The 121,896-nt window shown below is 55.2% G+C and overlaps 8 protein-coding genes across 10 annotated transcripts; 1 reads left to right on the forward strand and 7 right to left on the reverse strand.

The window, feature by feature from the left end:
• The first annotated feature begins 39,566 nt into the window (after positions 1-39,566).
• LOC132085522 (uncharacterized) lies at positions 39,567-46,359 on the forward strand. The gene is made up of 5 exons (XM_059490997.1): positions 39,567-39,581; positions 39,913-40,878; positions 41,192-42,217; positions 42,648-43,403; positions 46,121-46,359. The coding sequence occupies exons 1-5, from the start codon at positions 39,567-39,569 to the stop codon at positions 46,325-46,327; spliced, it is 2,970 nt and encodes a 989-aa protein (XP_059346980.1). The 3' UTR covers positions 46,328-46,359.
• An 8,626-nt stretch (positions 46,360-54,985) lies between these two features.
• On the reverse strand, positions 54,986-58,767 carry LOC132085629 (uncharacterized). The gene is made up of 3 exons (XM_059491078.1): positions 58,449-58,767; positions 56,497-57,495; positions 54,986-56,320 (listed from the first exon to the last, which is right to left on the reverse strand). Exons 1-3 carry the CDS (start codon positions 58,461-58,463, stop codon positions 55,469-55,471), a joined length of 1,866 nt encoding a protein of 621 aa, XP_059347061.1. The 5' UTR covers positions 58,464-58,767; the 3' UTR covers positions 54,986-55,468.
• Positions 58,768-64,188: 5,421 nt separating this feature from the next.
• Positions 64,189-67,468, reverse strand: LOC132085667 (uncharacterized). Its single transcript, XM_059491123.1, has 3 exons — positions 67,385-67,468; positions 65,947-66,943; positions 64,189-65,597 (listed from the first exon to the last, which is right to left on the reverse strand). The coding sequence occupies exons 1-3, from the start codon at positions 67,397-67,399 to the stop codon at positions 64,627-64,629; spliced, it is 1,983 nt and encodes a 660-aa protein (XP_059347106.1). The 5' UTR covers positions 67,400-67,468; the 3' UTR covers positions 64,189-64,626.
• Positions 67,469-67,999: 531 nt separating this feature from the next.
• On the reverse strand, positions 68,000-69,537 carry LOC132085669 (uncharacterized). The gene is made up of 2 exons (XM_059491127.1): positions 68,878-69,537; positions 68,000-68,273 (listed from the first exon to the last, which is right to left on the reverse strand). Exons 1-2 carry the CDS (start codon positions 69,535-69,537, stop codon positions 68,223-68,225), a joined length of 711 nt encoding a protein of 236 aa, XP_059347110.1. The 3' UTR covers positions 68,000-68,222.
• Positions 69,538-69,543: 6 nt separating this feature from the next.
• On the reverse strand, positions 69,544-73,456 carry LOC132085666 (uncharacterized). The gene is made up of 4 exons (XM_059491122.1): positions 72,699-73,456; positions 71,629-72,297; positions 70,309-71,313; positions 69,544-69,885 (listed from the first exon to the last, which is right to left on the reverse strand). The coding sequence occupies exons 1-4, from the start codon at positions 73,386-73,388 to the stop codon at positions 69,544-69,546; spliced, it is 2,706 nt and encodes a 901-aa protein (XP_059347105.1). The 5' UTR covers positions 73,389-73,456.
• Positions 73,456-76,955, reverse strand: LOC132085668 (uncharacterized). Of its 3 annotated transcripts, XM_059491124.1 has the most exons (4): positions 76,370-76,457; positions 75,657-75,783; positions 74,160-75,149; positions 73,456-73,709 (listed from the first exon to the last, which is right to left on the reverse strand). In XM_059491124.1, the coding sequence occupies exons 3-4, from the start codon at positions 74,862-74,864 to the stop codon at positions 73,458-73,460; spliced, it is 957 nt and encodes a 318-aa protein (XP_059347107.1). In that variant the 5' UTR covers positions 74,865-75,149; positions 75,657-75,783; positions 76,370-76,457; the 3' UTR covers positions 73,456-73,457. The 3 variants fall into 3 exon arrangements, with proteins under 3 accessions (XP_059347107.1, XP_059347109.1, XP_059347108.1); XM_059491126.1 differs by lacking the exons at positions 75,657-75,783; positions 76,370-76,457 and adding an exon at positions 76,855-76,955; XM_059491125.1 differs by lacking the exon at positions 76,370-76,457 and having other exon boundaries at positions 75,657-75,861.
• A 2,776-nt stretch (positions 76,956-79,731) lies between these two features.
• LOC132085523 (class II histocompatibility antigen, B-L beta chain-like) lies at positions 79,732-82,849 on the reverse strand. The gene is given in 6 exon segments (XM_059490998.1): positions 79,732-79,808; positions 81,129-81,415; positions 82,028-82,175; positions 82,178-82,214; positions 82,216-82,286; positions 82,765-82,849. Coding segments are annotated over 6 exon segments (705 nt in total).
• An 8,355-nt stretch (positions 82,850-91,204) lies between these two features.
• On the reverse strand, positions 91,205-120,421 carry LOC132085569 (zinc finger protein 345-like). The gene is given in 5 exon segments (XM_059491026.1): positions 91,205-92,480; positions 101,391-101,398; positions 118,394-119,271; positions 119,424-119,614; positions 120,360-120,421. Coding segments are annotated over 5 exon segments (1,848 nt in total). The 3' UTR covers positions 91,205-91,771.
• Between the last annotated feature and the right edge of the window lie 1,475 nt (positions 120,422-121,896).

Consider the following 121,896-nt stretch of genomic DNA (forward strand, 5'->3'; position numbering starts at 1 on the left):
TGAGTGGAAGCGAGATAGGGCAGGGAGAAAGAGGTAATGAAAACTGACCAGAGCAAAGAGGCTCCTAAATTAGCCCCTTTTGGGAGGGGCTCACTGGGAGAAGGCTGCCAGTAGGAGCAGCTCAGAAAATAAAAAGGTTTATAATACTTCATTGCTGTTAGTACTGTTTTAAAATAGGAAGATAAATGGGATGGGATTTTTGTATGCTGAAATGTCTTTTTGTTTTAAGAAATCACCCAGAATGGCAAAGAGACTGTGAGATCAGACCACCCTCTGGCCTTGGCCCTTGAAAAGGAGAACAAGGCAAAGAGAAAGTAAATCAAATCTTTTGTTCAGCATACAGCATAAGATAGCAATGTATGAAGTCAAACAAAGATTATCATGCTGAAATGCAAAGCAATCACAGTTCGCAAAATGAATACATATGATTTGTTAAGGTCTCAAGGTAAGGGAGGGAGGATAAAGATGACCTCCCCAAAAGGGAAGAATTTTAGTTGATACAAGGGCCATATATTCAGTTTTAAATAAAGCTTTAGTACCTGTGGAGAATGTTTATGTTGTAGTGTGGGGAACAACTGGCCAGTCTGAGAAGGCATATTTTTGTAAACCTTTAAAGTAACAAGTGTACTATGTGTACCTAAAAGCTTTTGTACAATTCGCTCAATTTGCTAAACATTCTCAAATGAGAAAGGTTACTCTAGAGGCAAATGATATAAAGAGGTTAGACTTAACATTAACAGACACTGAAATTAAAGACATTAGGAAGGAGATATTAGAATAAGTAAATAAGTGTTTTCAAGGGTATGGGCCTCTGCTGTACCAGGGAGAATGAAAGATGCCCCCCATGGTAATCAAGCTTAAGGAAAGAACACAACTAGTGAGAACTGAGTAGTACCCTCAAAAGGAAGATAAGGAAGGAATCAGCCCAATAACTGATAGTACTGGATTAAGGGCTGTCAATAAGATGACACAGAATTTATACCCTGTGGTAGAAAATCCATATACTTTACTAACTTGTTTCACACCTGAGCTAACCTGGTTCACTGCTCTATGCCTAAGAGATGCCTTCTTTTGCCTCCCTATCCACGAAGCCAGCCAGAAAATTTTTGCATTCAAACTCAAGCTCACATAGTCCATGTGCCTGAAGGCTTCAAAATTCCCCACTTCGACTGGAGAACAGCTTGCAAAGACCCAGAGTCCCGGGAAGCTCCACAAGAGGAAAGGAGGCTGTTGCAGTACGTGGATGATCTTCTGGTAGCCACTTGGACAAGGGAAGCAAGAGAAGCCTGGACAGTAAGCCTTTTGAATTTCCTAGGACTCCAAGGACGCAGAGTCTCAAAGAAAAAGGCACAGGTAGTGAAACAGAAAGTAATCTACCTGGGGTAAGAAGTGAGTGCTGAGCAGCAGGCTTTAAGGCAGGGAAGCCGTATGCCAAACCCTGAAATCCCAGACAACGAAAGAACTCCGAACCTTCTTAGGCATGGCAGGGTAGTGCCAGCTGTGGGTTTATAATTATGGACTGTTCGCCAGACCCCTCTAAGCTCTTATTGCCGATGGAAATAGAGATCTCCAGTGGACAAAAGGAGCCACACGGGCCTTTCTCCAGCTAGAGAGTGCCCTCATGTCGGCTCCAGCTTTGAAGCTTCCAGATGTAAGTAAACCATTCTTTCTATTTTTCCACGCAAGGAATTGCCCTGGGAATATTGGCTCAAGACTCGGGTCCGTACCAGAGGGTTGTTGGTTACTTCTCCAAGCAACTAGATGCAACAGCCAAAGAATGGCCAGGCTGCCTCAGAGCTGTAGCAGCAGTCGTGCTGAATATTCAAGAGGCATGCAAGTTTACCCTGGGACAAAAATGACTGTGTTAGTGTCCCACACAGCGTCCGCAGTACTGGAAGTAAAGGGTGGCCACTGGCTTTCACCACAGAGGTTTCTGAAATACCAGGCCATCATGGTAGAGCAAGATGATGTAGAGATAGTGGTGACTAATATTGTCAACCCAGCTTCCTTTCTCAGCGGAAATCAAGGAGAAGCAGTACACCATGACTGCCTAGAGACCATTGAAGCTACCTACTCCAGCCGCCCAGACCTAAAGGACACACCTTTGGATGATGCGGAGACTTGGTTCACTGATGGGGGCAACTACGTTGCCAATGGGAAGCGACATGCTGGGTATGCAGTGACCACCTATAGAGAGGTAATCGAGTCTGGACCCTTACCAAAAGGTACCTCTGCACAGAAGGCTGAGATAATTGCCCTGACCCGTGCCCTGGAAAGGGCAAAAGGGAGGAGAATAACCATCTACACAGACTCGAGGTATGCATTTGGAGTCATACATGCACATGGAGCCATCTGGAAGGAGAGGGGACTGCTGACCTCACAGGGAAAGAAGAGACAATCCAGCTGTTGGAAGCAGTTCAGCTACCTGAAAAAGCATATTAAGGCACACCAGAGAGTGAGCTTAAAATTGGAGGAAAGAAATGAGCTGGCGGATGGAGAGGCAAAGAAAGCAGCAAAGGGTGAGGTACAGATTTTCCTCGAAGGTAAGCCATAATACAATAGTACTAATCAAAAGAGATGTACAACTGCAAAGGGTGGGCTGCCATTGAAAGAGAGCTAGTAATCCCTTCCCATTTTCGTGGTTACTAGTGAAGGAGGGGCACCAGAAAACACACTAGGGCCTAACTACTTAAAGCCTTTTATAGAGTGTGGCTCCTCTCTCAAAATGACCAAGGCTGCCAGTGATACAGAGTGCATTGAAATGAAGTGTTGACTTTGAAGCAGTAATTTCCACAGGCTTTCTAGAACACACATCTGATTGAAACAATCATTGTATTGTTGTCAGGAATTTATATGCCACTATCACTCAGGTAAGCCGACAATGTGATCCTTGCCTCCAGACTAACCCCAAAATACCCCCCGGCCAAAACTCGGTCAGACTGAGAGAGGCCATGGGCCTGTACAGTAGTGGCAAATTAACTTTTCAGAACTCCCAAGGAAAGGGGGGTATCATGGTATTAATAGATACATTTTCAGGGTGGCCAGAAACATTCCCCACCAGAACTGTCAAAGCTCAGGAGGTGACCAGATTATTTTTACAAGAAATAATACCACGCTTCAGAGTTCCAGCCATTATATCCTCAGATAAAGAATCACATTTCATTTCCAAAATAGTGCAACAGATTAGTAGCCATCTGGGCATAGATTAGGAACTTCACACCCCATACCGCCCCCAATCAAGCGGCCAGGTGGAGAGAATGAATCATTTGATTAAGCAGCAAATCATAAGACTGGGGCAAGAAGTTAATCTACCCTAGCCCAAGCTCTTCCACTAGCACTATTGCAAATTCAAACTAAACCTTGAGCTAAAAGAATGCTGAATCCTTTTGGAATGCCTTATAGAAGACCATACAGAATACAAAGGGAATGTCCAGAATGTCCACCTACATGTTGGCATTAAGCAAACAGCTCAGAGTAATTGAGAAACATGTGGCTGGAACTCGGAGCAGGGAGTTAGATAGCCAGTTAGATAGCCTGGGGATGACGTATATGTTAAGTCTCTTACAGAGAAGACTTCAGAACCACAGTGGGAGAGACCACTGCAAGTACTTCTCACCACCTTCACTGCAATCAAAATCAAGGAGCAGAATGCCTGGATCCATCACTCTCGGGTGAAGAAGGCCCAGAAGCCCCTTCAGGAGTGACACCAGGAGACAATGAACTGAGACTAAAACTTACTCGGGCAAAATGAGTATATTGCAGTCGGGAGTAGCTCATACTTTAGTGTACAAATTGTTTTGTATGTAATTATAACTGAAGTTTTAGAACTAGAGAGTACCTCTATCCAAAGCAATGCTGAATGGCCTTGGTCCCTGGCATTTAATCAGTATACTGGATCCATGGGAAAACCTTCTGAGATAAAAGATCTAAACATATCTACTGTAGTAATCCATGAGAATCAGGTATGTGAGGAGCAAGAATAGCAGGAACAGGAACTGTGAACACTTCAAGGAATCAGAGGAGAAGAAATCAAAGTAAAGTGCTGGGTCATCAATAGGATGGCTTATGAGAGACCAGATGTAATTAGTGTCTGAACCTCCCCTGGTGTATATGAACACCAGGAAGTCTGTGATAGCCTAAGTGAATCAGACTGTTGGTGTAATTTCACCTTGATACAGCTTGTAGAAGTGACCAGCCTTTGAGCTTGAGTTGCTATCAGATTAACATCTCAAAAATCCAACCAGCCTGCCCATCCTTCCTAAAAACTTCCTTTGAGGGCTGGACAACATGGTTACAAAAACAGGCATATCTCAGGAGCAGAACAAGAAAGGAAGGAGCCAGCTCTCCTGGTGCCTAAAACCAGGAACACCAAGAAATCAGTTTCCTTAAGTCATTTTCTAAGCTGGTTGGCAGAACACCCAGGCAATGGCTGGTAAAGGGTGCTGAACTGCAGGTGGTGAATTAACCCAAGCAAGGAGGGTGATTGTCTTTATTTATAGCTATCCCTTTTCCTACTGAGATTTGGATCAGTGATTGTCCCTGTCTGAGGCAGTTGGATTCTGCTTAAAAGAGGTAGAGAGAGACTCCCCCCTCAGAGCTCAGCAGCAGGCTGTAGGATTTTGAGCATCACTTTTGTGCTGAGTGTTTCAAGTAGCAGAAATCTGATCCCAGTTTCTTCTGAGGCACTGCAATGAATTTAGGCTCTTCTCTCAGATTTCCCCTTCATTATTTACTTGAGGCTTGGACCTGCCCTGAACACAGTCCACAGCTTGATCTTAGCTAGGGGCAAGGTGGGTGAAGTTTTGTAGACCAGGAGAGACATTCCTGCTTGCCACACATCTGGGAAATCAGGTGCTTTGGAGGGGGAAGGAGAGGTTAGATTCCCTGAGGTCTCTACATTTCAGAACAAATATCTGCTTCAAGTATGACCTAAACCTCTGTCAGATACACTTGTGAAGTGTGTCTGAATTTGCAGTTGTGAGCCCAGCACATCCCTCTGGCAGGGATGGTCATGGACAGAAAGCAGTTCCTCTTCCCCATAACAAACATCTAACTGGCATATTAGGGACAGGATTAGGAGTTTTAAATGGAATTGATTTAGAAATACTGATGAATAGACTGGCCACTGCAGCAGGTAGCCTAACAAAATTGAAGCAGCCTTTATAGTAATCTCTATTGGCATTAGGAACTAGCCAGTGGCAGATTTCAAAGTACTGCCAAAGTAAGGAAGTATGAAAAGGCCGGGGACCAAGACCACAAGTTAATAGTAGAAGCACTTAGTACAGTTCAAGATAATGTGTCTTTAGCTTTCAGTTGTATACAAGCACAGTTACAGATGCAAGCAACAGCAGCTCTGATCATACGGGAAGGGGGTGAAGGTAATTTTCCAGCTGAAATTCAGAAAATTGTGTGGGATAATGCAATTGATTTTGAAAGGAAGTTTCAATCCTGGTGGACTATGGTGAATTTCACCTATGATCCTGTTTCTAATGTGGCCACTGCCTTTGTGCTTACCATATATAATGCCACTGTTTATGTTATCCATCCCATCATTGCCCTAAGATTAAACCATGAAAAAACAATACTCTATCCTTCAGAACATAGAGTGTGGGCACGAAAAATGAATGAAAAGTGGCAGACAGTAAACTTAGAATCCTGCATTACTAGATAACAGATGGGATTCATTTGTGAAAGCAATACTATTAGTGCTCAGGATGTGTGTTTGGACACTGAACAGAGTATTTGTCACTTTGAAATTCATCCAGTCACTGACCAGAAAACTGTGCTCGTATATACTGGAAAAGGGTGTATATGTCTGAGAGCTGCCTGTGCTCCTGTGCTGCTGTAAAAATTGATAGCAATGGTTTTATTCTGTCTAGTAGAAATCATTTTAATTTCTGTATTTGTAATTTTGTTAAGATTATCAGGTGTGATTTTTCGTACTTGGCCCCAGTGACATCCCACCAGCTGATTAAAGCTAACTACACGATGTATCACAGACTATCACCTACTCCTATTGGGATGAACCCTACATTAGTAAAACAATTAATTAAGCACCAAGGCCTATAGGAGATCTTAAAGGAAATCCAAGAAAGTGGAAAGAAAACCTTAATTACTGTCCAACATGATACAAAGGAGATAACCAGAGTTCTACAAAGAATAAAACAAAATATGGATCATCACTGGTGGGATGTGATCTTTGGGTGGTCACCAACTGTAAATGGAATCTTTAATAAGTTGTGCCACCCCATTGTAGTTTTACTAATATTAGTTGGGATAAGCTTAGGGTTATCTACTATTTTGTTAATTTGGGACTGGAGAATACTACAACGAATAGCTGTATTAACCTCTTTATCAAACGTACATGGTGGAGCATAAAAAGACACTTATTGTCCTGAGGGTTTTCATTAAGTAAAAGAATTTACTTTTTCCTAGGAAAGGGGGGAATGAGACAGAGTAGAGATCCATTCTGAATTAGGTGAAGTGTCTAGGAGAGGTGAAAAGTCTGTGAGGCCAAAGCTGAAGGAAAAACTCGCATGCCGAGACAGCAAGGAGACAGAGAAAGAAAAACAGAAAAGACCAGGAGGTCAACTTGCCCCTGACCTAGGAATTCCTTTGATAAAGAAGATCTGGCGATAAATGTCAAGCAGAATGAATATGTATGAACCTATTGTGAAATTGTATGCATATGCATTTGGAAGGGGGATAAAAGAAGCCCTGAGATCTTCAGGGGCATGCATGCCTTTTGAGGAGAATTTTCTCCGCATGCGTCCGGCTCCGTAAATAAACGTACCAAGCTTTACAACTTTTATAAAGTTGTGAGGTTTCTTCTTTTCTCCGCAAAACAGACTCCATGGCTGAACTGAGAAATCGGCTAAACCTAAGAAAAGTGGATAGAGAAGCTCAACAGGGCCGGTTCGAGTCGTGGTTCAACCGGTCCCCATGGCTCACCACCCTGATTTCTACCCTAATAGGCCCAGTCACTATAATCTTACTCACCCTAATCTTCGGGCCTTGCATATTAAACAAACTGGTGCTGTTCGTTAAAAGACGTTTAGAAACGGCTAACATTTTGTTTCTCGAGCGCCAACAATTACTTTAAGGTGTGCCAGGTACTAACACACTTGCAATTTTATACTAATTCTACTAACCCATGAAATTTTGTAACCTCTACATTTTATAGCTTTGTAAGATTTTTACTAATCGTGAGGGGGGGGAAATGTGGAGAGTCAGGGACAAGCGTGCGGAAGAATTTGGGCTGTGTGGTTAGATAGGACACCCCCCACCCTGCCATCAGACCCTTGCTCCGTGCCCGGCCGCACCCAGCCGGATGTGAGCAGAAGGAAATGACGCTGACTGCCCAAGCCATTATAAACCCCTGAGACCCCCTAATAAATGCCATTTGCTGTCCACCACGTTGGTGGCAGGAGCATGTGGACCCAGTGACCCTGGGCTTTGGGTCACCGTGCCGGACTGCAAACCAGGTCGCCACGCCGTAACGGCGACACTATGCCCTCCTGTCCCCTTTGCGACCACCTGTCCCTCCCGCCACCCCTGTGTCCCCTCTGTCCCCCACTGCCACCTTTCAGCCCCTCCCCCCGTGTGCCCTCTCTCACCCTCGTGTCCCCTCTGCCCCCCCCCATCCACCACTCCGGGATTGTCGCACCTTGAGGGGCTCCATGGCAGCTGGGGACACTCCAGGGACACTCTGGGGATGCCTTGGGGACATTCCTGGGACACTTCGGGTGACAAACAAGCCCAGGTAAAGGTTGGGGATACGCAGGAACGGGATGCAGCCAGATGGAGGAAACAGGAAGAGGTCATCGCCCTCCCACCCCCCACTCTGGAACCAGGCCAGGGCCCCAGTGTTCCCCCCCACTTGTCCCCAACAGGACCCCAATGTCCCCTCAGGGTCCCCAACAAGGCTCAAGTGTCCCCCAATGTCCTGTTGGGGACAGAGGTGACACACCAGGGTCCTCTTGGGGACACTGTGTGGACATCGGGGACATCGTGGTGACCCAAAACAGGACAGGGATGTCAGGGTGGCTCCGGTGTCCCCAAGGGAAGGACACGGAGGTGTCCCCAAGGGAAGGACATGGGGGTCCTGGGGGTGTCCCCAGGGTCCCCAACAGGACTCCGGTGAGTCCCTGGTGTCCCCAGCTGGACATCAGGGGGACACTTGAGCCTTGTGGGGGACATTGGGGCAACACCAGGGCCATGTGGGGACACTCAGGGGACATCGGGGTCCCATTGGGGACATTGGGGGAACCCTGCCCAGGCCCCACAGGTGGGGGGGGAGGGGGGGGGGGTAGAGGGGACAGTGACGTCACCTCTTCCTGCTTCCTCCATCCGGCCGTGCCACATTCCTGTGGGTCCCCAACTGTCACCTGGGTGTCTTTGTCACCCGGAGTACCCCAGAGTGTCCCCGGAATGTCCCCAGTGGCCATGGAGCCCCTCAGGGTGTGACAATCCTGGCGTGGGGGAACATGGGGGTGACAGAGGGGACAAGAGGGTGTGGCAGGAAGGGTGACAGAGGGGTGGAGGGGACTGAGAGTGGCAGAGAGAGGGGACAGTGGGAGGGTGGCAGGGGGTGGCAGAGGGGATGAGGGGCTGGAAAAGGGACAACCGGGAGAGCACAGCCCTCCAGGGAGGGGACACAGGCACCACTGCAGGAGGCCACAAGTGCTACGAGGTCCCTGACGCCTCCCCTGTCCCCTCCTCAGCTGCTGGAGGCTCTGGTAGCTGTGGTGGCTACCCTGGGCGAGCTGGTGGCACCGTGACCAAACAGACAGGGGCAGGCAGCTGCTGACTGTGTCCCCAAGGTCATTCCTGCGCATGTCCCTGAGGACCTTCATCAATCACCTCCAGGACACTCTGGGCCAGAGTTTCATCTTTATGGCCCATAGTGGTGTCACCTCCCCAGACCCCTACACGTTCTCCCTAGACGACTTTGATGTCCTCACCCTGAGGCACTGCCGTGTCCCCTCCCTGGGCCAGGCCTTGGCCAGCCTTGAGGCCACCGCTCGGACCACCTGGATCGATGTGAGAGCTGCAGCCAAAGCCTGGCAGGAGCCAGTGGACTGGAGTGCTGGTCCCAGCTGGCTGAGGAGGCCACCAGGCTGCGCAATGCCTGTGCAGAGGAGGCCACCATGAGGGGACAGCAGGCAGAGGCGTCCCTGGGGCTGCTGGAGCACTTGGTGGCCGCATGTGACAGAGCCATGGAGTACCCTCCGGAGCTGCACTGCCGATTCGGGGACATCAAGTTAGCCCTGGAGGGGACAGAGGAGCCATCCCCCGATATTCCCAGGGCCTTGGCGCCCACATTTGAAGAAGCCACTGCATTCCTCCAGGAGTTGCAGCAGCAGGCTGGGGACATCAAAGCCACCATGAAGGGGACAGAGGAGCCATCCCCTGATTTCTGTGCAGCCTTGGAGGCCATGGTAGCCGAGACCGAGCAGCTGTGGGATGCCAGCGGCCACCTGGCCATGCATCACCTGCTGGAGACACTTGAGGACATGCACCCCTTCTCCTTGTGTCCCTGTCCTGGCCACGGTGGCCCTGGCTGCACGGTGGGTGAGCGGTGCCAAAGCGCCGTGGAGGAAATCCCGAGGCTGCTGCAAGAATGCTCCTGTCACCGTGAAGGCGTCATGGTGCCACCACTTCAGAGACTTGGGGACATTCTGAGGGCATTCTTGACAAGCTTGGGGCAGAGGCCTCAATGAATGAGCCCCCCTCAGTGCCTTGCAGCAGACTCGGCTGGGATTTGGGGGTCTGGGTGCGTCCCTGGGCAGCTTCTGCTGCTGAGCACTGATCCCACCCTGGGGGGGCACTGGGATCCCCCAAAAATCGCACCTGCACCCCCTGCAGTGCTCCTGACACCCCCTCGAGCACCTGCACCCTCCCCTCATAGTGCACTGGGACACCCCCAAAAACCGCATCCCTCTTCCCACCCGCCCTTGAGCATTGATCCCCCTTGAGCACCAGGACCACCGGAGACCCCCCCAAATCACCGAGCAACGGGACCCCCCCTGCATGCACTGGGACAACCGGAGACCCCCACCCGAATCACCGAGACCAGCAGACCCCCCCTCAAACCTCGCCACACTCGGGCACCAGACCATCCGAGACCCTCCCGAATCACAGAGCACCGGGACCCCCCCTCGTGCACGAGCACCGGGACACCCCCCGTACATTGACCCCCCCCTCACCGAGCACCGGGACTGGGACTGGACCCCCCCTCAAACCCCGGGACCCGCCCGGGCACCAGGACACCCCCGGGCACCAGCACCCCCGTGCACCGGGACTGGGACCGGACCCCCCCTCGTTTACCGACCCCTCCCCGAGCACCGGGCCCGGATGCCCCATTTGTGCCCACCCACCCATCACGGGGGCTCCGCCCCCTCCTCTTTGACCCCCCGGGAACAGCACCGGGACTGGGGGGGTCCCAGGAGCGGGACCGGGGGGGCTCCGAGCGTTGGGATGGGCACAGGGGTGTCCCCAGCACCGGGGGGGTCCCTTGGGGCTCAATCCTGTGACCACCCCCGTTATCACCAGGGACCCCTACCCAATTTACCGGGACCCTCCCAGTCACTGCCTCCCCCCCTTCACCGACATCCCCAAAGCGCTGGGACGTCCCCAGTCCATGAGAGCCCCCAGTGCGCCAGAACCCCCCACTCACCGCCCCTGCCCCATCCATGGGACCCCCGCCTCACCGCCCCCCACTCACCAGGACCCCCCAATCCATGAGACACCCCCCCCCCCACACTCACCAGGAACCCCCAATCCATGGGACCCCCCCCCACACTCACCACACCCCGACCCCTAACGCGGCATCTCCGGCCCCCCCCCCATTGATTCAACTCCCCCGAAACGCCCCCAGCCCCTCCTCCCTCGGCCCCTCCGAGCCCCCAGCCGGCGTTGGGCCCCGCCGGGGCCGGGCTGGCTCCACCCCCCGGGCCGCCGCTGAGCAGATCCTTTCAATAAACGCCGATCCGTCCTGTAGCCACGCCCATAGCGGGGCGGGGCCGCGCGGGGCGGCGAATGGGGTGAGGAACGGCGGAGCCGGGAGGGCGTTAGAGAGGACGATGAATGAGAAAAGTGGGAAAATGGGGCGGGGCCGCGGGAGCCCCACCAATGGACAGCTGAGGAGGCGTGGCCTGAGATTGGCGGGAAGGGTTGGCCAAGGAATGGGGGCGTGGAAAGGAAGGGGAGCTCCGGGAGCGGCGGCCAATGGAGAGTGGAGGGGGCGTGGCCTGAGATTGGGCGGGAAGGGCCGGCAAGAAATGAGATCGGGCCCCCTAAAATTATCCCAAAAACCCCCAAATAACCCCAAACTCCGGTCACGGACCACGATTACTCCAAAAATACCCTAAAACTACCACAAAAAAAAAAGTCGAAACTCCAATCAGGGACTATAAAATGACCCAAAATCCCCCCCAAACGTCCCCGAATCCAGTCAGGGAGCCCCCAAATCCCTGTAGGATCCCCCAGATTCCCTCGGGATGCCCAAAACCCCGTCGGGACCACCCAGAATCTCCTCAGGACCCTTTAAAATTCTCTCTCAGATTCCTGCAGGACCTCCCAGATCCCCTCAGGACCCCCTAAAATCCCCCTCAAATACTCTCACAACTCCAATTCTCCCTCAGATCCCCACTGAAATTTCCTCATATCGCCTCAGCACCCCCAAAGGCCATCACAACCCCCCCAAACTCTCTCAGGACCCCGAATTCTTCCCGCAGGATCCCCCGAAAACCCCTCAGGATCCCCCATATCCCCTCACGACTCCTCACACCCACTCAGGACCCCCCATTTCCCCTCAGAACTCTCCAAAACCCCCCAAATCCCCTCAGGATTCCCCAAATCCCCTCATGACCCCTCACATCCCCTCAGGACCCTCAGTTCTCCCTCAGGACCCCCCAAAACCCCTCAGGACCCTCAGTTCTCCCTCAGGACCCCCCAAAACCCCTCACGACCCCCGCCAAACCCCCTCAGAACCCTCCACATCCCCTCAGCAATTCCCAACTCCCCTAATGAGCCCCCACAACCCTCCCCCCCGATCATCTCAGGATTCCCAAACACCTCAGCTCCCCCCCAATCCCCCACGATCCCCAGCACCTCCTCAGGATCCCTAAACCTCCTCACAACCCCCCAAATCCCCTCAGGACCTCCAAAACCCCCTCAGGACCCCCCAGATCCCCTCAGGACCCCCAATTTCTCCTCAGGAGTCCAAATTCGACCTCATGACACATCAGTCCCTCTCAGATCCACCCAAATCCCCTCAGGACCCCCGGCTCTCCCTCAGGACCCCACAAACCCACTCAAGATCCCCCAAATCCCCTCAGAACCCCTCACAGCCCCTCAGGACCCCCCCAGTCCCTCTCAGAATCCCCCAAATCACCTCACTACCCCCGGTTCTCCCTCAAGATCACCCAAATCCCCTCAGATTCCCTCACATCCCCTCAGGACCGCCCAGTCCCCCTCAGAATCCCCCCAAATCCCCTCAGAACACCTCACATCACTTCAGGACGCCTCAGTCCCACTCAGATCCACCCAAATCCCCTCAGGACCCCCGGCTCTCCCTCAGGACCCCACAAACCCACTCAAGATCCCTCAAATCTCCTAAGAACGCCTCACATCCCCTCAGGACCCCCCCAGTCCCTCTCAGAATCCCCCAAATCCCCTCACGCCCTCGGTTTCACCCTTCGGACCCTCCAAACTCCCTCAGGACCCCCCAAATCCCCTCACATCTCCTCAGCCCACCCCAATCCCCTCTAATCCCCCCACCACCTCCTCACCGTCCCCCCCCCCCGCTCCCGGTGCTGACCGCGGTCGCTGTCGCCCATCCCGCGCTGCCAGGGGCGGCCCGGGGCTCCCTCGGCGCCCACAAATTCCCGTACCGCCCCCTCCCCCCGAGCCTCGGCCCCGCCCCGCCGCCGCTGGGCCCTACCGGGACCACAATGCCCACAATGCATCGCAGCCCTGCCGGAAGCGGCCGCCCGAAGCCGCCGCGGGGGGGACTTCTGCCAGTACTTCTGCCAGGCGCGGCTTCTGATTGGTCCGCGCGGCTTTTGGCGCTTCTCTCCAGAGGTCTGGCGAGAGAAGCAGCGCGGCAATCTTGGTTGAGGGCAATTCTGTGGGCTCGTCCGAGCGCTCCGCGTTCCCTTCTAAATCCGGCCGGGAACGGCGGAATTAATCCGCCTGGAAATGGCGGGACGGTGCCCAAATCCACTGGGGATGGAGCCAAAGCGCCCAAATCCTGGAGCTTGCATGGAACGAGGCGGTATTGGAAAGGGTGGGCGGTGACGTCATCTCGCCTGGCCCCGCCCCGCCGCTTTAGGCGCGCCTCGTGAGGCGGCTCCGCCATTTCCTCTCGCGTCGGCAGCGGGGTCAGTTCTGTGCCTGCACCGGTGCCTGTCCCGGGACTCGTTCGCCACCCGAGCGTCCCCGAGGTGTCCCGGCCGGGTCCCCAGGGACGATGGAGCTCCAAGAGGTGCGACAGGAAAGGGGAGGGGACACGGGGGGGCACAGCAGGGACGGGATGGGGAGGGGACCCGGCCGGTAGTGCGGACAATGGGGGAGAAGGAACAGGGGGGGATGGGGGGGACACGGGATGTGGCGGGAGGAGACAGGGGGGAGCAAAGGGGACAGGCGAGAGTGGCAGGAAGGGGGGAGGTGACAGAGGGGTGGAAGGGGGGTACAACAGGGGGTGGTGAAAGGCGGCAGTGGGAGATGGAGGGGGGAAACAGGGGGAATGGTGGGGTTGGCAGAGGGGACGGGGGCGTGACAAAGGGACAGAGGGGACAGCAGAGCCCTCCAGGGAGGAGCAAAGGGGACCCCGGGAGGCCACAGGGGCCACCGGAGGAAGCCATAAATGCCACCAGGTCCCTGATACCTCCCCTGTCCCCTACCCAGGTGCCCCCTCTCCAGCTGCTGCGTCGGCCGGTCACCGTGGTGGCCACCCTGGGCACGGTGGTGGCTGCTGTGACCGGGTCACACAGGGACGTGCGGCAGCGCGTGTCCCCAAAGTTCCTGCATGCCGCCCTGAGGAGATTCACCCAGAGCCTCCGTGAGACCCTGGACCACGGGGATGTCACCTCCCTGGGCCACCGTGGTGTCCCGTCCCTGGGCCGGGCCCTGGCCGCCCTCGTGGCCACCCCTGGTACCTCCTGGGCTGATGTGAGCACCGCGGCCAAGGCCTGGCAGGAGGTGTTGGCCGTGCTGGAGGAGAGATGGGACTGGCTGCAGGAGGAGGCCCATGAGCTGTGCAACATCTGCTGGGATGCAAACCCCTCCTGGGCCAAGGACCTGTGGTTAAAGACCTTCAGGGAGAGACCTGGGGACAACCTGGTGGCCACACCCTGGTGGCTGCCGGTAACCCTGGACAGGGTCGAGGGGGCCTCGGCAGGGGCCATGCACGATGCTCAGGTGGCAGCAGCGATCACTGAGGAGGAGGAAGCTACCAGCGAGGCCATGGATGAGGCCGTGGTGGCCACCAGCCGGGCGAGGGCGGCCACCTGGAGGGGACATTGGGCAGTGGTGGCTGTGGGGCCGCTGAAGCGTTTGGTGGAGGCGTGTGACAAAGCTGTCGAGTTCATCTGGGACATGCAATGCCAGTTCAAGGAGATTGAGGACACCCTGAAGACAGAGCACATGTCCCCCAATATCCTTGAGTCCTTGGTGGCTGACGTGGCTGAGTATGAGCGGCTGTGGGATGCCAGCGCTCGCCTGGCCTCGCATCACCTGCTGCCGACGCTGTGGGATATCGACAACCTCCTCTTGAGTCCCTATGCTGGCCCCGGTGGCCCCGGTGGCCCGGGTGGCCCCGGCAGCCGTGCAGTGGCCAAGCGGTGCCGAAAAGCCGTCAAGGACATCCCGAGGCTGCTGCGGGGACAGTGATGTCACCACTGTCATGTGTCATGGGGTATCACTGGGGACACTTGTGGGTACTCAGTTGCCACCAGATCCTTGTGTCACCAAGAGCCCCTCTGTTGTATTGCGCTAGATAGTTATTTAGTTGGTTGCACTGGGTGTTGGAGAAAAATGGTTTTGGGTCATGTGGATGGTATATTCCCCATCACAGGATTCCTCCCTCACCCCCCTGGTCTCTGTATCCCTGGTGGTGTGCCCCACGGGTGGTCCCTCCCCTCGCCCCTCCCCAGTGTTATCCCATTGGCCGCGGTCCCCTTTCTCTGCCCCCATCACCTGGGGCATAAAACCCTACCACAGGTGAGGCTCGGCCTCTTTCCTGCCTGGGCGGTCTCCAACTCCAGGTGTATCCTGACACGAGCCAACAAACAGGATACTTGCTCCCACATGGGGAAGAGCGCTCCTCGTCTTTTGTCTGGTTCATGCCATTCCATGTGGACTTTAGTATTGAGCGAGCCGGCTCTGGATTATATTAAGCCTAGAGAGCCATGGAATATCGCAGGTGGTGCCCAACGTGTAATCTCCCACAATGGCCATGAAGTAGCTGGTATTTCCATGTGTGGATTACATTCGCTTCAGGGCTTCCACCTTCCTCTGACTTATTTGTCGCGTTTTAGTCAGCAAGAAACCCTGTATTTTGAATAAGATTGTGTTGTTTTCTTTTTTAGAAAACCAGTTAGAGATAGTTAGCTTTTCGTTTGCGATTCGTTGTTTAACTTTTCATTTGTTAAATGTCTACAGTCATTAGTTTGTTACACGTTTGCTACAGTTGTTTGTTTTGTTACAGTTACAAGTTTCTACTGTCTGACTAGGCAGGTTTAACCTTACCATTTTCTATGTTTTTAACAGGTCATGAAAGGGGGGGCAAATTTGGCGTTAAGATATCATGTTATCTTGGGCATCTTGCGATATTACGCCCAACCCCTCTCCCTTCACCGTTGTCCTGCTGTTACCCCCTGTTATAAATTACCCTGCTCAATTGTTAATAAAGGCCATTTCACCGCCCAGCACATCCGTGTCAGCGTGTGCTTTGGTCCTGTGGCAGGGTGCTGCCACAGTGTCGCCCTCAACCCGGGACACCATGCCCCGAGCGGCAGCAACATAATTGTTAACTCTGCCTCTGCCTGGGACCAAATTGGAGCCTTGTTAACAGCAAAGGCTGAACAGGGAGATGGGACAGTGTCCCCATTTTTCCCTGTGTTCCTGATAATTCGGGAAGAATTCCTCAAGAGGGATTTGAAAGGGCAGCCAGAGCAAATCACCCCTCCTGCGGTTTCCGATACTCCTCGCCAAGAACCCTCTGCCCCTGAACTGAGCGAGGCTTCCCGGCAATTCCAGGGTACAGGGCACTGCCATTGCTATCCTGGCCTTCCGCCTCTCTCCCTGTACCCCGGCCCTGGCAGTTGTGATACTGCTGACCGCATGGCCGGAGCCCAAAATGGCGGCAGCCACGTGTTTCAGCCCCCCACCCGCCCTTCTTCTCCTCACAACCACTTTCACCCACCTGTCCCCTCCTCCAACCCCTTCTGGTCTCACAACCCCTTCCTTCCCTTGGATGCTCCTCCCCCTCCCTTTGAGTCCCCACCCCCCATTACATCATCCTGTAACCCCACCCCTGGTTCCCACAGTTGCCCCGCCCCCTTGCCTGTATCCCACGTCCCCTTTCCTGGGTCCCAAGAGAGTGGGGCCGGGGGCTTGGGGGCTGGGGCTGAGGGCTGGGGAGTGGGGCCCTGCCTGGTTCCCACAGGCGTGGGGCAGGGGACAGGGATGTCCCTCCTCCCACTTACCAAACCACCAGGGTGGGAGGGGTAGAGGCAAGGGGTGTATCCCCTCCCACTCTCCATGGGGGTGGGGTGATGGCTCTTTCCCCCCCTGCTTCCCGAGGCACTGGAGCTGGGGCAGGGGGTGGTCCCTCTGCCAGGTCCCACGGGGGTGGGGCTGAAGGGATAAAACAGGGAGGAATCTGTCATCCACTTGGTAGCCCCTGCTCAGTACAGGGGTGGTAGTGCTGGGCCTAGTACTTACCAGCCCTTCTCATATCACTCAAAGCGGGAGTTATCTAAAAGTCAATTGGAATTTGGGAGAAATAGTGAAAATTTTTGAAGTATGATGAAGGCTATGTTAACATCCCTTGAATTTGTTCCTGCTGACATTGTAGATCTTCTCCGGTGCCTGCTTACCCAGGTGGAGTTCGATCTCTGGGAAAGCTCCTGGAAGAGATCTCTCAGAGATCTTGTAGAAGAATTTAAACAATCTCCTCAAGGTTCCAAAGATTTAGAAAATAATACCATTACTTATGAACGTTTTTGTTGCAAGGGGCAGTGTGCTAAGCCTGAGGACCAAGCTCGGATGTTGTCAAAATTCATTCTAGATAAGATTTCAAATGCTGCAGATAAGACTTTTCACCAGCTACCCACTGCTGAAGCTAGTGGTAGTTTCCTCGACATTAAACAGTCTCCTTCAGAAAGTTTCTTGCAGTTTGTCACCTGGCTCTGTGCACAGGTTGAGAGACAAGTACGGGACCCCAGGACACAGATGGAGATAGTGAAAGAGAGGGCACAGAGGAATGCCAATGAAGTGTGCAGCAGGGTGCCCCTGGGACTGCCTCTCAAGCCCACACCTACACTGGCAGAGATGATGGAAGCCTGTGCTAGGAAGGCTGCACGAGAGGGTGTGGTCAAGGCCGACAGACCCAGAGACGGTGGCAGGTGTGCCACCATCTCCAGGAGTGAGGAGGCAACAGATGTCACCAGAACAACTCCAACATGTCATTTGCTTCATATGCAAAAAGCCAGGAGACTTTGCCCAGGACTGCCCCCAAAGCCAGCAACTAAAGACACCCTTCACACCAAAAACCCTGCTGCCAGCGCCCACCCGCCCGGCGCCACGACATAAATGCAGCGGGCTTCCCTGAAGGCGGAAACCTCCCTCAAACGAGAAAATGGGAAGCAAGGGAAGCAGGGTGCGGGAACACAAAATAACCATTTACAGGATAAAATCTGGTGGTCTAATGTGGGCTCAAGATATCGTGTTATCTAGGACATCTTGCGATATTACGCCTTACCCCTCTCCCTTTGCCGTTACCCCCCTGTTATAAATTCCCCCTGTTGGCAGTTAATAAAGGCCATTTCACCATCCCCCACACTGGGGTCAGCGTGTGTCTTGGTCTGTGTGCCAGGGGTGCTGCCACCGAGCCGTGCTTGACCTGGGACACCACACCCCTAGCACCGGTAGCAGCGGCAACAAGCGGTGCCGACCACCCGGGATCGGATCCAGAAGTGGGAATCTCCTGGGCGAGGGAACAGCAACCAGGGCAGCAGGACTGTCTCCGACAGGGAGGATGCTCCTGGAGGACGAACGAAAGGGGGAAAATCTCCCGTTGGAAGATCGGTGAAAGAGGAAGTCTCGCACTAGGAGCTGGCGGAGGATGAAGTCTCGCCCCAAAGGACCGACGAAGGAGGAAGGCTCACGCCGGGGCGGTGGAGGAGGAAGTCTCGTGCTGGAGAATCAGCGAAGGACAAGGACTCACACCGCAGCCAACAGAAGAGGAAGGCTCGCATCAGGATTGGCGCAGGAGAAGGGCTCGCGCCAGGCTAGCGAAAGAGGAGGGGTCGTGCCGAGGGACCAGTGAGGGAGAGAATGGAGTCCCTTTTCAAGGTCATTTTTGAACTATGGGGCAGGGTTTTGTGGGCTCCTTGGCAGGAGAAGAGGGAGTGGGGGGCCGCTGTTGCCTTCAAGGTGTGGCGACCTGGTTCTTAGTCCGGCACGGTGGCCCAAAGCCCAGGGTCACTCGGTCCATATGCTCCAGACACCAACGTTGTGGACAGAAAATGGCGTTTATTGAGAGGTCACAAGGGTTTTTTATAGCTTGGGCAGTCAGTGTCATTTCCTTCTGCTCACGTCTGGCTGGGTGCGGCCAGGTACGGAGCAAAGGTCTGACTGCAGGGAGGGGATGTCCTGACTGACCATACAGCCCGATTTCTTCTGCACACAGATCCCTGACTCTCCGCATTTTCCCCCCTCCCTCATGATTAGTAAAAATCGTATAAAATTATAAAATGTAGAGGTTACAAAATTTCATGGGTTAGTAAAATTAGTATAAAATTTTAAGTGTGTTAGTAACTGGCACGCCCTAAAGTAATTGTCGGTGCTCGAGAAACATAATGTTAACCGTTTCTAAACGCTTTTTAACAAATAGCACCAGTTTGTTTAATATGCAAGGCCCGAAGATTAGGGTTAGTAAGATTATAGTGACTGGGCTTATTAGGGTAGAAATCAGGGTGGTGAGCCATGGGGGCCGGTTGAACCACGACTCATACCAGCCCTGTTGAGTTGAGCTTTCTCTGTCCATTTTTCTTAGGTTTAGTCAGTTTCGCAGTTCGGCCATGGAGTCTCTGACGACTCCGGTGTGGTCCGCATAAAAGCAGTATTCCTCTTTCAAGGCGGCACACAGGCCTTCTTGCTGCATGAACAAAAGATCCAGTCCTCGCCTGTTTTGGAGGACAACCTCTGAGAGCGAGGAAAGGGATTTTTCTAGGGAAGAAATGGATTTCTCAATCCTCTGCAAGTCCTCGTCGACAGTCATCTGCAGTTGTGCCAGTCCTTGATGTTGTGTTGCAAGGGCTGAGATGCCTGTGGTAGTGGCGGTAGCTCCTAAACTGAGGAGCCTTGCAATGGTGATGCCTGTTATCACTTCTCGTTTGTGGAGCCGGTCGGGTTCCTCGAACAAGCGGTACACCTCTTCTTCCTGGCGATACAGGACTCTGGGGACAATTAAAACTTGGACACAAAAGTCAGTAAAATGATCAAATTTGTCAAGGAGTACACATGGGCTTACTCCGGATCGTTGACAGACCCACATTTCCAATGCAGCTGGGATCACCCACTGGAACTTCCCTCCTTTAAGTATGACGAATTCCCAGCAGACTTTGCCCATCTGCTTTGCCAAGGTTGCATTGCCAAAGCATTTGCCCTGGCCCGTAACCTGACTTAGGGTAATGCCTCTCCAGGGGGTGTCCCATCTGCATTGGCGTGGATTGTCTGACTTTGAGAAGATGAATGGGAGATCGAGGGCAACACCTTCGTAAAAAGGGGGCTGTGCATCATAGCATAACCAGCATGACTCTGTGAGGTTCGGGTTGAATTGGTTTAACGATAAGAAGGTAGCATTTAACATGCTTAAGAATGGATTAGAGAGGGTTGGTTTGGCTAAGAGATCGGATGGAGAGGTAAGTTTTAGCATCTGTGTTTTGTGGCTAGAACTACCATTAGCTGGGATCCCCTTCTGGTGGGCGTCCTGACTGGGGGCAGTTTACTGCCACGTGGCCTGCCTGGCCACACTTAAAGCATGCCATCACATTGGTTATTGCAGTGTGAACTGCTGCTTGGATGGGAGCTAGGTGTCCTTCCTTTGCAACATGTCTGATCATGGCAGCAACATTGGACCCAGGGGGCAGTGATCTCAAAATGTCCTTGGTGGCTGAGTTGCATTGCTGGCGTAGGCACTCTGCTAGCACAGGACCCTTCGCCTCTGAGGGTAATGCAGAGGAATCTAATGCTGCCTGAAGGCGGTCCACAAACTGAGTGAAGCTCTCACTCTCATTCTGCTTTATAGTGGACCATGGCGATGGTCTGGCTATTACTTTGGAAGCAATACAGATGGCTTCTCGGGCAGCACGGGTTGTTGTCATAACCTCATGGGCCCGAAAGCCCTCAGCCTGTGCCTGAGGGGTGATCATAATGGGGTCTGTGCCCATTAGCCTCTGTATGCTGGAGCCGTGCAGGGAAAGGTCTGCCCCGTTACTAAGGCTAGGTGCTTTACACAATTGTCCTCCCATTCCTGTTTAAAAACGATCATCCCCACCCCATCGAAAATCAGCCTGCAAGTCTGTTTGATATCAAAGGAAAGCATATCATCGCCTCCAAAATGTTGTCAATGAGTGTGGAAACCATAGCAGAATTAATTGCCCTGTCTGCAATTGCTTTAATAATTGCTTGTACGTCTTTCGGGTTTACCGGGGAGTAGGTTCTTTGATTTCCGCCTGCCCCCCCTCCAACACGGACCGGGAAAACCAGTGTGCCAGATGGAGCCCACTCCACGCAAGCCATTTTTATTTTCCACCAGTCTGTAAGTGGGGTTTGATCTTTCTCTGATATCCCCTTAACCCACACAGGAGCGCTGCATATAGTGACCTTGTATGCCGCTGCTCCCTTTTTGTTAAAGTCCTAGTCAGTGTCGGAATCCTCCAAGCACCTTTCGAGCCCGTCCCAGCTCGAGTCAGAGTCCGAGCCGGAAGTCGATTGGCCGGATGTTTCTGGGCTGCTCTGCCATTTTTTCAGGCTCCGACCCCGCCCCTTCTTGCGGGGTCAGGCCGTTCCCTCGTCCTGGGGTCCCCCCGCCTTCTGCTGGGGGAGGTCCTTGCCCTATAAGGACCTAATGTGAATTGAGCGCTCTGATTGGTCTTCTCGGGAGCCGCCCCTCCTCCCCGCTCGCCCACGCTTGCGCAGTTCAGCGAGCCTTCTGCATTTCCACCCCCCATGTCATCCTTCCAGCCCTGGTCACCCGCTCCGGTGCCATTTTCAAACGCACATGGCAGGGTGCCTTTTTATCAACCTCTTCGGGGTCCAAAATTATGGCAGCTTCCCGCACCTCCTCGGCTAGCCCCTGCCAAAACGTCCACGTGCGCTCCCCACCCTCCGATGGTGAGTCTGGTTGCTGAGGGGTTCCGATGTTCGCGCCTCCGGGCGCCTGACTGGGTCAAAATCCTCCACGGTTTACATCGCTGCCCCTATCCTCAGCTGCGGTGTGGCTAATAAACAAGTTCACGTGGCTTTCCAGGTTTCTTGCTCTTGCTGAGCTTTTTGCAGAGCCTGCAAACTCTGCCCCACGATTGGAGGGCTTTCCCTGCGCCTGAGGACATGGTGTCCTTGGCCAGAGCCTTAGTGTAATTATCCCATATCTCAGGATGGAGAATTTCTACCAGGCTTTCTAAAGCCCCAAGCTTAATCAGTCTTGGTATTGCAAGACGTAAATCTTTAAGCTTACACTTGATACCCCACTGCACGTGAATCTGACTTACGACCTTCGTGATAGCGTCCATGCTCCTCGCTGGTCCGGGGGTGTTCCCCCGCTAAACTAGGCCAGCTGTGCAGCCGCCGGTTCCTCGTCCAGGCAATCCCCAAACCCCGGGCGGTGATCTTGTCCCGGGTTTTTGGCACCAGATATTGCATTCAAAGCGTGGCGACCTGGTTCTTAGTCCAGCACGGTGGCCCTAACCCCAGGGTCACTCGGTCCATATGCTCCAGACAGCAACGTGGTGGACAGCATATGGCGTTTGTTGAGAGGTCACAAGGGTTTTTATAGCTTGGGCAGTCAGTGTCATTTCCTTCTGCTCACATCTGACTGGGTGGGGGGGGGGATGTCCTGACTGACCATACAGCCCAATTACTTCTGTACGCAGATCCCTGACTCTCCACAGGCTGCCCAAGAGTGGTTGCAGGAGGGGCCCAGGCAGGATATGGGTGATTGTGAGTCCACAGAGGGTGGTGATTTGCAGCTGCAGGAACACCCCCGAGTAGAGAAAAAATGATTATTTTGGGACGGGCTGCTGGAGGAAGCCCGAGCGGCTGCCGTTGATTCAGAACTGCCGTGCGGGGCCGTTAGCCTATGAGCGTGGAGCTTGGCCGTTAAGCTAGGAGTGCGGAGCGGGGCCGTTAACGCAGGACTGTGGAGCGGGGCCGTCATTGATTTGAGATCTGAGGGAGCCTGGGTGGGTCCTCCGCCCTGCGTGCTGCGGAGCAGCGAGCTTCTCAAAGTGGAGAATGCGGCCGCGATTGGCGGAGACAGTGGAGGGCTGCAATTTAACGCAGGCATGCATGGGTATTACAGAGGGAAGGAGCATGGAGGGAAAGCTGACGTTGCTCGGAGTGTGTGTCGGAGATCGCGTTACAGCAGGAGGCAGGGTGAGCTTAGAGGGGGAGAGCGGCCCAGGGCTAAGGCAGAAGGAAGGTCCAGGAACCTGGAAGTCACCAGTCAGTCGAGTTCCAGGACTGACTCGGACTCGGACTGGGATGAGTGGTTTCCTAAGCAGTCCGCTGCTGATCCCAATTCTTATTCTGGTCTTCTGATACAGAGAAAGAGAGAGTGAGGACACATAAGGGTAGCCACCACAGTCCTCCTGTTTGGGTCAAGGAACAAACCCCTCTCACAGAATGGAAGAAAATAAAAAGAGCGTGTGCCTAGTGGGCCCCTCCAGCCAAGCTAGTGTTTCCTGTCCGGGTGGGGGGGCCAGGCGGGAATCAGAGAACTTATACGCCTGTAAACCCCAAGGATGTCCAGGCAATTGAGAAGGCAATTGCCGACAGAGGAATTAATCCGGCGATGGTCTCCGCACTTATAGACAGTGTTTTTGGGTGGACGACATGCTCCCTTTTGACATCAAACAGACGTGCAGGATAATTTTTGATGGCGCAGGAATGATTGTTTTTGAACAAGAGTGGGAGGTGTCATGGTTTGACCCGGAAACAGGATTTCTGGGATGCTGTGGATGGGGCCAATGAGTGCTCAGATTTTAATATTGACATCTGGCCCAACCACTAGGCATTGGATCCACCTCTGAGAACACAGGGTAAAAGCAGGGCTCTCCCCCTGGCAGGCTCTCTTTGGATTTCCGGCGGGAAGGAGTTGGGTCTCTCCCCTGGCCCAGTTGCTGGCTGGGTGGGGAAAAGCCATGCGGCCTGGCCCAGGAGAGGTAGGCCTGGCCCCCCCCTCCACTCCAAGGGTGGAAGGAAGAAGTAAAGAAATGCCGGGAAGCAATGGGCAGCCTGTTCCCCCCCCTCCCCTTGGAGACAGACAGAGAGAGAGAGTGCAGCCTGTGTTTGTGTGCCGTTACCTTGAAATTTAGTCAACATGTGCTGGCAGCAGGCAGCCCGGCTTTGGAGATGGGGGGGTGCAGCCAGGAGTCCAGCCGCTTGAAGGAGTTTTTAACCCTTTTTGGACAATGAAAACCTTACAGAATATTAACCCTTCCTAGACGAGGGATAAGAGTGGAGGAGGACGAAGGAAATGACCGAGTGATGGAAGTCTGGACCAAAGAGAGAGTGAGAGATGTTAGAAGAATGGAGAAGATGGAGTGGCATTTTATGCTGGACTCTTTTGTGTAGCCATGGACAGAGCCATGTTTCCATGAGATACAGAGACTGAGTCCAGGGGGAGAAATGTCCCAGAGCCAAAGAAGATTCAGTGTGGGTACCCCTCGGCCCCAGGGCGTATATAAAATATGGGAGGGACAGATGTCCCAAAGGTGCAAGACTGTGCTTTTCTGGAACTGGACAAAGCATCCTTAAAAAGACAACCCTGGAAGCAGCCCTGGTTCCTGTTCGGTGGTGAGAGCACCGGAACAAGGACAGAAAAGGCCACCACGACACATGGAAGGACTCCCTCTCCTCTTGAGGAACTGAAAGTTGAGCATTCTAAAGGGTGGTGCTGGACCCAGAACTGGTGATTTTGGAAGATGTATTGTATTGGGAATTTAGCGTGGGGGGAGGAGGAGGAGAGTGTTTTTGTGAGGTTTTCATTTTCCTTGTGTTTTCTTTTTTTTTTCTTTTATGTGTAGTTTAGTAATTGTTTGTGTAGTTTAGTTAATAAACTTTTCTTTATGTTTAAGCTGGAGCCTGCTTTGCTTATTCCTGGTCACATCTCACAGCAGACACCAGGGAAAGTGTATTTTCATGGGAGCTCTGGCTTTGCCAGGCCTAAACCATGAAACAGGACAACTGTGAAAGGCAGCTAGCCTTGGTGTCCGGAGCAGACCATCTGCTGCACGGCTCCAGCCTGCAGCATTTAATGGACAGGGACCTGACTATGATCACCCCCAAGCGCAATCAGAGGACCTTCGGGCCCCCGAGGTAGTAGCAACAACCCGAGCTTCCAGAGAGGCTATTCGCTCTGCGTCTGAAGTCATTGTCAGGCCATCGCCATGGTCCACCATGAAACAGAATGAAAGTGAGAGATTTACGCAGTTTGTGGACCACCTGCAGGCAGCAATTGATTCTTCTACTTTGCCGTAGGAAGCAAAAGGCCCTGTGTTGGCGGAGTGCCTGCACCAGCAGAGTAACACCGCCACAAAGGACATCTTGTGGTCGCTGCCACCCAGGGCTACTTCAGCAGATATGATAAGACATGTTGTCAAAGAGGAACACCTAGCCCCGATTCAAGCAGCTGTCCACGTTGCTATAACCAATGTAATGGCTTCTTTTAAGTGTGGCCACGAGGGGCACATTGCAGCAAACAGCCCTCAGTCCGGATACCCACTGACAGCTGTTCCCCCACGCCAGACGGGACCCAGAGGGCCATGCGGGGCATGTGGTAGGAGGGGGCATTTCACTAGGCCGTGCAAAACCAAGAATCAGGGAAACAGGAGGGGGAGGGGCGCCAGGGCCACACACAGCCCCCTCCCACCCGTAACGTGAAGCGGCCTGGTTGTGCCAGCTCTCAATGGGGTTAGGAACTTGCGCACCTGCTGCCCCCTCCCACAGTCAACTTCACAACCCAGCCAATGGCCCAGACAAGCCCATCCACACCCCAGGAATGCCGAGAACGACTCCCTGGGGACAAGGCCCCTGGGTGGCCCTGGCCATGAAGGCGTGGGAGCAAGATCCATGGGTGGCATTCACTGCGAAGGTGGGGAGGCACCGACTGATGGTGTATGCTGGATGCCTTCTCCATAACAACTCTGATGGCTCTGCTATTTATATCCCTTTCTGGGTTGATACAGGGTCAGATGTCACTGTGATCCTTGATATACATTGGCCTACACAGTGGATGTTGGAAGAGGCCCCCATGGTAGACGTAGTTGGAGGACTGTCCCGTGCCCGAAAAAGCACCCAGCTTGTGGCTCTAACACTCTGCACTGAAAGGGGGCCGGGCAGAACCATCACCCTGTCCCCCCTGTATGTGATGTCCGGATGTCCACCTTTGCTAGGAAGGGATACCCTAACCCTGTTAGATGTCCAAATGACAAACTTATTCTGAGGGCCACCTCTACACACCCACAACTGCCCATCAAACTAACATGGAAATCACTAGACCCAGTGTGGGTTGAGCAGTGACCCCTTTTGAAGTCTCGAATGACTGCCCTCCTGGAACTGATTACCCGGGAGCTACAGAAGAACCACATTGAGCCCTCCACAAGCCCGTGGAATACTCCAATTTTTGTCATACCCAAACGATCTGGAGAAGTTTTTCGCCTCCTGCACGACCTGCGAGAGATAAACAAGAAAATCCAGCCGATGGGACCTGTGCAGACGTCACTACCAATGAATTCGTTGGTGCCAAAAGGGCAACACTGCACGGTGCTGGATATTAAGGATTGTTTCTTCTCCATCCCTTTACATGATGAGGACAAAGAGCGGTTCGCGTTCCCGGTTACTTTCCCAAACAGCCAGCGACCAAACTTGCGCTTCCAGTGGTGGGTATTGCCTAAGGGAATGGTCAACTCCCCAGACATTTGCCAGACCACCATGGACTGAGGGCTAGTGCCAGTCCGGCAGAGTGATCCCACCGCAACTATCATTTAATACATGGATGACATCTTGATCACTGCGCCATCAACAAGCTAGGTAGACAGGCTATTATTTGCGGTCTCAGAGGTCCTAAAAGTAAATGGGTTTGAAATCGCCAGTGCAAAGATGAAAAGGGGACCATGCGTGACTTTTTTAGGAGTGGGAATTTCGAACCTCTACGTAGTCCCTCCCCAAATAAAAATTCACCAGACCATCAAAACACTTCACGACATGTAGCAGCTAGTGGGATCATTACAGTGGCTTCACAACATCATTCTGATCCCTCCTGAAATCATGGGTCGCCTAAACAACCTCATAAAAGGGAAGAACCCATGGAAGAGTAAAGTACTGATGCCAGAGGCTATGAGTTCACTTGACTTCATCGAGCACCAGATGTCAGCAACGACACTCACCATGTGGGACTCGAACCTGCCACTTGATCTGTATGTCCATCAAACGAGGAGAGGGGGAGTAGGACAACTAGCCCAGGGACCCCCTGATAAAGCCCAACAAATACAATAGGTGGTGCTGGGAAAACCGTCGCGTGCCTTCTCCCCAGGAGTTGAATGCCTTGGCAACCTCATCATGAAAGGCAGGAAGCTCACTCTGAGACACCTGACTGCTGAAACCACCAGAGTATACCTACCCTTCGGCAAACAGCTTCCTGCACAGTCACCAATGATATCAGAATACCTGGCCATGGCCCTTCCTGGATTTGGGGGAGAGATTCGGTACGCGGCAAACCCCCATGGAAGCAGATGCTGGAGGTCGTTGACATCGACCTACCACCTAAGGTAATCGACCGGCCATGCGAGGGACCCACAGTTTTCACCGACACATCTTCATTACCTTCCACTGCAGCAGTAGTGTGGCAGACAGGAGAGCGGTGGCATTGCGTTAAAACAACAGATCCTGCGCTGTCAGTCCAACAAATCGAGGCAGCCGCCGTGGCACTGGCATGTGGACTGTTCCCGGATGAACACCTCAATATTGTAACAGACTCCATATTCGTGGTCCGACTCTGTCTAACCTTGACCATAGCCGGTGTGGCAGTGTCCACAGTGGCAGCAATGCTGGAAGAAGCACTTTTCTCACAGAAGGGCACCGTATCCATCATTCATGTCAAAAGCCACAGTCCGGTCAAGGGATTCTTTCAAGTTGGTAATGACAAAGCAGACACCACTGTGAGAGGGCTGTGGACCCTGAGAGAAGCCCGCCGGCTGCATGAATCCCTGCATGTTGGAGCCAGAGCACTCGCAAGAAAATGCGGGATCACAGTCACTGATGCGAGGCACGTTGTCGCCTCTTGCCCCTACTGTCAGAGGTCACCATTATGGTCTAGTGGCGTCAATCCTAGTGGCACCAAGGCCGCTGATATATGGCAGACACATTTTACGTTATGCCAGCTGCTGAGACCCCAAGCGTGGTTAGCAGTAGCAGTAGACACTTATAGTGGAATAATCGTGGCCATGCAACACCAAAGAGCAGATTCCAGGGCAACGGTCCATCACTGGTTAACAGCCATGGCATGGCTGGGCATCCTGAGGCAAATTAAAACAGATAATGGTCCGAGCTTCACCTCAAAATCAGTACAAGCATTCGCGTCAAAATGGGATACAATGTTAGTCGACGGTATTCCCTATAACAGCACTGGACAGGCCATAGTCGAACAGGCCATCCAAACCCTAAAAAATAAACTGGAGGTGCTACCAAAGGCAGAAGGTGTCACCAATTCCATCCCACCAAGAGATCAAGCATGTATTCTAGCAACCACCCTACTAGCTTTAACTCAGTTCCCAAGGGGAGACGAAATCAAGTCCTGCCCAGAGGCACTGGGCCATCCGGGTGTTAGAGGAAAGCCTGCAAGTAATAACTAAAAATGACTTAGGAAAGTGGGAAGCGGGTTGGAGGCTGATACTCACGGGGCAAGGGTATGCAGCCATAAAGAAAGATAGTGAAATTCAATGGTGCCCATTCAAATCAATAAAACTAGACCTTCAGGGCAAGAACTGACAAAATCTGAAAAGCTTCTTTTGCAGGACTGGACCCTCAGACACCCCCATGGCCCGCATACCCCACTCCCAGAAGGCAGCCTGATGGCCGACTACATCGGGGTCATGAAAAAACCCAGTGAGAGGCTGGCGCAAAGAAGAACTGGGGGAAAGACAAAAACAGCTCAGCACTTCACCTAAGTGGTATCCGTCAAGTGGAGTTGGAACTCTGGCCAAGTTCTGACTCTACTTGTATGGAATATCAGTCAACCTAGAACTTTTCCTGCGCCAAGGGGTCCAAAGGGTGTTTTGGGAAGAACATGAGTCCAGGCATGGACTCTCCAAAATGCCCTGGTTTTAAAGCCAAACAGATCGCAGATTCTGGGAGGACAATTTGGTGCTGTGATGTCAACAGATAAGCTGAGAAAATCCTGCAAGAATGCCCGAAGTCATGGTACAGTCAGCCCCACGGCTGATCACCCTCTATTTAAAATAAGTTTGTGTTGTTTTTTCTTAGAAAACCAGTTAGAGATAAGTTAGTTTTTCGTGTGTGTTACATTGTTTAACTTTTCATTTGTTAAATATCTACAGCCAAAAATTTGTTACAAGTTTGCTACAGTTGTTTGTTTTGTTACAGTTACAAGTTTGTTACTGTCCCACTAGGCAGTTTTAACCTTTACCGTTTCCTATGTTTTTAATAGGTCGTGAAGATGGGGAGGAAATGTGGGCTCAAGATATCGCGTTATCTAGGACATCTCACGATATTACGCCTAACCCCTCTCCCTTCACAGTTGCCCTGCCGTTACCCCCTGTTATAAATTACCCCTGTTGGCAGTTAATAAACGCCTTTTCACCGTCCACCACATTGGTGTCAGCGTGTGTCTTGGTCCTTGTGGCAGGGGTGCTTCCACAGAGCGGTGCTTGACCCGGGACACCACACCCATAACCCCTGTAGAGGCGGCAGAACTCCTCCTCCATAAAAGAATGCAAAACAATAAGGTATTTACATAAAGTGGGTGAGAAAGTTTGTTACAAGAATGTAAACATCAAAAGACTTAAGAAAACATACAAAACCAGGGCCACAGAGCATTGTTTTTTCCTTATCTCCTCTTAATGGGCCCATCAATGCCTTGCCCCATGACTCAGAGATAACTCCCTCCAGGAGACATTTCTGTTGGATGGGCAATCAAGGACCAATCATGACTCAGAACAATATCAGCCCACTGGGAGATGCTTCACCCAGGGGGGAGGAGCTCAGCATCCCCACCTGGATGTCATCTGGGCTTTAGGACAGAACAGGCAGCCCTTACCCACTGCTTTCCAGAGGACAAGAGGTGCCAGATATTTTCTATGGGATCACCACATCAACAAGACCATTTCATCTGGACTGCTACCACAATGCTAACTAGCAGGGTGTCAGGTTGTATTCTGACTCTGTCAGTGGTTTTATTTTGTACTATTGCATGTCTTTTGTTTTTTTTTTTCCCTTTCCTAATAAATTGCATTTCTGACTCTAAGTCTCCAGTGTTGTTTTCAACCTAGAACATTTTTTTGGCGCCCGATGTGTGGCAACAAGGTTTTTGCTCAAGGACCTGGTTACACTTGGTGCGTAATGCAAAAGGAAGGGGAAACCCCTTGTGCACCACAAGGACACCTAATTTTAAGTGAGATCTGATAGTAAGGTTTCACTCTGTATTATCTATACATCTATATATCTTTTATATATGTTATTATGTACATTATATATTTATGTATCTTTTTCTTCTGTATTTCATATATTTTGAGGTTTTTTCCTTTTCCTAATAAACGGTATTTCTGACTTGGAATCTCTCACTGGTTTTACTTTCAAACCAGAACAACAGGCCACTGGCAATGGTTGCTTGGCTTGATTGGCCAATTGGATCCATGTGTGTGTTGGGACTGTCTGGCAAGGGCCATGGGTTTTTCTTAGTAGTAAAGGATGGTACAACAAAGGGATTGATCAGCCTGCTGCAATCATGGAGTCAATGCTCATTATTCACCGCTGGGGACCGCTGCTACAAGACGGACTGATTATTTTTCCTTCAGCACTGGACAGTCCTTTTTCCAATGCCCCCATTTCTTACAGGATGCACTCTGAGCCTTCTCCGGAGGGGAATCTTTCTTGGGTCACTTTTCCTGAGTTGCCTTCTTGCTAGCTTGGGATTAACTCTTTCAGGTGGGCCCCTGTCTCAAAAAACCTTCCAGGATACCTCCAGCATGTCTTGAACTCCCTTTATCTTTTCTTGTTACATCATTTGAAGCCTGGCCCACACAAAACAAAACCAGATCGGCTTTACCATGAGCTGATTCAGGATCTGGATCTGTATATTTGATGGCAGTTTCTCTTCACCTGTTTAAAAATTCAGAGGGTGATTCATCATCATTTTGCCTCACTTGGTAAAGCTTTGACCAATTTATAGCTTTAGAGACCCCATGTTTTAACCCACATTCCACAAGGCTTTGATATAATTTTAATTTTGCCATCTGCTCGGGTGTATTTGCATCCCACCCAGGGTTTTCAAAGGGAAATATCTCAGTGACAGCGCCCTTAAGCAGCTCCCTGGCTGTGCGCCCGTCAAGGAACCTTGGGATGGATTTATTGAGCACTCATCTCTCAATGGGGTCAGTGATGTGTCTGAGTCAGAGTTTGATCAGCCTAGTCTGATTTATATAGAGGATATTAATTAATTAATTTATGCTGCACACATGAACTGATAGATTATATTGCACCAACCAGCAGCTAAAAGGAATCACCAATAATCAATATCACCATCAAACACCATATCAAATTGCAGGTGATCAATAATATTGTGCAAAAGGCAATTATTAAATTGTCATTTAAGACCTGACTGAGCTGCAGGCACAGTGGAAAGCTGGAAGCTCTTGAGGGGATTCATTCAGCCATGTCCCCTCTCCCTGAGTGTCCCTGAGTGTCCCCAGACTGTCCCAGCGTGCCGCTGAGATCCCCAGTGACATCACCCCAGGAATTCCCATCAGAATTTGGGACAGTATCATTGAAAATTCCCAGAAAATTCCCCAAATCTGTCTCAAATACATAACGGGTAGGGCAGAGGTGACAGCAGCGATGTCCCTGATGAAGTCCCTGCCCCTATGTGAAACTTTCTTGCAGCAGCCTTGGGATGTCCTCGATGGCTTTTTGGCACCACTCAGGCACCGCACAGCTGCCGGTGCTACTGGGGCCACCATGGTCCCCACAGGGACTCAAGAGGATTTTGTCAATGACGTCAAGTGCCTCCAGCAGGTGATCCTTGGCAAGGCGGGTGCTGGCCTCCCACAGCTGCTCAAACTTGGCCACTTTGGCCATCAAGGCCTTAAGGACATCAGGGGACGCCTTGTTTGTCCCCTTCAGGATAGCCTCAATGTCCCTGAGCTTCCACTCCATGTTCCAGTTGAACAAGGTGGCTCTGTGACACATGGCCACCAAGCGCTGCAGCGGCTCCAGGGCCACCAATGCCCAATGTCCCCTCCTGGTGGCCACCACAGCCTCTCCCATGGCCTCAATGGTGGCTGCCACCACCAGGGCACCGTGAGTGGCCACTTCCAAGGTTACCTCCTCCTTGTCCAGGGACACCATCAGCTGCTGGGCTGTGACCCCCATACTCACGGAGCTTGGTGGCCTCCCTGGCCAGCCAGTCCCAGTTGTCCACGAGCTTGGCCACCAACTCCTGCCAGGCACTGGCTACGGCTTTCACATTGGGGGTGGCCCAGAGGGTGGCCAGGGCCTGGACCAGGGAGGGGACACCATGGTGGCCCAGGGAGTTGACATCACCTTTGTTCAGGATCGCACAGAGGCTCTGGGTGAAGTTCATCAGGTCCTCATACAGGGAGTCTGGGATCTTGCCCCAGTGTGGCCCCTTCACGGTAGCCACCACCTCGCCCAGGGTGGTCACCACGGCCACCAACACCTGCAGCTGTGGAGGGGACACCTGAGAAGGGGACAGGGGAGATGTCGGGGACCTTGTGGCACTAGTGGCCTCCTGAGGTGGCCCCTGTCCCCGACGGGTCCCTTTTGCCCCTTTGTCAGCGTCTTGTCCCCGCTGCCACCCCCGCCAGCCCCTGTGTCCTCTCCATCCCCCAATGCCCCCTCCCCACCCCCCTGTCGCACCTTTTGGAGCTCCACGCTCACTGGGGACACCTTGGGGATGCTCTGGCAACGCTCTGGGGGTCGAAGGTGCCTTGGGATGTCCTCGATGGCTCTTTGGCACTGCTCAGCTGCCCCACAGACACTGGGGCTTGTGGGATCACCATTGATATAGAACTTGAAGATGTCATCAAGTGCCCTCAGCAGGTGATCCTTGGCCAGGCAGGCGTTGGCCTCCCAGAGCTATCTGCCATGGCAACCTGGGCCACCAAGGCCTCAGGGACATCAGGGGATGTCTCATTTGTCCCCTCCAGGGAAGCCTCTGTGTCCTTGAGCTGCCACTGAAGCTCCCGGGGGAATGCGGTGTCTTCATCACACGTGGCCACCAAGTGCTCCAGCAGCCCCAGGGATGCCTCCACCCGCTGTCTCACCATGGTGGCCCTTGTTGTCTCGCTGGCAGCCACCATGGCCTCTCTCCTCACCTGGGCTCCATGCCCGGCCACCACCTCGGCCCCCTCCTACCTGCCCCGGGCCTGATCCAGCTCCACCATGTTTTCCTGAGCTGTCCCATAACGGGCAGCCTCGTCCTGCAGCTCCCTGGCCCAGGCGGTGGCCGTGGCCTCCTCAGAGGCTGCCTCAGTGGCCACATCCCTGCAGGTGTTGTGGAGCTTGGTTGCTTTCCTGGCCAGCTTGGCCCACCTGTCCTTAAGCATATCCAGGGGCATGAACCAGCTTATGTACGGCGATATCGCCTCTGGGGGGTCCCTTAGGTGCTCTCATAGGCAGCCAGGTCCTGGCTCAGGGAGGTGAGAGGGTTATTATCATCGTTCGTGGCATTCCAGAGCCGCCAGGTGTCATCAGTGCGGTACAGGGTGGCACGGAGTTCCCTGGTGAATTCCTCCAGGTCCGGGTGCAGCCTCACTGCAGACCCAAGCTGCAGACCCAAGCAGCATCTCGTTCTCTCTGGGCAGGGTGGCCAGCAGCTCACCCAGGATGGCCACAGCGCTGTTCTGTGGCTGCAGCAGGGCCGGGGACAGCTGGGGAGGGGACAGGGGAGGTGTCAGGGACGTGGTGGCACTTACGGCCTCCTAAACTGGCCCATGTGCCCTCCTGGGGTCCCCTTTGTTCACTCCCTGGAGGGCTCTGCTGTCCTCTCTGTCTCTTTTTCACTCCCTCGACCCCTCTGCTCCCCCCTGCCACCTGCTGTTGTCCCCACCCTTCACCTCTGTGTCACCTCCCCCCTTCCTCCTACGCCCTCCTGTCCCCTTTGGGACCCCCTGTCTCTCCTGCCACCCCTGTGTCCCCTCTGTCCCCCACTGCCTCCTTTCACCCCGCCACCCCATGTTCCCTCTGTCACCGGCGTGTCCCCTCTGTCCCCCGCCACCAGCACTCCGGGATTGTCGCACCTCAACGGGCTTCGAGGGGCTCCATGGCAGCTGGGGACACTCCAGGGACTCTCCGGGGATGCCTTGGGGACACACCAGGGACATTCCGGGTGACAAACATGCCCGGGTAAAGGTTGGGGACACGCAGGAACGGAACGCAGCCAGATGGAGGAAACAGGAGGAGGTGACGACACTGCCCTCCCTCCCCCCACTCTGGAATCAGGGCAGGGCCCCAGTGTCCCCCCCCCGATGTCCCCAACAGGACCCCGATGTCCCCTCAGGGTCCCCAACAAAGCTCAAGTGTCCCCGTCTGTCCTGTTGGGGACAGAGGTGACACACCAGGATCCTGTTGGGGACACTGTGTGGACATCGGGGACATCGTGGTGACCCAAAACGGGACAGGGGATGTCAGGGTGGCTCCGGTGTCCCCAAGGGAAGGACATGGGGGTGTCCCCAAGGGAAGGGCATGAGGGTATCCTGAAGGGAAGGACATGGGGGTGTCCCCAGAGTCCCCAACAGGACCCCGGTGAGTCCCTGGTGTCCCCAGCTGGACATCAGGGGGACACTTGAGCCTTGTCGGAGACATTGGGGCAACACCAGGGCCATGTGGGGACACTCAGGGGACATCGGGGTCCCATTGGGGCCCCTGCCCAGGCCCCACAGGTGGGGGGGGGTAAAGGGGACAGTGACGTCACCTCTTCCTGCTTCCTCCATCCGGCCGTGCCACATTCCTGTGGGTCCCCAACTGTCACCTGGGTGTGTTTGTCACCTGGAGTACCTCAGAGTGTCCCCAGAGTGTCCCTGGAATGTCCCCAGTGGCCATGGAGCCCCTCAGGGTGTGACAATCCTGGCGTGGGGGAACATGGGGGTGACAGAGGGGACAAGAGGGTGTGGCAGGAAGTGGTGAGGTGACAGAGGGGTGGAGGGGACTGAGACTGGCATAGAGAGGGGACAGTGGGAGGGTGGCAGGGGGTGGCAGAGGGGATGAGGGGCTGGAAAAGGGACAGAGGGGACAGCACAGCCCTCCAGGGAGGGGACACAGGGGACCCCAGGAGGGCACAGGCACCACTGCAGGAGGCCACAAGTGCTACGAGGTCCCTGACGCCTCCCCTGTCCCCTCCTCAGCTGCTGGAGGCTCTGGTGGCCGTGGTGGCCACCCTGGGCGAGCTGGTGGCACCGTGACTGGGCCAGACAGGGGCAGGCAGCAGCTGACCATGTCCCCAAGGTCCTTCCTGTGCGTGTCCCTGAGGACCTTCATCAATCACCTCCAGGACACTCTGGGCCAGAGTTTCATCTTTCTGGCCCATAGTGATGTCACCCTCTGGTGGCACCGCAGGGTCACCTCCCCGGACCCCTACACGTTCTCCCTGGATGACTTTGATGTCCTCACCCTGAGGCACTGCTGTGTCCCCTCCCTGGGCCAGGCCCTGGCCAGCCTTGAGGCCACCCCGGGACCACCTGGGCCGATGTGAGAGCTGCAGCCAAGGCCTGGCAGGAGCCAGTGGACACCTTCATGGAGAGCTGGTTCTGGCTGGCTGAGGAGGCCAGCAGGCTGTGCAATGCCTGGGCAGAGGAGGCCACCATGAGGGGACAGCAGGCAGAGGTGGCCCTGGGGCTGCTGGAGCACTTGGTGGCCACGTGTGACAGAGTCATGGCGTACCCCCGGGAGCTGCAGCGCTGACTCAGGGACATCGAGTTAGCCCTGGAGGGGACAGAGGAGCCATCTCCCGATATCCCCAGGGCCTTGGCGCCCACATTTGAAGAAGCCACTGCGTTCCTCCAGCAGTTCCGGCAGCAGGCTGAGGACATCAAGGCCACCATGAAGGGGACAGAGGAGCCATCCCCTGATTTCTGTGCACTCTTGCTGGCTGTGGTGGCCAAGGCCAAGTGGCTGTGGGATGCCAGTGGCCACCTGGCCATGCATCACCTGCTGGAGACACTTGGGGACATGCACCCCTTCTCCTTGTGTCCCCTTCCTGGCCACAGTGGCCCTGGCTGCACGGTGGGTGAGCGGTGCCAAAGCGCCGTGGAGGAAATCCCGAGGCTGCTGCAGGAACGCCCCTGTCACCGTGAAGGCATCATTAGGGTGTCACCACTGCAGAGACTTGGGGACATTCTGAGGGCATTCTTGACAAGCTTGGGGCAGAGGTCTCAATGAGTGAGCCCCCTCAGTGCCTTGCAGCAGACTCGGCTGAGACTTGGGAGTCTGGGGGCGTCCCTGGGCAGTCCCCACCGCTGAGCAGTGTTCCCACCCTGGGGGGGAACTGGGACCCCCCAAAAACCACACCTGCACCCCCTTCAGTGCTCCCAAAATCCTCTCGAGCCCCTGGGGGGGCACTGGGATCCCCCAAAAACCGCATCCCCCCTTCCCACCCGCCCTTGAGCATTGATCCCCCTTGAGCACTGGGACCACTGGAGACCCCCCCAAATCACCAAGCAACAGGACCCCCCCCCTCAAGCATTGACCCCCTCATTGTGCACCGGGACCACTGGAGACGCCCTCCCAAATATCACCGAGCACCGGGACCACCCCTGCGTGCACTGGGATAACCGGAGACCCCCCCCCCCCCCGAATCACCGAGACCAGCGGATCCCCCTTAAACGTCGCCACCTCGGGCACCAGACCAGCCGAGACCCCCCCCGAATCACAGAGCACCGGGACCCCCCCTCGTGCACCGTGCCCCCTCGTGCACCAGCACCGGGACTGGACGCTCCTCGAGCACCGAGACCCCCCCCCGTGCATTGACCCCCCCCTCACCGAGCACCGGGACTGGGACCGGACCCACCCTCGTGTACCGACCCCTCCCTGAGCACCGGGCCCGGACCCCCCTTTTGCCCCTCCACCCATCACGGGGGTTCCGCCCCCTCCCCTTTGACCCCCCCGGGAACAGCACCGGGACTGGGGGGGGCCCAGAGCGGGACCGGGGGGTCTCCGAGCGCTGGGGGGGCACAAGGGGTCCCCAGCACCAGGGGGGTCCCTTGGAGCTCAATCCTGTGACCCCTCCCGTTATCACCAGGGACCTCTCCCAGTTTACCGGGACCCCCCCCCATTCACTGCCTCCCCCCCTTCACCGACACCCGCAAAGCGCTGGGAGCCCCCCAGTCCATGAGCCCCCCCCCCCAGTGCGCCAGGACCCCCCACTCACCCCCCCTCCCCCCTCCATCGGACCTCCCCCCTCACCGCCCCCCACTCACCAGGACCCCGCAATCCATGGGACCCCCCCCACACTCACCAGGACTGCCCAATCCATGGGACCCCCTAACACTCACCAGATCCCGCCCCCTACCTCGGCACCCCCTGGGTCCCCCCCCATTGAATGAACCCCCCCGAAAGGCCCCCAGGCCCTCCCCCGTCGGCCCCCTCGAGCCCCCGGCCCGCGTTGGGCCGCGGTGGGGCCGGGCTTGCTCCACTCCCCGGGCCCGCCGCTGAGCGGAGCCTTTCAATAAACGCCGATCAGTCTTGTAGCCACGCCTACAGTGAGGCCGGCCCGCGCGGGGCGGCCAATGGGGAGCGGGAGAGTTAGAAAGGATAATGAATGGGAGCGCGGGAAAAGGGGCGGGGCCGCGGGAGCGGCGGCCAATGGAGAGCGGAGGGGGCGTGGCCTGGGATTGGGCGGAAAGGGGCCGGCAAGGAATGGGGGTGAAATTACCCCGAAATTACCCCAAAAAAACTCAAATCCCCCCGAACTCCGGTCAAGGACCACGAAATACTCCAAAAATACCCCAAAATTGCCACCAAAAAAAAAAAAAATCGAAACTCCAATCAGGGACCATATAATAAACCCAAATCCCCACAAAATTGTAGCAAATCCAGTCAGGGAGGCTCAAATCCCTGTAAGACCTCCCAAATTTACTCGGGGTGCCCAAAACCCAGTCGGGATCACCCAAAATCTCCTCAGGACCCCTTAGAATCCTTCCCAGATTACTGCAGGACCCCCCAGATCCCCTCAGGACCCCCCAAAATCCCTCCTCAAATCTTCTCACAACCACAATTCTCCCTCAGAACACCCTCAAATCCACCCTAAACCCCCTCACAAACCCCCAAACTCCCTCAGGATCCCCCAAAACCCCCTCAGGATCCCCCACATCTCCTCAGCACCCCTCACACCCACTCAGGACCCCCTCAGAACTCTCCAAAACCCCCCAAATCCCCTCAGATCCCCCCCAAATCCCTTCGTGACCCCTCACAACCCCTCAGGACCCCTAAACCTCCTCGCAACCCCCCAAAAATCCCTTAGGACCCACAGTTTCTCCTCAGGACCCCCAATTCTCCCTCAGGACCCCTCACATCCCCTCAGGACCCCCCAGTTCCACTCAGAATCCCCCACATCCCCTCAGGACGCCCAGCTCTCCCTCAGGACCCCACAAACCCCCTCAGAACCCCTCACATCCCCTCAGGACCCGCCCCAGTCCCTCTCAGGATTCTCCAGATCCCCTCACATCCCCTCACAACCCCTCCAAACCCCCTCAGGATCCCCCAAATCCCCTCACATCTCCTCAGCCCTCCCCAATCCCCTCATAATCCTCCCAACCCCCTCCTCACCGCCCCCCCCCCCCGCTCCCGGTGCTGACCGCGGTCACTGTCGCCCATCCCGCGCTGACGGGGGGGGGGGGGGGAAGTCCCGAGGCTCCCTCGGCGACCCCAAATCCCCGCCTCGCACCCCGCCTCCCGCGGCCTCGACCCCGCTCCGCCGCTGCTGGGCACCACCGGGACCACAATGCCCACAATGCACAGCGGTTCTGCCGGAAGCGGCAGCCCGATGCCGCCGCGGGGGCGACTTCTGCCAGTACTTCTGCCAGGCACAGCTTCTGATTAATCCCCGCTGCACGACTGGGCTACTGTGCCGCCATCTTTGTTGAGGGCAATTCTGTGAGCTCCTCAGAGCGCTCCGCGTTTTTTCATAAATCCAGCCGGGAACCGCGGAACCCGCCTGGAAATGGCGGGATGGAGCCTAAATCCCCTGGCATTCAACCAAAGCGCCCACATCCACCCAGAAGAGTCTCCCAGGAGCGCTACCAAGCTCAACTAACCCAAACTGCCCGCCTCTGGCGTGAGGCATCGCCGCCATTTTGGGTGAGGGCAGTTCCGCCCGTTCCTGGATGTGCTCCCACAGGGTGGCAGAGTAACGGGGATTACAAATTCCTCTTAAATCCCCCAAATTCAGCTTAAATCCCCCCAAACTCGTCCTAAAACCCTGCAGGACCCCTGGGGCCTCTAAAGAGAGCCAGGACAGCTCCCGCCCTTTTCCTGCAGCAGCGCCGCCATCTTGTTAAGGGCAGTTCCGCCCGCTCCTCAGAGCGCTCCGCGTTCCCTCATAAATCCCGTCGGGAACGGCGGAATCCGCCTGGAAATGCCTGGACGGAGCCTAAATCCACTGGGGATGGATCCTAAATCCCCTGGGATTGAGCCAAAGCGCGCAAATCCTCGAGCTTCCATGGATAAGGGCGGTACGGGAAAGGGCGGACGCCCGACCCCTTTCCCATCCTTCCTGAGGCGGCTCCGCCTTTACTCGGCGCTGTTCCCGGAACCGGTTCTGGGCCGGGACCGGAGTCCGTCCCGGGGCTCCTTTGCCAGTGAGCATGGGGCCCAAAGAGGTGCGACCGGGGGGGGAGAGGAGGGGAAACGTGGGGTGGTGAAAGGGGGCAGTGAGCGAGGGGAGAGGATACGGGGGCTGGCGGGGGGGGTGGCAGAGGGGACAGCAGAGGGTGGCAGAGGGGACAGCAGTGGGGGCAGGAGGGTGGCAGAGGCTACGAGGGAAGTGGCAGGGGTGGCAGCGGGAACAAGAGAGGGACAGACGGGTAGCAGAGCCATCCAGGGAGGGGCAAAAAGGACCCCTCGGGGCAGGGGGTCACCCCAGGAGGCCGTGTCACCATGTCCCTGACACCTCCCCTGTCCCCTCCCCAGCTGTCCCCGGCCCTGCTGCAGTCACAGGTCACCGTGGTGGCCATCCTGGGTGAGCTGCTGGGCACCCTGCCCTGGGAGAACGACACGCTGCTCGGGTCCGCAGTGAGCTTGTACCGAGACGTGGTGAAATTCACCAGGGAAATCCGGGCCACCCTGTACCGCACTGATGACGCCTGGCGGCGCCACAATGTCACCGTGGATGGTGATGACCCTGTCACCTCCCTGAGCCGGGCCCTGGCCGCCTACAAGAGCACCCCACGGACCACCTGGAAGTGTGTGACATGGGCAGCCCTGAAGTGGCAGTGGGCGGTGGCTGGGCCAGTGGACAGCTGGGCCCAGCTGGCCAGGAAAGCCAGTGAGCTCCGCAACACCTGCAGAGGGGTGGCCAGTGAGGCAGCCGACCTGGCTGCAGCTGCCACTGCCCGGGCCAGGGAGCTGCAGAACGAGGCTGCCCGTTATGGGACAGCTCAGGAAAACATGGAGGAGCTGGGTCAGGCCCTGGGCGGAGAGGAGGGGGCTGAGGTGGTGGCCGGGCATGAAGCCCAGGTGAGGAGAGAGGCTAGGGTGGCTGCCAGCGAGGCAACAAGGGCCACCATGGTGAGACAGCGGGTGGAGGCGGCCCTGGGGCTGCTGGAGCGCTTGGTGGCCGCATGTGTCGAAGCGACCGCGTTCCCCCGGGAGCTGCAGCGCAGGGTTGGGCACATTGAGGCCGCCCTGAAGGGGACAAATGAGGCGTCCCCCAATGTCCCCGAGGACCTGGTGGCCAAGGTGGCCGAGGCCGAGCGGATGTGGGAGGCCAACGCCCGCCTGGCCAAGGATCACCTGCTGGGGACACTTCCAGACATCATCAAGTTCTATTTCACTGGTGGTCCCGCCAACCCCAGTGCTTGTGGGGTGGCTGAGCGGTGCCAAAGAGCCATCGATGACATCCCAAGGCTCCTTCGACCCCTGGAGCATCCCCAGAGCATCCCCAGGGTGTCCCCAGAGGTGTGATGGGGGGAGGGCAGGGGTGGGAAAGGGGGTCGCAAAGGGGACAGGAGAGAGTGGCAGGAAGTGGGGAGGTGACAGAGGGGGGAGGTGGCAATGGGAGATGGGGTGTACACGACAGGGAGGGGACACGGGCTGGCAGGTGTGGCGCGGGGAGCAGGATTGGGAGGGGCTACAAAGGGAGAGGGAGGTGGTGGCAGAGGGAACAAGAGGCTGACAAATGAACAGAGGGGACCTCTCAGGGGCAGCGGGCCACCCCAGGAGGCCCTAAGTGCCACCAGGTCCCTGACACCTCCCCTGTCCCCCCCCGCAGCTGTCCCCGGCCCTGCTGCAGCCACAGGTCACCGTGGTGGCCATCCTGGGTGAGCTGCTGGCCACCCTGCCCAGGCAGGATGAGGAGCTGCTGCTGCTCAAGTCTGCAGTGAGACTGTACCAGGAGCTGGAGGACTTCACCAGGAACCTCTGGGTCACCCTGTACTGCATTGAGGGCACCTGGTGGCGCTGCAATTTCACCTCCGATGATGACCCTCCCACCTCTGATGATGATGACTCTGTCACCTCCCTGAGCCAGGTCCTGGCCACCTACAAGAGCACCCCAGGGACCCACAGGCACCGTGTGACAATGACAGCCAGGAAGTGGCACAGCTCGGCGTATGTGCTCCTGGGTAGGTGGGCCCGGCTGGCCTGGAAGGCCACCCAGCTCCACATCACCTGCTGGGATTTGTCCACCAAGGCGGCCACCAAGGCAGCCACTGCCCAGGCCAGAGAGCTGCACGACGAGGCTCCCTGTGATGGGACAGCTCAGGAGAACATGGTGGAGCTGGGTCAGGCCCTGGGCAGGGAGGACGGGGCCGAGGTGGCGGCCGTGCATGAAGCCCAGGTGAGGAGAGAGGCCAGGGTGGCTGCCAGCGAGGCAACAAGGACCACCATGGTGAGACAGCGGGTGGAGGCGGCCCTGGGGCTGCTGGAGCGCTTGGTGGCCGTGTGTGACGAAGCCACCGCGTTCCCTCGGGAGCTGCAGTGGCGGCTCAGGGACACTGAGATCACCCTGGAGGGCACAAATGAGGCGTCCCCCAATGTCCCCGAGGACTTGGTGGCCAAGGTGGCCGAGGCCGAGCGGATGTGGGAGGCCAACGCCCGCCTGGCCAAGGATCACCTATGGGGGACACTTGATGACATCCTCAACTTCTATTTCACTGGTGGTCCCACAAGCCCCAGTGCCTGTGGGGTGGCCGAGCGGTGCCAAAGAGCCATCGATGACATCCCAAGGCTCCTTCGACCCCCAGAGCGTCCCCAAGGTGTCCTCAAGATGTCCCCAGTGAGCATGGAGCTCCAAGAGGTGCGAGGGTGGAGAGTGGAACAAAGGGGACACTGGGGGGCGAGCGGGCAGTGAGGGATGGAGAGGAAATGGGATGGCAGGAGGGGACAGGAGGCAATGGCAGGAAGGGGGTAGGTGACAGAAAGGTGGAAGAGGGGTGATGGAGGGACTGGGGGATGGAGGGACACGAAGGGGATGGGGCACAGCTGGTGGCAGAAGGGACAGCAGGGGGTGGCAGTGGCTACAAGTGTGGTGGTGGGGGGTGACAGAAAGGACAGCAGGGGGGCAGGGGGCAGGAGGGGCTATGAGGAGAGGGGCAGGGGGTGGCAGTGAGAGGAAATGGCTGACAAAGGGACGGAGAGAGCAAATGGCACCCCTCAGCTGCAGGGGGCCACCCCAGGAGGCTGTAAGTGCCACCAGGTCCCTGACACCTCCCCTGTGCCCTCCCCAGCTGTCCCCAACCCTGCTGCAACCACAGGTCACCGTGGTGGCCATCCTGGGCGAGCTGGTGGCCACCCTGCCCAGGCGGAATAAGATGAAGCTTGTGTCCACAGTGGACCTGTACTGGGAACTGGTGAACTTCACCAAGGACCTCCGGGTCACCCTGTACTGCACTGATGACACCTGGCGGCGCCACAATGTCACCGTGGATGGTGATGACCCTGTCACCTCCCTGAGCCGCGTCCTGGTCACCTACAAGACCACCCGATGGACCCCTCAGAACTGTGTGATAATGGCAGCCATGAAATGGCAGCAATTGGTGGCCGTGCTCGTGAACAGCTGGGCCCGGCTGGCCAGGGCAGCCACCAAGTTCCGCAACACCTGCATAGAGGCGACTGCTGAGGCGGTTGACAGAGTCACCCAGGCCAGAGAACAGCAGCGCATGGCTGCCTATGGTGGGACAGCTCAGGAAAACATGGTGGAGCTCGGTCAGGCCCTGGGCGGGGAGGAGGGGGCCGAGGAGGAGGACCCCTATAAAGCCCAGAAGAGGATAGAGGCCATGGTGGCTGCCAGTGAGGCAACAAGGGCCACCATGGTGAGACAGCGGCTGGAGGCGTCCCTGGGGCTGCTGGAGCGCTTGGTGGCCGCGTGTGACGAAGCCACCGCATTCCCCCGGGAGCTGCAGTGGCGGCTCAGGGACATCGAGGCCGCCCTGAAGGGGACAAATGAGGCATCCCCTGATGTCCCCAAGGACTTGGTGGCCAAGGTGGCTGAGGCTGAGCGGCTGTGGGAGGCCCACAACTGTCTGGTCAAGGATCACCTGGTGGGGACACTTGATGACATCATCAAGTTATTGTTCACTGGTGGTCCCGACCGCCCCAATGCCTGTGGGGTGGCCGAGCGGTGCCAAAGAGCCATTGAGGACATCCCAGGGCTCCTTCGACCTCCAGAGCATCCCCAGAGCATCCCCAAGGTGTCCCCAGTGAGCATGGAGCTCCAAGAGGTGTGATGCAACTGCGCAGGAGAGGGGGACAGAGGGGACAGGAGGGGGGAGGGGCAATGGGGGATGGAGGGGGCAGGGGGGTGGTGGGAGGAGTCAGGAGGTTTCAGAGGGGACAGGAGCGAGTGGCCGGAAGGGGGGAGGTGACAGAGAGGTGGAGGGGAAAGGGGAAGAGGGTGCAGTGGGGAATGGGGGGGACACGGCGGAGAGGGGACATGGGGACTGACGGTGGTGGCAGAGGGGACAAGAGGGCGGGCAAGGGGTGGGAGGGGCTATGAAGGGATGGGCAGATGGTGACAGAGAGAGGAACTCACTGACAAAGGGATGGAGGGGACAAAGGGGACCCCTAGGGGGCAGGTTTCACCCCAGGAGGTTGTAAGTGCCACCAGGTCCCTGACACTTCCCCTGTCTCCTCCCCAGCTGTCCCCGGCCCTGCTGCAGCCACAGGTCACCATGGTGGCTATCCTGGTTGAGCTGCTGGATACCCTGCACAGGCGGGATGAGGAGATGCTCATGCTGCTCGAGTCCCCAAGGTGCCTGTACAGTGAACTAGTGGATTTCACCAAAGAGTTCCACAACACCCTGTACTACACTGATGACACCTGGTACCACCGCAATAACTCCTCTTTAACTGACCCTCTCACCTCCCTGAGCCAGGCCCTGGCCGCCTACAAGAGCACCCCATGGACCACCTGGTTCAATGTGAAAATAGCAGCGATCGAGTGGCAGGAGGCGGTGTCTCTGCTTGTGGACAGCTGGGCCAGGCTGCCGAGGAAGGCCAGTGAGCTCCACAACGCCTGCAGGGAGGTGGCTGCTGAGGTGGCTGACAGGGCGGCCACTACCACCGCCCGGGCCAGAGAGCAGCAGGACGAGGCTGGCCATTATGGGACAGCTCAGGAAAACATGGTGGAGCTGGGTCAGGCCCTGGGCAGAGAGGAGAGGGCTGAGGTGGTGGCTGGGCATGAAGCCCAGGTGAGGAGAGATGCCAGGGTGGCTGCCAGCGAGGCAACAAGGGCCACCATGGAGAGGCAGCGGGTGGAGGCGGCCCTGGGGCTGCTGGAGCGCTTGGTGGCCGCGTGTGACGAAGCCACCGCGTTCACCCAGGAGCTGCAGCACAGGGTTGGGGACATCAAGACCAGCCTGAAGGGGACAAATGAGGCATCATCCGATGTCCCTGAGGACTTGGTGGCCAGAATGGCCATGGCTGAGTGGCTGTGGGAGGCCAACAACCGCCTGGCCAATGATCACCTGGAGGAGACTCTTGACTACATCATCAAGTTCTATATCGAAGGTGAACCCGTCAGCCCCAGTGGCTGTGGGGTGGCCGAGCGGTGCCAAAGAGCCATCGAGGACATCCCAAGGCTCCTTCGACCCCGAGAGCGTCCCCAAGGTGTCCCCAAGTTGTCTCCAGTGAACATGGAGCTCCAAGAGGTGCGATGGGGGGGGAAACGGGACAGAGGGAACACTGCGGGGGCGAGGGGAGGGGTTAATGGGGTATAGGGGGGACATGGGGGGTGTTGGGGGTGGCAGAGGGGACAGCAGAGGGGCAGGGGGTGGGAGGGGCTACGAGTGGAGGGGCAGAATGAGGCAGCGGGAACAAGAGGCTGAAAAAGGGATAGAGGGGACAAAGGGGACACCTCAGGGGCAGGGGGCCACCCCAGAAAGCCACAAGTGCCACCAGGTCCCTGACACCTCTCCTGTCCCCTCCCCAGCTGTCCCCGGCCCTGCTGCAGCCACAGGTCACCGTGGTGGCCATCCTGGGTGAGCTGCTGTCCACCCTGCCCAGGCGGGACAAGGAGATGCTGCCCATGTCCACAGCGAGCCTGTACTGGGACCTGGTGGACTTCAGTGAGAGCCTCTGGGTCACCCTGTACTGCACTGAGGGCACCTGGTGGTGCCGCAATGTCACCCACGATGATGGTGACCCTCTCACCTCCCTGAGCGGGGCCCTGGCCGCCTATGACAGCACCCCATGGACCACCCGGGATGATCTGACAATGGCAGCCAGGAAGTGGCACCGGTCGGTGTCTGTGCTTGTGAAAAGCTGGGCCAAGCTGCCCAGGAAGGCCACCAAGCTCCACAACACCTGCAGGGAGGTGGTCATTGAGGCGGCCGACAGGGCGGCCACTGCCACCGCCCAGGCCAGGGAGCTGCAGGACAAGGCTGCCCGTTATGGGACAGCTCAGGAAAACATGGTGGAGCTCGGTCAGGCCCTGGGCAGGGAGGAGGGGGCCGAGGTGGTGGCTGGGCATAAAGCCCAGGTGAGGAGAGAGGCCATGGTGGCTGCCAGCGAGGCAACAAGGGCCACCATGGAGAGACAGCGGGTGGAGGTGGCCCTGGGGCTGCTGGAGCGCTTGGTGGCCGCGTGTTACGAAGCCACTGTGTTTCCCCGGGAGCTGCAGCGCAGGGTTGGGGACATTGAGGCCTCCCTAATATGGACAAATGAGGGATTCTTTGATATCCTCGAGGGCTGGGTGGCCAAGGCGGCTGAGGCCGAGCGGTTGTGGGAGGCCAATGCCCGCCTGGCCAAGGATCACCTGCTGGGGGCAGTTCCAGACATCATCCAGTTGTTCACTGGTGGTCCCATCAGCCTCAGTGCTTCTGGGGTGCCTCGAGAGGTGCCAATGAGCCACCTAGGACATCCCAAGGCTCCTTCGACCCCCGGAGTGTTCCCAGAGTGCCCCCAGTGAGCCTGGAGCTCCAAAAGGTGTGATGGGGGGCGAGAGAGATGGGGACAGAGAGGACACTGAGGGGGAGGGGACAATGGGGGATGGAGGGGATATGAGGGTTGGCAGGAGGGGAGAGGAGGTCGTAAAGGGAACCAGAGGGAGTGGCAGGAAGGGAGGAGGTTACAGAGGCATGGAGGGGAAAGGGGGACAATGGGGCAGTGAGGGATGGGGATGACGGGGGGAGGGCGGACACGGGGGCTGGGGAGGCTATGGCAGAAGGGACAGCGGGGGATGGCAGGGGCTACAACTGTGCTGGTAGTGGGTGGCTGAGGGGACATTGGGGTGGGTGGCAGAGGGGAGGAGGGCATGGCATTGGGACAGGGTACAGCAGAGCTCTCCAGGGAGGGGACAGAGGGGACACCAGGAGGGAACAGGGACCACCGAAGGAGGCCACAAATGCCTCCAGGTCCCTGACACCTCCCGTCTCCTCCCCAGCTGTCCCCTCCCCAGCTGCTGGAGGCTCTGGTGTCTGTGGTGGCCACCCTGGATGAGGTGGTGGCCACTGTGACCAGGCCTCACCAGGGCGTGCGGCGCTGTGCGCTCCCAAAGTTGCTGCACGGGGCACTGAGGATCTTCACCTGGAGCCTCTGTAAGACCCTGGGCCACCCCAGTGTCAACTCCCTGGATGACCCTGGTGTCCCCTCCCTGGGCCAGGCCCTGGCCACCCTCGGGGCCATCCCTGGGGCCACCTGGGCCGATGTGAGAGCCACGGGCAGCGCCTGGCAAGAGTTGGTGGCGGGAGTTGGTGCACTTGGGAAGAGCTGGGACCAGGTGGCCAGGGAGGCCACCAAGCTCCGTGACACCTGTGAGAACGTGGCCCCTGCCCAGATGGGGGACCTGCAGGATGAGGCCATCTGCAGGGGGACAGCTGAGGACAACCTGGCAGCCACAGCCCAGCAGCTCACGGTGGCCTTGGACAGGGATGGGGAGGCCTCAGTGGGGGCCACATGCAATGCCCAGATGGCAGTGGCCCCCAACGAGGCCATGGAAGAGAATGTGGTGGCCACCAGGCAGGCGAGGGCGAGAGGAGGAGACATTGGGCAGAGGTTGCCCTGGAGTCGCTGCAGCGCTTGGTGGCCACGTGTGACAGAGCCAGGTTGTTCCTCTCAGAACTGCAGTGCCAGCTCAGAGAAGTCGAGGCTGCCCTGGAGGGGACAAATGACGCATCCCTCGATGTTCCCGATGCCTTGGTGGCTGCGGTGGCCAAGTTTGAGCAGCTGCGGCAGGCCAGCGCCCGCCTGTTCAAGCATCACCTGCTGGGGACACTTGGGGACATCCACGACCTCCTCTTGAGTCCCTATGGTGGCCGTGGTGGCCCCAATGGGCCCAGCAGCCATGCAGTGGCTGAGCAGTGCCAAAAAGCCATCGAGGACATCCCGAGGCTGCTGCAGAGACAGTGTTGTCACCACTGTGATGTCATCATGGCAGTGACATTGGGGACGTGGCTGCTGTCACCTGTGCGCTCCCTGTGCAGTATTTGAGATAAATCTGGGGAATTTTCATTGAAATTGCCCCAATCCTCATGGGAATTCCTGGATTGACATCTCTGCGGACACTCAGGGACACTGGGGACACTCAGAGATACTCAGGGACACTCTGATGACACTCAGGGACAGGGGACAGGGGTGAATGAGTCCCCTCAGCAGCTTCCAGGTTTCTACTGTGCCTGCAGATCAGCCGGGTCATAAATGACAATTTAATAATTGCCTTTTGCATTTTTTGATTGCCTTTTGCACATTGTTATTAATCACCAACAATTTGATACGGTATTTGATACTGATATTGATTATCGGTGATTCCTTGTAGCTGCTGGTTGGTGCAATATAATCTATCAGTTCATGTGTGCACCGTACAGCCTGTAAATTAATTAATTAACTAAATAATTAATAATATCCTCTATATAAATCAGACCAAGCTCATCTGAACTCTGTGTCAGACACATCACTGACCCCATTGTCAGACGAATGCTCAATAAATCCATCCCAACGTTCCCTGAGGGGAGCACAGCCAGGGAGCTGCTTCAAGGCGCTGTCACTGAGATATTTCCCCTTGAAAACCCTGGGTGGGATGCAAATACACCCGAGCAGATGGCAAAATTAAAATGATATCAAACCCTTGAGGAAGGGATCCAACAGCTGAGAGAAGTGGCAGTATTGGAGGTACTCTTGGGGAGGGATGGACAGCATGAAAATGACCTCGACAAGGTCAGGTGCACACAGCAAATGTGGAGTCTGGCAAATCTGGGGCCATCTCAATGTACCACCGTCATTGCAATGATTGATGCTGACACCAACCGAGAGGCAGTGGGCTGTCACCAACAAGCTTAGAAATTGTGAAAAATGCGTATTTTATGCTTGGCTTTTGGCAAATATTAAAATGAATATTATATGTGTTATGTTAGAATGTGATGCTGTATTAATTTTTTTAAGCAGTGTGCTAAATATAGTTTTAGATTATAACATAATGTTAAAATAGAAACTAGGCTACGTAAGATACTTTTTTCAAAAGGGACGAATAAGGCACTTCCACTGAGATAACAGCCTCAGGACACATAAATCTTTCAGAGAAAAAGAATTTATTGCTCCCTTATCAGAAGAAACCAACTTCTTCCTGCCTCACTCAGCCATGAAGTCAGGATTCAGAGAAAGTAGTTGACACTGACCAGGCAGAATCCTTTGTTTGAATGGAATTTATGCATCACGTAGGAGGTGTATGATTATGCAACAGGCTATTGCTTTTAAGCTTTTAATGATTAATCTTCTGTTACTGGGTGTCCCTTTTTTGGGCTTATTCTGCCCAGAAAGAGGTACCTGGACTCTTCATAACTCTTTGTTTTTATTGTCTTGTATTGTCCTAATCCCAATATTCCAAATTTTCCTTACTCTTTTTTAATCCCAATTTTCAAATTTTTATTACCAATTGTATTACTATTTTTATAATCATTTTATTGCTATTAAACTTTTAAAATTCTAAAAACAAGTGATTGGTGTTTTTCACGGATATTATGAGAGTATGATCGATGGCCCCATGAAGGCTCATGTCTCTGCTGTGGTCATGGAACTCAAAGAGGAGATGAGGAGGATGAGGGAGGAGGTGAGGAAGATCAGTGCAGCACCTGTGCGAGTCACAGGCCCCACAGTCAGAGCCCAACGTCCCGCAGCTCGACAGAGAGGGTGCACCCCACGGGCTGACCTGTGGCTCTGTCTATGTGACCATGGGGAAGACATGGGAAGGTGGGATGGGAAACCCACTTCTGTTGGGAAGGATGAAAGTTTGACAAGAAAGTCTCACAGGTGTGTGTGCTGGGCAGAAAGATTTTTGAATGGAGAATCTGGAGAAGGAATAGAGATGGAAGCAAGTTTTGATACAGAAGAATAGAATTACTGAGCCAGTCTCACTGGATAACCAAGGAGGCAAAGGGTGTGTTCATTAGAAGGGGTTTTTATGGCTTAGAGCAAAGAATAAACCCACCACAAACAAGAATATGTTTTTACCAAGCAGAAAGATAGCACAGGCAAACAAGCCCACCGACGATGCAAATAGAAAAACGGTCTCAGAATTTTCCACTGCAAGAGAACTGAAAAATACCTTCTATCTTGAACTGTAATGTACTAACTTTTAGTGATTGGAGAATAGTAACATGAATATGGTAATTATAGTAGTTATGATAGGCTATAGGTAAAGGTTAAGGTATAAATTTGTTCTGCTGTATTAAGATGCTCAGCAAAGAAAAGTATATAATGCAATGTAACCAAAACCAAAGGGTCTGCAGGCCTGCCTGCAGCTGGCAGCTGACAGCTGTAGGCACAGACTCTGCCACCCATGACCCTGGACTGCTGTAACATCTTGGATGTAATAAACTGCATTTTGAAGAGCTGCCTGGACTCCTGCATCTTTCAGTCTGGCTCTTACGGTGGCGCCCAAGTGGGGCACCATTAGTAAGAGGGATTAGAAAGAGCCTGAATGAGAGCTGTGGTCACAGGCTCTGTCACCCATGACCCTGACCTGCTGTAACATCTTGGATGTAATAAACTGCATTTTGAAGAGCCACATGGAGTCCCACATCCCTCATTTAGGCTCCTACAGTGGCGCCCAACGTGGGGCGCCCTTAGTAAGAGCCTGATAAAGGGATGTGTGCCTCCAGGCCTGCCTGCAGATGGAGCTGACAGCTGTAGGCACAGGCTCTGTCACCCATGACCCTGGACTGCTGTAACACCTTCGATACAATAAACTGCATTTTGAAGAGCCACATGGAGCGCCACATCTCTCATTTAGGCTCTTACTGTGGTGCCCAAAGTGGGGCGCCACCATTAGTAAAAGCCTGAGTGAGGGGTGTGGGTCTCCAGGCCTGCCTGCAGCTGGAGCTGACAGATGTAGGCACAGGATCTGTCACCCTTGACCCTGGCCTGCTGTAGCTCTTGGATGCAATAAACTGCATTATGAAGAGCTGCCTGGGGTCCCGCATCCCTCATTTAGGCTCTTACACCCCCTCATCCACATCTGGGACAGAATGGATCCCCTGGGAACTCCGAGAGCTACAAAACCCAGAACTCTGCGAAGTCGCGTCCAACTTTTTCCACTGCACCAGCAGTGATGCCACGTCTATCGTGCCATCATCAAAAAGCACTTGGCCTCCCATGAGAGCCCACACCTCCCTAGAGAATGCCTCTGCAGGGTTAGAAAAAAACCCTTACTCGCTGGCCCACAGAAATAATCTTTCAAAATCACTCCAGGAAACGGAAACCCATTTCCGCTCCCTGAGACCCTTCCAGAGGTCCAAAACCAGAGAATCCTCCATGAAACCCACAAGATTTGCTGTTATGTCAAGAGCTGCAGGCAAAGTGCCAAACATCTCACAGTCACCACGCCCGAGCAAGCAGGGGAGTAAAACGATATGACCTCACCCGTGGCTGTTCGACACACGGCGGCCACCAGATGTCGCTACAGAACAGGAAATAACGCGATGTGGACACACCACTGTCCCAAGGTAAAAAAGAGCACTTTTAATTTCTGACACCAACATTTACAGATTTCCAAAAGTGACAGTGGATTGGAGGGTGAAAGTGCCACCTCTCCAATGACACTGAACAAACCAACAGTCCATCAAATTTCTTCTCCTCCTCCATAGAAGAATGCAAAACAATAAGTTATTTACATAAACTGTGTGAGAAAGTTCCTTACAAGAATGTAAACATCGGAAGGCTTAGACAAACTTAAAAGTCAGGGTGATAGGACTTTGTTTTTTCCTTATCTTCTATTAATGAGTCCATCAGTGCCTTGCCCCATGACTCAGAGATAACTCCCTCCAGGAGCCATTTCTGTTGGATGGGCAATCAAGGACCAATCATGACTCAGAACGATATCAGCCTGTTGTGGTGTGTTTGTTTTACTCTCCCTTTGCTTGATTTGTTCTCCCTTTGTTTGAAGTTGGAATGCTCTGTTGCCCACCATGTTGTAACAGTTCTGCCCAGGTTCTCCCTCCTCTCTGTGGAGAGTTAGGGACATGCGTGCGGAAGAAATCGGGCTGTACGGTCAGTCAGGATATCCCCCCCTGCAGTCAGACCTTTGGTCCGTGCCTGGCCGCACCCAGCTGGACGTGAGCAGAAGGAAATGACACTGACTGCCCAAGCTATAAAGGACCCCTGTGACCCCTCAATAAACGCCATTTGTTGTTCACCACATTGGTGTCAGGAGCATATGGACTGAGTGACCCTGGGGTTAGGGCCACCTTGCCGGACTAAGAACCAGATCCTCACGCCTTGAAGGCAACACCTCTCCCAGTTAAATGTCAATCTTTCTGGTCCCCATGGCGCCAAATGTATCCAGTTCTACTCCTCCCCAGTTACCCTGACAACTGAATGTGTTCCTTTCCCCTACTCTTCCCCAGGGCCCTGCCAGTCACTCCCTGCTAACTCTCTTTTCTCCAGAAGCTTCTCTCCAGGGTTATAAGTGATTGGGTCAGGGACTGGGGCCCCCCTTTCTGGCTGTACCCATTGGTCTCCTGTGTATGTCAATCCCTTGTACCCCTTTCCCGCCTGGATTCCCACTGGTCTCTGTGCTGGTTCCACCCCTACCACCCACTCCCATTATAACCACATGTATCAACTGTCAAATCCTCCTCGTTTTGTTGGCTCCCCTGGATACCATTAAAGCCAGACTTTGCCCCAAAATGGAGAGCGCTCTTTATTCCTGTTCATTGCAGCGATTCCGGGTCTCGTCCACACCTGGCAGCACCTACAGCCATAGCACTGGGTGTCTGCTTGAGGCGCTCTCCCAAAGCCAAGCTATCGGGACAAGTGCCCCCCCGTGCTGTTAGCGGTTGCTGGCCGGCTATCCTGGGCGAGTAACACTAACACCACCGCTGCACCGCTGCAATCAGCCCACGGGAGATGCTCTGCCCAGTGGGGAGGAGCTCAGCATCCCCACCTGGATATCATCTGGGCTTTGGGACAGAAGGCAGCCCTTACCCACTGGTTTCCAGAGGACAAGAGCTGCCAGATCTTTTCTACAGGATCACCACTTCAACAAGACTGTTTCATCTGGACTGCCACCACCACCCTAACTAGCAGGGTGTCAGGTTGCATTCTGACTCTATCAGTGGTTTTATTTTGTACTATTGCATGTATTTTTGGGTTTTTTCCCTTTTCCTAATAAATTTTATTTCTGGCCTGGAGTCTCTCACTGGTTTTGCTTTCTAACCAGAACATAATTTTGGCACCCAAAGTGAAGCAGCAAGGTTTTTTCTCAAGAACCTGGTTCCACTCATTGGGTAATGCAGAAGGATGGGGAAACCCCTTGTGTACCACCAGGAGACTTATATTTAAGTGAGAACTGTGTATAAAGTTTCATTTTGCATTATAGATATATATAACTGTAACAGAATATTGGTTTTGGTATAGATGGCAATAGGATAAGGGGTGGATTATGTCCTAGGTTAAAACATAAAGATTTATTCCATTCCCATCCTCAAGAGCTGTTCAGATGAGCAGAGGCATTGTTTTTTCCTTATCTCCTGTGAATGGGCCCCCTCAATCCCTTGCCCCATGACTCAGAGATAACTCCCCAGGAAGCCATTTCTGTTTGATGGGCAATCAAGGACCAATCATGATTCAGAATTATATCAGCCCATTGGGAGATGCTCTGCCCAGGGGGGAGGAGCTCAGCATCCCCACCTGGATATCATCTGGGCTTTGGGACAGAACAGGCAGCCCTTACCCACTGGTTTCCAGAGGACAAGAGCTACCAGATCTTTTCTACAGGATCACCACTTCAACAAGACCATTTCATCTCAACTGCTACCAGTGCCCTAACCAGCAGGGTGTCAGGATATATTCTGACTCTGTCAGTAGTTTTATTTTGTATTATTGCATGTCTTTTGGGGTTTTTTTTTCCTTTTTCTAATAAATTGTATTTCTGACTTGGAGTGTCTCACTGCTTTTGCTTTCAAACCAGAACATAATTTTGGCGCCCAACGTAGGACACCAACGTTTCTGCTGAAGGACCTGGTTACTCTGGGTGGGTAATGCAGAAGGACGGGGAAACCCCTTGTGTACCACAAAGAGACCTAATTTTAATGAGATCTGTGTGTAAGGTTTCATTCTGTATTTTATATATATCTATATCCATATATCTATACATCTATATATCTTTTATATACATCATTATGTGCATTATACATTTATATATATTTTTCTTTTGTGGTTCATGTATTTTGGGGTTTTTTCCCTTTGTGTAAAAACTTGTATTTCTGACTTGGAGTCTCTCACTGCTTTTGCTTTCAAACCAGAACAACTGGCCACTGGTGATGGTTGTTTGGCTTGATTGACCAATTGCATTCACATGTATGTTGTGACTGTCAGGCAAGGGCCATGGGTTTTTCTTAGTAGTAAAGGATGGTACAACAAAGGGATTGATCAGCCTGCTGCAATCATGGAGTCAATGCTCATTATTCCCCGCTGGGCACCGCTGCTACAACAGGGACTGATGATTTTTCTTTCAGCACCGGACAGTCCTTTTTCCAATGCCCCCATTTCTTACAGGATGCACTCTGAGCCTTCTCCATAGGGGAAGCTTTCTTGGGTCACTTTTTCCGGAGTTGCCTTCTTGCCAGGTTGGGATTAACTCTTTCAGTTGGGCCCCTGTCTGAAAACACCTTCCAGGCAACCTCCAGCAGTTTATCCATGTCTTCAACTCCCTTTATATTTTCTTATGTCATTTGAAGCCTGACCCACACAAAACAAAACCAGGTGTGCTTTACCATCAGCTGATTCATCAGTATACTTGATGGCAGTTTCTCTCCACCTGTTTAAAAAATCAGTGGGTGATTCATCATAATTTTGCCTCACTTGGTAAAGCTTTGACCAATTCACAGCTTTAGAGACCACATGTTTTAACCCACATACCACAAGGCTTTGATATAATTTTAATTTTGCCATCTGCTTGGGTGTATTTGCCTCCCACCCAGGATTTTCATGGGGAAATATCTCAGTGACAGCGCCTTGAAGCAGTTCCCTCACTGTGCTCCCCTCAGGGAACATGTAGGTGGATTTATTGAGCACTCGTCTCTCGATGGGGTAAAGTGATGTGTCTGACACAGAGCTCAGATCAGCCCAGTCTGAATTATAAAGAGAATATTAATTAATTTATTTATTTATAAGCTGTACAGTGCACAAAGGAACTGATAGATTACATTGCACCAACCAGCAGCTACAAGGAATCACCGATAATCAATATCAGTATCAAATACCATATCAAATTGCCGCAGATTGATAACAATGCGTAAAAGACAATACAAAAGTGCAAAAGGCAATAAAAAAGTACAAAAAGGCAATACAAAACTGCAGAAGCCAATACAGAATTGCAGAAGCCAATCATAAATTTGCAATTTATGACCTGGCTCTGCTGCACAGTGGAAAGCTGGAAGCTCTTGAGGGGACTCATTCAGCCATGTCCCCTCTCCCTGTGACATAACTCCAGGAATTCCCAACAGAATTTGGGACAGTATCACTGAAAATTCCCTGTAAAATTCCCCAAATCTGTCTCAAATTCTACACGGGGAGGGCACAGGTGACAGCAGCGATGTCTCCAATGATGTCATTGCCCCTATGTGAAACTTTCCTGCAGCAGCCTTGGGATGTCTTCCCAGGCTTTTTGGCACCGCTCGGCCACTGCGCGTCTGCCAGGGCCATCCAGGACTACATAGGGACTCAAGAGGATGTTGTCAATGACCTCAAGTGTCCCCAGAAGGTGCTCCTTGACCAGGTGCGTGCTGGCCTCCCACAGCTGCTCAAACTTGGCCACTTTGGCCATCAAGGCCTGAAGGACATCAGGGGACGCCTCATTTATCCCCTTCAGGAGGGCCTCGATGTCCCTGAGCTGCCACTCCATGTTCCAGTTGAACAAGATGGCTCCATCACACACAGCCACCAAGCGCTGCAGCGGCTCCAGGGCCAACTCTGACCAATGTCCCCTCCTGGTGGCCACCCCAGCCTCTGCCCTGGTTTTATTGGCGGCTGCTGCCACCCGGGCACTGTGTGTGGCCATTTGCCAGGTCACCTCCTCCTCGTCTAGGGCCACCATCAGCTGCTGGTCCGTGATTACCTTCCTGTGGTTGTCACGGAGCTTGGTGGCCTCCCTGGCCAGCCAGTCCCAGCTGTCCACAAGCTTGGCCACCAACTCCCGCCAGGTGCTGGCTGCAGCTCTCACATTGGCCCAGGTGATCCTGGAGGTGGCCCAGAGGGTGGCCAGGGCCCTTCTCAGGGAGGGGACACCAGGGTGGCCCAGGGAGGTGACATCACCTTGGTTCAGGATTGCACGGAGGCTCCGGCTGAATCTCTTCAGGTTCTCATACAGGGAGTCTGGGAACTTGCCCCAGTGTGGCCCCGTCACAGTGGCCACCACCTCGCCCAGGGTGGCCACCACGGCCACCACCACCTGCAGCTGTGGAGGCGACACCTGGAGAGGTGACAGGGGAGGTGTCAGGGACCTGGTGGCACTTATGGCTTCCTGCAGTGGCCTCGTACCCCTGTGGGGTGCCCTTTGTCACCCTCTTGTCCCTGCTGCCCCCCCCCGCCCTCCAGCCCCCGTGCCCCTTCCGTCCCCCAATGTCCCCTCCCTCCGCCGTCTCTCACCTTTTGGGGCACCATGCTCATTGGGGACACCTTGGGGATTCTCTGGGGACACTCCGGGGGTCGAAGGAGCCTTGGGATGTCCTCGATGGCTCTTTGGCACCGCTCGGCGACCCCACAGGCACTGGAGCTGATGGGATCACCATCGAACAAGAACTTGATGGCCTCAAGCGTCCCCTCCAGGTGACCCTTGACCAGGCGGGCGTTGGCCTCACACAGCCGCTCGGCCTCAGCCACCTTGGCCACCAAGTCCTTGCGGACATTGTGGGATGCCTCATCTGTCCTCTCCAGGGCAGCCTTGATGACCTTCATCAGGCGCCGCAGGTCGCGGGGGAGCACGGTGGCTTCGTCACACGCAGCCACCAAGTGCTCCAGCAGCCCCAGGGCCGCCTCCACCCGCTGTCTATCCATAGTGGCCTCGCTGGCAGCCTCCATGGCATGTCCCCTCCCCTGGGCTTCATGCCCAGCCACGACCTCAGCCTCCTCCTTCCTGCCCAGGGCCTGACCCAGCTTCCCCATGTTTTCCTGAGCTGTCCCATAACGGGCAGCCATGGCCTGCATCTCCCTGGCCCGGGTGTCAGTGCTGGCCACCCTGTCAGCCACTTTGGTGGCCAAATCCCTGCAGGCATTGCGCAGCTTGGTGGCTGTCCCGGCCAGCTTGGCCCAGCTTTTCACAAGCAGTGACACCGACTCCTGCCACTTGTTGGCTGTCCCTATCACACAGAACTGGGTGGTCCCTGGGGTGCTCTCCCAGGCAGCCAGGGCCTGGCTCAGGGGGATGAGAGAGTCATCATCATCAGAGTTGACATGGCGGTACCACCAGGTGCCCTCAGTGCGGTGCAGGGTGACCTGGAGATTCTCAATGAAATCCTTCAGGTCCCTGTACACGCAGTTTCCGAAGTCGTTCAGCAGCAGAATCCCCTCCCATCTGGGCAGGAGGGCCACCAGCTCGCCCAGGGTGGCCATCACAGTGACCTGTGGCTGCAGCAGGGCCGGGGACAGCTGGGGAGGGGACAGCAAAGGTGTCAGGGACCTGGTGGCACCTGTGTTGTACTGAGGTGCCCCCTGCCCCTGAGGCTTCTCCTTTGTCCCCCTCCCTGGAGGGCTCTGCCGCCTGTCTGTCCCTCCCTTGTTCCCTCTGCCACCCCCCTGACCCCTCTGCTGTCCCCTCTGCTCTCGAGGGTCCAGGTCACTGTGACTCCCAGATACATGAAAAATATCTTTTCCTAGCCCGGGCACTTAAAGATATCTAGGTTATTTATTGCATCTTATTTATAAAAATTTTTCTCCTCCCCTGCTGAAGCCCATCCAGCAGGACAGTTCCAGGCACACTGCCTGGCCCCGGGGCAGGGTTATGTCTTTATACTAAAAACTACGTGTACAATATTTACAATTTCTTTCCAATACCTATCATCTATGTTAGACAGTGAGCTCCTACTCTAAACCAATCTAAAAGTGCCCACATCAGAGCAGAAGATGGAGGCAGAGAAGAAGGAGAAAGGCTGGACACGCTCAAATCCTTCCACCTTGCCTCCAAAACCCCCATTCTAGAAACCCCAAAAATCTATTTTTTTTACCCCGTGATAATTTCACTATTATGCTACTTAAACTGCTGTGGCTTGCTGGTCTTCGTACAAGGCTGGTAATTTTCTCCACGGGTCATAATCAACCCCACAGGTGTTCTGGGCTCTGTGCCAGGGTTTCTGAGCCCCCTGGCCGGGCTCTTGGCCGTTCTGGACACCCAGAGGGATGTCCCGAGTTGCGACACTCTGCCACCCCCCTGCTGTCCCCTCTGCCACCCTCTCATAGCCCCTGCCACCCCCGGTCCCCTCTGCTGTCCCCTCTGCCACTCTCCTCTCCCCTCTGCTGTCCCCTCTGCCACCCCGCGCCAGTCCCCGGGTCCCCTCCCCCGCCGCCTCCCCCCATTTCCCCCTCCCCCTCCCCTCCAATCGCACCTCTTTGGGCTCCATGGTCACTGGTGACACCTTGGGGACACCTTGGGGACGCTGCGGTGGCGAAGGAGCCCCGAGACCAGTGCCAATCCCGGCCCAGAACCGGCTCCGGGAACGGCGCCAAGCAAATAGCGGAGCCGCCTCAGGAAGGGCCGGAAAGGGGCTGGGCGCCCGCCCTTTCCAGTACCGCCCTTATCCATGGAAGCGCCAGGATTTGGGCGCTTTGGCTCAATCACAGGGGATTTAGGATCCATCCCCAGTTGATTTAGGCTCCATCCCGCCATTTCCAGACGGATTCCGCCGTTCCTGGCGGGATTTATGAGGCAACGCGGAGCGCTCTGGGGGGCACACAGAATTGCCCTCAACAAAGATGGCGGCACAGGGGCCCTGTCGTGCAGCGCGGATCACTCAAAACCCGCGCCCCGCAGAAGTACTGGCGGAAGTTTCCCCCGGAGCGGTGTCGGCGGCCGCTTCCGGTAGAAACGCGGTGCATTGTGGGCATTGTGGCCCCGGTGGGGACCAGCGGAGAGGCGGAGCGGGGCTGTGGCCGCCGGGGGGGGGGCGGTTCGGGAATTTGGGGGCGCCGAGGGAGCCCTGAGACCCACCCCGGCAGCGCGAGATGGGCGACCCCCCCGCGGTCAGCACCGGGAGCGGGGGCCGGGAGCGATGAGGAGGGGGCTGGGAGGATTTTGAGGGAATTGCGGGGGAGGGGGGGATTGGGGGGTCCTGAGGGAGATTTGGGCGTCCTGAGGGGATTTGAGAGGATCTAATGTGATTTGGGTGGTCCTGAGGGGGCTTGGGGGTGTCGTGAGGGAGAATTGGGGTCCTCAAGGAGAATGGGTGGTCCTGAGGGGATCTGGGGAGTACTGTGGTGGCTTGGAGGGGGTTTGTGAGGGGACTGAGGGGATGTGAGGGGCCTTGGGGGTACTGAGGGGGAACTGAGGGGGTTTGGGGCGTCCTGAGGGGATGTGAGGGGTCGTGAGAGGTTTTGGGGAATCCTGAGGGGATCTGGGGGGTCCTGAGTGAGAACTGGGGGTTCTGAGGGGACCTTGGGCGGGTGTGAGGGGTGAACAGGGGGTCCTGAGGGGACATGTGGAGTCATCAGGGGATTGGAAGGGTTGTGAGGGGATTTTGGGGGGTTAGAGGGAGAATTGAGGATCCTGAGGGGATTTAGGGGATCCTGAGAGTATCTGGAGGGTCCTGAGGGTCTTTGGGGGGTCCTGAGGGAGAACTGGGCAGGTTGTGAAGGGTTTTACGGTGGATTTTGGCAGGTTCTGAGGGAGAATTGAGGGTCCTGATGGGGTTTTGGGGGATCTGGGGGGATCATGAGGGGGTTAGGGGGGAATTTTGGGGGGTTGTGAGGGGATTGGCGGGTCCTGAGGGGATTTGGGGGCGTCATGAGGGAATCTGCATGGATTCTGAGATTTTTGAGGGTCCTGAGTAGTTTTGGGGGGGACACTGAGGGAGACCTGGGGGTCCTGAGGGGGTTTGGGGGTGGTGAGAGGACTTGGCAGCGTTCTGAGGAAGTTTTTGGTGGGAATTTTGGGGCGTCCTGAGGGATTTCGGTGGTCCTGAGGGGGTTCAGAGGTATCTTGGGGGTTCCCGACTGGGTTTCGGGCATCCCGAGTGGATGTTAGGGGGCCCCTGAGTGGATTTTGTGGGTCCCTGACTGGATTTGGGGCAATTTTGCGGGAATTTGGGGTCATTTTGGGGTCCATGAATGGATTTGGAGGATTTTTGGGATCACTGACTAGATTTTGGGGTATTTCAGTGTAATTTTGGGGTTCCTGATGAGCTTTTGGGGTATTTTGGTGTAATTTTGTGGTAATTTGGTGCAATTTCAGGGTCCCTGATGGGATTTCAGCGTATTTTGGTGCCATTTTTGGGGTGATTTGGTGTAATTTTGTGGTGTGTTTTGGTGTTTTGGTGGAATTTTGGAGTATTTTGGTGTATCTTGGTTTGAACAGACAGGTGTGTGCTGAGGAAGGCAGGAGACCCCCTAAATGGAAAATGTGAACCCCCTCCCTCTGAATTGTTATAAATTTGAAATGAAAAGGCTCTCAGGCAAAGATATGGGAGCAGGAATAACTGTTCTTAATTTGGGAAGGGAAATAAATAAAATAAAATATTAAAATTAAAAGAAGTAAAGAAACAAAAATAAGAATAAAAATAGCAATAAGAATAAAAATAAAGCCAGAAAAAAATGAGGTAAAAATAAAATAAAATATAAAAAAAATTACTAAATAATAAAAGGATAGAAACAAAAGTAAGAAAAAAAATAAAATTAAGAATAAAAATAAAATACAATATACAATAATAAAAGTAAAATGAAATAATGAAAATTAAAATTATAGAAATAAAAATATAAATAAGATAGAAATAAAATGAATGATAAAATAAAAAAAATTTAAAATAATTTAAAACTATATAAAAACAAAGTAAACATAAGAATAAAAATAATAAAGTCAAAAATAACAATAATAAAAAAAGACAAAAAAATAAAGTAAAAGTAAGAAGAAAGCTGCTCCTCTGGGAATTGCAGTGGCAAAGGCTGCTGTCGTGTTCCAACCTCAGATTCCATCCAGGTAGGAATGCTTGGCTCCTCCCCTTGGGTGGAGCATCTCCCAATGGGATGATGTAATCCCATCATCCATGCAGTGATACTGTACGGCCCATTAACAGCAGAGAATTTAGAATAATGGCCCATGAACAGCATGTAATCAATAATTAATTACCCATTAGCAGCAGAGAATTATTAATTAATGGCCTTGTCCTACGTTCCAATATAGAATGTATTCTATTCCCATCCCCAAGAGCTTGCTGGCACTGGGAGGGGCATTGGTTTATGGTTTTTCCTGATCTCCTGTAATGAACCTGTTGTCATTATAGTGCAAGAGTTCTATTGTCATTACGTTGCAAAGGTTCCATATCGCTAGAGTTTCGTACCTCCTTGATGTCTCTTGTAGGCAGCTCCTCCAGGCACTGACTCTTCCTTGTCCTCACAGCAGCCAACTGATTCCAGTTCCCTCAGCCAACCAATACACTCTTTTATAACACTCTTCTTATGGGCTACTGTAGTGAAACCCACAAGTTTAGCCAGGGCCCCATGGAGAATCTGAATAATAGAAATGCTGACACAGCAGCAAAGAAGCTTCCTGACTCCAGGGACATCTGCCCTATAACCTATCCCTAAAACCATGTAAGGCAATATCTTGTTAACCCTACTATTGGTCACTTATGGTCACTCTAACCTTTGCCATTGGTCAAGACTGGAACTGGGCCAAGGCTATAAAAGTAGCATACTGTACCCCTACTAACTTGGAAGAAGAAGAGCTGAGACCCTTCACGGACCCCTCCAATAAAGCCATACTCGTGAAACAGCCGGCATCTTCTCCTCCTCTCTCTACTGTCTGCTGGAGCCTCAAGCCAAGGGCAAGCTACCTGGCAAGCAAAGCTGAAATCATAAGAGCTGGCTAATCACTATAAGAGCTGAATATCCCCCTGCTTGCGAGGGGCTGACCCGCGGCCTGGGTCTGAGCGAGCTGGCCTCTGGCACTCAGTCCCCATGGGGCTGAGCTCTGGAGCTGTCATAGCTTGCCCTAGGATAAGACCAATTAAGGCTCATTAAGCTATAGCTGTGGCCTGTTAAAATCAGGCCTTCTCCAAATCTCTAATAATTGGCTCAGCTGCAACTCATTAGGGGGTAAGATTACTTTCTCCATTACCTTTATTTACTTATATTCTATCCCCCTACATGAACCCATCAATTCCATGCACTGAGCAGCAGCTCCCGTTCAAAATCTCACTGATTGCTCCCAGCTTCCCCAACCTTCCAATCTGACACCAAAAAAGATGTTACTGTGAAATCTTTCCAGGTCACATAGAAATTGTAGTTTCCTGTTTGACAGCTGAAAACAACTTACCTGCCATTGTTACTAGGTAAACACAATATTGCTTCTCAGATAAAATCAGAGCATGGAGCAAGTGAAGCAGGCAGGAAAGGAAAAAAATAATTGTCAAAACAGCATCAATATGTTCCAAAATAAAACTAAAATTGTCCAGCTCTTCTACTCACTAATTTTTTCAGAGACAGTTGCAAAGGAAGCTCACTATCTTAGTGAGGCTTAATTAATTGAAATCATGACTCAGAGATAACTCCCTCCAGGAGCCATTTCTGTTTGATGGGCAATCAAGGACCAATCATGACTCAAAAGGATATCAGCCTATTGGGAGATGCTCTGCCCAGGGGGAAGGAGCTCAGCATCCCCACCTGGATATAATCTGGGCTTTGGGACAGAACAGGCAGCCCTTACCCACTGGTTTCCAGAGGACAAGAGCTGCCAGATCGTTTCTACAGGATCACCACTTCAACAAGACCATTTCATCTGGACTGCTACCAGTGCCCTAACCAGCAGGGTGTCAGGATATATTCTGACTCTGTCAGTAGTTTTATTTTGTATTATTGCATGTCTTTTGGGTTTTTTTCCCTTTTCCTAATAAATTGTATTTCTGACTTGGAGTGTCTCACTGCTTTTGCTTTCAAACCAGAACATAATTTTGGCGCCCAACGTAGGACACCAACATTTTTGCTCAAGGACCTGGTTACTCTGGGTGGGTAATGCAGAAGGACAGGGAAACCCCTTGTGTACCACAAAGAGACCTAATTTTAATGAGATCTGTGTGTAAGGTTTCATTCTGTATTTTATATATATCTATATATATCTATACATCTATATATCTTTTACGTTCATTATTATGTGCATTATACATTTATATATATTTTTCTTTTGTGGTTCATGTATTTTGGGATTTTTTCCCTTTGTGTAAAAACTTGTATTTCTGACTTGGAGTCTCTCACTGCTTTTGCTTTCAAACCAGAACAACTGGCCACTGGTGATGGTTGTTTGGCTTGATTGACCAATTGCATTCACATGTATGTTGTGACTGTCAGGCAAGGGCCATGGGTTTTTCTTAGTAGTAAAGGATGGTATAACAAAGGGATTGATCAGCCTGCTGCAATCATGGAGTCAATGCTCATTATTCCCCGCTGGGCACCGCTGCTACAACAGGGACTGATGATTTTTCTTTCAGCACTGGACAGTCCTTTTTCCAATGTCCCCATTTTTTACAGGATGCTCTCTGGTCCTTCTCCACAGGGGAAGCTTTCTTGGGTCACTTTTCCTGAGTTGCCTTCTTGCTAGTCTGGGATTAACTCTTTCAGTTGGGCCTCTGTCTCAAAACACCTTCCAGGCAACCTCCAGGAGTTTATCTGTGTCTTGAACTCCCTTTATCTTTTCTTCTTATATAATTTGAAGCCTGACCCACACAAAACAAAACCAGATGTGCTTTCGCATCAGCTGATTCACTATATAGGTCAGTATATTTGAAGGCATTCACCTGTTTAAAAAATCAGTGGGTGATTCATCATAATTTTGCCTCACTTGATAAAGCCTTTTCCAATTTACAGCTTTAGAGACCCCCAGTTTTATCCCACATTCCATGAGGCTTTGATATAATTTTAATTTTGCCATCTGCTCGGGTGTATTTGCATCCCACCCAGGGTTTTCAAGGGGAAATATCTCTGTGACAGTGCCTTGAAGCAGCTCTCTGGCTGTGCTCCCCTCAAGGAATGTTGGGATGAATTTATTGACCACTTGTCTCTCAATGGGGCCATGTAATTGGTCTAAAACAGAGTTCAGATCAGCCCAGGCTGATTTATATAGAGGATATTTATCTGTTTATTTATTAATAGGCAGTATGGTGCACACATGAACTGATAGATTATATTGCACCAACCAGCAACTACAAGGAATCATCGATAATCAATATCAGTATCAAATACTATATCAAATTTCTGGTGATCAATAAAAATGTGTAAAAGGCAATACAAAAGTGCAGAAGCCAATGCAGAATTCCAGAAGCCAATGCAGAATTGCAGAAGCCAATTACTAAATTGTCATTTATACCCTGCTCTGCTGCAGGCACAGTGGAAAGCTGGAAGTTCTTGAGGGGACACTTTCACCCATGTCCCCAGTCCCTGAGTGTCCCCAGTGATGTCACCCCAGGAATTCCCATCAGGATTTGGGGCAATTTCAATGAAAATTCCCAAAAACTTCCCCAGACTTGTCTCAATTACTGCACAGGGAAGGCACAGGTGACCACAGCGATGTCCCCAATGATGTCACTGCCGCGATGAAGTCATAGCAGTGACATCACTGTCCTGAAGCAGCCTTGGGATTTCCTCGATGGCTTTTTGGCACCGGTCAGCCACCGCACGGCTGCCAGGGCCATTGGGGCCACCACAGCCACCATAGGGACTCAAGAGGAGGTCGTGGATGTCCCCAGGTGTCCCCAGAAGGTGATGCTTGAACAGGCAGGTGCTGGCCTCCCACAGCTGCTCAGCCTTGGCCACTTTGGCCACCAAGTCCTCGGGGACATCGGGGGATGCCTCCTTTGTCCCCTCCAGGGCAGCCTCGATGTCCCTGAGCTGGCACTCCATGTAACTGATAAACTCACTGCCGTTGTCACACGCATCCACCAAGCGCTGCAGTGGCTCCAGGGCCATTTCTGCCCAATGTCTCCTCCTGATGGCTGCCCTCACCGGCCTGGGGGCCACCACAGCCTCTCCCATGGCCTCACTGGTGGCCGCCATCACCTGGGCACTGTGCGTGGCCCCTGCCGAGGCCTCCTCATCCCTGTCCAGGGCCACCAACAGCTGCTGGGCTGTGGCTGCCAGGTTGTCCCCAGCTGTGCCCCTGTGGATGGCCTTGTCCTGCTGGTCCCTGGCCCAGGCGAGGGCTGCGTCCTCGCAGGCATCACAGAGCTTGGTGATCTCCTCAAACAGCTGTTTCCATCTCTCCTCACATGCAGCCACCAACTCCCGCCAGGTGTTGCCTGTGGCTCTCACATCGGCCCAGGTGGCCCCCAGGGTGGCCCCGAGGGTGGCCAGGGCCTGGCCCAGGGAGGGGACACCAGGGTCATCCAGGGAGCTGACACCGGGGCGTTCCAGGTGAAGATCCTCAGGGCCGCGTGCAGCAACTTTGGGGGCGCACAGCGCCGCATGCCCCGGTGTGGCCCGGTCACAGTGGCTGTCACCTCGCCCAGAGTGGCCACCACGGAGACCAGAGCCTCCAGCAGCTGGGAAAGGGACGGCTAAGGAGGGGATAGGGGAAATATCAGGGAGCTGGTGGCATTTGTGGCCTCCTGCAGTGGCCGCTGTGCCCTCCTGGGGTCCCCTTTGTCCCACCCCTGGAGAGTTCTGCAGTCCCCTCTGTCATCCCCTGTCTCCTCTGCCACCCCCAGCCCCAACTGCTGTTCCCTATACCACCCCCTGCCACCACACTCAGCCCCTGCCACCCCCTGCTGTTCCTTCTGCCATCCCTCCTATCCTCATCCCCCCATGTCCCCCCATCCTCCAAGCCCCATTACCCCTCCCCCTCTCTGTCACCTCCTCCCCAGTGTCCCCTCTGTTCCCCTCTCCACCCCCTCCCCCCCGCCTCACCTCTTGGAGCTCCATGCTCACTGGGGACACATTGGGGATGCTCTGGGGGTCGAAGGAGCCTTGGAATGTCCTCGATGGCTCTTTGGCACCATTCAGACACCTCACAGGCACTGGGGCTGGCGGGACCACCAGTGAAATAGAACTTGCTGGTGCCTGGAACTGCCCTCAGGAGGTGATCCGTGGCCAGGCGCCTCTTGGCCTCCCACAGCTGCTCGGCCATGGCCACCTTGGCCACCAAGTCCTCGGGGACATTGGGTGATGCTTCACTTGTCCCCTTCAGGGCGGCCTTGGTGTCCCAGAGCAGGCACTGCAGCTCCTGGGGGACTGCGGTGGCTTCATCACATGCGGCCACCAAGCGCTCCAGCAGCCCCAGGGCCGCCTCTGCCTGCTGCCTCTCCATGGTGGCCCTTGTTGCCTCTCTGGCAGCCACCCTGGCATCTCTCCTCACCTGGGTTTCATACCTGTCCTCCATCTCGGCCCCCTCCTCCCTGACCAGGGCCTGACCCAGCTCCACCATGTTTTCCTGAGCTGTCCCATCATGGGCAGCCAGGGCCTGCAAGTCCCTTGCCCAGGCAGTGGCAGAGGCCTCCCTGTCAGCCGCCTCAGTGACGACCTCCCTGCAGGCGTTGCAAAGCTCAGTGGCTGTCCTGGCCAGCTCAGCCCATCTGTACACATGCACAGACACCGACCACTGCCACTCGCTGGCCGCCTTTGTCACATTGTCCCAGGTGGTCCCTCGGGTGCTCTCACAGGCAGCCAGGGCCCGGCTGAGGGAGGTGACAGGGTCATCATCACCAGAGGTGACACTGTGGCGCCACCAGGTGTTATCAGTGCAGTATAGGGTGAAGCGAAGGTTGCTGGTGAAATTCTTCAGATCCCAGTACAGGCACTTTGGGACGTGCAGATTCATCTCCTCATCCTGCCTGGGCAGGCTGGCCAGCAGCTCACCCAGGATGACCACGACAGTGACCTCTGGCTGCAGCAGGGCTGGAGACAGCTTGGGAGGGGACAAGGAGGTGTCAGGGACCTGGTGGCACTAATGGCCTCCTGCGGTGGCCTCGGTTCTCCCCCGGGGTCCACCCTGTCTGCTCCCTTAAGGGCTCTGCTGTCCCCACTGTCTGTTTGTCACCCCCTTGTACCCTCTGCCACCCCCAATCACCACACTCATAGCACCTGCCTCCCTCTGCGGCTCCTTCTGCCACCCCCTGCCAGCTCCCATGTCCCCCCACCCCGTGTCCCCCTCATCCACAACTGCCCCCTCCCCATGCTTTGTCCTCCATCCCTCTATCCCCTCACCCTTTCCTGCCACTACCCCCACCCCCTTTACGACCCCCTGTGCCCTCTTGCCACCCCCATGTCCCCTCCATTGCCCATTGCTCCTGCTGCTCCGTGTCCCTGTCCCCTCCCCCTCAGTGTCCCCTCTGTCCCCCTGTCCCACCTCTTGGTGCTCCATGCTCACTGGGGACACCTTGGGGACACTCTGGGGATGCTCTGGGGGTCAACAGAGCCTTGCGATGTACTCCATGGCTCTTTGGCACTGCTCAGCCACCCCACAGGCACTGGGGCTGGTGGGACCATCACCATTGAAATGAAAAATAATGCTGCCTTGAAGTGTCTCCTCCAGGTGATCCTTGGCTAGGCGGGCGTTGGCCTCCCACAGCCACTCGGCCACAGCCACCTTGGCCACCAAGTCCTCAGAGACTTTGGGGGACGCCTTAATTGTCCCCTTCAGGGCAGCCTTGATGGCCTTCAGCAGGCACTGCAGCTCCCGGGGGAACGCGGTGGCTTCGTCACACGCGGCCACCAAGCGCTCCAGCAGCCCCAGGGCCGCCTCCACCCGCTGTCTCACCATGGTGGCCCTTCTTGCCTTGCTGGCAGCCATCCTGGCCTTTCTCCTCACCTGGGCTTCATGCCCGGCCACCACCTCGGCCCCCTCCTCCCTGCCCAGGGCCTGACCCAGCTCCACCACGTTTTCCTGAGCTGTCCCATCACGGGCAGCCTCGTCCTGCAGCTCCCTGGCCCGGCTGGTGGCGGTGGCTGCCCTATCGGCTGCCTTGGTGGCCAAATCCCTGCAGGCATTGGGGAGCTTGGTGGCTATCCTGGCCAGCCTGGCCCAGCTGTTCACAAGCGCATTTACCAACCCCTGCCAATTCCTGGCTGCCACTGTCACACGCTTCTGGGATGTCCCTGGGGTGCTCTCCCAGGCAGCCAGGGCCTGGCTAAGGGAGGTGACAGGGTCATCATCATCCCAGGTGACAGTGTGGTGCCTCCAGTCTTCAGTGCAGTGCCGGGTGTCCCAGAGCTCCCAGGTGAGGATCCTCAGGTCCCTGTAAAAGTCACTTGGACACGTGAACAGCAGATTAATCTCATCCTCACTGGGCAGGGTGGCCAGCAGCTCACCCAGGATGGCCACGACAGTGACCTGTGGCTGCAGAAGGGCCGGGGACAGCTGGGCAGGGAACAGGGGAGGTGTCAGGGACCTCGTGGAATTTGTGGCCTCCTGGGGTGGCCCCAGGCTGCTGAGTAGTCCTTTGTTCCCTCCATCCCTTTGTCAGCCTCTTGCTTCCTCTACCACCCCTTACCCCTCCCCTTGTAGTCCCTCCCGCCCCCCGCCCCTCTGCTGTCCCCTCTGCAACCCCCTACCACGACACTCATAGCCCCTTCCACCCCTCACTGTCCCCTCTGCCACTGCCCACCAGCCCCCGTGTCCCCACCACCCCATGTCCCTCCCATTTTCCACAGCCTCTTCTCTGCCAGTGTCCCTCCTCCTGTCACCGCCCACCTTCCCGCCACTCCCTCCTATACCCTTTGGGATCCCCTGTCCCCTCCTGCCACCCCTGTGACCCCCCCATCCCCAACTGCCCCCTCCCCCCCCAGTGTCCCCTCTGTCCCCCCTCTCCACTCCCCCCCAACCCCTCCTCCCCACCGCACCTCTTGGAGCTCCATGGTCACTGGGAACACCTTGGGGACACCTTGGGGACACTCCAGGGGTCGAAGGAGCCTTGGAATGTCCTCGATGGCTCTTTGGCACCGCTCAGTCACCTCATGGGCACTGAGGCTGGCGGGACCACCAGGGAACAAGAACTTGATGATGTCTTGAACTGTCTTTGCCAGGTGATCCTTGGCCAGGCAGGCGTTGGCCTCACACAGCCGCTCGGCGTCGGCCACCTTGGCCACCAAGTCCTTGGGGACATCAAGAGACGCCTCATTTGTCTCCTTCAGGGCGGCCTCAATGTCCCTGAGCAGGCGCTGCAGCTCCCGGGGGAACGCGGTGGCTTCGTCACACACAGCCGCCAAGCGCCCCAGCAGCCCCAGGGCCACGCCTGCCTGCTGTCTCTCCATGGTGGCCCTTGTTGCCTCGCTGGCAGACACCTTGACCTCCCTCCTCACCCAAGCTTCATGCCTGGCCACCACATCAGCCCCCTCCTCCCTGCCCAGGGCCTGACCCAGCTCTACAATATTTTCCTGAGCTGTCCCATAACGGGCAGCCTCATCCTGCAGGGCCCTGGCCCGGGCGTTGTAGAAGGCCACCCTGTCAGCCGCATCATTGGCCACCTCCTTCCAGGCGCTGCACAGCTTGGTGGCCTTCATGGCCAGCTAGGCCCAGCTGTACATGAGCATAGACACCGACTGCTGCCACTTGCTGGCCACCATTGTCACATCATCCCAGGTAGTCCATGGCGTGCTCTTGTAGGCAGCCAGGGCCTGGCTCAGGGAGGTGAGACGGTCATCATCATTGGAGGTGACATTGCGGCAACACCAGGTTGCATCAGTGCCGTACAGGGTGGCCCAGAGATTCGAGGTGAATTCCTCCAGTTCCCAGTACAGGCACCCTGGGGACACCAGCAGCATCTCCTCATCCAGATTGGGCAGGGTGGCCAGCAACTCGCCCACGATGGCCACCACGGTGACCTGTGGCTGCAGCAGGGCCGGGGACAGCTGGGGAGGGGACAGGGGAGGTGTCAGGAACCTCGTGGCACTTACAGCCTCCTGGAGTGGCCCCAGTGCCCTCCCAGGGTCCCCTTTGTCCCCTCCATCCCTCTGTCAGCCTCCTGTTCCCTCTGCCACCACCCTGCCCCTATGCTGTCCCGTCTGCCACTCCCTACCACCACACTTGTAGCCTCTGCCACCCCCCACTTTCCCCTCTGGCACCCCCTTTGTCCCTACCACCCTGCATCCCTCCCATCCCCCACTGTCCCCTCCACCTGTCACCTCCCCATTTCCTGCCACACTCTCCTGTCCCCTTTGTGACACCCTGTCCCCTCCTGACACCCCCGTGACCCCCCCCATCCTCCATTGCCCCCTCTGCTCCCCCCAGTGTCCCCTCTGTCCGCCTCTCTATCCCCCCCACCCCCCTCGCACCTCTTGGGGCTCCATGTCCACTGGGGACACCCTGGGGACGCTCTGGGGACACTCCGGGGGTCGAAGGAGCCTTGGGATGTCCTTGATGACTCTTTGGCACCGCTCAGCCACCCCGCGGTAATGGAGGCTGTTAGGACCATAACCGTAATAGAACGTATTGATGTCGTTAAGTGTCCCCTCCAGGTGACCCTTGACCAGGCGGGCGTTGGCCTCCCACAGCCACTCGGCCACAGCCACCTTGACCACCAAGTCCTCGGGGACATCGGGGGACACCACATTTGTCCCCTTCAGGGCAGCCTCGATGGCCCCAACTCTGCACTGCAGCTCCCGGGGGAACGCAGTGGCTTCGTCACACGCAGCCACCAAGCGCTCCAGCAGCCCCAGGGCCACCTTCACCCGCTTTCTCACCATGGTGGCCCTTCTTGCCTCGCTGGCAGCCACCCTGGCCTTTCTCCTCACCTGGGCTTCACGCCTGGCCACCACCTCGGCCCCCTCCTCCCTGCCCAGGGCCTGACCCAGCTCCACCATGTTTTCCTGAGCTGTCCCATAACGAGCAGCCTCGTCCTGCAGCTCCCTGGCCTGGGCAGTGGCGGTGGCCACCCTGTCGGCTGCCTCAGTGGCCACCTCCCTCCAGGTGTTGCGGAGCTGGGTGGCTTTCCTGGCCAGCTGGGCCCAGTTGTCCACAAGCACAGCCACCGACTGCTGCCACTTGCTGGCTGCCATTGTCACACGGTTCTGAGGGGGCCATGGGGTGCTCCTGAAGGCGGCCAGGGCCTGGCTAAAGGAGGTGACAGGTCCATCATCGTCGGAGGTGACAATGTTGTGCCACCAGGTGTCATCAGTGCAGTGCAGGGTGGCCCGGAGATCCCTGGAGTATTCCTCCAGGTCCCAGCGCAGACACTGTAGGGACATGGCCGCCTCCTGGTCCCACCTGGGCAGGTTGGCCAGCAGCTCACCCAGGATGGCCACGACAGTGACCTGTGGCTGCATCAGGGCCGGGAAAAGCTGAGGAGGAGACAGGGGAAGTGTCAGGGACCTCGTGGCACTTACGGCCTCCTGGGGTCCCCTTTGTTCCCCCCATCCTTTTGTCAGCCTCTTGTTCCCTCTGCCACCCCCTGCCCCTCCCCTCATAGCCCTTCCCACCCTCTGCAGTCCCCTCTGCCACGCCCTACTACCACAGTCGCAGCCCCTGCCACCCCCCACTGTCCACTCTGCCCCCCCCGCCAGCACTCATGTCCCCTCCCCCCCGTGACCCCCATCCCTCATTGGCCTCTACCCCTCCAGTGTCCACTCTGATCCCCTCTCCCTCCCCCATCGCACCTCTTGGAGCTCCATGGTCATTGGGGACACCTTGGGGACACCTTGGGGATGATCCCGGTATCGAAGGAGCCTTGGGATGTCCTTGATGGCTCTTTGGTACCGCTCAGCCACCTCATCGGCAAAGCAGCTGAGATCACGAAAATGGCAATCGAAGGCGGTGATGTCATCAAGTGCCCCCAGCAGGTGATCCTTGGCCAGGCGCGCGTTGGCCTCCCACAGCCGCTCGGCCACGGCCACCTTGGCCACCAAGTCCTCGGGGACATTGGGGGATGCTTCACTTATCCCCTTCAGGGCAGCCTTGATGTCCCCAACCCTGCGCTGCAGCTCTCTGAGGAACGCGGTGGTTTCGTCACATGCGGCCACCAAGCGCTCCAGCAGCCCCAAGGCCACCTCCACCCGCTGTCTCTCCATGGTGTAAGAGTCATCATCATCATCATCATTGGAAGTGGGAGGGTCATCATAATCCCAGGTGACATCGCGGCGCCACCAGGTGTCATCAATATAGTACAAGCTCTCCCACAGCTCTCTGGTGAAATTTTTTAGGTCCGAGAACAGGCCCTCTGGGGACATGGGCAGCAGCATCTCCTTGTCCTGCCTGGGCAGGTTGGCCAGCAGCTCACACAGGGTGGCCACCACGGTGACCTGTGGCTGCAGCAAGGCAAGGGAGAGCTGGGGAGGGGACAGGGGAGGTTTCAGGGACCTCATGGCGCTTACAGCCTCCTGGGGTGGCCCCAGTGCCCTCCCAGGGTCCCCTTTGTCCCCTCCATCCCTTTGTCAGCATTTTGTTCCCTCTGCCACCCCCTGCCCCCACTGCTGTCCCCTCTGCCACCCATTGGCAGCCCCTGCATCCTCCCCCCCCACCCCGTGTCCCCCCATCCCCCACTGCCCCCTCCTCCCCCGTTTCCCCTCCCCCTCTCTGTCACCTCCCCTCTTCCTGCCACTCCCTCCTGTCTCCCTTGTTACCCCGTCCCCTCCTGCCACCCCCCATGACCCCTCCATTCCCCATTGCCCCCTCCACCCCAGGGTCCCCTCTCTCTCCATTTCTTCTCTCCCCCCTCCCCCGGTCACACCTCTTCAATCTCCATAGTCTCTGGGGACACCGTGGGGATCCTCTTGGGACGCTCCAGGGGTTGAAGGAGCCTTGGGATGTCCTCGATGACTCTTTGGCACCACTCGGCCACTTCACAGGCACTGGGGCTGGCGAGACCACCAGGGAACAAGAACTTGGTGATGTCGTCAAGTGCTGCCACCAGGTGATCCTTGCCCAGGCGGGCGTTGGCCTCCCACAGCCGCTCGGCCACGGCCACCTTGGCCACCAAGTCCTCGGGGACATTGATGGACTGCATCTTTGTCCCCTCCAGAGTGGCCTTGGTGTCCCTGAGCAGGCGCTGCAGCTCCCGGGGAAACGCGGTGGCTTCGTCACACCCGGCCACCAAGCGCTCCAGCAGCCCCAGGGCCACCTCCAGCCGCTGTCTCACCATGGTGGCCCTTCTTGCCTCGATGGCAGCCACCCTGGCCTCTCTCCTCACCTGGGCTCCATGCCCGGCCACCACCTCCATCCCCTCCTCCCTGCCCAGGGCCTGACCCAGCCCTACCATGTTTTCTTGAGCTGTCCAATAACGGGCAGCCTCATCCTGCAGGGCCCTGGCCCGGGCGGTGGCGGTGGCCGCCCTGTCGGCCACCTTAGTGGCCAAATCCCTGCAGGTGTTGCGGAGCTTGGTGGCCGCCCTGGCCAGCTGGGCCCAGCTGTTCATGAGCATAGACACCGACCGCTGCCACTCGCTGGTCGCCCGTCTTACATGGAAACAGGTGGTCCATCTGGTGCTCTTTTAGCCAGCCAGGGTCCGGCTCAGGGAGGTGGGAGGGTCATCGTCATTGAACGTGACACTGCGGCACCACCAGGCGGCATCAAAGCGATACAAGGTGGTCTGGAGCTCCCTGGTGAAGTCAATCAGGTCCCAGTACAGGCAGCTTGGAGACAGGAGCAGCATCATCATTGCGTCCAGACTGGGCAGGGTGGCCAGCAGCTCGCCCAGGATGGCCACCACGGTGACCTGTGGCTGCAGCAGGGCTGGGGACAGCTGGGGAGGGGACAGGAGAGGTGTCAGGGACAGGTGGCACATAGGCCTCCTGAGGCGGCCCCCTGCCCCCGAGGGATCCCCTTTCTCCCTTCTGTCTGTCAACTTCTTGTTCCCTCTGCTACCCCCTGCCCCTCCCCTCTTAGCCTCTCCTGCCCCCTGCCCCTCTGCCACCCCCCTGCCCGCACTGTCACCACTCTGCCACCCTCTACCACCACACCAATAGCCCACGCCACCTCGCATGTCCCCATCCTCCCGTGTCCTCCCTATCCTCTACTGCCCCATTCCTCCACGTGTCCTCTCCCCTTCTCTGTCACCTCCCCACTTCTTGCCACTCCCTCCTGTCCCCTTTGCAACCCCTGTCCCCTCTATCCTCCACTGCCCCCTCCACCCCCCCGTGCCTCCTCTCCCTGCCATGTGTCCCCTCTGTCCCTCTCTCCCCGACCGTCGCACCTCTTGGGGCTCCATGCTCACTCGGGACACCTTGGAGACACCTTGGGGACGCTCTGGGGGTCGAAGGAGCCTTGGGATGTCCTCGATGGCTCTTTGGCACCACTCCGCCACCCCGCGGCAACGGGGGCTGTCAGGAGCACAACCATAATAGAAGTCGATCATGTCTGGAAGTGTCCCTCCCAGGTGATCCTTGGCCAGGCGGGCGTTGGCCTCCCACAGCCACTCGGCCACGGCCACCTTGGCAATCAAGGCATTGGGGACATCACAGGACACCTCATTTGTCCCCTTCAGGGCAGCCTCGATGTCCCCAACCCTGTGCTGCAGCTCTCTGAGGAACGTGGTGGCTTCATCACACGCGGCCACCAAGCGCTCCAGCAGCCCCAGGGCCGCCTCCACCCACTGTCTCAACACGGTGGCCCTTGTTGCCTTGCTGGCAGCCATCCTGGCCTCTCTCCTCACCCAGGATTCATGCCCAGCCACCACCTCGGCCCCCTCCTCCCTGCCCAGGGCCTGACCCAGCTCCACCATGTTTTCCTGAGCTGTCCCATAACGGGCAGCCTCATCCTGCAGCTCCCTGGCCTGGGCAGTGGCCGCCTCGGTGACCACCTCCCTCCAGGTGTTGCGGAGCTCGGTGGCTTTCCTCGCCAGCTCGGCCCAGCTGTTCACAAGTGCAGCCACCAACCCCTGCCACTTCCTGGTTGCCATTGTCACATGGTTCTGGGAGATCCATGGCGTGCTCTTGTAGGCAGCCAGGGCCTGGCTCAGGGAGGTGACAGGGTCATCATCATTCACGGTGACATTCTGGTGCCTCCAGGTGTCATCAATACAGTACAGGGTGGTCCAGAGCTCATTGGTGAATTCCTCCAGGTCCTAGTACAGGTGCAATGGGGACACGGGCAGCATCTGCTCATCCTGCCTGGGCAGGTTGGCCAGCAGCTCGCCCAGCATGGCCACCATGGTGACCTGTGGCTGCAGCAGGGCTGGGGACAGCTGGGGAGGAGACAGGGAAGGTGTCAGGGACCTGGTGGCACTTAGGGCCTCCTGTGGTGTCCCCTGCCCCTGAGGGGTCTCCTCTGTCACCTCCGTTCCTTTGTCAGCCTCTTGCCCCCTCTGCACCACCCCTGCTCCTCTCCTTGTAGCCCCTCTCGGCCCCTGTCCCTCTGCCCTCCGTTCTGCCACCCTCTACCCCCACAGCTGTCCCCTCTGCCACCTGCTGGCCCTCTGCTGTCCCCTCTCCAACCCCCCTCGCTCCCACTGCTGTCCCCTCTGCCACCCCCCACTAGCCCTCGTGTCCCCTCTCCCTCAAGTCCCCCCATGCCCCCATCCCCCCGTTTCCAATCCACCCTTCTGGAACCTCCCCCCTTCCTGCCATTCCTTCCAGTCCCCTTTGTTACCTCCTGTATCCTCCTGCCACCCCCTGTGTCCCCTCCATCCCTCATTTCCCCCTCCCTCCCCAGTGTCCCATCCGTCCACCTCACCTCCCACCCCCCATCGCACCTCTTGGAGCTCCATGTTCACTGGGGACACTTTGGGGACACCCTGGGGACACTCTGGGGGTCGAAGGAGCCTGGGGATGTCCTCAATGACTCTTTGGCACCGCTCAGCCACCTCACAGGCACTGGGGCTGTCAAGACCACCATTGAACAAGAATTCAATGACATCTGGAAGTGTCTTCCCCAGGTGATCCTTGGCCAGGCGGGTGTTGGTCTTCCACAGCAGCTCGGCCATGGCCACCTTGGTCACCAAGGTATTGGGGACATTGATGGACTGCTTCTTTGTCCCCTTCAGGGTGGCCTTGGTGTCCCTGAGCAGGCGCTGCAGCTCCCGGGGGAACGCAGTGGCTTTGTCACACGCAGCCACCAAGCGCTCCAGCAGCCCCAGCGCTGCCTCCAGCCGCTGTCTCACCATGGTGGCCCTTCTTGCCTTGCTGGCAGCCACCATGGCCTTTCTCCTCATCTGGGCTCCATGCCTGGCCACCACCTCAGCCCCCTCCTCCCTGCCCAGAGCTTGACCCAGTTCCACCATGTTTTCCTGAGCTGTCCCATAATGGGCAGCCGTGGCCTGCAGCTCCCTGGCCTGGGCAGTAGCAGTGTCAGCTCTGTAGCCTGCCTCAGTGACCGTCACCCTGCAGGTGTTGCAGAGCTTGGTGGCTGCCCAGGCCAGCTTGGCCCTCCTGCCCTCCGATCCACTGATCGCTGCCACTTCCCGACCTCCATTTCCACACGGAACGAGGTGGTCCATTGGGTGCTCTTGTAGGCGGCCAGGGCCTGGCTGAGGGAGACCGGAGGGTCATCCTCATCCACAGGGACATCCTGGCGCCACCAGGTGCCATCAATGGGATACAGAGTGGCCCGGAGCTCCCTAGTGAAGTCCTCCAGGTCCCGGTACAGGCTCACTGTGGACATGAGCAGCAGCGTCATCTCATCCCGCCTGTGCAGGGTGGCCAGCATCTCGCCCAGGATGGCCACCACGGTGACCTGTGGCTGCAGCAGAGCCAGGGACAGCTGGGGAGGGGACAGGGGAGGTGTCAGGGACCTAGTGGCACTTATGGCCTCCTGCGATGACCCCTGTGCCCTCCCGGGCTCCCCTTTGTCCCCTTCCTGGAGGGCTCTGCTGTCCCCTCTGTCCCTTTGTCACCCCGCACTTTCGCCCCGTGTGCCCCCGACCCCCCACTGCCCCCCCCTTCCCGTCGCACCTCTTGGGGCTCCATGCTCACTGGGGACACCTTGGGATCACCCTGGGGACGCACCGGTGGCGAAGGAGCTCCGGGACCAGCTCCGGTCCCGGCCCAGAACAGGCCCCGGGGTCGGCGCCGGGAAAAGTCAGAGCCGCCTCAGGAGTGACCGGAAAGGCGCGGGGCGGTGTGGCGTCACCGTCCGCCCTTTCCAGTACCGCCCCTATCCGTGGAAAACTCCAGGATTTGGGCGCTTTAGTTGAATCCCAGACGATTTAGGCTCAGCAGAAGGGGATTTAGGCTCCATCCCCAGGGGATTAAGTCCCCACCCCGCCATTTCCAGGCGGACTAATTCCGCTGTTCCCGGCTGGATTTATGAGGGAATGCGGAGCGCTCTGAGGAGCCCACAGAGTTGCCCTCAACCAAGATGGCCGCGCTTCTTCTCTCACGAGACTTCTGGCGAGAAGCGCCAAATGCGGTGCAGACCAATCAGAAGCCGCATTTGGCAGAAGTACTGGCGGAAGTTCCCCCTGCGGCGGCATCGATGGTCGCTTCCGGTAGAGACGCGGTGCATTGTGGGCATTGTGGTCCCGGTGGGGCCCAGCGGCGGCGGAGCGGGGCTGAGGCCGCGTGGGGGCGGGGCGGGAATTTGGGAGCGCCAAGAGAGCCCCGCGACCCGCCCCGGCCGCGCGAGATGGGCGATAGCGACCGCGGTCAGCACCGGGAGCGGGGGGGGCGGTTAGGAGGGGGTTGGGGGATTATGAAGGGATTGGGAGGGGTCCTGAGGGGGTCTGGGGAGTCTTGAGGGAGAACTGGGGGTCCTGAGGGGACTGGGGGGATCTGAGGGACAACTGGGAGGTCGTGAGGGAGAACTGGGGGTCCTGAGAGAATTTAGTGGGTCCTGAGGGACAACGGGGGGTCCTGAAGCGGTTTGGGAGGTTGTGAGGGGATGTGAGGGGGTTTGGGGGCTCTTGAGGTTGAACGGGGGGATCATGAAGGGGTTTGGGGTGAATATTTTGGGGAGTCCTGAGGGAGAATTGGGGGTCCTGAGGGGATTTGGAGCGTTGTGAGGGGATGTGAGGCAGCTGAGGGGATGTGAGGGGCTTTGGAGGGTGCTGAGGGAGAACTGGGTGCTCGTGAAGGTTTTTGGGGAGCTTTTGGGGGGTCTCTATGGGGAATTGGGGTTGTGAGAGGATTTGAGGGGGGTTTTGGGGATTACTGAGGGGATTTTACGGGGTCCTGAGGAGATCTGGGGGGGTCCTGCAGTAATTTGGGGGGAGATTTTGAGGGGTCCTCAGGGGATTTTATGAGGTCCTGAGGGGATTTGTGGGATCCTGACTGGATTTGGGGCAATTTGGGGGGGATTCGGTCTCATTTTGGGTTTCTTGACCAGATTTTGTGGGGATTTGGGGGATTTTGGTAACCCTGACTGGCTTCTGGGATATTTTTGGATAATTCTGTTGTCCCTGACTGGAGTTTTGTGGTATTTTGGGGCTTTTTTTAGGGTATTTTTGGGTAATTTCATGGTCTCTGACTGGAGTTTGGGGGATTTGGGGTAATTTCAAGGTCCCTGACTGGAGATTTGGGGTATTTTTTTGGTATTATGAGGTAATTTCATGGTCCCTGACCTGAGTTTGGGGATTTGAGGTGATTTTGGGGTCCCTGACCAGTTTTTGGGGTCCCTGCTGTTGCGGGGTGTTGCAGCTGGGCTCATCGTGCCCAGGGAGGGCGCAGCTGCTGGCGCCGGGCAGGGGAACAAACGAGAAGGGGCAGGATGGGGATGAAGGACCAGGCAAAGGCAGGGCAGGGGGGTTTTATAGGGGATCCTGGGGGGAGTTGGGGTTCGGGGCAAGGGAGGAGATCTCAGCAACACAAGGAGGGTGGGACCAAGTTCCTGTCCCTTAGGAACAGGGGCACTCCACAACTCCCCAGTTTTTAAACTGATCAATGCATGCTGAATAACTTAAAATAAGGGGATTCTTGGGACTATGACTGAATAGTTTTACAAAACCAAAATGAATATTATTCAGCTAAATTAACAAGGAATAGAAAAGCATTTGAGACTTAATCACAAAGGATAAAGTAACAGAAATGATGATACTTGATTAAATGAATACATTTTTACCTTATGAGTTCACAGCTCAATCTCCTCAGGCTTTTGATCTCACAGGAGAGGTGCAGTTCTTTGGTCTCCTCTTCACGAGGGGCACAGTCTTTAATGTTTGGTCTCAGCTTTGCCACTGGTGTCATGGGTGTTGTTATTGTGAAAAATGAGTATTATAAAATTGGCTTTTCGCAAACATTAAAATGAATATTATATGTGTTATGTTAGAAAGTGATGCTGTGTTAATCCTCTGAAGTAGTGTGGTAAATATAGTTTTAGGCTATAGCATAATATTAAAATAGAAACTCTGTGATGTAAGATACTTTCCTAACTAGCTCAAGAAAGGGATGAGATGGTCAAGAAATTCTTTGCACAGAGCAACAGCAACAAGACACTAAAACCCCAAAGAGAAGAATTATTGCCTCCTTATCGGGAACCACCAGGCTCCTTCCACCTCCTTCTTTCAGACTCCATGGAGCCAAACCATGATTTACAGATGAAGGGGGTAAGGTGACAATAACCAGAAAAATCCCTAGTTTGAAGGGAATGTTTGCATCATGTGTGAGATTTTTGAATATGCAGCAGGGTATTGCTTTTAAGCGTTAACCCTTTGTGAGCTGACATGCTTTTTTGAGAAAAGCATCCAAACGTCCATAATTCTTTGCTTTTTTATTGTCCTTTATTGTCCTAACTCTGATTGTCCAAACTCTTAGTGCTCTACTTTTTAATTAATATTTTAATAACTATTTTATTACTATTAAACATTTAAAATTTTAAAACAAGTGATTGGTTTTTCACAGGGCGGGGGTGAGGCCGGCTGACTCCTGCACAGGACGAGCAGCCCCGTCACCCGGGCCCTGGGCAGGGCCAGCTGCAGCAGCACGGCAGGAAGGGGGAGAGGTGGCTAGGGGGGAAGGGGAGGTTTGGGTCCAGAGGAGAAGGAATTGGTGGGAAAAAGGGGAATCTCAAACAGCCTGGTCAGCGCTGTTTTTAGAAGGAGGGCCCAGGATGGCGCAGCCTGTCACAATCCACTTGTACAGGTGAGGTTGTGATGGTTCATTAACTGATCTCAGAGTGCAAAACAACACAGAGGGCATTTCACTACTCATCAAAACAAATGCACCTTTATTGAGTGCCCACAGCAAATGTGATAGAAGGATTAGGAACGAGATAAAGGATAGAGAGAAAAAGAGGGGAGGGAATAGCTACCAATGGAGAGATGAAATCCTTGTAGTCTGGCCAATAGATCTGTCTTGTCATGTTGGGGAAAATCTCAAAATCTTTGGTTAACTCAGGGGTCCTCCACAGTCCTCTGCTGAGGGGGGAACAGGAAAAGACAATGGAGGATAAATGTATTGAAAACAGGTATGGACAGTCCATGTTCCAAAACAGGACAAGGCAATCTCAGCAGTGAGTGGGGCCCATTGCTTCAGGATTGGTGTCTATGAGAAACCAGTCTTGGTCCAGCAAACACACCTGCAGACAGCACTTGGCAAACATGCCACTTCAGTCAGGCCAGTGCCCCTGTGTTAGAATTTTAAGGGTCTCAGCCTCAGTCCTTGGGCAGGGGCTTCAGTCTCTGTCTTTGACAGTGGTCGTGAGGCAGATGAGGGATCTTCCATGGGGCGATCACCAGAGTTAGCTCAGAAAGTTCATTTGGCCAAGAGTGGGGAAATTCATGGGCTGTTGTGGGGTGGTGAAGCAGGCGTGAGACCGTGGGGGCACAGCAGGCACTGCTGCACACAATCACTTGGTGACCATCCACCTCAACCACGCAAGAAGTGCAGCAAGGCTCCTCAGGGTCTGTCCTTGTGAGGCAAATGAGGGAAACTTCAGAGCATCTCTGACACCACTGGCCATCACCATTCTGGGTAGGGAACAGGGGATGTGGAAAGACAGGGGGTGAAGGGGGACACAGGATGGTGAGAGGATGGCAGCGCTCACAAACTCCCTCCCAGTCACACCCAGCACCCCCAAATTCCCTCCCAGCCACATCCAGCACCCCCAAACTCCCTCCCAGTGCCCACCAGCACCCCCTTAATCCCTCCCCAGCATCCCCCAAACCCCTTCCCAGCCCTTGCCCAGCCCCCAGCCCCTCTCCCACTTCCAGCCCGGCTCTCTCCAGCTCCCTCCCAGTGGCTCCCAGCACAGCCCAGCGCCTCTGCCAGCGCCCCCAGGGGCTCCCCCGTACCCCAGTGCCGCCTCAAGGGCTGCTCCACGCTGACGTGCTCCACCTGGCAGCTGTAGCTGAGCCCGCGCCGGGGCGGCATTTCCAGCAGCACCAGCAGCTGGTAGGTCCAGTCCCCGTTGGGGAGCACGTCGGTGGCCACCACGTGCTCCGAGAGCTCCTGCTGGCCCTGGAACCACCTCACCTGGATGGCAGCAGGGTAGAAATCCATCACGGAGCAGAGCAGGTGGCCGGGGCCAGGCTGGGAGCTCGAGGGGATCACCAGCGAGATGGACACGCTGGGGGTCACGGGGAGAGTGAGAGAGAGAGAGAGCAGGGACACACTGGGATCAGCTGGGGGGCACTGGGAGAGAGAGGGGAGGGCTGGGCTGGAGAGGGACTGGGAATGGACTGGGAGGGTCTGGGGACGGACTGGGATGGGTTGGGGTGGCAATGAGAGAGATGGGAGGGAATGGGTGGCACTGAGAGAAAGGCTAGAGGTCTGAGAGTGAACTGGAATGAAGTGAGAACAGACTGGGAATGGGCTGCGAGGGACTGGGAGGGACTGCGGTGGCCCTGGAAGGAGCTGGGAATGAAGTGCGCGGCACTGCGAGGCCGAGTCCAGTGCGGGGCACTCGGCGCTGCGGATCTACCTGGCAACAGATGAGTCATCAAAGGGTCGCGTTCTGACTGGATGAGAAGCGTCAGCTTTACGCGTCGCTGAAATGGACGCTGAAATGGGCAATGAGAGGGACTGGGATGGACTGGGCGAGCCATGGTGGTCAGTGGCAGGGACAGGAGGCCCCGGGGATGGGCACAAGGAGGGCTGAGGGCTCTGGGCTGATTCCCAGGGAGGTTTTGAGGGGCTCCAGGGATTTGGCCGGGCAGGGCCCGAGGGGACACGCTCTGTCCCGCGCTCACCTCGGCGCTCGGTGCTGAATGGGCCAACCCCCTTGTAGTTGTACGGGCAGACCATGTTCACCACACACCGTGCGTACGCCAGTGTGGCCGGGTTGCTATTCCAGTCACTGGCCCACCCCTGCTCATAGGGGGTGAAGCCCACGTAGTGTAAAACATCACGAACTGCTCCCGATTGTAAATGTACCTCATGTACCGCGAACCTCATCTTCTCCGTGCCGTTTATGAAATGACACTCGGACATTGCCAAAAACCGGAACACTCCTGTGACAGCAGGCCACAGCACAGGGGGTGCCCCCCAGCACCCCCCCCAGCAGCACCCCCAGAGCTCCGGGGCCACCCCGGATCCCCACTCCGCACACCCTGTGCCCCACGGCCGCCATGAGACCCTCCTGCCCGCGCTGCCGCTTCCTCTTTGCCGCCCTTCCCCCATTTCCCCTTCCACATCTTCTCCCCTCCCACCTCCGCCCGCTCCCCAAATCACTTTTGGGGTCCTATTTCCCCATTTTCCCACAAATTACCCAATCCCCAGGCCCCTCCCGCTCAGATATGGTGTCCCACCTCCACTTTTCCCCCCTCCACACCCTCTCCCACCGCTACCTCTCCTCCCCCCACACCTCGGCCCCTCCCGCTCTTCCTTTGGGGGGTCCCCTCCTCCTCCCCCTCCATTCCGGGCTCCCCCCTTCGCCCCCTTTTCCCCCTTCTCCCCCCCTGTCCCAGCGCCTCCCGCCCCCCCGCTCACCCGAGAGCTCCGCGCCCGCACCCGGGGGGGCTTCCAGCACCACCAGTGCCGCCAGCAGGGCCCCAGCTGCCGCCCCTCGCCCCATGGCCGGGGTCGGGCAGGGAGCAGCAGCCCCAAAGCAGCCGCGCTGCGCTGGGAGCGCCAGCCCGGAGCAGGGCGGGCTCGGCAGCGCCGCGCGCTCTCATTGGCTGCCGCCGCTTCTGGGCAGCGATCGGCCACAGGCTCTGCCCGGCAACCGATGAGGCAATCCAACGCTCCGAGCTCTCATTGGCTGCACCGCCTCCTGCCTGAGCTGCCATTGGCTGAGGCCTTTCCGGGACGCTGCAGCCCCGGGCTGGGGGTTTTTTGGGCAGGGGGAACCTTGGGGTGCTGGGCAGGGGGGGGCGGGGATGGAGAGGCGCGGGCTGTGCTGGACCAGCCAATCAGAGCCTCTCATTTCACATTTAACCCCATTTTTTGGGTTACTGAGTTCTTTCAGGATTTTCTGTTCGGATCCCTTGGTCCCGCTGTCCTGGTTTGAAAAGGAAGTGAGTTTTTTGGGATACTGTGGTCAAACCAATTTGTGCTCAGATTTGAATATTGGCGCCTGGTGTGGTCCCTGAGGACATGGATTCACTTCTGAGAGCACAGGGGGTTAAAAGCAGAGAACTCCCAGGGGAAGCTCTCTTGGTTCAGGGGGGTGAAAGGTTCAGAGCTGCCCTGCCCGGCTGCGGGCTGGGTGCGGGAGGGGAAGCCATGCGGCCGGGTGAGGGGAGCCGGGCCTTGGACAGAGAAGGGAGGTGAAGGCCCCTGCAGGATGGAAGGGTGGAGGAGCGCTGAGAGGCATCGGGCAGCGGCCCCAGAGAGTCGGTGTCTGTGCCTGTGCCACCTTGAAATTTGCTATCTTGTGCTGGCAGCACAGCTGAGAAGGCGAAGGGGTGCAGAGAGAAGGTGCCCGGCAGGGCCAGAGTGGGAGTTCTGGGCAGGAAGAGCCCGAGATTTTAACCCTTTTCTTGGGTGATGGAAACCTTACAAATGCTGATTCTCCTGGAGTTGAATGAGAAGAGAGATAGGGATTAAATAGGAGAAAATAGGCAAATGTGATCAAAGTCCGTGCAAGTGAGAGATGTCAGAAGAAGCTGAGAAGAATCCTAGGCAGGAGGAGATGATGGAGTGGACTTTGGCTGGACTTTTCTTGCATAGCCATGGACAGAACCATTTTTCCTGTGACACAGAGACTGCATTTAGGGGGAGGCAATGGCTTGGAGCCAAGAGAGTGCAGGGATGTGATGTGAAGGAGTGGCATGAACAGAGATGGATGAGGAGGGTGGTGGTGCCATCTGCCTTCAGTGAGGAAGAAGATCTTTGTTCTTGAGACCCCTCGGCCCCAGGGGGTGAATTTGGGGGGGACAGGTGTCCCAAAAGTGAGAGACTGTGCTCATTTTTGGAACCTGGCAAAGCATCCTTAAAAGGGGAACCCCAGAAGCAGCTCTGGTCCATGTGCAGTGGTCAGAGCACTGGGCATGGAAGGAAGATGTCACCATGGGAAATGATCTCCGGGTGGTGCCAGGTGTGACACGGAAACACAAGCGGTTTCAACTGTGTTTCCTGGGGAAGCCTGTGGCACAAGAGGGACTCCTCTCTCCTTGATGAACTGAGAGTTGATTATCTGAGGGGTGGTGATGGACTGACAGTTGGTGACCTGAGTGTTGGCAACTGAATTGTGAGTCCAAGGTTTTGCCTTACTGCGATGTATTGGGAATTTGGTTGGGGGGAGGAGGAATGTTTGGAAGGTTTTCATTCTTTCTGTGTGTTTCTTTTATATATTGTAAGTTAATAAAGATTTTTTTTCTTTGTATTCTGAAGCTGGATCCTGCTTCACTGTATTCCTGGTCACATCTCACAGCAGACACCAGGGAGAATGTATTTTCATGGGGGCACTGGCATTGTGCCAGCATCAAACCGTGACACCAGGGAAACTGGCTGCTCATGCCAGTCCATCCCCTTGCCCAGAAGGCACCCGCTTGTGTTTGGGCACGAGCTGCTGGCCACAGCCAGATGGGCAGCACCCGCAGCATTGGCCATCAGATGCTGGGCTGATGTTTTCATCCAGAGAGCAAGAAAAACAGCCAGAAGCACACAAGGCGACTTGACAGCATCTCTGTAAGAATGTCATTGTCCTGTGAAAGTCAATAGTGGATGGTAGTTTTGTGCTGCAGATAATCACTTCCGAGCAAAAATCATTCCAGGAAGGGACAACAGCCTCTGCCTTCTGACAGATACCAAGTGTGGCCACCAATTGCTCCAGGTGCTCCTGCCAACATCCACCTGCAGAAAAGATCACATAGACACCAAGGCACGCTGGCTTTGGCTGTCCTCTGGCAGAGATGTCCCCCGGGGCCACAGGTCTCTGTGGCAGGAGAGAGGCACCAGCATTGGCAGGCCTTGGGCATGGCAAATCTCCTTTGGCAGGGACTCTTCCACAGCTGCTGCTGTCAGCGCTGCCCAGGGGACAGAGCAGCACTGGAGCTCTGGGCCACACGTCGCGTGTCTGTGTCACACACCTGCCAGTGTGCCGGCCACCCAGCCCCGGGACTGGTCCCAAAGAGGCCATGGCAGGGTCTGTGGAAGGCCCCGGTGCCCTTCCTGCTCGGCTGCGCTGGCAGCCATGGGGGCTCATTCTGCTGCCCCGAGCAGGCAGAGCAGAGGAGCAGCTGCTTCTTGTTTGGGCCGTTGCTAAAGTTCCTGCTGGGCTGTGTCTTTAACACTTGGGGCAAGGTCTTGCCTGCAAGCTGGGGCAGTTTCGGTGGGGTGGGGGTGTCCCCAGGGCACGTGGAGGTGTGTCCTGGGGCTCTCTGTGATACAGTACACTGTGGTCACCGTGGGATGGAAAGGGACAGAGTGTGCAAGGGTGACCCTTTGTGACACATCGTGACGTAGGTGCTGGCGGCGTCATGGCCACGCCACAGTGCTCGGTGCACGCAACGGGACAGGATGGGACAGAGCAGGGCTGTGAGGAGCCCCCACACAGCCAGCTCGTTCCTTGCTGACCCGGAGCTTTTCCCAGGCGTTCCCGGTGCAGGTGACCTCGAGGCCAGGCTGCGGGACTCGGGGACGTGGAGCATTTCCCAAGCATCTGCCATCCCTGCGGCTGGTGCCCTCGAGGACAGACTGTGGGACTTGCAGTCCTATTTCCTTCTTGAGACTTCTCTCTTGCTGCTGCCCTCGAGGACAGACTGCAGGACTTCCTGTCCTGTAGCCTTCCCGAGGCTCCTCTGTTGCAGGTGCCTTCAGGGCACAACTGCAGCACTTGCTCATCTTCAGCCCTTCCGAGGCCTCTCTGCTTCAGCAAGCACTCATAACTGCAAAGAGTGACATGGAGCAGAGACCCCACAGTGTGCCCAAGCTGGCCTGGCTGGAGGAGGAAGAGGCTGGAGCTACCTCAGCACAGCAGCCTGAAGAACTGGAGCAGTTCCGGATGCTGCAGGAGCGTGAGTGTCAGAGCTGGGCCGCAGGGCTGATGCCTGCAGCCAGCTTGGCCCCATCCCATCCCATCCCATCCCATCCCATCCCATCCCATCCCATCCCATCCCATCCCATCCCATCCCATCCCATCCCATCCCTGTGGACATATCCATAGATAGGACAGAAGCTGGAGCACCTGGCAGCCGTGCTCCATCCCCCGGGGCATCCCGAGGCTCTCCCTGCCTGGGGAGCCCAGGGCTGGGCTGTGTTCTCTGGCCTCTACCGCAGCCCCTCAGCTCTGGCTGCGCTCGCTCTTTGCCAGATGCAGCCAAGGACCGGACACAAGAACAGGAAGCCACCCGTGGCCGCTTGGGTAGAACGGCACAGGTACCTGCGGCCATCCCCACCTGGGCTGGGCCTGCTGGCACTGCTCAGCCAAGCACCAGGCTTGGAGCGCTCCATGGATGCTCCCTCCCTTGCTGCCCTTCTCCTGCAGACCCTCTGTGAATTCATCACGTGCCCTTGGGAGGAAGACACCGCCAGTGTGGGCACGGGTGTCTTGGCCAACCTTCCGTTCCTCGATGCCGAGAGCGGTGCTGCCATGCTGGATTTGCTTGTGGAGAAGGGTGTCTCCAATCCAACGCAAGTAAGAAGCCTGGGGCAAGGGCTCAATGCTCCCAGCAGTGGTGTGGCGCCTCCAGCCAGCTCTGCCGGGCTCCCTTGGCCTCTGAGACCCGGCCCAATGCGGTTGGAAGGGAAGCACTTCTCAGGGGAAGTTGCTGCTCTGGCAGCTCTGCGAGTCTCCCCGTGCCCTCTGCAGGTGCCCGCCATGGTGAGGTACATCCACCAGTGGCTCACGGCCAATGAGGCTGCTGGGCACAGGCTGGACAAGGCCCTTCTGGAGCTGACCCAGGAACACCCCTGTGACGTGCTGATCACCCTCTTGCGCTGGGCCCCATCGTGTGACAGGTAGGGCAGCCCCACGTGCCTTGAGGGCTTAGGCTTCACCGGCCCGTCACCCTGTAGAGCCTGTCCCTGCTGGCTGCCAGACAGGTGGGCAGTTCCAGGATCCTCTGGCTCCTCTGTTTTCCAGTGCTGCCATGTCAGCTCCTGAGCCTGGTGCCACGCTCCCTCCCTGCCCCTCCGGGCCTGTACCCACGTGGGCTGGCTGGCCGCTGCCGGCCAGGGGCAGTGGGCAGAGGCAGGGCTGAGGGCCAGCGCGGGGCCCTGCAGCTGCCCAGGCCACGGCGCTGTGGCCGAGCCCGCCCTGACACAGAGCTCTGACCCCACAGAGCTGCCGCCACCATGTGGGGAACCATCATGTCCTCGAGCAGGACTGCGGAGCCGGTGCTGCAGCTGCTCCTCCATGTGCTGAGCGCCTGGCCAGTGCACAGCGTGTGCACCTCCGATGGGGACGACGCAGGAGTCTTTGCCCTGGCTGTGAGTTTCTGGTGCCAGCCTTTGCCAGCCCCCAGGCCGCCTCTCCAGCAGCCAGCTCTCTGTGCTCCCCCCAGCTGCATCTCCCTGCCTCAGGCACTGGGCTGAATCCTGCCTTAGGGGCAGGGCTCAGGGGCACCAGGCCGGCTGCTCCCCCCGCGTGTCCCTCGACCTCTCCCTCGCATGCTCGGGCCCTGCCACGTGGATGTCTTGGCCACTGAGCGTTGTCTCTGGCTGTTTTATTTCTTGCAGGCAACCGTGGCACTGTGGAAAATCTTCAATCTGGCCTGGCGCTCGCCTGTTGTGCTGGAGTGTTTCCCCAGTCTCTTTCTGCATCTGCTCTTCCAAGCTTACATCAGCACGCAGGAGATGCCAGAAGAGGTTGATACCTTTTGGCAGGGATGCCAGGAGCAACACGGCCTCTCCACCAACCCCAACAGGTGCTCCGTGCCAGTACTCCCAGTCTCCCCATCCCTCCCATGCCCCAGGGCAGGAGCCAGGGCTCCCAGCGTGACCTGGCCTTTGCTCTGCACACAGCTTTTTGCTGCAGACCCTGAAGGCCCTGCTCTGCCAAATGCGCTATGAGCACGTGGTGCTGTCCATGGAACGCAAGCGTGCCTGGGACACGCTGCTCCGTGCCGACACCCACCACTGTGCAGTGGGTCTGCTGGCCAGGTGAGACCTCGTTCTCCCCACCGCCCCTCTCCTTTGTGCCCGCAACACCGCACACCGTCCCCATGCTCATGGGCGACAGGGCCTTGTCACCAAGGGAGGGATGAGCAGACTGGAAAAGGCCGGCAGAGGAGGGTGCCCGGGAACAGCCGCCTCCCAAAGCGCCCCCGGGGAGCTCGGGAGCAGAGCAGAGCTCTGCCAGTCAGCCCTGGGAGAGGTTTGCCCGCCTGGCCCAGGAGCAATGGTGCCTTTTTCTCCCTGCCAGGGAAAGAAATGAAAGAAACCTGTTCATCAAGAGATGAGACATGAAATCCCTATGTGAGAAGGCCCCTCTCACCTTCTTCCAGAGACTGGGACTGAAAGCTCCAACTCGGGGGAGGTGTACAGGGTGGGAAAGAAAAGCTGCCCAAAGGAAGGTGGATGTTGCAGGTGTAGGCAGTGGACAATGAAATCAATGACGCTCGCCTGCTTCCAAACTTGGACTGTGTGTATCCTTATTTCCCACCCCCCCCCCCCCCCCGAAAGATACAATAAACTGCCTTTGTTTCGGCTGCAAAATCCATCCCCCTTGCCCCAGTGAAAAAGAGTATAATTGGGGTCCAGATGAACTGGGCCTCTGAGACCTCCCCAATGCAACAGGCGGATCCTCAACTGGACTGGACCAAAGGACTTCGTCTCGACGTTTGGCAGCTCTATCCCCTCTCTCTTTCTCTCTCTCTCTTGTCTCTCTTCCTCTATCTTTTTCTCTCCCTTAATCCCTCTATCGCATTTTGCTGTGGTCATTCAATAAAGGTGCATTTGTTTCGATTATCATTGCAAACCCCCTTGTACCGTGTCAGTTCTTTTTGCACCCTGAGATCAAATCCTTGAACCATCACAAAACCCGTCCGTGAGGATCGTGACACCCCCCAAGGACCCCTCCCCAAATTCCCCTCCAAAGCCCCCCCAGCACCCCCAGACCCCGCTAAAACCCCCTCAAGTTCCCCCCAGACCCTCCCCAAATCCCCCCCAAACCTCCTCAAGACCCCTCCCCAAATTCCCCTCACGACCCCTCCCGGACCCCTCACCTGTCCCGGCGCCTCCTCAGCAGCTCCCGGAGCCCCCCCGTCCCCTCCCAGCGCCTCCCCCGCTCTCTCCAGCGCCTCCCGCAGGACCCGCCCGAGCCCGGGGCGGCTCCCGGGGGTCCCTGAGGGGGTCCAGGGGACGAGGTGGGGGGGGAGGGGGCGCCCGCTCCATGCCCGGCCCCGGGGTCAGGGGGCGCTGCTTCGTACTCGGCTCTGATTGGCTGGAGCGGCGCGAGGAGGGCGGGAGTTGCTGCGGGGAGACGCCCGGTGATTGGTTAGATTGAGGAAAGAGAGGCAGGTGCTGCTGAGGGGAGATGCCCGGTGATTGGTTGGTTCAGCTTGAGAGAGGCAGGAGTAGCTGATGGGAGACCTGTGGTGATTGGTTGGATCGGCGCATGGGGAGGCCGGTGTTCCTGAGGGAAGACCCGCGGTGATTGGATGGTTTGGGGCGGGGTGCGCCATGATTTGTTAATTTGGGAGATGAAGTGCAGTGATTGGATGGTTTGGGGCAGGACGCGCCGCTATTGGCTGGGAGAAGCCGGTGATTTTTAAGGGAACATTCCCAGTGTTTTGGGGAAAAAGTCTCGAATTTTTAAGGAAAAATTCACATTTTTTGCAGGAGAAATATTCCCAGTCACCCTGTAGAGCCTGTCCGGGCTGACTGCCTGAACTCACATGACCCCCAAATAACCCAAATAACCCCCAAATACTTGAAATAAACCGCAAAAAACCTCCAAACAATACCTAAAAGTCCGCCAAATAACCCCAAACAAATACAAATTACCCCAAAAAACAAAAGAAGCCTTCCAAATTAAGTCAAAAAAACCCAATCATTTCAAATACAACTAAAAAATAATTCCATATACAACAACATAACCCCCAAGAACCTCAAATAATTCCAAAGAAGCCAAACAAACCCAAACACTTCCAAATAAACCCAAATACTTCCAAATAAACCAAGTAAAACCCAAGATAAACCCTAAATAGTCCATAAACGACCCCAAATAAACCCCAAACAAACCCCAATTAAACCCAAAGAAACCTCAAGTAACCCCAGTTCCTCCCATCCCCACCCTTAAACAGATCCCGACCAGTCAGAACGCATGGCACTGATGACGATCCACTTGCTGGGCAGAAACTCAGAGCACTGGCCCTGCTCAGCAATTTTCAGCCAATCAGCGCCCGGCCTGACTCTGACTCATCAGTTGCCAGGCACATACCAAGGCCTCTCACTGCGGTAAATACTCAGAGACCCTACGGGGTAATTTCCAGCCAATCAGAGGGACCCCCAAATTGAGATAGCGGGGAATGGGATCCCAAAACTGAGCTGGGAGGGGGATGGGACTTCCCAAATTGAGCTGGGAGGGAGGTGGGACCCCCGAACAGGATGAAGCCAATTTTGTTCCTGGAATATGTAAAGTACTTTATGGATATGCAAAAAGTTGATGAATATGCAACAGGCTGATATCATGCGAGACAAGGACAACTTAGCAAAAGTTGTTCTGGCCACCAAGACCGCCCTAGTTATTTTCGGGGACACCCCTAATTAATCTGATTTTAATTACATGAGCCTGTTGTATATCCAAAAACCAGTTTACATATTTCAGGAACTATAAATGTACACTCCCTTCCTTTTACTACGACTACTACTACTACTACTACTACTACTACTACTACTACTATTATTATTATTATTACTATTATTATTAGTATTATAAACAATAAAAATATTAAATACTTTTGAAATTAAGGAGCTCGCAGGCAAAGATATGGGAGTAGAAATAACAGCTTTTTATTAGGAAAAATCAAAAATAGAACTGCAGTAGTACAAATGAAAAAAAAACAGTGACAGAGTCAGAATCCTCTGGGAATCCAGTGAAACAGGTTCATCCGCTTGGAATACAGTGGGAAAAGGGCGGATCCTTTGGGAATCCATTCCTTACCTCCCAAAGACAGGGCAAAGGCAGAGCCGTGGAGTTTTTATAGGATATCCCAAGGGTGGAGTTGGGGTTGGGGTCAGGGGAGGAGTTCTTAGCAACATAAGGAGGGTGAGATCAAATTCCTTCCTCTAGGCAACAGCAGGACTTGACACAGAACGTGTCCCCAAATCCTAAATTCCCTCTAAAACAACTGAGAAATTATGCAACGTCAGATATATACGATCAATTTCCTTCATTGAATCCAGTTTTGGGTGTTTTTAAAGGATGAAGGTGAAGCAGAGGAAAATTAAGGCCAAACCAAAAGGAGAAGCAGCCAGGTGTGTTCCCAACATGGATCACAAGGAAATGTGAGTGACCAGGGCTGTGCCCAAAGTGCCTCCTCCAGTGGGGGATGGAGCTGGAGCAGCGCACAAAGCTCTGCCCGCACTTGGGGCACTCCCAGGGCTTCCCTTAGTGGTGCCTCCGTTGGTGCCGGGTCAAGTGAGAGCTGCTGGAGAAGCTCTTCCCACACTGGGGACACTCGTAGGGCCTCTCCCCAGTGTGGATGCGCCGGTGGGTGATGAGGGTGGAGTTGTGCTTGAATCCCTTCCCACAGTCGGGGCATTGGAAGGGCCTCTCCTCTGTGTGAATCAGATAGTGCCGGATGAGTCTGGAGCTGGTTGGAAACCTCTTCCTGCATTTATCACACTCGTAGGGCCTCTCCCCAGTGTGGATGCGCCGGTGGGTGACGAGGTTGCAGTTGTACTTGAATCCCTTCCCGCAGTCGGGGCATTGGAAGGGCCTCTCCTCTCTGTGAATCCGATAGTGCTGGAGGAGAATGGAGCTGGTCTGAAACCTCTTCCCACACTTGGAACACTCGTAGGGCCTCTCCCCAGTGTGGGTCCTCCGGTGCCTGATCAGGGTGGAGCTCTCTCTGAAGCACATCCCACACTCGGAACACTTGTAGGGCCTTTCTCCAGTGTGGATCCTCTGGTGCTTCATCAGGTGGGAGCTCTGGCTGAAGCTCTTCCCACACTCCCCACACTCATAGGGCTTCTCCCCAGTGTGGATCCTCTGGTGCATGATCAGGTTGCAGTTCTGCCTGAAGCTCTTCCCACACTCCACGCACGTGTGGGGCTTCTCCCCATCATGGAGCTGCTCATGGAGCACCAGCTCCGAGCTCTGGCTCCATCTCTGGTCGCCTTCCTGGCCCAGGCTGGCTCTTTCTCCCTCAGATCCCCGCCAGTTGCGTTTGCAGCCCCTCCTCGTGTGGCATCTCCGGGGCTTTTCCTCCCCGTTGGCTTCCTGCGCCGTGGAGCCGCTCAAAACGGCCTCTTCCACCAGGTTCTGCCGCGGGCATTTGTCCTCCCTGCTCTCCATGCTCAGCTCCTGCTCTGGGGGAGGAAGGACAAGGACAGGATGGGATTTACCTCCGTGCCACACGCAAGGGCAAGGAGATCCCCCCAGGCCTGAGCTGCAGCCGGGGCTGTGCTGGGCTGGGAGATGGAGCAGCACAGAGGGGAAAGGGGCACTGACTTCCTCCTCACCTGCCTCAGTGTCCCGGGGCATCTTCCTCTTCCTCGCAGCCTCCCAGGCCTTGGCAATGGGAAATCCTGGTTTGGGGAAAACAAGGGATGAGCGCGTTTGTAGGACTGTCGGGGGGTAGGATGGTCGTGACGGACGGAGACGAGAGATCTCTGCAGCCAGGACGTGGAACTTGCGGTTTATTGCAAAGGGCCTGGGTGTAGGGCCCTGCTTGGAGCTGCCAGGCACAGCTCAGAGCAGGCCCGAGAGAAGAGAGGGGTAGAGAGGGTAAGAAGGTAAAAGACTAAGACAGGCAAGAGCATAAGAGAGCAACATTCCGATCATAACACAATAAATTTTCTTCTGTGTTGAATATCCTATTTCTCACCAACCAATCTAGTACAAGATACAAATCCTACAGAATTTACATACAGTGTGTAAGAATCATTACATCACCATACTCTGTTACATTTTACACTCTAAAAACTCCTCTTTGGACCCCTTCTATTGAGCTAGTGGGGTCTGCTCTGACCCTTGGACCTGTCATCAAGCAGAGGGAATTGTTTCATCAAAAGGGGATTACCTTCAGTTGGGCCACACCATTGTTTTCCAATTGTTCACTAACTAAGGTATCTCAGATCTTGCTTTCATTTCAGTTTTCCTTACACTTTCTATATTCTCAAAATCTTTTGCAAGACAATCGTATTTATAAGTCTTTCCTGTTTCACCTTCCCCAACACACACTGAGTTTGAAGGTCCCTGTGTCCGAGTTCATCTCTACAAGTCACCAGCCACCTTGGCTGCAGAAAAACCTCCCAAATACCAAGATTCAGCCCTGAAAAAGCCTCCCAGGAGTTCCCCGTCCCTGGTCCCTCCTCTCTGGTGTTCGGGGGTTTCCCCCCTGTCCCAGCTACTCAGGGGTCACGCTTGGACTGGGGGTCCCCCTTGTGCCTGGTGCCCGCCCTGCCCAGGCTGCTGGCAGTCCCAGCAATCCCAAAAGCTCCCCCCGCTTCGCTCTCCCCATTTCGGGATGCCGGGGCTGTTTGGGCTCCCGGGCTCCCTTCTCCCCTCATTCTCTGCTCTGGCCTGCAGTGGCTCCAAGGAGTCCCCCCTGCCCCTCTCCAGGCTCTTGAGGCTCCCGCCAATGGCACTCCCCCCTCTCTGGGCTCCCCACTTTGGGCTCCTGGGGGACACAGGGCTCTGCTCCTCCAGGCTGCCTCTGCCGGCAGCCGCCACCGCCACCCCCCGATGTCCCCCCAAGGGGCCTTTTCTGCTCAGCCTTGGACTTCTTCAGTCTCCAAACATCCCCCAAAAGCCCCAACCCAGGGACCACCCGTGATATCCGGGCCCAGCTCCCCCTCCCTGCTCACCAGCCCGATGGGGGGGCGATGATCCCACAGGTGGGGGCTGCGAATTCAGGCAGGGATCGACAGCGTGGTTCCCTCAGCTCAGCCTCCATCTGCCTTTGTCCCTTCCTCCCTACTTCTCCCCTTCCATCCCCCATCCTCCTCCCCCTCTGTCTTATCCCCACCTCCTTCTCCTCTTCCATCCCTCCCCTTCCATCCCATCTCCTCCTCCTCCCTAACCCCACCTCCTTCCCCTCCTTCCATTGCTGCTCTCTGCCTTCATCCCTCCTCTTCCATCCTTCCCCCTGCTCTTCCTCCCTAACCCCACCTCCTCCTCCCCCTTTGTAATGAGTTAATGTCTTAGTTTGTTCATCAAGTTGCTAAAGACTATGAAAAGGGGAAAAGCCAATAATAGAAAATCCACAAAGAAAGATGTAACAAGTTAGTATGTTGCAAGATTAATATAACGGGCTAATATACTGCAAAATAAATTAAATAAGGCCTAAACTGCAAAATGTTAGAAGCTAATATGTTGAAAGGCTAAATAAGCAATGTGTAACTATACGTAGCTACGTGCCTATTGTTTGCCAAGGAGTAAGGGGCAAGGCCCTTGACATGGGTAGCGGGCCTGCTATAATTGATAGAACAATATTTGCTTATCTGCTCAGTAAGCTTAAAGTTCCAGGAACCAGCGCAACCATACCAACTAAGCAAAGGTTGACCGTGGGGCAAGAAGTGAAAGAATACCAGCCTTCATCCTCAGACCACCGGGAGGCAGACTACGACCGCCTAGCAACAGGAGGAGAATGCACAGAGTACTACCCTGAAAGACACGCCAACCCGGAAGCAGGACTGTATATAAACCCCACGAAATACCAGAAGCGGGCGGCAGTTGACGGAGCGGAGACTCCCCTGTCGCCCAGCACTGATTTGCTTTTTGCCTTGCTTGCTGTAATCAATAAAAATTGTTAATCTGATTATACTCACTCAGCAGATTGTCCACTCCAATTTATAACACCCTTCATCCCTGCCCTTCCCTCCCTCCTCCTCCTCCCCCAGCAGCAGCCACACCCTCGGTGCCCGGTTCCCGCAGCCCTCGCAGCCGCGGCAGGAGCGGGGATGGAGCCGGGACAGGTCGGGCTGGGCAGTGCGGGGCTCTCGGCTGCTCCAGCAGCTGCGGGCGGGGGGAACCCGGCCCGGCCCAAAGGAGAGGCAAACTGGGCAAACTGGAGGCTGCACATCCAAACTGGGCCTTGCTGGGGACCCTGCCTGGGCACTGCCAGCCCCTGGGGCTCCTCTCGGCACATCCGCCAGGGGGGAACGCACACAGGGCTGGGGGATCCCAGCAGTGGCAGCACTGCCAGGGACTGGGCTGGACTGGGATCGTACTGGGGGTGACTGGGACTGTACTGGGCTTATACAGATATCATACTGGGATCATACTGGGAGTGACTGGGACTGTACTGGGCTTGTACTGACATCATACTGGGATCATATTGCCATGCCAGGGCAGACTGTGATCGCACTGATGGACACTGGGATCATACTGGGAGTGAGCAGGGGCCTGCAGGAGGCAACTGAGACCATGTTAGGGACAAATGGGATATACTGGGAGTGACTGGGATTATGCTGAGGATGACTGGGAGCAGCTGTGAGTAACTGGGATCATGGTGGGAGCAACTGGGAAGAACAGGGAGTGACTGGGTGCATGCTGGCAGTGACTGGAAACTGCTGGGCTTGTACTGGGATGAACTGGGATCATACTGGTGGTGACTGGGATCATACTGGCAGTGAGTGCCACTACTCTGACGCTGACTGGGAGTGCTTGTGAGCAAATGGGATCATACTGGAAGGAACTAGAAAGATGGTGGAGGGAACTGGGCTACCCTGGGAGATACTGGGAGTGACTGGAAGGAAAGTGAGGGTGAAAGAGAGGAACTGGAACCATGCAGAGCAAAACTGGTTTATTCTGGCAGAGACTGGGAGCACACTGGGCTCATATTTGGGCCATACTGGACTAATACTGGGAGGAACTGAGTGTCACAGTGAGCACTCCCTGCACATCATCCCCCATACTGGGCCTGACTGGGAGCAACTGGGCGCAAATGGCATCATACTGGGACTCACTGAGTTGATTGAGGAAGCAACTGGAACCATGCTGGCGGCAGCTGGGACCATACTGAGAGAGACTGGAAGTAAGTGGGATTACACTTGTAAAAAATGCATATTTTGTGATTGGGTTATCCCAAATATTAAAATGAATATTATATGTCTTGTGTTAGAAAATACTGCTGTATTAATTCTCTTAAGCAGTGAGTTGAATATGGTTTTAGGTTATTAAAAAATGTTAATATATAAACTATGCTTGGTAAGAGACTTTTTTTAAAGAAAGGACTTGGAGCGAGATAGCAGCCACAGGATACCTAAATCTTTCAGCGAAAAAGAATTTATTGCTCTCTTATCAGAAGAAATGAACTTCTTCCCACCTTGAAGCTGCTGTTAGGATTCAGAGGCAGAAGCTGGCACTGACCAGACAGAATCCTGTGTTTGGATTTATGCATCATGTATGAAGTGTATGAATATGCAACAGGCTATTGTTCTTAATGGTTAATCCTGTGTTAAACGGTGTCGTTTTTCAGGCTTGTGCTGCCCAGAAAAAGGTACCCGGACATCCGTAACTCTTTGTATTTATTGTCTCATATTGTCCTAATTCGATTTCTCCAAACTGTGATTACTCTAATTGTATTACTATTTTTCATAACCATTTTATTACTATTATGGTTTTAAAATTTTAAAAGCAAGTGATTGGCGTTTTTCACAATTTGGTAGCAGAGGATGGTTACTAACACCTCGCTGCCAGTACTTTAGGACAGTCAGTGGGGAAGGCGCGCCCGGCCCCATTGGCAGCCTTGCTCTGTCTCCCCTGGGGTGACCGATAGACGCAGGTTATGGTGGACAAAAGGAGACAATAAAATAAAGAGAACGGAAAAAGGCTCCCTACAACCGCGGTAATTGGCCCCCTAAGAGTAGTAATGTGCATGAAGACCCCTGGGAAAAGGGATTGGTAAGTATTTCTCAGGGGGCAGGTACAGAGGGATGAATGTGTGTGAATGAGAGGAGGGCTGGTTGTCCCAGACCTGCCAAGTGAGTGCTGGAGTCTCCCAGGCTGCGTTTCCGACTTTCCGCGCCAAGTGGCCAGGAAAGAGATGAAGAGAATGTTAACAGGAGTGAGAGAATCCCCCGGGGTAACTGGGACTGGGTCTCAGAGAGGGGCTGGACCCTTCGGAGGAAGGGAGCAGGAGTTTCCGAGCCCAATCCACTAGGAAACGGGACAAAATGGGCCCCTAAAAACCTGCTGGGTTGAGGGATAAGAGTATCGCAGACATTTCTTCACAGAAATCCTTTCTTTCGGATTTCTGTGTCTTCTGGAGGCCAGAGGCCTCAGAAGAAAAGGTAAACAATTATTATCAGATGCTGTGGAATGTAACAGGGGTTTCTTGATTAACTCATTTTCTATGTTTATAATTAAGGGCCAATCACCAGTGCAAGCTAGGGGACTGAGTCCTTGGGCTAAACTTTGTTGTACATTCATTCTACCTATTCTTAGCCTAGCCTAGCTGCTCTGCAAACCTCTCTCTATATTCTATTTAGCATAGTCTTAATGTATTATATATGATATCTCAATAAATTCAGCCTTCTGATTCAAGAAACAAGATTCACCATCTCTCTCTCACCAGCAGCGACCCACTCAGGCGCAGTAATATCAGAGTGCCCAAGAGCATCCAGAATTAAAACCTGCTGGGTTGAGGAATTAACATTCCAAGAGCATTCAGTGTTGTGCAAAATTCTACCGGATTGAGGATATGCTCAAGAGCATCTGGGGTTGGACAGCACAGCTGGGTTGAGGGATATCCAAGAGCACCAGGACTGGCCAGAAACACCTAAACTTGTAATAGTGATGCGAAAGTGTATGGTAGAGATAATTAATGCTATTAATGTATAAAATATTGTAAACTCCATACTAAGTCTCTTAACCATCCTGGCAGGGAGCAGTGTCTTATTCATATACATCTAGTTCCTGGACTTGGTTGAGATAAACATCGGGGTTTTTAATGAAAGAACAGAAGCTTCCAGGGCAATAATCGCTGGCTTCCCCGGGTCACCAGGTCCACCCAAGAGTGATTATTGCCTCCTCGATTACAGCTACCAAGATGATCCACAGCCCCACCCTGATGCATGTGAATGCTGACTTCCCCAGGGTCTACTGACAACATCAGACACCTGGACTGAGTCTTTGTCCACCTCTGTACAGGTAAAGACACGGTTATGCATGGGAAGAGACACAAAGAACATTCGGTCATCTCTGCCTCGAGCAGAATAAACTGTAAAAGAACTCGCTGCGTCAGGCAGCATTTGTGAACAGGGGGAGACTCTGACATTCGGAGCTCAGATCCGTGTTCACCCAGCGCCGAACCCGGGCTCGACGCTGACCCTTGGCTGTGGTGGTTTTGACAACCGAACTTCAGTCTCACAGACAAATTATTAAATCTTTGCTAAATTTTCTTATAGGTTTGGCTCTCGATTTGATCATTTATAACAGAAGGTACCTTATTGTTGTCTTGTTGTGTGTGAGAGTGAGTCACACACAAAATAAGCCCTTCCCGGGTGGGTGGGAAGGGGGGCTGTGGAAAGAGGAGTGTGTGACCCACAAATGAGCCATTGTTCTCCTGGGCGTGTGGGGGCTGTGGCATAAGGTACAGGTGACCTGCAAAGGGGCCATTGTCCCCAGGGCGTGTGAGGGGGCCGTGGCTAAAGAGTGTGAGTGACACACAAATCAGCCTCACACGTGAACTGCACCGGAGGCAGCAGAGTCAGGGCCCTCCCAGGAGGCCCGGAGATACTGAGACCCAGAGGCCAACCCAAGGTGAGGGGGGCCACAGGGACCCGCGATTCGCTGTCAACAGGGATCCACTCTGTGTCCTGAGAGTGTGAAAAAATGGGTGGAAGTGAATGGGAAATAAAAGTGAGTGAATGTAGATGAATGAAAGTATAGGTAATGTATATTCTGTATTTTAAGCTTCACTATATCTCCTTGGAGGAAGGTGTATTGTACTGAAAATAGTGTGAGAAAAAAGTTTTTTATTTCTCTGTGTGTAGTTGAAAGAAAAGTGGTATTTAGGTTGTTAGTGAACGTGAAAAACAGAAACAGAAGATGAATAGATAAGATCTTGAAAAATGAGACAGAAAACCAGTAAGTTGGATACAGGGAAAAAAAAAAGAAAAAAAATCAGTCCTTTGGGAGTTATGTTAGCTAACAGAGATACAACTCCTTGCAAAAGGAGAAAATACAGGGTATATAGTAGTCGATGGGAACAACATGCAAACTGTGGAAAAAGGGAAATTGACCTTAAACTAGTAAGCTCAAACTTGTGAATTATATACTTTAAAAAGAGCACTAGAATATTTAACACTAAATAAAGGAACTATATATACTGATTCAAGGTATGCCTTTAGAGTAGTACATACCTTTAAAAATTTTTGAAAAGAAAAAGATTACTTAATTCAAGAAGAAAAGGACAAGTACATTAAGGAACTTATTTTAGAGCTTTTAGAGGCATTACAATTACCTAAAAGAGATAGCTATAGTACATATTAGGGAACTCCAAAAGGGAAAGACCCCAGAAAGAGGAGGAAATAATTTGGCAGATCACAAAGCTAAGGATGCAGCAGAAAATGGAGCTGAAAGAGTTAATATTAACTCCAAATGAGGAAAAACTCGAAATTCCAAAGTTTAGGGAAGCTAAGAATATAGAATTAAACAACAAAGGAAGTGTACAAGATAAATCAGGGAAATGGAAACTTTGATGGAAGACAATTACCCAATAAAATGTACTTCTAGGAAAATATTAGAAGAGAGGTATCAGAAAACCCACTGGGGTACTCAAGCTTTGTGTGATCATTTTTTAAGGAACTATGGGTGATTTTTGGATTTAGGATTTACCCGAAATTTGCCAAAGGATAAATAAAAAGGTCATGAGAAAAACAACATTAGGAGGTCGTGACTTAGCTTGTTGGCCATTTCAATGTATCCAAGCAGAAGTTTAGATTTGTTAGGTTCTGGGTATATTTGTAAAAAAAACCCATTTAATCTAGAAGAAAGAGAATATGCCATATGTTAGCCAGGAGATTTAAGGAGAATAAAAATATTTGAACTATCAGAATGCCCCGAGAAAAATCAAGAAAAGAAAAAGGGGAAATGAAAGGGAGGGGAACAAGAGGAAAGATAAGAAAGAGAGTGGGATCCTCTGCAGGTCTTGCCCCCTCCGTTCGCAGCCCAGGCGCCTGTCCCGGGTCCCGGCTCGCTGCCCGCCTCAGCTCCGCCTGCCCCGGTTTCCATCCCAGGTGCGGCCTCACTGCCCAGGGCAGCTCCACCTGCCCCGGCGCTGTCGCTCAATTTGTGTGCCCTGCTCCCACTGCCTGGCCCGCGGCCGCTCTGCCGGCCATGCTGGGGAAGATGGGGGTTGCTCTGTCCTGCCGCCTGCTCCGAGGTCACCGCGCCCACCGCACCCAGGGGAGGTCCCAGCCATCCCATCCCCGGCTGCCCTGCCCGTGCCACCTGCGCTGGGCACCGCCGCTGCTGCCGGGCTCTCCCACCTGCCTTTGCTCTGCCAGGACCTGCCGGATCAGCCGCCATCAGCCATGTGGGGGCTACCCACGCTCCAGGCTCGGGCTCCATGGGAAGATCCCCCTCTGACGATTCCAGCAGCAGACCCTGCCCACACTCCCACCGAGCCTCGGCGGGATATCCTCCCCTGACCCCGTCCTGATCTGAGTTATGTCCTCTTGGTAACCACGGCTCCGGCTGTTCAGCGAAACTCTCTCTCTCTACAGGAAGCACCTAATCGAAACACTAGGAGCTCAGTTAAATGGCAGCCCTCTCCAAATTCTTTCCCAAAACACGGGAGAAAGGCTAGAGAAGGTAGAAAAGTGAAAGAGTTAGATGAAGGGATTGCTCTGTTTCCGTTCAGAGAGGTTCCCGTGGGAGGGATGCGCTGCCCCGCCCCGCAGGAGCCACCAGCGCCCCTGTCGTGCCAGGAACTGCACCCAAGGGCAAAGCGCCGCAGCCCAAAGGCCAGGACTGGGTCCGGGCTCTCTTTGCTGTCAGTGCCGCAGCTGTTTGTTGGTGTTTGTTTGCTTTATTATACACACTAGTAAAGAACTAGTATTCCTATTCCCATATCATTGCCTGAGAGCCCCATGATTTCACTAGTCTAAAAATTAAGAAGGACAGGATTTGAATTCTCCATTCCAAGAGAGGCTTTTTCTGCCTTCCCGAGCAGACACCTCTCTTGTAAAGCAAGACAAGCACCCACAGGCACCTAGGGGGCTGCAGAAGGGGCACAAGAAGGCCCTGCAGCACTTGGGCACAAAGGCACAGCAAGTGAGTGCAAGAAGGGAGCAGCAAAAGGCCAAGCTGAAGGCAAAGGCCAGGGCACAGCTCCTACAGCCCCTGAGGGATCAACCCCAGGGCCCAAGGGGGCCCCAGCACCCAGGGCACGGCTCGGCCACAAGCACCTGGCAGAGGCATTGCCCTCCTCGGCAGGGGAGAGCCCACCCAAACAGCCCCTGGCAAGGAACCAGGGCTCCAGCTGCAGGGCACAAGGACACTGCAAGCACAGACAGCAGCACCCTCAGGACCAGCAAGTCCACCCCTTGATGGACATGGATTGGCAGGGCTGTCACAGCTCCCATCACACCAGGGACCCTCCATACTGGAGCCCTTGAGAACATTTAGGGTGGGTCTGCATCGAGAGGAGGCATTTCCTGATGGACACAGGGGCCTCTCAATCCACTCTGAAACTTAGACCTAAGGGGGGGAAATGCCAAAAATGTCTCTGATTATTCAGTGGATAAGTGGGAAAGATGTGTGGTTTTATTCAACCACTGTTAGCAGAAGTGCGAGATGGGTCTGAAATGCATGAAGTTTTATCTGCTCCTAATTGTTATCATGATTTACTGGGAAGGCATTTGATTGCTAAACTCGTAACGCAAATTAATATTATAAAAAGTGATACAGAGGCCAGTTCTGTAACTCCGTGCCAAATGTCACGCAAGGCCTATGCTGAAGTGAACCCAGAAGTGTGGGCAGGCCCAGGGAAATAGAGAAAGTTAGATATGGAGCCTATACAAATTACTTTAAAGCAACCAAGACAAGCAATACCCTGTTCCAAGAGAGGGATGTAAGGGGTCACAGCCTGAGATTGAGTCCCTGTTCAGGGAAGGGCTTTTGAAGCCAAGGATGCCTCCCTACAACACTCCTATCCTGCCAGTCAACAAACTGGATGGATGGACAGGAGGAGGAAACACAGAATTTTCAAGTGTTAAAATGAAGATAAACTGAGGCAGCAACCCTGGGCCTTCCAGACAGAGAAAAAGAATTTGAGTTACAGGTGGATGCTAAACAGGGTCTTTCCAGAGGAATTCTTGTGCTAAAATGTTTAACCTTATATAGGACCTCCTAGAGATCAAGTCTGGGATCAAGTTAAAGCTTTGACAACCAAAAGAGCCTCTAAATGGATGAGCAGGGCTCGGTTATTACAGTATGAAACTTGTTCAATGGCACAGGAGGATTCAGAACTAAGGACAGGGCAAGGGTTTAACCCAGCCTCCTGTTTGAACAGCCTGGAGAGGGGCTGGCAAGGAACCCAGGACTGCACTCAAGGGACAGAGCTCCAGACCCAGGCTGGAACAGATTGATGGGACATTCCCTGGCCTGAAGGAGAAAATGTGTTTGTGGATGGCTCTGCAAGGGCAGCAGAAGGGAAAAGAGCTGCAAGACAGGCTGTTATTAAGGAAGGGGAATCAGACACAGCGCAGGTCACCGCCCCATGCTCAGCTCAACCCGCGCAGCTGTGGGTGCTTGTGAGAGCCTGGCACTGAAATGCCCTGAGCAGGAAGGCTTCAGTATCTTCTGCTGACACCATGGCACCTAACAGGGGGGAAAAGCAATTCTCACTGCTTCAGCAACCACTGGAGCAGATATCAAGGCACATTCTCCCACAGGAAGCTGGGCTGGCACTGAGCCTGCCCTGGCACTTTGCTGCTCCCAACACCCAGCCAGGACATCGGCTCCTGCCCAAGGAGTGCAAAGCAGCACCACTGGTGGCCAAGGGGCCCATGCCAAGTGTCCCCGAGGCCAGAAACAGCCGCCAGCACAGCTCAACACGGGGGGACCCCTCAGCCTGGCCTCAAGGGCTCTGGAGCCCCGGAGATTTGCACTTCCCGCCTGCAGCAGGAGGATGGGAGGCCGCCCCTGAGCCTGCCCTGAAGGCAACGCAGCAGCAGCCAGGGCTCCACAGCGGGCCAAGCCCCTTCGCCTGCCCACAGATCCTGGCCTGGAATCCTCTGCAATCATGGCCACCCTCCTCTGCCACCTCCAGCCACTGGGGCCAAGCCTTGCTGCCACTGCTGCAGCTTCAGCGCTGCCTGGGCCAGCACTGCCACAGCTGCTGGGGAACACCACGGCACAGTTCCACTCTGGGGCTCACTGACACCCACACTCTGGGTTGCCTGTCATTGCACTGCTGCAAAGTGTACCGTGTTTGGTTCTTTTAAATATTATTTCTCTGCTCAGAAAGGTTTCTCTACAAAAAGGTTTGCCTTTGGGAAAGGAATTTTAACGGTTTTATTTAAGGGATGTTACACCACTCAATAGAGATGAGTTTAACATCCCAACAGACTGGGAACAGCCCAAAAGACACCCACAGAGATAACGACCAGCAACAAAACATCAACATTGCCCAGCAGCAAACAGCAGTCAACAGCTACCCCAGACACTGCCCCCGGCAGAGCTGGAGACACTTCGGCTGGAACAGGCTGAGAATGAAATCCAGGAGTGTGGACATCGAATTCACACTTCAGAGGGGAAGAAATCCGGGTCCAACAGGAAACTAAATGCTAACAACTTAAACAAGTTGGAAGCAAGGAACATTAAAGCAGTGGATTTAGATTGGTTCTACATGAAGTTTAGGAAAATCTAGTAAAACTCACATGGCATGGAATGATTTTTTCTGCACAGCTGGGCTACTTGTGAAAGAAATTATTTCTGTTGCACATCCTGGCCAGAACCAATGACACCTTGGCTCTCTAACAATAAAGAGATTCTTGGAGAGATTTTGTTTTCCTTGCAGTTTCAGTGACAAAATTACAACATGAGAAAATTTTTTCATTATATTCCCACTTAATGTTGTCAGGTAGGTTTGGGACAGAAGTGTGAGGATCAAGTTTTGGTCAGGGTTTTTCCATGTTCTCCTTTATGTAGCTTTTGTAAAATTGAAGAGCTTTAACTGTAATATTTTGAACTCGTAAATAGTTCATACTTCTTAAAAAAAAGCAGATTCTGGGGGGGCCACATGTGACTCACCAGATGGCTGCCCTGGAAGAGAAGCTCCATTCCAGGCAGCCTCCAGAGGAGCTTTAGAAATGCAAATGAACACTGCTGGGCAAAGCGTGGACAATGCACCTGGGTCTCTTGCCCGGGGCAGGAATTGGGCTGATTCCCTCTGCCCCTCACCCCAAGCTCTGCCTGCTGGCACTGATGGAATTTGCACAGCTCAAGGCAGAGCCCAGGGGGAGGATATCTGACCCTGCAACACAAACAGTGAAGCTGCAAAGGGAAACAGCAAATGCAGAATGTTGGGAAAACTTCACTGTAAACAAATGGGGGGAATCATCCCTCTGCCCACTACAACATGTGCTCTCACTGTCTGTGTTATATAGGGTATATTAGAGCACTGGGGATTTTTTGCTACCAAAAATTCAGGGAAATCAGTTGGGAATCCAAGGATTTAATGATTTAATTAGAGAAAAGCAGTCAATTGATGCAGCCCTGGCGAAAAATGGAAAAAAATATGAATGGCCAGCAGAACAAATCCTACAACACCATGGACCAGCCCCTGGGAACCCGAACCAATTCATATCAGGAGCCACAGAACCCATTTCTCATTTCAATGGCATCATTAGATTACAAGCTGCCCTCGCAATAACCAACCAGACAACTCCAGCGCCTGACCTTCCTGCCGACCAATCCACTGAAATGAGGAACACAACACTTAACCATGGGATGGGATCATATTACGTTTTAACAGAAAAAAAGGGGAGTTTGTGGAAAATTAAATTACTCAAACTTTTGTTGGAAAGAGATGACAAAGGAAAATTGGTGAAACAGATAACAAAGGAAGTAAGAAAGCACCTCATGCTCCAGGCCAAACGTGGAAAGGATGGGAATGGGACACGGTTTTGTGGCTCCTTGGCAGTCCATGGGTTAAACGAATGCTGTTTCTCCTCTGATGTGCAACACCAACTCTCACCTTTTTACCATGCTCCACACCTTCAGAGTGCAGCTCATTCAGCAGCTGAGCGAGGGGCCAGGGATTTGTAGATAAGGAAGGCATGGGCGAAACCACCAGCTTCAATAAATGTAACTAATTAACAAGGACTGCTGCTCACACAAAGTCCCGCTAAATTCCTGAGCTTCCAGAAGAACAAAGACTTAATAGAGCCGTGAATATCGGCTGTTATACAAAAGTGGGGGTGCACATTAACGAGGACATGCAGTTGCCGGATCGGGAGGTCTGAACCTTCCAAGCACCTCAGCCAGTGGGTAAAGGCAGAGGGAGATGAGGCCAGCAAAATGAGAATAAAAAAGGGGCTGCGAACAATAACAACGGCAGAGAGCGCACGGCAAATTCCCCACGGCCTCTCCCTCTGCCCAGCAATAAAGTCACTTTTACAGGACTCCTCTGTCTCCTCTGCGCACAGAAACCTCCGGCCACGGCAATTTCCCCGCACAGCCCCGGGCACGGGGCAGCCCCCTCTGTCCCAGCCACAGCAACCGGGCCGAGCCAGCGCTGCTCCGCCAGCGGCTCCTGCCGAGGCAGCGGCCGCAAGGAGACCGCGGGCAGCCGCTCCCGCAGCGCCCTCACGCCAGCGGCAACACGCGCCGGACACGGCACAACGAACCCGCCCGAGCCCCCTGCCGCCCCCGAGGCCCGCACCCAGCCCCGAGGCCCCGCACAACCCAGCGCGGCTCCCACCTGGGCTGCGGCCGCCTCCGAGCTCCGCCGCCGCCTCACCGCGCTCCGGCCGCTGCCGCCGCTCACGGGACCGCACACACGCTCCGACAATGCCGCCGCTGCCCAGCCACGGCCGCCCTCAGTCCGCCACCGAGACCCTGCTCCGCCCCGCTCCCACCAATCAGCGCGCCACAACCACGACTGACGGCACCATCGCCCAATCGCAGCCAGGGGCGGGCTCTGCACACGGCACAGCCCCGCCCCGCGCTCTCAGGGCCCCCCGGGCTGCGTGAGGGCAGAGCCGGAGCTGAGGAACAGCCCTGGAACGGGCCCGGGCCCGAGGGGATTGAGCTGAAAACATAAACAAACTTCTCCGCACCTCCCGCCACGGCTTTCCCGGCACTGCGGCTCCGGTGGCTCCGGCTCAGCAGGAAGCCCCGGAGCATCACTTCTCCTGCCCCTAATCAGGAGCATCATTGTATCGCTTTGATTTCCCCCAAAAAGGGAAAACCGCCCCAAACCCCTGTGGATGAGTGGGAGATGGGAGAGATTTCTGACAGAAAACTCCTAAAACTCAGAGCAGGATAATGAGAAGTAAGTGAAGATCCTTAATTCCAGGTTTTCGCCCACGCCTCCCTCCTCCCAGCTGCACCTGTTCAACCCGTCAGTGCCGCAGACAGAGAATGGGGCCGGGCTCAGTTCATGCCCCGGGGCTTCTCCTTCTGCTCAGGGACAGGAGACGTTCCCCTGCTGCACCCTGGGCTCTCTCCCACCGGAGACTTCTCCAGGAACTTCTCCAAGCCGAGTCCATCCCATGGGGCACAGCCCCCTCCAAGTGCTGCAGCGTGGGTCACTGTGCCCCGGGGTCAGTCCTGCCAGGACAGGCTGCTCCAGCGGGGCCCTCTGGCCACGGGGTCACAGCCTCCTCTCAGGCATCGCCGTGCTCCAGCGTGGCTGCTCCGGGGGCTGCGGGGGGATCTCTGCATCCCCATGGATCTGCAGGGGGATCTTTGCTGCCCCGTGGATCTCTGTATCTGGCACCGCCGGTTTTGGAGGCACCAGGAATAGGCTGAGCTCTGCCTGAAGCTCTTCTCACATTCCCCACACCCTTCCCAGCACAGGGAGGCTTTTACCTCCTCTCAGCTCCCCAGGCTGGGTTTGCAGCCCCTCCTCGTGTGGGATCTCTGGGCCTTGTCCTCCCCGGTGGAGATGGGAAAGGAACGTGGATGGATGAAGGACAGAATGAGACGAGGAAGGAGGGCAGACAAGGAGAAGATGGGATTTGCCTCCATGACAGAGAGAAGGGGAAGGAGATCCCCCCAGTCCAGCCCTGGCAGGATGGCGTTGGCAGTGAGGCTGTCCTGCAGCGATGCTGGGCTGGGAGATGGAGCAGCAGAGAGGGAAAAGGAGCAGTGATTCCTCCTGCCCTGCCTGGCTGTCCCAGCCTGGAGCGTCCTGGCGCTGCCGAGGCCCTTGGAGCGTCCGGCACTCCGGAGCCCGAAGCTCACGGCTGCTTTATAAAGCTGACAAAGTCGGCAGGATGGGTCTGGGTATGATCTGCAGCAAACTGGGTTTATTGGTACAGGAACAGGGCACAGAGCTGAACAGGGCCCAGGGACAAAGACAGGGCGCAAGCTGAGGGCACAGGGGGTTTTTATATGGGGTATTGAGGGTGGAGCTGAGGGTCAGGGTCCAATGGATATGGGGGGAAATGATGCAAAGGAGGGGTTAAGGATCGGGTCAGCTAATAGGGAAACAGGGGCAGAGGAATGCAGTAAATTAGGGCCAATGGAGGGACAGAGAGGGAGAACATTCTAGGGACTAACCAGAGATGGGTAATAGGGTTTGAACTGGGGTAATTAGGCCAACGGGCCAATGGGGCAACATAACATTCCATAAATCAGCCTGTGCCTGCAAAGATCTATGGGAGAAGCAAGCTTCTCACCATAACCTTGAAATCTATTCTTCTTCTTGAGGACCAGTCCCCCACGGGTTGGAGATTGAGACTCCCATGGGCCTCCACACCAGTGCATCTTCCTTTTTCTTGCAGCCTCCTTCTCCTCCGTCCAGACAAAGTTAGGATTGACAAATCCTGGCTTTGGGGGAAGAACAAGGGGTGAGCACCTTGGGTTTTGTGAGAAAGGACCCTCACTCTTTAGAATTTTTGAAAGTTTAATAAGGAATAATAAGGGACAAATCACTAACAGCACTGGGTGCTTGGCGATTGCCAGAGGCACACTGGTTAACCACAGCAACTCTTCTTGTCTAGTTTCTCCAGTGTATTGTTCAAATACATATTCATAATGGTTATACACATTCAAACATTTCTCTGAACTCGTTTACATGTTCCAGGAATTCTTTAGGTTGGTTTGACCCTCAACTCACCGTTTTAGAGCACATGCAGGAATCGTGGATTGCTGTTTTGAGGATTGTGTGTCACTCCTTCACAAGGGCCCCTGTTCTGTGGTTTCAGCAGGTGACAGTTATTGACAGGGGAAGGGTCAGTGGCAGAGCTCCTCATCACATCCCTTCCTTAAATGTTATCTGACCATGCAAATGGTTTTAGATACTTCTACAAGTACTTGAAGGAACATTATCTATTTCACAAACATCTCTGAAGTGTTATTGTCAGTTATTTATAAAAATAAAAGCATTACTTATTATTTCACAACTACAGCTACTTCTGCAAAAGTTAACATTCTAATGCACAACACATGACATCCACTTTAATATTTTGCAACATATCCAAAACTATAATGTACGTTTTTCATGCTGTCCACAAACTAAAATATCATCCATAAATGATGTTCTGAGGATATGAGCTACACAGGGGGCAGGGCATTGGCCACAAAAAGCTGACAAATTATACTATAGCAACAGCATTTAAAAGTGATTACAAACGGCACTCTATCAAAATCAGTGTGATTAAGAATATTTTGCAGAAGTCAATACATAATAGCAAAAGCCAACACTACCCAGTTATTTATAACAAACCAAGGGCAGGTTTTTCCCTTGCATGGAGCACTTGGGCCTTCCCCTGGCCCCTTCTGCCCTTGTGCAGAGCCGGTGGCATTTTCCAGCACACCCAGTTTGTAACCGAGAGCCGGGTGCAGCCGAGAAGGCTCCAAGCGCCTCCTTCCAGGCTGACTCTGCAGGGGCCGAGGCTGCTCTGGGCTCTGCCAGGGCTCTGCTGGGGCTCAGCTCTGGGCCAGGCTGGGCCTGCTCTCCCCTCACATTGCTCCGGGCAGCTGAGGCACAGCGGGAGGAGGAAGGGACACAGCAAGGCAGTTGAGGGTTAAGAGAATTTTTATTCAAACAACTGCCATAACAAACAGGCTGTCCTAACTGCCATAAACTAACTACCAGTGCTAACTACCCTAACCAACTAGCAGTGCTAACTACCATAACTAACTACCACTGCTAACTACCATAACTAACTAGTTGTCCTGACTGCTATAACTGAAAGCTGTCCTCAAGGGCTTCATCTCCTCCGCTTCTCCCTCAGTTGCTTTGCTGCAGTGATCAGAGGGGTCAGGCATGAGAGAGGCTTGGCTGATGATAAAAATGGGTGCTGCCCAAAGGATAAAAAGGAAAGAAATGAACTGTTACTTTCCAGAGTCAAGTTCCTCACAGGCTCTGTTGCAACAGGACAAAGGGAAATGCTTTGAAACTCAGGAGAGGGAAGCAGGCTCAGATTAGATCTAAGGAAGAATTTTTTAACCAGCAGAGTGGGGAAACACTGACAGAAGGTGCCCAGAGATGTGGGAGGTGCCCCCTCCCTGGAAACATCCAAGCTCAGGTCAGGCAGGGCTCTGGGCCCCCTGAGCTGCTCGAAGATGTCCCTGCTCGCTGTGGGGCACCAGGCCCAGATGAGCTCCAAAGGAGCCTGCCAAGCCACAGCAGGCGAGGATTCTGCTTGCTCTGCGTGTGGAACGCAGCCAGACTGGAGACTGTCGGAGGGGGCCCCACAAGAAAACCCCTCCCTGGCGCTGCTGCTTCCCCTGCAGCCCCTGGCCCTCACCTGCAGCAGCTCCTGGGCAGCCCAGCGCCGCTCCTCGTCAGGCTCCAGGCTGCACTCGAGGCAGTCCCGCAGCAGAGCCGACAGGCGCCGGGGCTCCTGCAGCTGCGGGGTCCCGTTCCGCCGGATCAGAGCGCGAGCCTGCAGGGAAAGCAAACTCAGCGCTCTGCCAGCTCCCTTCACACCCACACGGGCTCACATCCACCCCGGGGCCTCAGCCCCAACTCCAGGGGCACTTTCCTCCCTGCCACAGATGCTGCTCAGAGCTCATTTTGCTATGCCAGCCAAAAAACCCAAACCCTGGGGCTGCCACAGCCACTGCAACATCCAAATGATCTCGCCTTGAGAGCCAGTTTCATTGGCTGACTCTGTCAGTAGGAACCTCATTCAGAAATAGCCCATTTTGCTTCTCCAAATGGGGACACCAGCGTTACAGGCCATTTTCCAGAGTCAGTGTGGTCTGCCTGTGTTATTTCAGAGGATTCTTACATCAAGTGCATCTCTGCAGTGCCACTGACACTCAAGTAAATGCATTCCTGATGCCCCATCCCAGACACTGCCAGGCAAGGACCAGGAGGTTTGTGTTGCTGAAAGCTCAGGCTTGGTGACACAGAGAAAGTAGCTTGGAATAGGAAAGAAATACTTTAGACTTTGGGGATGTTAAACAATCATCCTTATGTTTTCAACAAGTTTTCCAGTGAGAAAAATCAGGGGGAAATCATCTCACAAAACCTCTTTTAGAAACTCCTGCAGAAAACTTCTTGGGTTTGGGGCTGGGATGTGGGGTTGGTGTGGGGTTTTCTTGCAAGATAACATTAGACCTGATGCACTTGCTTCACATTTCCAGGTCATCCTCACAGTCAGATGAGCGGCAACAACATAAATCCCAAAGCAAATTGTTGCTGGAGACTGAAGAATATTCTTCTGTGTTGGGGGTGGAGTCCTCTGGGAATTCCCTTCCCATGTGCAGAGACCTCCAGTTGCTGCTCCCAGTGCAGGGTCCCCCTGTGCTCACAGGCCTCTGCAGCCACTACAGAATTTGCCTCTTACCATGGCTGCCGTTTCCCTGAAGTAAGGAGGTTCTCCTTCCACCATCTCGATGGTCACAGTGCCAAAGGCCCAGATGTCCACCTTGGGGCCATAAGGAGATCTGGTCACAACTTCTGGGGCCATCCAGTGAGCAGTGCCCACCATGGAGCTGCGCTGGTCCTGCTCAGGGCTGAGCTGAGCGCAGAGGCCAAAATCAGCTGAGGACAGAAACAAACCCTGTCAAAGGCAGCTGCAATGAGGAAACCAAGCACCATGATTCCCCACTCTCAGTCCGAGAGTGCAGTAGTGAAGTCAGCTGGAAAAGCCCACAGGGCTGTAGCCAAGGAAAGATGGAACTGGACCCTTCAAGAAACCATTGAGGAAGGGGCGGGGAATGTGAGAGAGAAGAGGGGAAGGAGGCGGGAGGAAGAGCAGGGGGGGATGGGGGGGGAGGGATTGAACCGGGGGAAGAGAAGGGGGAGATGAGGAGAGGAGCAGAAACAAGAAAAGTAGTGGGGACCCCCCGGCCTTCATCGAGGTGTCCAGGGGGGGCCAGGAAGATGTGGAACCCGCAGCCAGGAGTGTTTCCAACACGGGGGGCTCCGACCCTGGGGGTCACCCGGGATTATCCAGCGCGGATCCTCCCACGGGGAATGGAGATGGAGCAGCGCACGTAGCTCGTCCTGCACCGGGAACTGCGGGATCCGCGGGCAGCGACCCCTCCCCCTGGGCCCAGCCCCCACCCTTTGTCCCCCTCCCTTTGCCCAAATCCGTCCCATCGCCCCCCCCAAACCCCTCCCCATCGCCCCCCAATAAACGGGCCCGGGGCCAACTGGGAAGCTTTACTGGGAGCACTGGGAGCAGGCACTGGGTGGGGGAAGAGTGCCAGCGGGGCTGGGGGGGACACGGGACCCCCCAAAATCAGCGGAGCGGGGACGGAGCGGGGGGTCCCGGCCGGGCCCGAGCCCACGGGGAGGGCCTGCGGCCGCCGGCGGCTCAGGAGCTCTGTGGGCAGAGAAAAGGGGTGACAGCGGGCTGGGCAGAGAAAAGGGGGTGACACCGGGCTGGGGCCCCGGCGGGAGCGCACACGCTCCGCCACGGCGGGGACGCCACCCCCGGCACCCGCCCTGACCTTCTTGCGCAGGGAGAAGCCGAGCCCCAGCGCCAGGAAGACGAAGCCCAAGACGAAGCCCCCAATCCCCATCAATATCTTGATGCGGGCGGCGTCCGGCGGCATCTCTCGGGGGTCCGCAGGGCTCAGCACCCCCAAAACCTCTCACCGACACACCAAGGCGCTCCGAGCGCCCCCTCCAGGCTCATTCCAGTCCCTTCCAGTCGCAACCGGCATCCTCTAAACCCCCTGCCCTTTGCACCCAGAGCCCCCAAACTCCCTCCCAGTGCCCACCACGACCCCTTCAACCCCATCCCACCCTCCCCAGCACCCCCCAAACCCCTTCCCAGCCCTTGCCCAGGCCCCAGCCCCTCTCCCACTTCCAGCCCGGCTCTCTCCAGCTCCCTCCCAGTGGCTCCCAGCACAGCCCAGCGGCTCTGCCAGCGCCCCCAGGGGCTCCCCCGTACCCCAGTGCCGCCTCAGGGGCTGCTCCAGGCTGACGTGCTCCACCTGGCAGCTGTAGCTGAGCCCGCGCCAGGGTGGCGTTTCCAGCAGCACCAGCATCTGGTGGGTCCAGTCCCCGTTGGGGACCACGTCGGTGGCCACCACGTGCTCCGAGAGCTCCTGCTGGCCCTGGAACCACCTCACCTGGATGGCAGCAGGGTAGAAATCCATCACGGAGCAGAGCAGGCGGCCGGGGCCGGGCTGGGAGCTCGAGGGAGGCACCAGCGAGATGGACACGCTGGGGGACACTGGGAGAGAGAGAGGAGAGGGCTGGGATCAGCTGGAAAGGGACTGGGAATGGGCTAGGGAGGGACTGGGAGTGATTGGGGTGGCGCTGAGAGAGGTGGGACAGGGTGGGGCACACTGGGACGGATGTTGGACGTGTGGGCTTGAACGGAGAATGAACTGGGAATTAATTTTGAATGGATTTGGAATAGGCTGAGAAGAGGAGGGAGGGACTTTGGAAGTACTGAGAGCGACTAGGATGGCACTCAGAGGGATTTTGATGGCACTGGAATTAACTGGGAATGAAGTGCGCGGCACTGGGAGGCCGAGTCCAGCGCGGGGCCCTCGGGATTTCAGCGCCAGGGACTCTGCATGGCAACCGATGAGTCACCAGAGAGACGCGCTCTCATTGGCTGAAAGGAGCCGGCTACACGGACAACCTACACTGGATGAACACGCCGGGCAGGCCCAGGGATGGACTGGGACGGACTGGGAGAGCCACGGGGGTCACTGGGTGGGACAGGAGGCCCCGGGGTTGTTCCGAAGTCGGGCTGAGGGCCCTGGCCCTGATGGTGAGGTACATCCACCAGTGGCTCACGGCAATGAGGCTGCTGGGCACAGGCTGGACAAGGCCCTTCTGGAGCTGACCCAGGAACACCCCTGTGATGTGCTGATCACCCTCTTGCGCTGGGCCCCATCGTGTGACAGGTAGGGCAGCCCCACGTGCCTTGAGGGCTTAGGCTTCACCGGCCCGTCACCCTGTAGAGCCTGTCCCTGCTGACTGCCTGACAGGCGGGCAGTTCCAGGATTCTCTGGTTCCTCTGTTTTCCAGTGCTGCCATGTCAGCTCCTGAGCCTGGTGCCACGCTCCCTCCCTGCCCCTCCGGGCCTGTACCCACGTGGGCTGGCTGGCCGCTGCCGGCCAGGGGCAGTGGGCAGAGGCAGGGCTGAGGGCCAGCGTGGGGCCCTGCAGCTGCCCAGGCCACGGCGCTGTGGCCGAACCCGCCCTGACACAGAGCTCTGGCCCCACAGAGCTGCCGCCACCATGTGGGGAACCATCATGTCCTCGAGCAGGACTGCGGAGCCTGCGCTGCAGCTGCTCCTCCATGTGCTGAGCGCCTGGCCAGTGCACAGCCTGTCCCCCTCCGATGGGGACGACACAGGAGTCTTTGCCCTGGCTGTGAGTTTCTGGTGCTGGCCTTTGCCAGCCCCCAAGCCGCCTCTCCAGCAGCCAGCTCTCTGTGCCCCCCCCAGCTGCATCTCCCTGCCTCAAGCACTGGGCTGAATCCTGCCTTAGGGGCAGGGCTCAGGGGCACCAGGCCGGCTGCTCCCCCCGCGTGTCCCTCGACCTCTCCCTCGCATGCTCGGGCCCTGCCACGTGGATGTCTTGGCCACTGAGTGTTGTCTCTGGCTGTTTTATTTCTTGCAGGCAACCGTGGCACTGTGGAAAATCTTCAATCTGGCCTGCGCTCACCTGTTGTGCTGGAGTGTTTCCCCAGTCTCTTTCTGCATCTGCTCTTCCAAGCTTACATCAGCACGCAGGAGATGCCAGAAAAGGTTGATACCTTTTGGCAGGGATGCCAGGAGCAACACGGCCTCTCCACCAACCCCAACAGGTGCTCCGTGCCAGTACTCCCAGTCTCCCCATCCCTCCCATGCCCCAGGGCAGGAGCCAGGGCTCCCAGCATGACCTGGCCTTTGCTCTGCACACAGCTTTGCGCTGCAGACCCTGAAGGCCCTGCTCTGCCAAATGCGCTATGAGCACGTGGTGCTGTCCATGGAACGCAAGCGTGCCTGGGACACGCTGCTCCGTGCCGACACCCACCACTGTGCAGTGGGTCTGCTGGCCAGGTGAGACCTCGTTCTCCCCACCGCCCCTCTCCTTCGTGCCTGCAACGCCCCACACAGTCCCCGTGCTCGTGGGCGGCAGGGCCTTGTCACCAAGGGAGGGATGAGCAGACTGGAAAGGGCCGGCAGAGGAGGGTGCCCGGGAACAGCCGCCTCCCAAAACGCCCCCGGGGAGCTCGGGAGCAGAGCAGAGCTCTGCCAGTCAGCCCTGGGAGAGGTTTGCCCGCCCGGCCCAGGAGCAATGGTGCCTTTTTCTCCCTGCCAGGGAAAGAAATGAAAGAAACCTGTTCATCAAGAGACTGAGACATGAAATCCCTATGTGAGAAGGCTCCTCTCACCTTCTTCCAGAGACTGGGACTGAAAGCTCCAACTTGGGGGAGGTGTACAGGGTGGGAAAGAAAAGCTGCCCAAAGGAAGGTGGATGTTGCAGGTGTAGGCAGTGGACAATGAAATCAATGACTCTCGCCTGCTTCCAAACTTGGACTGTGTGTATCCTTATTTCCCACCTCCCCCCCCAAAGATACAATAAACTACCTTTGTTTCGGCTGCAAAATCCATCCCCCTTGCCCCAGTGAAAAAGAGTATAATTGGGGTCCAGATGAACTGGGCCTCTGAGACCTCCCCAATGCAACAGGCGGATCCTCAACTGGACTGGACCAAAGGACTTCGTCTCGACGTTTGGCAGCTCTATCCCCTCTCTCTTTCTCTCTCTCTCTTGTCTCTCTTCCTCTATCTTTTTCTCTCCCTTAATCCCTCTATCGCATTTTGCTGTGGTCATTCAATAAAGGTGCATTTGTTTCGATTATCATTGCAAACCCCCTTGTACCGTGTCAGTTCTTTTTGCACCCTGAGATCAAATCCTTGAACCATCACAAAACCCGTCCGTGAGGATCGTGACACCCCCCAAGGACCCCTCCCCAAATTCCCCTCCAAAGCCCCCCCAGCACCCCCAGACCCCGCTAAAACCCCCTCAAGTTCCCCCCAGACCCTCCCCAAATCCCCCCCAAACCTCCTCAAGACCCCTCCCCAAATTCCCCTCACGACCCCTCCAGGACCCCTCACCTGTCCCTGCGCCTCCTCAGCAGCTCCCGGAGCCCCCCCGTCCTCTCCCAGCGCCTCCCCCGCTCTCTCCAGCGCCTCCCGCAGGACCTGCCCGAGCCCGGGGCGGCTCCCGGGGGTCCCTGAGGGGGTCCAGGGGACGAGGTGGGGGGGAGGGGGGGGAAGGGGGCGCCCGCTCCATACCCGGCCCCGGGGTCAGGGGGCGCTGCTTCGTACTCGGCTCTGATTGGCATGAGCGGCGCGAGGAGGGCGGGAGTTGCTGCGGGGAGACGCCCGGTGATTGGTTAGATTGAGGAAAGAGAGGCAGGTGCTGCTGAGGGGAGATGCCCGGTGATTGGTTGGTTCAGCTTGAGAGAGGCAGGAGTAGCTGATGGGAGACCTGTGGTGATTGGTTGGATCGGCGCATGGGGAGGCCGGTGTTCCTGAGGGAAGACCCGCGGTGATTGGATGGTTTGGGGCGGGGTGCGCCATGATTTGTTAATTTGGGAGATGAAGTGCAGTGATTGGATGGTTTGGGGCAGGACACGCCGCTATTGGCTGGGAGAAGCCGGTGATGTTTAAGGGAACATTCCCAGTGTTTTGGGGAAAAAGTCTCGAATTTTTAAGGAAAAATTCACATTTTTTGCAGGAGAAATATTCCCAGTCACCCTGTAGAGCCTGTCCCTGCTGACTGCCTGAACTCACATGACCCCCAAATAACCCAAATAACCCCCAAATACTTGAAATAAACCGCAAAAAACCTCCAAACAATACCTAAAAGTCCGCCAAATAACCCCAAACAAATACAAATTACCCCAAAAATCAAAAGAAGCCTTCCAAATTAAGTAAAAAAAACCCCAAATAATTTCAAATACAACTAAAAAATAATTTCATATACAACAACATAACCCTCAAGAACCTCAAATAATTCCAAAGAAACCAAACAAACCCAAACACTTCCAAATAAACCCAAATACTTCCAAATAAACCAAGTAAAACCCAAGATAAACCCTAAATAGTCCATAAACGACCCCAAATAAACCCCAAACAAACCCCAATTAAACCCAAAGAAACCTCAAGTAACCCCAGTTCCTCCCATCCCCACCCTTAAACAGATCCCGACCAGTCAGAACACATGGCACTGATGACGATCCACTTGCTGGGCAGAAACTCAGAGCACTGGCCCTGCTCAGCGATTTTCAGCCAATCAGCGCCCGGCCCGATTCTGACTCATCAGTTGCCAGGCACATACCAAGGCCTCTCACTGCGGTAAATACTCAGAGACCCTACGGGGTAATTTCCAGCCAATCAGAGGGACCCCCAAATTGAGATAGCGGGCAATGGGATCCCAAAACTGAGCTGGGAGGGGGATGAGACTTCCCAAATTGAGCTGGGAGGGAGGTGGGACCCCCAAACAGGATGAAGCCAATTTTGTTCCTGGAATATGTAAAGTCCTTTATGGATATGCAAAAAGTTGATGAATATGCAACAGGCTGATATCATGCGAGACAAGGACAACTTAGCAAAAGTTGTTCTGGCCACCAAGACCACCCTAGTTATTTTCGGGGACACCCCTAATTAATCTGATTTTAATTACATCAGCCTGTTGTATATCCAAAAACCAGTTTACATATTTCAGGAACTATAAATGTACACTCCCTTCCTTTTACTACGACTACTACTACTACTACTACTAATACTACTACTATTATTATTATTATTACTATTATTATTAGTATTATAAACAATAAAAATATTAAATACTTTTGAAATTAAGGAGCTCGCAGGCAAAGATATGGGAATAGAAATAACAGCTTTTTATTAGGAAAAATCAAAAATAGAACTGCAGTAGTACAAATGAAAAAAAAACAGTGACAGAGTCAGAATCCTCTGGGAATCCAGTGAAACAGGTTCATCCGCTTGGAATACAGTGGGAAAAGGGCGGATCCTTTGGGAATCCATTCCTTACCTCCCAAAGACAGGGCAAAGGCAGAGCCGTGGAGTTTTTATAGGATATCCCAAGGGTGGAGTTGGGGTTGGGGTCAGGGGAGGAGTTCTTAGCAACATAAGGAGGGTGAGATCAAATTCCTTCCTCTAGGCAACAGCAGGACTTGACACAGAACGCGTCCCCAAATCCTAAATTCCCTCTAAAACAACTGAGAAATTATGCAACGTCAGATATATACGATCAATTTCCTTCATTGAATCCAGTTTTGGGTGTTTTTAAAGGATGAAGGTGAAGCAGAGGAAAATTAAGGCCAAACCAAAAGGAGAAGCAGCCAGGTGTGTTCCCAACATGGATCACAAGGAAATGTGAGTGACCAGGGCTGTGCCCAAAGTGCCTCCTCCAGTGGGGGATGGAGCTGGAGCAGCGCACAAAGCTCTGCCCACACTCGGGGCACTCACAGGGCTTCCCTTAGTGGTGCCTCCGTTGGTGCCGGGTCAAGTGAGAGCTGCTGGAGAAGCTCTTCCCACACTGGGGACACTCGTAGGGCCTCTCCCCAGTGTGGATGCGCCGGTGGGTGACGAGGGTGGAGTTGCGCTTGAATCCCTTCCCACAGTCGGGGCATTGGAAGGGCCTCTCCTCTGTGTGAATCCGATAGTGCCGGATGAGTCTGGAGCTGCTTGGAAACCTCTTCCTGCATTTATCACACTCGTAGGGCCTCTCCCCAGTGTGGATGCGCCGGTGGGTGACGAGGTTGCAGTTGTACTTGAATCCCTTCCCGCAGTCGGGGCCTTGGAAGGGCCTCTCCTCTCTGTGAATCCGATAGTGCTGGAGGAGAATGGAGCTGGTCTGAAACCTCTTCCCACACTTGGAACACTCGTAGGGCCTTTCTCCAGTGTGGATCCTCTGGTGCGTGATCAGGCTGAAGCTCTGGCTGAAGCTCTTCCCACACTCCCCACACTCATAGGGCTTCTCCCCAGTGTGGATCCTCTGGTGCATGATCAGGTGGCAGTTCCACCTGAAGCTCTTCCCACACTCCACGCATGTGTGGGGCTTCTCCCCATCATGGAGCTGCGCATGGATCACCAGCTCTGAGCTCTGGCTCCATCTCTGGTCGCCTTCCTGGCCCAGGCTGGCTCTTTCTCCCTCAGATCCCCGCCAGTTGCGTTTGCAGCCCCTCCTCGTGTGGCATCTCCGGGGCTTTTCCTCCCCGTTGGCTTCTTGTGCCGTGGAGCCGCTCAAAACGGCCTCTTCCACCAGGTTCTGCCGCGGGCATTTGTCCTCCCTCCTCTCCATGCTCAGCTCCTGCTCTGGGGGAGGAAGGACAAGGACAGGATGGGATTTGCCTCCGTGCCACAGGCAAGGGCAAGGAGATCCCCCAGGGCTGAGCTGCAGCCGGGGCTGTGCTGGGCTGGGAGATGGAGCAGCACAGAGGGGAAAGGGGCACTGACTTCCTCCTCACCTGCCTCAGTGTCCCGGGGCATCTTCCTCTTCCTCACAGCCTCCCAGGCCTTGGCAATGGGAAATCCTGGTTTGGGGAAAACAAGGGATGAGCGCGTTTGTAGGACTGTCAGGGGGTAGGACGGTCGGGACAGACAGAGACGAGAGATCTCTGCAGCCAGGTCGTGGAACTTGCGGTTTATTGCAAAGGGCCTGGGTGCAGGGCCCTGCTTGGAGCTGCTAGGCACAGCTCAGAGCAGGCCCGAGAGAAGAGAGGGGTAGAGAGGGTAAGAAGGTAAAAGACTAAGACAGGCAAGAGCATAAGAGAGCAACATTCCGATCATAACACAATAAATTTTCTTCTGTGTTGAATATCCTATTTCTCACCAACCAATCTAGTACAAGATACAAATCCTACAGAATTTACATACAGTGTGTAAGAATCATTACATCACCATACTCTGTTACATTTTACACTCTAAAAACTCCTCTTTGGACCCCTTCTATTGAGCTAGTGGGGTCTGCTCTGACCCTTGGACCTGTCATCAAGCAGAGGGAATTGTTTCATCAAAAGGGGATTACCTTCAGTTGGGCCACACCATTGTTTTCCAATTGTTCACTAACTAAGGTATCTCAGATCTTCCTTTCATTTCAGTCTTCCTTACACTTTCTATATTCTCAAAATCTTTTTCAAGACAATCATATTTATAAGGCTTTCCTGTTTCACCTTCCCCAACACTCACTGAGTTTGAAAGTCCCTTTTCCCCAAGTCCATGTCTACAAGTCACCGGCCACCTCCGCTCCAGAAAAACCTCTGAAACACCAAGATTCAGCCCTGAAAAAGCCTCCCAGGAGTTCCCCGTCCCTGGTCCCTCCTCTCTGGTGTTCGGGGGTTCCCCCCTGTCCCAGCTACTCGGGGGTCACGCTTGGACTGGGGGTCCCCCTTGTGCCTGCCCGCCCTGCCCAGACTGCTGGCAGTCCCAGCAATCCCAAAAGCTCCCCCTGCTTCACTCTCCCCATTTCGGGATGCTGGGGCTGTTTGGGCTCCCGGGCTCCCTTCTCCCCTCATTCTCTGCTCTGGCCTGCAGTGGCTCCAAGGAGTCCCCCCTGCCCCTCTCCAGGCTCTTGAGGCTCCCGCCAATGGCACTCCCCCCTCTCTGGGCTCCCCACTTTGGGCTCCTGGGGGACACAGGGCTCTGCTCCTCCAGGCTGCCTCTGCCGGCAGCCGCCACCGCCACCCCCCCGATGTCCCCTCAAGGGGCCTTTTCTGCTCAGCCTTGGACTTCTTCAGTCTCTAAACATCCCCCAAAAGCCCCAACCCAGGGACCACCCGTGATATCCGGGCCCAGCTCCCCCTCCCTGCTCACCAGCGCGATGGGGTGGCGATGATCCCACAGGTGAGGGCTGCGAATTCAGGCAGGGATCGACAGCGTGGTTCCCTCAGCTCAGCCTCCATCTGCCTTTGTCCCTTCCTCCCCACTTCTCCCCTTCCATCCCCCATCCTCCTCCCCCTCTGTCTTATCCCCACCTCCTTCTCCTCTTCCATCCCTCCCCTTCCATCCCATCTCCTCCTCCTCCCTAACCCCACCTCCTTCCCCTCCTTCCATTGCTGCTCTCTGCCTTCATCCCTCCTCTTCCATCCCTCCCCCTGCTCTTCCTCCCTAACCCCACCTCCTCCTCCCCCTTTGTAATGAGTTAATGTCTTAATTTGTTCATCAAGTTGCTAAAGACTATGAAAAGGGGAAAAGCCAATAATAGAAAATCCACAAAGAAAGATGTAACAAGCTAGTATGTTGCAAGATTAATATAACGGGCTAATATACTGCAAAATAAATGTCATAAGGCTTAAACTGCAAAATGTTAGAAGCTAATATGTTGAAAGGCTAAATAAGCAATGTGTAACTATACGTAGCTATGTGCCTATTGTTTGCCGAGGAGTAAGGGGCAAGGCCCTTGACATGGGTAGCGGGCCTGCTATAATTGATAGAACAATATTTGCTTATCTGCTCAGTAAGCTTAAAGTTCCAGGAACCAGCGCTACCATACCAACTAAGGAAAGGTTGACCGTGGGGCAAGAAGTGAAAGAATACCAGCCTTCATCCTCAGACCACCGGGAGGCAGACTACGACCGCCTAGCAACAGGAGGAGAATGCACAGAGTACTACCCTGAAAGACACGCCAACCCGGAAGCAGGACTGTATATAAACCCCACGAAATGCCAGAAGCGGGCGGCAGTTGGCGGAGCGGAGACTCCCCTGTCGCCCAGCACTGATTTGCTTTTTGCCTTGCTTGCTGTAATCAATAAAAATTGTTAATCTGATTATACTCACTCAGCAGATTGTCCACTCCAATTTATAACACCCTTCATCCCTGCCCTTCCCTCCCTCCTCCTCCTCCCCCAGCAGCAGCCACACCCTCGGTGCCCGGTTCCCGCAGCCCTCGCAGCCGCGGCAGGAGCGGGGATGGAGCCGGGACAGGTCGGGATGGGCAGCGCG

This window comes from Ammospiza nelsoni, chromosome 31 (assembly GCF_027579445.1).
Source record: "Ammospiza nelsoni isolate bAmmNel1 chromosome 31, bAmmNel1.pri, whole genome shotgun sequence".
Classification (NCBI taxonomy): Eukaryota; Metazoa; Chordata; class Aves; order Passeriformes; family Passerellidae; genus Ammospiza; species Ammospiza nelsoni.

Coding starts and splice junctions, on each gene's coding strand:
- LOC132085668 (XM_059491126.1), bottom strand. CDS start 74,864: ATGGCAACCAGGAAGTGGCAGGGGTTGGTGGCTGCACTTGTGAACAGC. Junction 73,710..74,159: donor TGAGCATGGAGCCCCAAGAG/GTGCGACGGTCG, acceptor TCCCCTCCCCAG/CTGTCCCCAGCCCTGCTGCA.
- LOC132085522 (XM_059490997.1), top strand. Junction 40,879..41,191: donor TCCCCAGGGTGTCCCCAGAG/GTGTGATGGGGG, acceptor CCCCCCCCGCAG/CTGTCCCCGGCCCTGCTGCA. Junction 43,404..46,120: donor CCAAGGACTTGGTGGCCAAG/GTGGCTGAGGCT, acceptor TGGGTGGCCAAG/GCGGCTGAGGCCGAGCGGTT.
- LOC132085629 (XM_059491078.1), bottom strand. Junction 56,321..56,496: donor TGAGCATGGTGCCCCAAAAG/GTGAGAGACGGC, acceptor TCACCTCTCCAG/GTGTCGCCTCCACAGCTGCA.
- LOC132085667 (XM_059491123.1), bottom strand. Junction 65,598..65,946: donor TGAGCATGGAGCTCCAAGAG/GTGAGGCGGGGG, acceptor TCCCCTCCTTAG/CCGTCCCTTTCCCAGCTGCT.
- LOC132085669 (XM_059491127.1), bottom strand. CDS start 69,537: ATGAAGGCCACCAAGCTGTGCAGCGCCTGGAAGGAGGTGGCCAATGAT. Junction 68,274..68,877: donor TGACCATGGAGCTCCAAGAG/GTGCGGTGGGGA, acceptor TGACTTTTACAG/GGACCTGAGGATCCTCACCT.
- LOC132085666 (XM_059491122.1), bottom strand. CDS start 73,388: ATGCTCATGAACAGCTGGGCCCAGCTGGCCAGGGCGGCCACCAAGCTC. Junction 72,298..72,698: donor AGACTATGGAGATTGAAGAG/GTGTGACCGGGG, acceptor TCCCCTCCCCAG/CTCTCCCTTGCCTTGCTGCA. Junction 71,314..71,628: donor TGACCATGGAGCTCCAAGAG/GTGCGATGGGGG, acceptor TCTCCTCCTCAG/CTTTTCCCGGCCCTGATGCA.